At 47.4% G+C, this 128,252-nt stretch overlaps 1 protein-coding gene across 9 annotated transcripts; it reads right to left on the bottom strand.

Moving 5' to 3' along the window:
- Positions 1-23,028: 23,028 nt before the first annotated feature.
- Positions 23,029-112,571, bottom strand: LOC137467520 (E3 ubiquitin-protein ligase NEDD4-like). 9 transcript variants are annotated; one of them, XM_068179005.1, is made up of 32 exons: positions 112,441-112,571; positions 86,891-86,964; positions 76,244-76,325; positions 72,711-72,749; positions 71,277-71,330; positions 50,328-50,378; positions 48,300-48,361; positions 48,080-48,182; positions 47,686-47,852; positions 46,633-46,765; positions 45,947-46,123; positions 44,619-44,693; positions 43,111-43,170; positions 40,237-40,368; positions 39,659-39,778; positions 38,802-38,999; positions 38,316-38,393; positions 36,925-36,979; positions 36,779-36,835; positions 32,992-33,050; positions 31,616-31,681; positions 30,918-31,147; positions 30,151-30,272; positions 29,303-29,373; positions 29,104-29,199; positions 28,105-28,178; positions 27,049-27,109; positions 26,702-26,761; positions 26,122-26,229; positions 25,721-25,817; positions 25,361-25,433; positions 23,029-24,392 (listed from the first exon to the last, which is right to left on the bottom strand). In XM_068179005.1, exons 1-32 carry the CDS (start codon positions 112,486-112,488, stop codon positions 24,290-24,292), a joined length of 2,985 nt encoding a protein of 994 aa, XP_068035106.1. In that variant the 5' UTR covers positions 112,489-112,571; the 3' UTR covers positions 23,029-24,289. The 9 variants fall into 9 exon arrangements, with proteins under 9 accessions (XP_068035106.1, XP_068035105.1, XP_068035107.1 ...); XM_068179004.1 differs by lacking the exon at positions 112,441-112,571 and adding an exon at positions 87,424-87,504; XM_068179006.1 differs by lacking the exons at positions 36,779-36,835; positions 112,441-112,571 and adding an exon at positions 87,424-87,504.
- Between the last annotated feature and the right edge of the window lie 15,681 nt (positions 112,572-128,252).

The following is a 128,252-nucleotide window of genomic DNA, read 5'->3' as shown; positions in this document are numbered from 1 at the left end:
CACCTGTACTGACACACCTGAACCACCAGCCTGCTCTTTACAGTGTAACAGGGGTCTCCTCACCTGTGATCTAACTTTATATCTTACCTGGATCTTCTTCCCAATTGTAATATAGTTCAACCAGTGTTTATAGGTCAGGGCAGACTTAGTAGGGCTCTGGATTGGTTTAATTATTGATTTACATCAAATCTCAGGGAAGGGTTTGTGATAACTCAGTGCCACAAGCTGGCAGTAGAAGCTGGGTTCTGAGTGCCCTTTGCTTGTGGACAGAACAGCAGAGAAATGGAGCTTCAGTGTCTGGTTACCAGATCAGGCTGTTTCATTTCTCCAGTGTGATTATTACAACAGTAATAATCTGGCATTCCCATCCCTGCCACAAAAGCAAGCCTAGAAATGCTCAGACATGGCTGACATCCAAGGGATTTTCATGTCCCACTGGTTCAGTCTGTGTTTTGAGTCTGTAGTGTTGCAGTGGGACAGAGCTGAGCATTTGAACACACACACAAAACAGGCAGATGTGCAGATCCACAGGTCAGGCTCCTATGTAGTCCCAGATATGAAGGAGACATCTCTGAAAGAAGGAGGCGAGCTGCAGCACACCCTGAGCATCCCATGGCACTGAGTCTTTGGAATTAATGATGGCAAAAACCCAGTAATGCCAGAACATTCTGTCAGTAAGAATGCAGCTGTAGCCCTGAGGTCCACAGGGCTGGTTTTGGTAAATGTGCCTATGCTGCAGCTGGTGAGAGTGAGAAATGAATGCCAAAGGGACAGAGGTGCTGTACCTGGCTTTCTAATTCACCTCAGTGTTGGTGTCTTCCCTTACCTTTTCTCATACACATTTTACTCAGCTTTCTCTCTGCAGCAGAGGGGAAAGATGATGCAAATTCCTACTAATGAAGCTCCCTGAGGAAAAGCCTGGCAATCCTGTGCAGAGCAGGAAAGCCCAGAAATCCTGGCAAAAGGACTTGACTTCACTGCAGAACACGTAAGGGGAAAGCAAGGCAGCTGATGCCACTGCAAACAGGCAATTTTTAGTCCCTCAGCTATGTGGAAGCTTCCAGCAAATCAACAGGAATATTTCCAAGACAAAATATCATGCAAGAAAGAGAAATGGTTGCTAGTTTTTAGTACTGCAAGGGAAAAAAAAAAAACAAAATAATGGGAAAGTTTAAAGTTACAGGGAGAAAACAAAGCATAAACATCAGAGAAAAAAAATCCCCTTTTTGCTTCTCTTCTGCTGGACATCTGTGTAAAGAACATCATTGGGATGTTCCAATGCAGAGGAGCACTGTGAAGAACAAATGGGCTTTCAAGAGGGTTTTTTGAGATGGGTCACAGAACCTGTCCTTCCCACATGGCCAGACCTGGAAGCATTTCTGGTCCCCCAGAAAGTCTGTCAGTTTCCCCACCACCCCATTCCTTAAAAACAATAAACAGGGTGGTTTGCCCTACCCTAACAAAAGCCTCATCTCTTTCTAAGTGCAGGTAGAGATCCCTAGGTCCAAGACATTAAATCCTGTTAAATTACACAGTTAAGCCCTGGGCATGTGTAGATATTTTAGTATGCTGAAGTGCTTAGTGTTGGAAATCCACCTGCACTATTTTATTTTTCTTAATATCTTTTAGCATTTCCTTTTCCTCGCATGAATTTTGCTCAGGAAGGCACTTACCATCAGAGACAACAGCCAAAGGATCCTCTGGTGTGTTGTTAGGGCTTGGCAGAACTGGGATTCTCTCGCAGGACATTTTGCTGACTGTCTGTACTCAAGTCTTTGGAGTCCTGGTTTCTTTTCTGAGTTCCCAGCAGTGGGCAGCTGCTGCAAGCCTCTGCTTCCAGTGGACACCTTTCCCTCTCCCTTTATGGGATCCTGAGGTTTTAAAGTAAACAATTCATTCTTGTTCTGATAAGTCATATTAAAATATTGATCTGGGGGAGGGAGATGACCCTCGCTGCACTGAGCCGGAGTCACCTTTAGTCAGACTAAAGAATGGAAAAAAGCTCTGAGACCTCAATTTTCTCTGTTCCTTCAGAGACAACATGTGGGGAGGGAAAAATGCAAAAGATAAGGGGGTTTCAGCTCTTTGTTTTGCTGAACCCTGAGATGAAGAGTGTTTACTCTTCAGAAGTAAGCATATTAATTGCTTGCTTCTGCCAGTGAGACTGATTTCGTCAGTTCCTCAGGTCACAGTGCTCATCTCATGTTCACTGCTGGGGCTTGCCAATCTTTTTTCTTTCTGAAATTTTGATGTACTGTCTGCTTTGCTTGGGAATTTTCAGATTTTACTTTCCAGCACACCTAGGAGGTAGAGGGGAAAGCCTGGCTTTGGTTGAGCCTGTCTGAACACCACCGGCAAGCCCAGGAATGGTAAACACCTCCCAGGACCTCATCCAACAAGGAGACCACTGCATAAACCTCCACTTTAGGGCCTGATGAATTTCACATTTTTTTGTGATGGCTAAACTAGGATTTGAACATGAGATTTTCTCTGAACATAAAATAAAAGCACATTTTGGGTATGAGAACATTTGCTAGTTAACTAACAGGTGTTTCATCACTTACTTCCATTACCATACTTCTGTTCCATTAGAACATTTTGGAACAGTCTGAAGTAATAGTTTGGGGTTTTAGGAAGCAAGGTTTTCAACATAAATACTTCACAAAAGTGAGGAACCAGGTAATTTTACTGATTTTGGCTGGATGTGTCCATGCAGCAGCAGAAAACCACCATGAAATCAAATTTGGAAAACATTCTGTGTCTTTTCCTCTCCTTACACTGTCTTTGTTACTAGTTGATGACACAACTTTTTTGCTTAACGCTGTCTTGGACTACAAATCTGTCATGGCAAGGATAATCTATTGTTTCCCAAAATGCTGATTTCTAATCCCAGTCCTCTTATGTAAATAGTAATTCCTTGTTTGGGACTGGTACATGCACACAGTGTAAAGATGACAAAAATACTACTTCTACTAGTTCAGAGTCTGCCCTAGTAGTAGAACAAGTGTTGGGGAAAGTAGGTATCTAAAAATGACCTGTACAATTATATCAGCATCCTGTGTGCAAACTCCTTATGCTACTCTGAAAGTATGGATGTGCATTTGAAGTCTGCAAAAGGTATCTGTGACAATATGCTTAATCAGAAAAAGAGGATAAAAGACCACATATTAAAAAGAAAACAACCAACCCCAAACCAAAATGCCACATGTTGTCCAAAACTAGCAGAAAAAGCCTAAAATGTGCTACTTTTAATCACAGCAGAAACACCACTTACTTGGTATTTGTGGGTTGTGTTTCTGGGGGGAAAAGCCCCAGTTTCCCTCAAAATGGGGCTCTGCAACTGTAGGTAAAGCTCTGGTCACTCCACAAGGAGCCTGGGGAAAGTCTGGAACTGTATTGCAACATCCAGTACTGCTGCAGACTGGTTGGGGTCCAGTTCTCTGAAATGAAATGCCAAAGTATTGGGAAATTCCTGGAAAAATAAAAGGAACTGGTTTGTTTAAATGTTACTAAAGGTGACAGAGGGGCAGATAATGCAACATACATTGCACATAGACCAGAGGGCCAGATTCTTCCCTTGGAAATATGTACCTATGACCCCAAGCAAAATCATCTAACTTTGAAGTGCAGTCTAACTGCGAGGCTGGCACTGCTCAGAGCACAAGTCTCAGTCCTGTGATCTCCAAAAGTCCCTTCCAGCCTAAATTATTCTGTGCTTCCATTTTATATGCAGAGTTCCTGGTGAGTAAGGTGTCACTAGACAAATGACACGATTTGATCCCTACAAAAGCTCATTCCTCTCATTTTTCTTATATACAGTGTGTAAGATATGTTGAGGGAAATGGAAATCACAGGGTTGGTATCTTTTCTGTGCAGAAACAGTGGAAGAACAGCTTCAAAACTGAAGGAATAACTGCAGGGGCAAAAACCTGAGATATATCTTTGTGGCTTTACTCCATCACATAATACTCTTCAACTGATCTGAGGCTGGCTATTTCATCTATGGTAAAATCCAAACACAGCCCACCACCTGTGGGCATGGCTCCCTTGGCTTAAACTTCCAGACAAATCTGGGTCAAAGATTTAGGCCAGAATCTTTTATGGAGAAGAAATACACATATCCAACAGTGGAACTGAATTTATCCCTTTACTTTCTTAATGTCAGTGACTGTGCTGACTCACATCACTTTTGGATATGGCCGTATAATTTTTGAGAGGACACAGCTACAGGAATTCTTGGGCTCAGAGTAGACAAAGATGGTGTTTATCAGCTTTTCCCAGAGTACTACAGCATTCAAAGGGCACATTTACTGTGATCTCATGGACAGAGGTAAGGGCTACAAGTGCTGGGACAGCTCAGATCCCAGAGAAGAAATGCTGTGATCCTTGTCAGTCAATGGCCACTGGTTAAAGATTACCTGTGCTGGTCACTGCAATGGCTGGGTAGAGAAAGATTAACTCAGAGCAGCAGAAAGTTGAGCAAAGGTCTTTAACCTGGAAGCCATGATCTCTTCTGATTTCTGCTGGGGATCAGTAAACGAAATTGATTTGAGTTTCCCAATCATCAAACTCATTACATCAGCTCTGGATTGTCCTGGCATTTCCTGTAACCATTCACCCTCTGACAGAGAAGGGTTGTGAATTACCTTCAGATTAGGAGAGTAAGGTCTGGCTGACAATGTACCCTTCATGACGTTGGTTTTTCCCCAGCAAAATAGTTGTGGGCAGAATTTAAGTAATTATGCTGTAAACAGAAGGCTAACACAAAAAACTTGTATTACCAGTCCCTCAGGGTGACTCCCCTTCCCCCAGGAGATCTGTTGGCTCTGCAGACAGGTGTGCTGGGCACACCAGTTTATGAAGGATGCCCTAGGGAGGGCATCCAGCTCTGTTAGTCCTCTGTCCCCTGAGCCGCACATGACGATACGCAGCTTCATTAATTTTTTGTCTCTGCAAGTAAAAATTCTGTTTCAATCCACTTCTCAGAACTTGAAGAGACTTTGGTGACCTGAACTCTGTCAGTTCCTAGCACAGTCTGTGCCCGGGGCTGAGGGTGGCTCTGCTGAGGAGCCCTGTGCCCTGCCCCTGTCCCTCCATTAGCCCAGCCCCAGCACCAAGGCCTGGGGGAGGTCTGAGGCAGACTTTGGGGCAGGGTGGACAGGGCTCTTGGTGCCCTTGGCTTGCTGCAGCCAGCAGTAATTAACTGCTAGTTGCTTTAATTGCAGCGCTGCAGTACAGCCAGGAGCAGTCCCTGTGTGGCTCCCATGTCTCAGGAGATGCCTGTCAGCATCTCACACAGTTGCTAGTTTTGCTCTTTTGAGAAAAGCAAAAAAATCAGCTTGACCCCTTGAAAAATCACGAAGACAAAGTTTTTATAGTGGTTTTATACCTCCATGCTGATGTTGTGCCTAGGTCCAGTGGTGACTGGAGGAGCTCCCTACAGCTAGTCTGACCACCAGAAGGGCTTGAAGTCAGGGCCTAGAAGTAGCCAAGGTAAGACCACTTAAACTCAGCTTGGCACGGGCTGGACTTGGCTTTCCTTTTCTATATTCATCTGCTCCTAATTCCCCAGTGACACAGAAAAACAGTGCAGCCATGATGGCAATGTTTTGGAGATAGTGGTGATGAAGTAACAAAGAATGACCCATCAAGTGTTTTGTGTGACATTGCAGGCACTTTCCTTGCTAGATGGAAACTTCACACAGATTCTACATTTAGTCTAACCTGTTTTACCTACTCATTTATCACTCTATGTAGCATGAAATTGCATTTCCCATGGCTATTCCAGTCCTGTTTGCCATGGTTCTGCTGAACTGAAGCCTTTTTCACAAATTCCTGATTTCAAGAGCTCAGAGAAAGAGAAGCTGCTATCTTTTCCCAGTCTGTCCCTGTGGGTAATCCAAACCAACAGGCTGGAGGGACAGGCTGTGGCTGCTCAGGTGCAGCTGGTCTGTATTTACTTAGGTTGGTGCAGGTACTGAGCATCAGACATCCTTAGGTGTTCAAAGACAGTTTTGAGTGAAAAGAAGGACTAAAGTGGGGAGGAAAGTGAGGCAGCAGCTTTTGTGAAAGAGTTGAAGTGCTCTTTTTCCACAAGGAAAATATTTGTAGCATTGGTAACTGGAGAATGCTCCAGAAAGGATTTGCTCCCAGTGGGCAGAGGCCGGCTGCCAGTGGCAGCCTGAGTCCCAGTTACCTGGCCAGGGATAACTGGGAAGTTTCTGTGTCAAAACTAGGGAATCCCAGAATGGTTTGGGTGGGAAGGGACCTTAAAGATCATCTCATTCCACCCTCATGGGCAGGGATGCCTTCCCTCTCCCAGGTTGCTCCAAGCTCTGTCCAATGTGGCCTGGGACACTCCCAGGGATGGGGCAGCTACAGCTTCTCCGGGCACCCTGTGGCAGGGCCTCATCACCCTCACAGCTGAGAATTTCTTCCCAATATCCCATCTAATCTTGCCCCCTGGAAGTGTGAAGCCATTCCCTGTGTCCTGTGAGTCCAGGCCCTTGTCCCAAGTCCCTCCCCCATCCCTCCTGTGAGCCCCTTAGGTGCTGCAAGGCTGCTGTGTTGCAGGGAACCTGCACACAGAAACAGCAGGGGGGTGAAATATGGATCTTGAGCTCAAAATAAAGTGAGCATTGGCAATTCCTGACCTAGTATTGGGAATTGCAACATTATGTATCAAAAGAATGGAAAGAAGAATTATTAATGTACAGTACAGGCTGTAGAAAGAGGCGTGGGAGTTACACAGGTGTTCAGGCATGCTGGAAGTTAATTAGTCCTGATTAAGATCAGGTGTGAGGGTGCCTCAGGGACCTTGTAACGGTTTTTTAGTCTAAAGTGATCCTCAGTGTGGTGAGGGCTTTAGAATTGGTTCTGCCAAGTTGGAGAAGCTTACCCATTGCATTGGATATTACATTTTCTGGATTGCAACAGCTCTGGAGTTCCTGAGACTGCTCTTCTAAAGACTGACTCGCCTGGCGAAACTTAAAACTGACAAGTAAGTAGACTTCTATTTTTTGTGGTTGGAATGGGGTGACTGAGGTTCCTGTACTCTGCAACTAAAATAGGTGGTGCTGTGTCTTGGCATGTATTAGATTTGGTGAGCTTTATAGAATGATTATCTGTGGGAAATGTGCTGGATCAGAAAGAAATGACCAGAAAATTTTTTGCCTGTCTGCCAGCATCTTCATGCTCTCTGAGGATAGCTTAGAAAGAGAAAAACAAAAATAAAACAGGGAGTGGTTAGTGAATCAGAGGAGGCCTCGTGTTTCAGCCTCTGGATGATCAAGGGTGATGGTGTCTGGATCCTGGACACTTCTGCCTGTTTCCTGAAGCCTTTTTCACAAATTCCTGATTTCAAGAGCTCAGAGAAAGAGAAGCTGCTATCTTTTCCCAGTCTGTCCCTGTGGGTAATCCAAACCAACAGGCTGGAGGGACAGGCTGTGGCTGCTCAGGTGCAGCTGGTCTGTATTTACTTAGGTTGGTGCAGGTACTGAGCATCAGACATCCTTAGGTGTTCAAAGACAGTTTTGAATGAAAAGAAGGACTAAAGTGGGGAGGAAAGTGAGGCAGCAGCTTTTGTGAGAGAACAATTCCCTGTGTTCCAGGGCTTTTTCAAGATCAGCTCATGGAAATCAGTAGGTTTGTACTGTGCTCACTGAGCACCGTGGCACAGAGCTCCCAAAGGTATTTAGCTGAAGTGTAATCCCAAATACTGTGTAATGGACTAATTTGAGGTATTCATGTGCCCGCACTTCGGAACACCCATGTGATGTTTGTACCCAGCATCTGCAGCTTCGGTGTGCAAGAAACAGGACCAGTGTGAACACCGGAGTCCCAGTCACTGGGACACGAGGTCGCTTTCTCCCAGCTGTGGGAGCCCTTGGCTGGAGCTCTGTGAGTGCATGGTTGAGGGGTGGCTGCGGAGTGTCACCCGGCGGCCCGCGGGCCGTGCTGTGGAGCTGAGGGAGGGCTGGCCGCCCTGGCGGGCCGTGCTGTGTCTCCGGGCGCTTGCAGGGCGCTCAGGGGGCCGAGGCAGGGCAGGGCCCCTGTAGAGCCTCGTGCTGCCCCGGGGATTGTGGCACCTGCCTGCTTCATGGGGCCAGGGTGCTCCGGCAGGCTGCTGGCTCTGTCCCCTGGGCACTGCATGCTCCTGCGGGTAAAGGGCTGTCCACAAAGCTCCAGGGCATGCTTCTGCTGGCATTAGAGAACAAAGAACAGCCTCTTCTCTCCCTCTCTTTGAAAACAGACACAGTCACTAACCTGGTGTTCCGTGTCCGCCTTTGTCCCGCACACCGTGGAGATACCACTGGACAAACGGGGCTGGCCGGGGCTGAGCTGGGCTTAAAAGGACACAGGTTCTTGTTGGGTGGGGAGGGGAGGAGTGCCCAGCTCTGTAAGAAAACAGCTGGCTGTCTTTAACCACTAGGAACTGCATGCATGACCCGCCTGTGTAATCACGTACCAGTTCAGATCACCAGAGCTTGAAATCCATTGCCATAGCCTCACAAGGTTTCCCAGTTACACAATGTTGTCCTCAGAATACAGTTAAAGAAAAATTATTTTGAGAATTCGTTTTTTTATGTTTCATTTCTTACTGCTTCACAGTGATAGTAGCATTGGTGTTTGAGAAAGGCACTAGTTTGCTGGTTAAATGAATTTTCTCTTCTTTTTTCTTTTTTTATTTTCTTTTTTTTTTTTTTTTTTTTTTGTTTTAAAGAAGAAATGAGATCCAACAATGAAAAGTAACCTTTTTTTAAAGAAACACACAATAAGGGAGAAGGGAGGAAAATTCTATTTGATTTCTAGCAAATGCCCACTTTAAACATCTAGGTATTGATATTCTTATTTGGAGATACTGCTCAGGTATTTCAGTAATATTTTTTTTTTGGACCAAAGGTACCTGCTCTATCAATCTGAATCAGTCTCACCAGGGGTTATATGTCACAGCCACTGTAGAGCCTGTTAATGCTGTATGGGACCCCTTTTTGCTGAATCATTGGTATCAGTTTGCTGTGTTTGGGAATGTTTTTATTTTAAAAACTAAAACTTTCTACTGGCTCTAAAACAAAATAATTCCAGCCTCTTGGAATTTTTCTGTTGTATTGGAGAATAATTCAACACATGCAATTCTTGTTTTAGTGATCTCAGTGAATTAATTTTTATTTTCATTAAATAGGAGATAGAATGTGCCCATTTAAAGATCAAGAAACAATTCCTCAATTTCATGTCCAAGTGAAGACTCTTAAACTATGTAATTTGCAGTCATTTCAACATTATTTGCTTCCAAGGCTTATTCAGGGATTCAGATATTATTCTCTCTGCTTACCAGGAAAAAACTCCAACTTTTAATTAATGCTTGCAGGATGAATTCTGTATGAACTGAAGTTTAGAACTCACCTGCTGTTCCTAGAATACTCCTGAAAACTTGGTTTTCTTCCTCAGAAGTTTATTATGACCGGAAAAAGCAAAACAACACATATACAAATCTGAATCTTTATCCTCAGAGGGAAGTGAGTTATTCCCTCCAGATATCAGCTGATGCTTTTCCAACTTATGTGAGAGCTTTCTCCTACTGCCCAGGCTGTGGAGCTGTCTTTGGCATGGGATAGGGTGGCCCTGGTCCCTGCCAGAGCCTCCAGCCGTGCATGTGGCTGCGGGGCTGGATGGGCCGTTCCTGAAGCTGGGCCCTGGGAATGCTCCCAGGAGACTGCCTCGGCTCCGGCTGTGCCGTGGGTGCTGTTCCCAGGGCTGGCAGCTGGGCTGCTCTGTGCCCTGAGACGGCACTGGGCACGGCAGTGCCCTGGGATGCACCGCCCGTGGCACAGAAGGGGCCCGGAGCTGTTGGATCACAGCTGCTGGGGACACATGGATGGAGATGTCTGGGGCCTGGCTGAGAGGTGCTGTAGCTGTGGGGTCTGACCACGGGCCAAGCCGGGCTGTGTTTGCTCTGCGGTAGCAGGGACACGGCTGTGTGGCGTGGTGACACCTGCCTGCTGGTGGCACAGCTCGTGTGTTCCCAGCGTGCCTGGTGAGTTAAGGTACCATCTGCCCATAGCTGGTATGTTGGAGCTATTTCACATATGTGAGCTGGAGTATGTTAAACATTAATCATTCCTCTCAAGCCTCTGTGGGCATGGGCTAGGGCTCTGCTTTACCCAGGTCAATGAACAACGCTCTGGGGCCATGTTTGAAGCTAAGTGGTTGTGTGGCAAGATTCTGTGTCTTTCACAATTCTTAAATGCTAGTAGAACATTCCTGAGTGCTAGTGGAATGTAAAGTCCAATTTTAATTTAGGATAGGTGAGTAACCTAAGGAGACGTGAGTACCATACTGCTGTGACAAGCAGTCTGGGAATTCCTGAAGTTTGTTGAGGATAATTTCTCATCACAAGTGCTCAGCAAGCCAGCTAGGAAAGGTGCTGTGCCACAGGGGTTTGTGAATAGAGGACTCATGGCAGGAATGATGGTTCTGGTCACAGTGACCATTAAATGGTTGGATTTTAATTTTTTGGTGTAGTTACAAAAAGCAGAGTTGCCACCCTGGATTTCAAGAGAGCAAATTTAAGCTGCAAGGGAGCAGTTGGCCATGTCCCCTGAGGAGCTGCCTCCGGGGGCCCCGAGTGCTGGTCAGGTTTGAATGAAATGTGTGCAGGAGAGGCAACACCATTCAGGCAGAAGCCAGGCGGGTGGGGTAGGTTGCCAGCTTGGCTGAACAGGGCTCGAGGGACTTTTTTAAAAGTCAGCTTTAGATAGTATAGTTTGAGCATAAGAGCAGGAGGAAGCTGAGTGAAGGTTACTGTGTGTTGCTTATGTGTGTTTGCTGGATTAAGTCCTTTTTTTTTCCCAGCACTTTCTAAAGGCACCCAGTTATTTTCAGTACCAGATAAATCATAATTTTGGTGCTGTGCTACATGTGTGAACTACACTTTACTGACAGAGAAGTTTCTACAGCTATGCTAGTAAACTGAGAACATGTCCTGGCTTCTGTGGGGTGGCCCCCTCTGTGTGTGCAGGGGGTGTGGGAAGGCCTTGGGTTGCCTTGTGCCTCTCCCAGGCTGTTTCCCCAGCAGTCCCTTTCCCTGCTTAAGTGAGTAGACTCCCTACTGCTGAGCTAAAAGGAGCTCAGGAGTGGATGTGGCACTTTGTTGGTGCCTTTCTTCTCTCGTGGTGCCAGATGAAAGCTCTGAAAGGTGATGTTAAACAAACTGGGAAGGAATGTTCTGTCCGTGTTGTCAGAGCCAGGCCCGGCTGTGCACCGCTTCCAGTGGCTGCCTGGGGAGGAAATAGGGTTTTATCATCAGAAAGAAAAATCCCAAACTGGGTACTAGTGCTGATGCTGATAGAAGACTGTGTTTGTCACATGACAAATGACAACTTGGTAGTCAGAATAAGGTGAATTGACATGACTTGTGTGCACCACAAACCTATGTTTGTTTACAACAAATGTATCACTTATATAGTGGGTATGTGTTACCAAACCATGCTTGACGTGAATGCACCAGAGGCCAGAGATGCAGGAACTGGCTCTCAGCTGAGTTTGCTGGTGCTTGCATTCAAGCCTTGAGACGCACTAGACAGAAAAGCACAAAATCCTTAGGAAATGTCGTATCCTAGGGAAGCAGGGACAGGTTTTTTGTTTGTTTTTGGTTTTGTTTTTTTTTTTTTCTTTCATCTGAGACATGAAGTAAAAACTTGCTTCCAGGAATCCACATTGGTGGAGATTCAGTTTCTGGTCCAAATTTGTGCTTAGAAGCAGTGATTCTGCCTCTGTCTAGTGTTTGTCTCTGCATCAAAGTCCTGATTAACTTCTCCAGGTCCTAAAAGCTGCTGAAGGAATGACAATGCTGCTGACATCTCACCATGAGAGTGTCCTTGCCAAACAGGATGTCAGCAGCTCTGTTGCTCTGGGAATTTAGAGTACAAAGCAATCCCAAGGCAGCTGCATTTTCTTTTTTTTACTGGACTGCAGTTCTTGCCAGGGCTTTTCTGGGCCAGAAGGCTGCCAGGCTGGAGTTGTTACTAGGAGCCTTGCACTGCACACAAACTGCTGCACTCTGGGTGCTCCTGGCACTGAGCTGCTGTCCACGTGTAGGGCAGGAACATCTGTCACATCTGGGTTGTTCCTGAGGAACACTGATTTCTCTTGGGCTGTTTCCCTGGCATGTAACACCACCTACCTTTGTCTTGGGGATTTGGACTCCCGGAATATTGGCTGATGTGCAAACTCTTGCGATAGGCTTGGCACTGTTGTTACAAACCACAGGCAGAAAGGAGCAACAGAAAGATGTTTCCTGTCTCACTATCAAATAGCAAAGTCCCTTATAAAAGGGGAAAAAATTAATTGAATGCTCCTATTTTTCTCTCTCTTTTATCCTATTGGCACAATCGGCCAATGCTGAGTCCAAAATGTGTGTGTTGTACCCAGCCGTTGATAAAACATAGAAGCACAATTTATACTTACGTTATTATTACATATTTGGAGATGGTGAACCAGCTGCTTGCTTGCTGAGGAACTGTTTCAAACTTGATGATTTTCCTAAAAGCTGCTGTTCACAGAAGTAATGCACTAGGGCAAAGGAAATTACCAGTGTGGTAGGGAAAGTGTTGTCACTTGGGCAAACAGGTGGCCCTCAGTTCCCTGAACTCTAGGTAGGCTGCAGAGGAAGGTAATTACTAGACTTACACTATGTTACTCCACTTTGAAGCAGCTAGAATTTATTTAATGGTTGTGCTCTGTAAAGAACCCCTTAAAACTAAAGATCTGTGCTGCACCAGCACACTAAAACATGTAGAGGTACAGCAGAGAAAGGAACTTCTGTTATTCATGGAAAAGCTTCTATTATTCCTTCTGCAGGCTTTTAATTCTGAGGTACAGCAGGGAGGTATCTGCCTATGGCCTGCAACTAATATTTGCTAATATTTGCCAAGTATTGATCTAGTGTGCATCTCTTATCTTTTAGCCGTAGTCCAAGGTTCAAAGTTTACCTTTTGTTTAAAGACTGATTTCACAGGGAGGTCGTGTCCTTTAGCTAATCCAGCAGCAATAGAGGTCTGTAAAATGGAAACTGGGTTTACCACTACTTGGAGGAAAGCCCTGAAACCCACATGGAAAGCCCTTATGGCATAGAGGTGTATCCACTGACATGGCAGAGAGCCTGGACAAGTGACAAAGTGGAGGAAATAATTAGTGTGCTTTGGAATATTGTGGTGCTACCAGACCCAGCCTCAAACCAGGAGAAGATAAGCCCTGACCATTTTCTCCTGACCCAGGCACACCCATAGCCCTTCCCAGGGTACTGGTCACTCATCCCCACCTTCATATTTTCACTGCAAAGAATTGGCTGAAATTATTCCCAGATAGCTGAAACCCCAAAGCACACTGGGAAAGGCAGGTTTACCACAAAAATAAATAACCACAAGAAAATAATAACCTCATGTAGGAGAGGGTGTTGGTTTTTACTTCTGGTTTTCCTTTATAAAGTTATGTGCATTTGTATATAACAATCTGTAAATAGGGGTGAGGAAAATCTCTCTCTTTAGAGGCAGAATTAAGTGATTATGCATCAAGAATTTACCCACTATTTTAAAACTGAAGCAAGCACAGAGTAGTTCCTGTCCACAGCAAGTTTGGTGCATTTAATTTCTATTTAAGTGAGACTGGCCACTCTGACTAGGGCATGGACAGTCTGAAACCAGAGCAGATCCCTCTGGATCAGCAACATGCTGGAGACAACTGGGGACAGGAAGGGTAGGAGCCACTTCTGGTCAGGCTACCACGTCGGTGTACTGTCAGGGGTGACAGCTGGCACAGGGCTGGGTGCCAGCCTCTGGGTGAGCTTTGGGAGGATGTGGGAACGGCAGCAGGAAAAGGAGGGATGGTGCTGGGCGGAGCGGTCGGCCTGTGCTCGTATTAGTGCCGCGGTGCAGGGCACCGGGACCTGGGAAAATCTCCAGCTCTCCCGCTGCTCCGGGGTGCAAGGTCTGAGGGGCTGCATTTACCTCTGGCTTTCCAGGACAGTAGCAACAAGAGGAAACAGGGTGCCAGAGATAGGTCCCACCAGGTTGTGTTTCCCTCTGAGGACAGTCTCCATCCTTCTCTGGAGAAGAGAATGAAAAATGGGGAAAATGAGGCAATGAGCAGTAGGGAAAACTGTGGGAGTAAATCTTGAGAAAAGCTCCATGGTATTAAATAAATATTTTGAAGTAAAAATGAGGGAATTGGTGGAAACATAGGGGAATTTTGGGGGAAAAAACTTTAAAAAAAATCTAAGAGTGAGTATTTTTGGGAAAAAAATAAGGTGAGGAAAATTCAGATTGTAAAGCTGGAGATAATCCCTAGAAGAGATGATTAATATTTTCTTGTGAAAATGACGAAATCAGAAGTGGAAAGACAGGGGAAATTTGGGGAGGAAAAGTGAAATAATCCCCAGAGATTCAGGAATTAACATCCTGAGGTAAACTGTGGTCATCAGTTGTGGACATGGAGTGAAAATTTTGGGTGTAGAAATGGATGTTTTCTCCAAGATGGAGAATGAACATTTTGAGGAGAAAATAGGATCACTGGTAGTGGAGAGGTAGAGAAATTTTGGGGGTAAAGAGTTAATCTACATGGAATAAGTAGGGGATGTTTTTGAAGGAAACTGGGGCCAGATGTAAAAGTCAATCCAAAGCCAACCCTGACTCACTTCTAAATCCCAGAATAAATTCCACAAGCTGGCAGTTAAGGGACTAAAATGTCATTAAAATGGAGCCAAGAGTATTAAGAAGGTTTCTGGGAATCCAATCCCAGTGTTGTAAATGAATTTTTAACAGCTCTTGAAGCTTTTGTGACAATAAAGCATTTCTCTGTTGGGATTGCCACGGACCAAGCCCGCGGAGGGCTCGGCATCCCCGGGGGCTGCGAGGCAGCTCCGTGTCCGCCAGGCGGCGCCCCGCGGGGCGGGCGGCGGCGCAGAGGGCGCGGCGGTGCCGATGGGCTCCCGGGGCCGGCACGGGCGGTCCCCGTGCCCCGCCCGCTTCCAGCCGCGATCCAGCGTCTGCTCCGGGGAAGCGCCGTCCTCCTGGCGGGCCCGGCACCGGCACGGGACCCCAGCCCCGCGCCGGCCGGAGCAGGAGCGGCAGCGCCGGGCTCGGTCCCAGCGCCCGTCCCGGAGCGGCTCCTCCCGCCCGCGGCGATGCCGGTCCCGACCCCGGCCCCGATCCTCCGGCCCCGGGACTCACACACCGCCCGCCGAGGAAGAAGCGGCTCTGCCCAGCTTCAGCAGCAAATGCCGGCAGGACCAGGACCCGAATCCCCGGGCCCAGATCCCGGTCCCGGCCCCACCTGAGCGCCTCGGGCTCCGCGCAGCGCCGGGAGCAGGCTCCGGTCCGAGGTTCCGCACAGCGCCGAGCGCCGATCCCGCCACATCTCGAGAGGAGCATCTACCGCACAAAGCGGAGCGGGCGCGGAGCCGCCGGCATTTAGGGGCGCGGAGGGGGGCGGGGCCCGGGGGCGGGGCCGGCACAGGTGTGGCGGGCGGGGCCGGCACAGGTGTGCGCACAGGTGCGCGGGGCCCCAGCGCGGCTGCGCGGGGCGGGGCCGTGGGGGATTTAAACCGCGGGGAGGGCCCGGCGGAGCCATTTGCTCCTCGGCGCTCGGTGCGGGAGGCTGCGGCCGGGCCGGGCGCTATATCTCCTTTTCTCTCTCTTTTTCATCTGCCTTTTCTTTTATTCATTATTTCTTTTTCTCTATACCTCTCGTTTCTACCCTCCCTTCCTCCCCTCCCCCACCCCCTACACCCTCCCCCCCCTACCCCCCCCTCCCTCTCCCCCCTAGCCCTCCCCTCCCTCCCCCCCCGGGCGGTCCCCCACTCCCCCCAACCATACCCTGCCCCTCCATCCGTTCCCTCTTGCTTCCACCCTTCCTTCCCTCCCCAACCGGGCTCCCCCGTGCCCCCCCCCCCCTCCAGTCTCTCCCCACCTGCCTTCAATCCTCCTTCTCCTTCCTCCGCTCATCCTTCCCCCCCACACCCCGGCTCCTCCTGCCCCCTTTCCGTGATACCTTCCCCCCACACCTTCCGCCTCCTTCCCCAAACCTGCCTTCAACCTTCCTTTCCTCGCTCCACCCTGCCTTCCCCAAAGCCCCCTCCCCGGCTGCCCTGCACACCCCGACCTCTCCCCACCTGCCCCCTGTCCTTGTCACCCTCCGCCCAACCACCGCCTCTGCCCCCCTATTGCCGTTCTCCATTCCGCTCTCCTCCTTTCCCCGCAGCCGCGGGGCTCGGGGCGCCGGAGAATAAAGCCCAGAGGGCCGGAGCCCGGCGCCCCCCGCCCTCTCTGGGGTCCCCACACGGGGCCGGGCCCGCTCTGCGGGTCCCCCCATTCCAGTCCAACACACCGCCCGACACGGCCGGGGCTCCGGCTTTCCCTACATCACACTGGGGGGGTCGGGCTGGGGGTCAGGGAGGGCCCCCTCCTCCGGAGGAGGTCCTGGGGGGAGGGGGTGTGGGTAGGTTAGGGCGGACCCCCTCCGGAGGAGGGGGTCCGGGGGGGGGGTGGGCCCCCTCCGGAGGAGGGGGTCCCTGGGTGGGCCCTCTCTTCTACCCGCGCTCGGCTGTTGTCGGCTACTGTGGGCTGCGCTCGGCTATAATCGGCTCCTCGGCTAAACTCGGCTATAATAGACCGTTACAATTAATGTAGTCATTATTATGTATTTATTTTGTAGTATTTTATTTTATGACTGAGGAATGATTTTTTTTTTTACATAATAAAATATAATTACTCATTGATTATAAAATAATTGTAAAGTAGTAAATAATTAAGCATTAATGTTGACCTCATGAAAAAATAATTATACAATTATTCCTAAAGTTTAAAATCAATAATAATAATGCCCTCAAGGACAATTAATTTTAAAAATAATTTTTAAGTACTAAGTCACTGAGGGAGCCGAATCCGTGGGTCCCCTCCGGAGGAGGGGGTCCCTGGGGGGCTCTGGTTGTGCCCTCTCTTCTACCCGCGCTCGGCTGTTGTCGGCTACTGTGGGCTGCGCTCGGCTATAATCGGCTCCTTCGCTAATCTCGGCTATAATAGACCGTTACAATTAATGTAGTCATTATTATGTATTTATTTTGTAGTATTTTATTTTATGACTGAGGAATGATTAGTTGTTAATTACATAATAATATATAATTAGTAATTGATTATAAAATAATTGTAAAGCAGTAATTAAGCATTAATGTTGACCTCATGAAAAATAATTATACAATTATTCCTAAAGTTTAAAATCAATAATAATAATGGCCTCAAGGACAATTAATTTTAAAAATAAGTTTTGAGTACTAAGTCACTGAGGGAGCCGTATCGAGCTGCGCCGAACGCAGCGAGCGGCGCCTCAGTCCCGAATTCAGACGACTGTAGCCGATTATAGCCGAGTTTAGCCGAGTTTAGCCGAGTGTAGCCGAGTTTAGCCGAGGAGCCGAGTGTAGCCGAATGTAGCCGAGTTTAGCCGAGGAGCCGATTATAGCCGAGTGTAGCCGAGTGTAGCCGAGTTTAGCCGAGGAGCCGAGTGTAGCCGAGTGTAGCCGAGTTTAGCCGAGGAGCCGATTATAGCCGAGTGTAGCCGAGTGGAGCCGAGTGTAGCCGAGTGTAGCCGAGTTTAGCCGAGGAGCCGAGTGTAGCCGAATGTAGCCGAGTTTAGCCGAGGAGCCGATTATAGCCGAGTGTAGCCGAGTGTAGCCGAGGAGCCGATTATAGCCGAGTGTAGCCGAGTGTAGCCGAGTATAGCCGAGGAGCCGATTATAGCCGAGTGTAGCCGAGTGTAGCCGAATGTAGCCGAGTATAGCCGAGGAGCCGATTATAGCCGAGTGTAGCCGAGTTTAGCCGAGGAGCCGATTATAGCCGAGTATAGCCGAGTTTAGCCGAGTGTAGCCGAGTTTAGCCGAGTGTAGCCGATTATAGCCGAGTATAGCCGAGTTTAGCCGAGTGTAGCCGAGTTTAGCCGAGGAGCCGATTATAGCCGAGTGTAGCCGAGTTTAGCCGATTATAGCCGAGTGTAGCCGAGTTTAGCCGAGGAGCCGATAATAGCCGAGTGTAGCCGATTATAGCCGATTGTAGCCGAGTTTAGCCGAGTTTAGCCGAGAAGCCGAGTTTAGCCGAGTGTAGCCGAGTGTAGCCGAGTGTAGCCGATTATAACCGAGTGTAGCCGAGTATAGCCGAGTGTACCCGAGGAGCCGATTATAACCGAGTATAGCCGAGTATAGCCGAGTTTAGCCGAGTATAGCCGAGTTTAGCCGAGGAGCCGATTATAACCGAGTTTAGCCGAGTATAGCCGATTATAGCCGAGTTTAGCCGAGCGTAGCCGATTATAGCCGAGTGTAGCCGAAGAGCCGATAATAGCCGAGTGCAGTCGATAGTAGTCGAGTTTAGCCGAACCAAGCCGAGTTTAGCCGAAAAGCCGAAGCCCTATGAGGCGGGGCCTGGAAGCGGCCGGGGGCGGGGACGGGCGGTACCGGGGGCGCGGCTTCAGGGGCGGGTCCCGGTGCCGCCTCAGGGGCGGGTCCCGGTGCCGCCTCAGGGGCGGGTCCCGGTGCCGCCTCAGGGGCGGGTCCCGGTGCCGCCTCAGGGGCGGGTCCCGAGGCTGGCTCAGGTGCGCGGGGCCCCAGGGCGGCTGCGCGGGGCGGGGCCGAGGCTATTTAAGGGCCGGGAATCGCTCCGCCCGCCATTTGCTCACTCTGAGCGCGTGGCGGACGGGGGTCTCTTGTCCGGGCTCCGCAGCCCGGGACAGGAGGTCCTTCGGCCTCCTCTCCTGTCCTCCCCCTCTCTACTCTTCCTTCTTCCTCCTAGTATTCCCCTTCTTTCTCTGCCTTTCTCCCCTTTTCCTCTCCTCCGCAAAGCCCGCTCCTTTCTCTCCCCTTTCGGCGTCCTCCCCCCCACCTTTCATTTCTACTTCCCGTATTCTCTTTCTCTTTCCCTCCCCTTTCCCTCTCCTCCCCTGTCGGCCTCCCCTCCTGTCCCCCCCTCCCTTTACCCTTCCTTCCTCCTCCCCGTATTCCCGTTCTTTCTCCCCTAAACCCAACCGCCCCCCCCTTCCTGTCCTCTCCCCACCCCGCTCCTCCGTTCTCTCTTCCCCTTCTCTCCCTCCTCTGTCCACCGTCCCTCTTCCCCGCTGCCGCCCTTTCCCTTCCCCTCCCGCTTTCCTCCACAGCCCGACCTCCCTCCATACCCTTTCTCATGCCCTGCTAGCCCTTCTCTCTTCCCGTCGCCCCTTTCCTTCTTTCCCCGCAGCCGCGGGGCTCGGGGCGCCGGAGAATAAAGCCCAGAGGGCCGGAGCCCGGCGCCCCCCGCCCTCTCTGGGGTCCCCACACGGGGCCGGGCCCGCTCTGCGGGTCCCCCCATTCCAGTCCAACACACCGCCCGACACGGCCGGGGCTCCGGCTTTCCCTACATCACACTGGGGGGGTCGGGCTGGGGGTCAGGGAGGGCCCCCTCCTCCGGAGGGGGTCTTGGGGGGAGGGGGTGTGGGTAGGTTAGGGCGGACCCCCTCCGGAGGAGGGGGTCCGGGGGGGGGGGGGTGGGCCCCCTCCGGAGGAGGGGGTCCCTGGGGGGGGGTCGGGGCGGGCCCCCTCCGGAGGAGGGGGTCCGGGGAGGGGGGCGGGGCGGAGGGGGGGCCTTCCCCCCTCCAGGCTCCGCCCCTCCCTCGGACCCCCTCCTCCGGACGGGGCCCGCGCCGGCCCCCTCCCGGGGACCCCCTCCTCCGGACCGGGGCCCGGGGGGAGGGGGGGCGGGTGGGTGGGGGGGGTAGTAGGGGGCGGCACGTCACTCTGCAGCGTGGACAGGCACAAAAAAAAAAAAAAAAAAGGCTCCAGACACAGGAACGGCCGCACCCCGCCTGTCTCCCTCCCCCCCACCCGCCCTCCCCCCCTCCCTCCCCCCGGGCCCCGGTCCGGAGGAGGGGGTCCCCGGGAGGGGGCCGGCGCGGGCCCCGTCCGGAGGAAGGGGTCCGAGGGAGGGGCGGAGCCTGGAGGGGGGAAGGCCCCCCTCCGCCCCGCCCCCCTCCCCGGACCCCCTCCTCCGGAGGGGGCCCGCCCCGACCCCCCCCCCCCAGGGGACCCCCTCCTCCGGAGGGGGCCCACCCCCTCCCCCCCCCCCCGGACCCCCTCCTCCGGAGGGGGCCCGCCCTAACCTACCCACACCCCCCTCCCCCCAGGACCCCCTCCGGAGGAGGGGGCCCTCCCTGACCCCCAGCCCGACCCCCCCAGTGTGATGTAGGGAAAGCCGGAGCCCCGGCCGTGTCGGGCGGTGTGTTGGACTGGAATGGGGGGACCCGCAGAGCGGGCCCGGCCCCGTGTGGGGACCCCAGAGAGGGCGGGGGGCGCCGGGCTCCGGCCCTCTGGGCTTTATTCTCCGGCGCCCCGAGCCCCGCGGCTGCGGGGAAAGGAGGAGAGCGGAATGGAGAACGGCAATAGGGGGGCAGAGGCGGTGGTTGGGCGGAGGGTGACAAGGACAGGGGGCAGGTGGGGAGAGGTCGGGGTGTGCAGGGCAGCCGGGGAGGGGGCTTTGGGGAAGGCAGGGTGGAGCGAGGAAAGGAAGGTTGAAGGCAGGTTTGGGGAAGGAGGCGGAAGGTGTGGGGGGAAGGTATCACGGAAAGGGGGCAGGAGGAGCCGGGGTGTGGGGGGGAAGGATGAGCGGAGGAAGGAGAAGGAGGATTGAAGGCAGGTGGGGAGAGACTGGAGGGGGGGGGGGGCACGGGGGAGCCCGGTTGGGGAGGGAAGGAAGGGTGGAAGCAAGAGGGAACGGATGGAGGGGCAGGGTATGGTTGGGGGGAGTGGGGGACCGCCCGGGGGGGGGAGGGAGGGGAGGGCTAGGGGGGAGAGGGAGGGGGGGGTAGGGGGGGGAGGGTGTAGGGGGTGGGGGAGGGGAGGAAGGGAGGGTAGAAACGAGAGGTATAGAGAAAAAGAAATAATGAATAAAAGAAAAGGCAGATGAAAAAGAGAGAGAAAAGGAGATATAGCGCCCGGCCCGGCCGCAGCCTCCCGCACCGAGCGCCGAGGAGCAAATGGCTCCGCCGGGCCCTCCCCGCGGTTTAAATCCCCCACGGCCCCGCCCCGCGCAGCCGCGCTGGGGCCCCGCGCACCTGTGCGCACACCTGTGCCGGCCCCGCCCGCCACACCTGTGCCGGCCCCGCCCCCGGGCCCCGCCCCCCTCCGCGCCCCTAAATGCCGGCGGCTCCGCGCCCGCTCCGCTTTGTGCGGTAGATGCTCCTCTCGAGATGTGGCGGGATCGGCGCTCGGCGCTGTGCGGAACCTCGGACCGGAGCCTGCTCCCGGCGCTGCGCGGAGCCCGAGGCGCTCAGGTGGGGCCGGGACCGGGATCTGGGCCCGGGGATTCGGGTCCTGGTCCTGCCGGCATTTGCTGCTGAAGCTGGGCAGAGCCGCTTCTTCCTCGGCGGGCGGTGTGTGAGTCCCGGGGCCGGAGGATCGGGGCCGGGGTCGGGACCGGCATCGCCGCGGGCGGGAGGAGCCGCTCCGGGACGGGCGCTGGGACCGAGCCCGGCGCTGCCGCTCCTGCTCCGGCCGGCGCGGGGCTGGGGTCCCGTGCCGGTGCCGGGCCCGCCAGGAGGACGGCGCTTCCCCGGAGCAGACGCTGGATCGCGGCTGGAAGCGGGCGGGGCACGGGGACCGCCCGTGCCGGCCCCGGGAGCCCATCGGCACCGCCGCGCCCTCTGCGCCGCCGCCCGCCCCGCGGGGCGCCGCCTGGCGGACACGGAGCTGCCTCGCAGCCCCCAGGGATGCCGAGCCCTCCGCGGCCCCGCGAGGCCACCGCACCCCCCGGGAAACGCGGCGGGACGAGCGCGGCTGGATCGCCGCGGGCGGAAAGAACCGTTCCCCTCCCCCTCACCGCTTTCGACCGCGCCCGGGGTGAGAGTGGGGCCCTGCTCGGGCCGCTCATCCGACACCTGCCGCGTGAGATCTGATGCTCTCCTTCCTCTCTCCCACTTTTCTCTGTGGCTCACTCTCCCCAGGTTTCAAGGGAGAGGGACGGGACGAGGAAGGGGTAGAAAGAGGAGCAATACGGGGAGAAGGAAGGAGAGTTGACAGGAGAAAAGAGGGGCGGTTTTTGGGGCGGGGGGAATGGGGAGGAAGAAGGGGAATACGGGGAAGAATGAAGGCAGGCTAGGTCGGTGGAAAGGCGGAGAGGTTTTAGGGGGCAGATGGAAGGGGGAGAAAGAAGAGGAATTCAGTGCGAAGAAAGGAGAGGGCGCAGTGGGGAAGTGGAAGCCCCACGACCCACCTGGGGAGCCTGGATCAGGAGCTCCTACTCTCACCGTAGTCATAGTGAGCAAATGATCGACGTGCGATTTCCGGGGATTAAATGACCTCGGCCCCGCCCCGCGTACCTGAGCCCGGCCCCGCCCCGCGCACCTGTGTCGGGCCCGGGGCCCGCCTCGGAAGCCCCGCTCCTGCCACCGCCCGGGCCCGCCCTTGAAGCCGTCTGGCCCTGCCCCCGATGTCACCCGGACCCGGCCTCCTGGGACCTTCCGGGTTCCACATTAGAATCAGCTGTGCTTAATGTACAAGGTCAGTGGGAATACCTAGATTTATCTCTTTTATCCCCAGAGCCAAGCAATCAGTCCAGCATTCCTGTCTACTCTGATGCCAGCCACTGTCTTGTGTTCCAACTGCTCCTCCAATGGAAAGGTCAGGCAGGAATGTCAGGAAGCATATTTAATGGAGAAGGAATCTTGAACTGCGTTCAAATACTGCCCTAATCTTCCTCAGGACTGGGACCATAACTGCTGAATGCTACTGGCAGTGAGGCTTCTTCCCAGCTGGGTGATCCTGTATCCAAGGCTCCGCAGTGTGGCTGGACGCAGGCTGGGCACGCGGGTAAGGCTAGGGCTCAAGAACTGTTGGCAGTGAGGTGGAAGTTTGTTTTGGCAAGTGGTGTCATCTTCCTTGGATGCTGGGGAGCAGGTGGGGCAGAGCTGCAGGTCAGTGGAACCAGCCCTGCTCCAGCAGTGCTGTCACCATGTCACTGCACTGGGGCAAACACAAATCTGTCACCTTTAATCTGCCAGAAAACAGATGCAACTCAGACATTATAGATTAAGCATGCAACATGTCATAGGTAACAAAATGGATTAGATAGCAGTGTATATTAAATAAATCTTTGTAAGTAAAAAATCACAGAAACAATTGCTGAGGAACATGTCTGCAGGCTCAGGTCTAGAGCTGGTGGGGTTTTCTCTTATACAGCAGCAGCCAAATTCACCATAGAAGGACACGTGCAGTAGGAAGGAGTAGAGTCCCATTAGTGTTTATGGTCATACCAGGTCTGCCTTCCCGGTGGTACAGAAAGTGCCTTCAGAGTCTGTTGCCATTAGAAATTAACAACCCCAGTGTTAATTAGGTTCATTAGCAAGTGCACACAAACAGGAGCCAGAACAGAGCTGTGTTCCAGAGTGCCAGGTTTCATTTGGAATGCCTCCATTGCAAACAGGAATGCGGAAAGGATGGAAAACCAGTCAGTGTACAGAGAGAATGACAGGGTTCAGCACGTTCTCCTAAAAGGCTAAATGCCAACCCCAGCCCAGATGCTTTGTAGCACATGTACAGCTTGGCAGTAATGAGGCAGCTTCAGGAGAACAGAGATCTGGACATGCTGTGTCAGGGCTCTGCTGTGCCTTGACACTCTTCTAGTACTTACACAAAAATGCAACATCCAGCCCATACTTCTGGATACAAGAACAGTGATGTGCTTAATGAAGAGAGTTGCTTTTGAGAGACAGCCTGTGGAGAGAAAGCTTCCAACAGAGCTTTCTCCTACTCTCCTAATAGTTTTAGGAACACAAGGCTCAATGTGCTTTGAAAAAAAAGAATGGTATGAAATTAAGAAAAATGCTCATTTTTCCAAGTATATGGTATTTAATTGTAATGAAATAAAATCTGAAAATGTCTAAATCAGTTAAGAAGTAAACATGGGTTGTAATACTATACCTGTAAAATGATTAATTCCATTCATTGTCATTAGAAATTGTGTAAAATATTTATTAAGGGCTTTGCCTACAGAGGCACAACATAAATAGAGTAAGTCCTGCTGAAATGTGATCAGTTCGCAACTGGTGCGGGAACATCAGCAAGGCCACCCCAGGTGACAGTCCCAGCCTCGGGGCTCGGCCCCCGCCCTGCCGGGGTGTGCTCCAGAGCCCAGCGCCGGGCAACTGCTATGCCACAAGCCCTCGGAGTCCCTCGGGCAGGTGCCAAAGCCAGCAGAACGTGCTTGGAGAGGGAACGGGTGCTGCAAAGTTAATCCACCCCTTCAAACCCTTGGGCATTCTCCACAGCCATGAGGAGCTTCTCCCGCAGGTCCTCGAAAGATTCATACAGAGGTAAGTCTAGGCGGTTAAAGCTGGAAGGGACAAGGAAAGAGTCACTCAAATAATCCATGGAAAAACAGAGATTTTAAGAACTAGAAAAGATTAAAGAATTAGGGATCTTGATTAAGAATGCAGCTTGTGGTCCACAGTGTTCCCTGCACACCTCACACCTGCCTGAGTGAGCTCTCCAGTAACTGAGTGCTGCCTTCCTTTGGGAAGCTGGAAGCAGGAATTTGGTAAGAATCCCTTTGGAGAGGAAAAAAAGCCAACAGAAAGCCCTTCACTGTATTTAGAGGATGGAAAACCATCTTTGTTAAGGGACTGATTTCTTGAAGCTCAGCAAAGATATTGTGGATTTAGAGGACAGATCCTTTCCTCTCTGGAAGGAAAAAAAGATGAAACATCCAAGAGATAATCTTCCAAAGTTAAAAGCTAGCAGAAAATTGGAACCCAAAGAGGATGGGTTGATTTTGGAGCATGTTCAAGGTAGTATTGCTGTTTTTGTTTGGTAGGTTTTGTGCTTTTGTTTTCAGGATTTTTTTTTTTTTAATAAAAGCTCATTATTCTATAGAATTATTAGTTTTACAGAAAGATCCCCAGTCTGTACTGATAGTCCATAAAATAGTTTTCCAATTCAGCACCATTTTTCTTTAAAAAGCCACATTCCTGAAATGTAACAGAGCAAGAGAAATTTGTACTGGATGCTTTCAATGTTTGCAAAATCTATAAGCCAGGGTTAAATTATCTGATCTTACTTTTGTTTTGAATTCTCCAATGATTTATGGGCTTTCTATGGTTGTTTGGTGATGTCTGACTTGCTGTAGTTTACTACATCCACTTACTAGGATGTGGGAAATAAAATAATAGCCTTCAGTTTCTCAGTTTGTGAAGGCACTGGGGAGCCACAGGATCAAATGCTGTTTGATGCAGAGCTGAGTATGGTCAGCAGCGTGGCCCTTCTGGCAGGAGCAGCTCTGGAATTTATGCTTTGGTGACTTACCAGGTGTGAGCTCGGGGCAGCTTGTCAGGACTTCCCCACTGCTCTATTGTAAACAGCTGAGGACCATTTGAACCTGGGTGAAAATGAAAACCATATGAAACAGAAATTGCTGGACACTACAGAGACTGTCTCAACATTATTTTTAACGTGAAATGTTGGCATCAATTGTGGGCTGGATTCTTCACCTGTAACAGGTACATTAAAGCAACATGACTGTGGTTCTTTCTTTCCAAGCCCAGTGAGTTGGTTTCAGAGCTTGCATAATGCCAAGGAAGTCAGCTCAGAGATCAGCATTTACAACTCAGTGCTACGTGAGGGTCAGAGGCTGGCTGGATTGCCATCGCGCCGCGAGCAGCTCACCATAAAGTTCAGCAAATCCGTTCATAGGCACGCGTGACGTCCCGGTCACAAACTGCAGCAGCCGGATCCGTTTCTCAGCATCCATCAGCAGAACAGCCTGTTGGCAAATGGACGCCCTCAGCCCCAGCCTGGATGGGCCCCGAGAGCAGCCCGAAGCCAGCGTGAATCACCTTTTGTATGAGCCAACTCTCAGAACACAATGGACTGTCTCGGCTCCGGCTCCCATCTGTGGGCTGCTCTGGCAAGAGCGGCACCTGTCCTCACCTGAGTGAGGTGGGAGCAGGTCCTGCCCCCCAGCACAACATCGCCCCATTCTTAGCAGTTTTCATGAAGAAAAAAGATTGCAAAAAAGGGCAGTAACTTTCACTTACAGGACCAGTCAGAGGCGGTGCCAGTCTTACCTTCCAGAACCACTGGATAACGGGATGGTTTGGGCAGTAACCATTTTTGTAGATGGTGTGTTGTCTCCAGTCATTGACATCGACGTCACCGAGGCCACACATCAGTAACTGCAGGGAAACAGAACGGTGGGATGTGAATGAGTGTGTGTTTCCCTGCACTCATGGGGTAACTAGGTCTCACTGCCCCTCAGGGCTCTGACCTTCAGTCATTTATGCACGCACAGGGGAGAGTCAGAGCTTCTTCCCAGAGTATTCCAGTTACTGGAGAATGGCTGCACACTGCCATACTGTGACAGCAACTTCCATGTGTTTGGCTCAAATGGGACTGGCAGAGGCATGATGGCACTTACTCACTAAGCTACTTCCAGGCTTTCAGAGGCACCCCCCCAACCACCTCCCTGAGTGCAGTTCTTTGCATGTCATGAATAGATTTATTAATTGGGAAGAAACATCTAATTTCCAACTCTGAGCAAGGCAGCTGTGTCTGCACATTCCCTTAGGGAGCGGGAGGGATGACTGAAGAGCCCAGAACATGGTGCATCTGTCAGAACTGTCAGCTTGGGGCACCAAATTGACTCACCTCCAGTTCATTCTCATCAAAAATTTTAATCAGATCAATAGGAAGCAGTTCTGTGAATCCCTAAAAAGAAAAAGAGCAAAGTTAAAACTCTCATCCCACAAAAATCCTAATTTAAAACATCAGTGACCAAATTACTTCAAGCTCAAATAATTAAACTTGAAAGAGAATGACCTTATTCTCATAAGGGAAAGATGATGTAGTCTTACACAAGATAAAACTGAAAAATCATAAACATAAGTATTCTATTTGCATTCCCTGCCAAGCTCCCTGCTCCCTTTACACAGACACCAGTGGGTAAGAAATCTGTATCCCTACTTTTGTGAAAGAAAGGCATTAAAGAGCCTCACCTCCAGAAAGGCATTCATTTGTTTCTGCACTCTGTTGACAAACCGCCACTGGATGACCAGGCTGCAGAAAGAAACAAAACCCCATCAGAAAAACAAACTCATTAGCAGGTCTCAGCCAAGTGTTCAGAGGTTTCAGCAGCCCCAGGTGCTTTCAGTTTGTCATTTACAACTTCGGGTAACTAAGCAGTTTTCACCAGTTGTTCCAATGTATTGGCTGGTGACTGATGGAATTTTGAAGAAACAAACCAACAACCCCAGTGACTATGACCAAATCACAGTGGGAATATTTTTGCTCCTGTAAGTACCTACATGAGGAGACATTTTATTCTTCCAGAGCAGTGAGTAATTAAAAATTCCCAGCAAAGCCTGCAAGCTCTGAGGAGAGCTGTCAGGACAGCATCTCACCTATAAAGAAATAAACTGCAGCATCAAAGGGACACCTTGCTTTTAGTACCAGTCACCCACAGCACAAACACCTCACAGGTGCAGGCATAAAAATATCAGTTCCAGGCATGGAACTGGTCTAGGTCCAGGCACTGGAAATGAATTCTAATTTGCATGAATGTATCAATTTTAATGTCTTTCACCTTGGAAAAGGCCCTAATTTGAAATGCCAGCAGGTATAAGTGAATTTAGCATTTTACATCCTGGTAGGTGAAAGAACTGAGAGAGCTGAAAATAAAACCTAATTTCAGATTTGGCTGATTTTTGGTAGGAATGCTGGCACTGGAATCCTGGCTCTGGTCTGTGACTGGCAGGGGAGGACAATGGGATGAGGGTCAGGCTGGAGAGCACCTTCTGGCTCATCTGAACTTGAGCCAGATGTTGGAAATGCACGTTTCCATGGAGGGGAATTTCAGGAGAACAAAGCACGTAATTTATTTTACTCTTTGTTCTTATGTCTGACTGGATATAACCAGTGTTAACAGTAAGATTTTTTTTTTCCAGTGATCCCTGATGCTCTTGTGAAGTACAAGCAACAGGAACTGCAGCAGGGTCAATTGTAAGTACAACTGCTCTTTTTTACCCCCAGGCATATTCCATAATGATACTTACTCAATGTATTCCCGCTTGTTTTCATTTGTTACCATGATTTCGGACCCATTGGGCTTCAGGTCCACTTGATATGTCTATATTTCAGAAGACCAAAAAACCTCCTATTATTTGAGGACATCTTTCTCCCAGAACCCACTCTCCCTGAGCAGCATTTTACAAGCATTATCAGGAAATCATTAATAAATTGATTTACACTTTCAAACAAACTTGTGTTGACAGAAGAGGAAACTAGCAGAGAGGCTGGCTATTTACTAATAATTTTATTTTAATTATTATTTATAATAATGAAATGATATATTTATATAAAATATAACCACAAAGGACATACTTTATATATACAAAATCATAATAGTTATTATTTATCATAGAAGAAGCTAAATCACATATTGAAACTGCCCAAAGCCAACCAGTATATTACAAAACCTCTCTATTCTGTGGCTTCAATACTCTCCCTAGTTCTCCATGTAATCCAGAACCGTATGTTGCTTCAGGAAAAAGGCAGTACGCGCTGGAAAGTGGATCAGAATGTTTTTGACAGGACATTGAGTGCATAGTTTGAAATGTTGAAGTTTTTTCATTTGTAATGGCAAAAGTTACCCACTGACTGTGACCCTTTTAAACCTGGCAGCATGCCCCCGTTGTACCAGCTGCCACTGTGACAGGCTCAACAGAGAGGACCTCCCTGGCGTCATTCCACCGCCCTCCTCTGAGGACACCTTCGACCTCAGAAACCCAGGCAGTCCCTGGGCCTGGACCACGTCCCAGCTGGACTGTGGGACACCTTTATTCCTCCTCATTTGCAAGTATTTTACTCAGCTGCATATCTGGCTTGTCCCAGAGATGTCGTGGCTCCCTGACAGGAATGTGGCACCCCGAGTCCCCGTTGGGAACATAGCGAGGTGAAGGCTGATCAGTGCATTCACCACCACGAGACTCTGCTCAGTACTGAGGTACTTGCTGGCAATAACCAGTTCTAAGATGTAAATAACCTTTACATACCTGTCCAAAGTTTTCCTCGTCTATGCAAAACATGAGATCCAGCTCCGTAGGGTCATTTTCCAGGATCCACTTCAGAGAGTTGTAGTATTCACTATCCTAGGGCAGATCACAATTAGGCAGTTTGAAAATGGGCAATTAGTGCAGAGTTGTAGAAACCCATGGGCCTGTGAGCCCTGGCACGGTTTAAATGGGGTCTCACCACTGATTCCATGTCCTTCAGCGTTATGGGCTTCCCCAGCATCATCTTGTAGAAAGGTCTGATGAAGAAGCCTGCAAGAGAGAGGAGAGCGTTCCATGCCCTGCTCTGCATCTGCACATTCCATAAAGGTACGACTGCTCAGGGCACCACCCCTGGCATTTCCTGTTATCTCCTGACTGCAACAGTCCTGCAACTGCAACAGCATCATAGCAGCTCAGGTTTATCGAAGCACAGAAAGTCCAATTTTTCAGTTTCTACAATTATCCACTAACTACCATACTCCACTGACCACCCTAACATTAATGGCAGAGAGAGCCAAAAGCTGGGGAATTGAGCTCAGGGCACACTATCCCATTTAAAATCACTGCTCCTCTCTCCAAGAAGTTGCTTGAAAACCTGGCTGCTGAGCTTCCTCTGCTCAGGACTCTTCTGCTTCCTCTGCTGCAGCAGGGCTCAGGAAAATCTGGTCAGTAATGTCTGCCTGGTGTGAGATTTCAAAATGCAGCAGAAATTGTAATTAAAGCCTTCAGCAATAATTTTACATATCAAAATATGCTGCAGTTGGCCCCCCTAGTTTGGCTGCAGGTTTGCATGGAAATGACTGATACAAATTCCATGCTTCTCCTCTAGGGACAGTGCTCATGCTGGTTCTGGAGTTTTAACTTGAGTGGAGAAAGGAAAACTTTGTATGAAACACACTTGTTGAGTAAGACACTGTAATTTTGTGAATCACCATTCAGGTCTCTAGAGTGCCAGTCCCAGAGTGTCCCCAGAACCTGGGGCGCTCAAGCAGGTGCATTTCCTTCCCCAAAGCCCAGTGGCAGCAGCAGAGCAGGAGCAGGACTCACCGTCCAGCAGCTTCCCGTGGTACACGGCCAGGCCGGCCACCCGGCCAATGAAGGTGAAGTATGACAGATGGTCTTCGTTACAGAGACCTGAATTAGGATTAATCTGAAGTGTATAGTTGTCCCTTTTTTGGGGAAAGAAAAAAAACAGCTGAAGAACCGAGTCTTTAAATAAGCACATACTCAGATATGTTAATAAATAACTAGTGCTTAGGGGCATGTCCCTTCAGCAGCGCTGTGGGGCTGTGCCCAAGTCCTTTTCAGTCTGTCCCACCACGGAGCCACTGAGGGCTGAAGGGCTGACACAGCAGCAAACCAAACCCACTGTGAGCAGGAGCCCTCTCTCCTGTGCACTAATGGATTGCTCCACGATTTTAAAGCTGGGCAGCCCCCACTGTACAGTTCTGGGAAGCCACTGCTGGGGAACTCCTGCCGTGTGAATGAGCAGCTGCGTTCCGAGCTTGCTCTACAGCAGTGCTGGAACTCTGGGCAGCAGAGGAAAGAGGCTTTTCTGTGACATCGGTCCCTTCGCCATCACTGGCCTAAAAAACTGCAGTTTTGCTGCCCTGGATATTGTCTGAGCAATGGAAATGTTTTCTGGGTTCTCAAGGAGAATTCCAGAGGCTCTCTGAAGGGCAGCAGGAACAGGGCAGTGGGGCTGCCCAGGGCACCCTGGGAAGGAGGAGCTACTTCTGCCCAGAGCAACTTTGCCTCTTATGCAAAATGTAATGTATATCCCTTGAGAATACAAATATTTAATGGACACTTACGTTGCTGAGTATTCAAAGAGACCATAGTAAGGGTTAAACATCTCCTTGGACAAGAGAAAAAACCATTCTCTGGCCACACCTCCATAGTCAAGTCCTTTCTCTGACTCAAATTCAATCCAGAGCCTGGCTTTTAGTACATCAGGTCTCTTCACAGACATGATTCTTCTGTAGGACTCCTCAAAGATGTTATTTCTGTGTAATTTCATCTCAAATCTGTTGGGTATGTCAGCCTGTGTGAAAAAAGATTAGATTATCCTTGTTAGTCTCAAGAAAAAAGTCTTTGGGCAAATTACTGGCTGAGAACAGCTCAGTGACAGATCAGACACCTGGTGTTCCACTTCCCCATGTTTTTATTTCCCAGTGCTCTCTCAGTCCATGAGCTGAGAGCATGGGGGAAACTGGGCTAGTTCCAGAACAGTGCTGCAGACTTCTGAGGTAAATATTTGATGAAAATGACAAGAAAAGTATCAAACAAACAAAACAAAAAAGGAGAATGATCGGCTGTGCTCTATTTTAAGGGCATTTGCATTTATCTAGAAAGATGTGAGTCTTAAAGACTTAGAAAAGCTTTTTGTCGAGAAACCCATCAAATTCAAACTTTGCTTGGTGTTTTTGGTTCCTACATGAGCCCTTCGTGAGCAGCACAACGGAGCAGCCTGGCAGGTGTGTCCTGCAGCCCCCGAGCTGGTTCTACTCACAGGTTTCTTTAACTTCTTGCGGAAGTAGTCGTATTTCTGCTTGAACTCCCTGGAGTACGGCACTGCCTGTTGGGAGCAGCGGGAGGACACGTCATTCCTGCTACTCAGCAGTTTGCTACCCCACAGCACTTAAAAGGGATGGACAGCCCTGCTACCCACACATTGTGCTATGGGCTCCCCTGAACCCACCCATGAGGGACAGCAGCCAGGAGAGATTTTAAAATCCCACAAAATGACATCACTTTACTCTGATCATTTTACTGATGATAATATGACTTTACTACAGCCATTAAATAATCTTTCTATGTGTTTCCTTTATTTAAACGCTACCTGAAATGCAATTTAAGTAATTCTGTTTGTCATGGCAGCAGAAATATTATTGAAAGCATTCAGATGAATTCCTAGTGCTTCTGTGAAATGGATTAGCTCCAGCTTTCCCTTAAAACCAACAAACAAACCACTGTCAGTCGCTCAAGGAGACCATGATCATTTCATTTCCTTCAAACAAACTTTCTCAAATAGTCTCTCTCATTTATGCTCAGCATTTCTGGGGGGAGGCCTATTAGCAATTTGCACAGTACTGTGTGTGAGGATCTCCAGTTTTAAATGCCTGATAAATGAGTAAATCCCTCCAAAAGCAACTATGGTCAAAAAGTGACTATTATTGATATTATTACTGAGCAGTTGGAATTTAACCGTGCAGCAGGCTCATCTGCTGTGTCCTGAAACTCTTAAAGGTCCCAAGGACTGATGCAGAATAAAAGGGTACTCTTGGCACCAGGAAACATCTTGGGATTGGAAGTCTGATCACTCAGAATACCATAAAATAGCATAAACTGGCATAACCCAGCAGAAAAAGTAAAAGAATCACTCTGATGTTTTTAAAATTTGATACTGAAGTAAAATGCTGTGTTTATTTTTTTCCTAAGGCTGATATTCTGAAACCTCTGTTTAACTGCGGGAAGCTTTATGTCTCTTAAACTGACAGACCGATTTTTTTGTCTTTTTTTCCCACACTTTGAATCTACATAGGCCCACCTCTCTCCTCCCAAGTGTAAAGAGCTTTTCATTGTCCAGAGATCCCAGAATAAACAGAATGGTGTGTCAGCTCAGTAAAATCCTCCTGTCAGTAATGACCCAGGTAATGGGTAAATAGGAGCACTTCTCCAATAACCATCCCCAAACCCTGGACAATCTGGGAGACTGCCCAGAACTTGCTGTGACATTCCCAGCTTTTTCTGGCTTAGGAGGTAGACCAGCAGAGCTCCTGCTTCCCAGGCTGCCCACCCCTGATCTGGGGAGCAGGCAGGGCCTGCTGCTGTTCCAGCTGTACCCGAGTCAGGGCATTTCATGGAAGATCCCACAGCAGTACTTACTGGGCCCGTGATGGCTGGGTTCTGCAGCCTGGGGTCTTCCCACTGGGTAATTTTATTATCTGCAAATAACAAAAGAGATGATCCCATGGCTTCTCTGGTACCACACTGTGAACATCTGTTGTTTTCTCCCTAGCACTGCTCAGGTCTGTCAGGGTTAGCAAAGGCTTGTGTCTCCCCACCCTCCCCAGCTCCAACACACTGTTAAGTTGAAAACATTCACTCAAAAACACAGAACTACCCCAGAACCCAGGGAATTTGCACTGCTCTGATGGCAACATCTGCAGGAGTGAGTGAACATGTTCATTTGAACACGGGCTGGGACTGGAGATACACGGCCCGACAGGTAAAGGAACCCAGAACTTTTGGCAATGACACCCTAGGTTACTGTTTGGAAATTTTGCATAGACGGCTGAAGTATCATACTTCTAAATTTGGAGGGAATAACATTTTTCCTAGACCTTAATGAGAAGGTAAAGGGAGGCAGAACTGTCCTGTTTTGGAGCAAGAAAATCACCCAGTTACAACCAATGGAGATGCTGGCAGTGGCACAACACAGCCCAGTTCTTTCCATCTACAGCTTTGAAGAGCACCGGGAGGATGTAGAAAAGGTTCTACAGGACCATGGTGGGACTCCCCTTCCCTGCCTCCAGACAGCTGCTCCTCCCAAGATTCTGAACACAACAGAATCACAACAAAACAATGGTGTTGCAACAGTAAGACAATGCTCCAAACCCCAGCCCAGTTGCCACCTGCAATGGCGAGGTGTTGGTCACGCTTGGCCTGCCATCCCTCTGTTTGTTACAGACACTGCTCTGGGTTAGGAACTGGGTATCAGGAATCAAGGTAGCATTTTCCATGTTTCTAGAACTGGAAAAGCCCTGTAAGTTTGCATCCCAAGCTGGTTTCAGAAGGACTGGGATCTGAAAGGTGTCATTCAGCAAATGTTAACTGGAGAAAATTCTAAATGATTGCAAGCACAATCCAAGACATTTGATCTATTAGTTAATTCAATAGTAAAATACTATTTTATTTCCCTTCACACATTAAAGCTATTTATCACTTACAGGAATGCTGGAGGGCTGCCAGCCTGAGCTCCAGAGACCCCAGAGATGCATGAAGCAGAGCTGCTGCCAAGGTGGAAACCCAGCCCAACCCTTTCCGTTTTCAACCCCTACACTGGAATTCCCTTCTACAGAGTTCTCTGGTCACCTTCTTGACACCAGTGGCCACAAATCACAGTGCCAGTTTTCTGTGGAATCAGAGGTAACATAAATGACTGACAATGTGTCAGCTCTTTGCTCTCTGTACTTCAGAGTGTGCGATGACACCAACGAATCTCAGTCTAACTTTCTTTTCAGAGTCTTACAGGGACTTCATATTACAAATGGTGTTCCAGGGCTACAGGGGTCTGGCATGAGCCACTTCACCTGGAACTGTAGCTCAGGATTCTCTGTCTTATCCCAAGTGGACATGGATAACAAACTCATTCCTTTTGAAAAACATTTTCAAAAGTCTCAACATTTTCTAAAATTTCAAAAATTTGAGTCTTCCCACCAATACAATTCTGTCACAAACCAGGCTCTCAGGCCTTTGAGGATTCCCTCTTCTCCCTGCCTTTCCAAAGCGGCCACTATTTCCCTGAATTTTGGGACCCCCTGCCAGACACAGAACTCTCACAGCCAAACATTCCCAGTGCTGATGGCATCGGAAGGGTTACTCCAGGTTGGATTTCAGCACTCCTGTCAATACATCACAGGGTGAGATAGTTCATGACCAGGTGATGGTACTTTTCATGCCCTTTTCAACCCAAATTCTGCTAATTGCTCCCATTCTGAGTAACACTTTGCAATTCTCTTTACACAGTCTCTTCCTGCACACTGCAGTAGCCATTTGCCAGACTCACTCTGACTTCCCATCCCATTCCAGCGAGCCCCTCTCCCCTCTCCTGCCCTGCTGCTTCCTGCTGAACTAAGGAGTGCTTCCTCCTAATTCCTTGTGTAAATCACTGATTCATGTTGTAAATATCACCACGTGCAGGTGGAGGGGAACCCATTCCATGTATCCTTCCCCCCTGTCTGTGAATCACTGGTTCAGAAAATGGATGCAAAACGGTTGTTTTCCCTTCTGATCCCTTCCAACGGGTAGATAGCACATGCCTGGGAGGCTCCCAGGAGTGGCAGCAGTGTGCAGGGAACACCAGTGTGTCCATGGAAGGTAAGGTGCCTGGGGCAGCTGAGCGCCCAGAGAGCCAGGCAAAGGGGTTCCCTGTCACACACAGCCTCTGGTACCAGTAACACCGGTGTGCTGCATCAGTACTCAGTGCTCCTGGTCCCTGTGTACAGCAGAGGGGCTGTGCTGGCTGCAGGGGACTTCGGCAGTTTCTCCCAGGGATGAGAAAACCATTTCAAAAATAGGACAAAGAGCACTGGAGAACTATGCAGCAGAGTTACAAAACGTGGCAGGGAAGCAGGACACGACCAGCAGCTGACTCTGTCAGACTTGTCCTGCTGGTTTTGTGTCCTGGCAGTGGCACAGCCCCTGGCCCTCCATGCCCCCCAGCCCAGCCACCACAGCAGTGCTCAGGGACCAGGCTGGGACCAAAGGGACATCTGCTGGAAACAGGCAGCATTACCAAAAGCTTCCCTAAACTTTTGTGAAAAATGCTATGTCAGAAGCTAAATCCACTCAGATCAAAAGAGACTAGAGGGAGAATTCAGATGCACATAAATTTTGCTTCCCAACAGTTACAAATTCTTTGAGGAAATCTAATTAATGTATGATTTTTAACATTCCATTTTAGGGACTAACGCATGCTCAAACAGCTTTAGGAGACTGAAAAATTAAAGAGTTTTAAGAGAGATTGGGAGTCTCAGCAGATACACAGGTGTTTTAAATGGGACAGCTTTATCCTGTGACTCCTTAGTGGCAGCAGTTTAGAATCATTTGCCATAGTTATATTTCCAGATCTCTGTTGGCAAAAACAATTACAGAAGGGATAAAGGAAAATAACTCTGTACCAAAGTTTGGAAGAGGTTCTTCGAGTGCTTGACAAGTGTATTATTTCTAATGTTTAGTTAAAAGGATTTATACTATTTCAGAATTGGTATTACTTTAAAGGCAGTCTTTTAATAATGACTTAATATTGTCATCTGTATGGATGAGCATGGGAGTCAGTGATACTGAGGGACAAACCTAATTCTGTCAAACGTGGGTAAGTTTAGGTTTTAACTCTCTGTGCACCCTCCTCTGATGGTTATGAGAGTTAGCTATGGCTGCGAAGAAATGTCTTATTATAAGAAGACCCAGCCCAGCCTTTGTGGGCTGCTTTGTTTCCAAACACCAACAAAACTCACACAGCAGTTCTGAGATGCTCTAGGAAGACAAATCTACAATGAAACATCACTTACACTAAAACTCCACTAACAGAACTGGAGAATATTAATGGGCTGGTGCAGTTTCACATGCTCTAAATAGGAAATAAGATCAGAATCAGCACTGCCACAGACCTGAAAGCAGAGGAAAGTACTTCTCAGTGCTAATTGCTCCACTGCCTATATGTGGAGCTGTGGCTACAGGATCTTTTCTCATCTTATTTTCTATTCCTAGAGTATATTTTAATTTATTAAGTGCAAATAAGCCATGGGATCATCAACAACAACAACAACAACTCCAAAATATCAACAAGAACAAAATAAACCACAGAGAGGAAATGTTAATGCTTCACAAGTCAGAGAGGGACAAAGCTTGATGAGCCAATTAAAGCAAGCTTCCAGTGAATGTACAGTACCGTAGGAGGGCACTAAGTCTCTGGTATCAATGTCTCCACATATCAACACCTGGCTTCCTAAATGAAGAGTAAAATCACAAAGCTTTCACTTCAATACTTAGTACCTCCCTTCGTCTATTTGCTCTAGTACCTGAGTGCTTACTTACTATGGTCTATATAAAATGTTCTTCCATCCAGGTGTATTCTTTCCTCCCAGCCAGGCTGGAGATGGGAAATAAAAACAAAGAAAAGAGAGAGTAAGTGAAATAGTACCAGTCCCACACAGCCTGAAGCAGGGCATTGCTCACACCTACTGGACTTGTCTCAAAGGTGCTTATGAGGTAGGAAACCCCAGGTGACCAGATGCATAATGGCAAGGCCACAAATCCAGGCAGACTCACACCTAAATCTTATATAGGTGACTGCATCCTGTGCAGGGAATATTTTTTATAGAGGAAACCTCTAGCCTCAGGATTCCCACCCATTTCCTGCTGTGAGCAAACAATCACAGAGAACAGATGATCCATCGTTTCTGCTCCTACTTCTGAAAGCCATGTGGGTTATTTACTTTAAATGTGTAACCCAGGCTCCCTGTACAGTGGGACAAGAATGTCCTAACCTAGTCCTCAGTGCTTCCCTTTTCACCGTTCCCTTTTCTCATGTCCCAAGCGCCTGCAGTGCAGAAAGGAGAGTGGATGGCAGGATGTAGGGACAGGCAATGCTGGCCAGCCTGGGCTGCCAGAAACCACAGAGGAGAAATTATTTCACTTCAGTCCAGTTGGAGGAACTCGTGTTAAATTCTGTAGTCATCCCAACCTCACTCCAAACCAGGAGGTTTAACTGAGGTGAACTCTGTTACTAACAATCTGTTGCTAGTGACAGGTCAGGCTGCCCTGGTTTCACTGCATGTTTCACTCCTTGCAGTTAACAGAACAAACTGTAACTGGGCCTTCACTGCCTCCACGGTTAACACACGCCCCACGTACCTGGACAACTGTTTCCTAAAGCCAAAGAGCATTCCTGCTGCTGTGACCAGGAACTTGTCTGCTTTCACACATTACTCTCCACCTTTAAGGGCTGGGAGTATTTTAAAAACAAAGCAAAGCTCTGCATTTGACATGTCTGTAAATCCCCATTGTACTTTGACTACAAATATGACAAAACTTCTGACATTAAAATGATGATTTGCCCTGCAAAATATGGAGGTTTCATTGAAAAATCAAAATTTATTCCAATTTCTAAATGCTACAATATGCTGGTGCACTGATAGAGCTTGCTTGGCACAATCTGCTCTGTTTTTCCTAAGCAGTGATTATGATTATCTAAAAGCACAGTCAGACACAGCCCAGGTAAGTGTGTGCAAAGCACAACACTTCAGTAGCACAGGAAAAGGCCAAGAGTTAGAGACTCCTGGGCGGGCTCTGGAGGGCCTGAGCAAGCCCCAGGGCACAGCAGGGCTCCAGAGCCTCCAAGAAGGGCTGCAGCAGCCTGTGCCCAGAACAGAACAGAGCCCTGGGACAGGAGGTGTGGGTTAGAACACAGGCACAGCATCACTTACAGGAAGAGGGCCCAAGTCATTGGGGTTCAGAGACGCTTTGGATCTCAAGTGCACTGGAAACTTCAGCCGTGGATCCTCCTGGAACACAGGAATGCAACTGTAAATCCAACAGATCAAGGTAGATCTACAAAGCACAGACTTCTCTGGAAATCCTCCTACGTTACAGTTTACAGTTTTTTATTCTTTTGAGAATAAAACAAAATATGCCTTATTAGGATTTCTACAGTGCACTGAATTTTCCAGTGCTGAGTGAGTTAGGGTGATGCAAGACCTGACTCCATTAAATGTGTGCTATGTCCAGGGATATGCTTCAAAAACCACAGGCCTGTTCTTAGGATGTCTGCACTCCACAAGGGCTTTTACATCCACATGCACATTTTTGGCTCTTAAAAACACGAAGACAAGAGCCATGCTGAAATAGGGGCATGCAGGCAGAAGACAGAGGTGGGAGCGTGGCCCCCGGGGCCTCGGCTGGAGCGCCCTTACCCAGGTGGTGGTCTTGGTGTTGTGGTCGATGAAGAAGGGGCGGCCGTTCGGGGCGATGCGCATCTCCCAGCCCGGGGGCAGGAAGCTCTGGGCCCCCTTGTGCTGCGGCTTGGGGGAGTTGTAGGGGGACGGCTGTGGGGACTGAGGGTTGGACAGGGTGTCCTTCACCGCCCTGCGCACCGGAGAGTCCTTCATGCCCTGCGGAGCAGGAAACAGCACCATTGCGCACACGGCACTCGGGGCTGCAAAACCAACCCGACCTGGCTTCACAGCAAGTAGCTTTTCATTCCCGATGTAACTAATACTACAATTAAATGCTGGGACTGATTTACTAGAACTTAATTAGCTCTATCTGTGCCTTCTAACATGCCCAGTCTTTTGCTGTAAAGGACATGGTCTTCTGTGCCTTCCTCGGCACAATGACAATGTCCCCAGTATTTACACCTGACTGTACCTTCCCCTGCACCTGCCCTGGATGTGTCCATATTTCATTTTACCAAGGAAAAGACAAAAGCAGTGTTTTGTGCTTCAGGGGCAATATATCTCATTTACAAGAAAGCCTTTAAGTGCAAGGCTGTGTGAGCCACAGCTCTTCAAACTCTTAAGCATGAAGAGGAGGTCTGAAGAACTGGCTCTCTTCAGCACAGCCACAAGTAGCTGAGACAAGAGTTTGAAGCACACTGTCAGTAGTCAAACACGCACGGGCTTTTATTGCGTAGGGAGCCATTTCAGCTACTCTTCAGCCACCTCACAGTGAACATCAGTCCACAGCGTTTGGAATTACTTGGAAAGAGACTTAAAATAAATGCAGCCTCTGTCTGGAGGACAAGGAGTGAGGAGCAGTGGGAGGGACTCACCTCGAGCGGCGCTGACAGGGTGACAGTGGGGGAGCTGAGGCTGCGGGGCCGCCGGATCTGCGGCTCGCTCAGGTGGTTGCTGCTGCTCGTGCCCGGCCCCACCATCCCGTCCTCAGCGAGCTGTGCCAGAGCAAACCAGGTCACAAAAGTCACAAACACTGCCCATGCTTAGGACATGAAAAAACCAATGGCATTGTTACCATCACTACTGTTCTTCTTAACCAGACTTCCTTAAAGGCCCTAAAGGGGATTTAATGTAATTCCACTGGAAGGGCCAAGAACCTAGGGTTCTATTAATGGCTTGAGCCAACTTTCACATTTAATCCAAAGAACACATTTGCCTCCTTTTAAGAGCTCTTCTGCATCTCTGCATCTTCCTTCCCTTGCAGCAATCACCTTAACCTGCGCCTTGATATAATTAAAAGAAGTAACCAAAACCATCCCAAATTATTGCAGCTTTTTATGATTCATCTGTATTGTCATGACAATGATTAGGGTATTTCCTTTGAATTTCAAATTTCTGGAAGCTGCCTCAGCTGGAATGACCAAGCGCTGGCTGCCAGGATGCAGCACGGTACCTGCATGATGGGCCGTGTCCACGTGGTGGTCCGGTTGTTGTGGTTGACGTAGTAGGTGCGGCCCTTGGCGTCCTTGCGCTCCTCCCAGCCCGAAGGTAAGCCCGGCGTGGTGTGCACGTAAGCCACAGAAGGCTGCTTAGGCAAGAAATAATTGAATTCTTATTTTAAAATCGCTTAAAAAACATTTTAAACTCTGTTGTTTGTAAAAAAAGGGCAACTTGTTAACTTATACTCTTCTTAATCACAACAACCACATGGGAAAACCCAGTTTCTGATTTAATTTAATTCAAGCTCTTTATCATGTGCCTTTGAATCAAATAATTTTTTTCTCCCAAGAGATCTTTTGGGTCAGTTTGACACAGATTCAGCAAACAGACAAGTTTATATGCCCTCAAACATTCTATTTTGTTACACATAATGAGAAAAAGGAACTCTATGTTTTAGTGAGTTTTCCTTAAAAGGCTGGGGTTTCTTCCTTTTATCAAGATGGATAAGTAAGAGTTAAATAACCATGAAGATCTCTCAAGTCCTGCTCTGTTCTTTACCCCAGGGTGTCTTGAATCAGTTGCCAGAAACTACTGTGGGTTTATAAAGTTAATTTTAACCATTTTGCTCTGTCACAAATGCTGCACTCAGGGCTCCCGTGTCCTAACAACACCAGATAACCCCAAACTGGAGCCTCAACTTCAGCATGACAAAAACTTTTTACTAAAAGCTCCACAAGTCAGACCCTGTTCTAAGAGAAGCATACAGGTAAGGGAAGAGTCACATCCTGTTGCCCCCAGGCACTGTGTCCCCGTGTGTGTGGCTGACATCCTCTCGTGTCCTTGCTGTCCCCACAATACCCAAGCACAACTTCATACACATGGGCTATGAACTGGAACCAAGTGGGATGAAGGACCTGCCTAATTCAGAGGCTGATGCACTACAAGCTCTGGGGTTTTGCCATGAAACAGTAAAGGCCTCTGAAGGCTCCTGCTGAAATCCAGGACACATTCTCTTCCTCCCCTCTATATTCCTTGCTTCAGCAAGGTAATGAACTTAATTCTCATTCTTGCTTCATCTCTGCCAGATCTTTCCCAGAGCAACTGCCATAGGCAGTGCAGGCACTGTTTAAGAGCAGAGCACAGCTGACACAAGGAACGCAGAACTGCAGGGATAATCAAGAAAGGAAAGGAGAAAAGCTGCTGGATGGGTCAGGAATCTGACATACTCCAATAGGGAACAGAAAACAGAGGGAAACAGATGAGAATCCAAGTGCAGACTCTCAGACTCATTTCTCTCCTGAAGAGCCAAGGGCTATTTCCCCTGTGTCAGTTCACAGAGCTGCAGGCAGTGAGGGGAACACCTTGCCCAGGCTGTGCCAGTGGCTGTCAATCCATCAGTCCGGGGTCAGGGAGGCCACGGTAAGGGCTGCAAACACTCCACAGTGTCTCAGTTACAACTCAGAGATGGGGAGAAGGACACTGCTTCTGGGCTGAGCCTGTGGGTGCTGCTCCGAGGAGGGGGCTTGTAGGGATTCTGAAGGCAAAACCAAAGGGACTAGAGGCTTTTGCTGCTGACAGGTTGTTCGTCTGCAAGCCTCAGGTGCCCAAAGACCCAAGAGAATGCAGCCTTTGAAGACAAAGGATTTAGACCATGAATCTTGTGTAAGTCCCAGTTCCTCCACAGATCCCAATTCCTCCCAAGTCCCAGTTCTTCCACAGATCGGGGACTCTGCGTGTAAATGCTGAACAAAGACAAGGGGGGATTAGCTACTGCAGCATGGTGAGGTAAAACATCTTGGTATGGCTGCACTGAGTGTATATATACACTCATCATCACACAAAATACTAATTTTTTGCTCTAAAAAGTCTAATCAAGACAAGATGCTCTACCAAGGGAGTACCACTGCCGTGCAAGTTCACCTAGCACAATTAACTAACTACTAACAAGTCAGGCATTTTATTCAGACTTTGCTATTTGCAAGTGTGCTCCTCTGGTTCTAAAATTAAAAACCAGTGAACACTGACAGTATTACAGAACGATGCATCAACACCCAAAGTAAGGTTTATTTATTTATTTCCCAGATGCAAATAACAATTTATACCAAGTATAAGTTAAATTTCTTTCTCTGAAACTAATTCTCTAGGAGGGCATAAATTCATAAAAACCATTTATGATAGTTACTGTAAATTATTTCTGTCAAATATTTCTGACTGGCAGTTAATTAGGTTAAAGGTTCAACATATATATTCAACATAATCTAACATAATTAGATTATATAGATTAAACCCACTTTCCTTGTAAATTACACTTTCAGCAAAGTATATCAAGAATTTTATGGGATGATCAAACTACAGTCTTGGACTGCTGAGGAAATGCTGGAAAATGAAACTGGCATTCAGTAAGACCATTAAGAGTTTTGTGCTATATCACTGTACCCCCAAGGCTCTCAAATTAAGACCAACTTTAAGAATTAAAATTAATTAGTCTAATGGAGAGTAAGGGAAGACAAGAAGATACAAGATGCAAACACAGCTACATGTACAATGATTTGATGTCTCTAATCACTGCTGCTTCCAGTACCCCTTTGAGAAGAATTAGGTGTTGTAGCTTTCATTTTTCAGGAGCCCGTGGCATTTCCTTTAGTGCACAGCTTTGTCATAATTCAATGTAACATCCATGTCCCTAAACCATGCCAGTATTTGAGTACAATTCCAGTGTTTTGAGAAATGTTGAGAAAATTTGGGACAAAAATATCTAAGTTTTCATTCAATAGCTGTATTTCATTCAACACATGCCTGCTATTTTTTTACAAAGTTCCTCATTGTACAAGACCTAAATGTCCCCCCGTTTTATTTAGAGATAGTGCTTGATAAAGAGTTTTATTACCGTTGGCTCCTCTCCCCCTGTGACAGTTGAAGAACGGGCTCTCCTAGAGGGACCATTCTGCTGTTAAATGACAATTAATGTTACACATATTTACTGAAGAACGTCACAGGTTACTGTCACATCTTTAGGAGCAAGGCACCAGACACATTCACCAAGAGAGAGCAGTTAGATGGGTAATAGCAAATCTGAAAGCCATCCGTCGTTGGTAACCAAGCCAGAATCCCAGAGGAGCGCTGGATTTACAAGAACGTGTACTCAGTTGCCAGAAGAGAAATGATCGTTAGCTCAGGAAGGATGAAATGTGGTTAAGATCAGTACGATGATGTTTAGAGCAATGCTCTCAGTGCTGCTGGTTTGAACATGTGCTCAGGAAATGAGTGTCCCTCAAGAAGCAGGAGAAAGGCCTCTCTCTTGCCAGCCCCAGCTGCCAGCCCACGCCCGGCCCCTGGCTCCAGCAGTGCTAAACACAGCAAGAAAGCAGCAGAGCAGCCCTTGTTCCCCCTGCAGTCAGGCACAGAGGCTGCACTGGGACCCAGCCCCAGAGCCAGGAACATGCCTCAGCTACACTAAATAACTCCTACAGCACGGGGAAAATCCAGCCAAGAGAAAAGCTCTGCGGTTTCTGGAAATGTTCACCCAAGAGCAGCAGAGAGAACAAGCAACACAGAGACAGCAACTTTGGTAACAAGCTTCTTGGTGTGCACACGTTTTCCATTTGCAGATTCACATGGGACATATTTATAACTTTTAAAAAATTAAGAAAAAAATCTTGGAAGAAAAGTATAATCTATTGAAAGATTCTCTTGCACTCAGACCAGTTTATTCAAAAGCACACCTTGCACACTCCTATTTTAAGTGGTCTCTGTACCTACTGCTGAGAGGTGGCAGAGAGAACAAACCTGCCACCTCTGCAACCCTTGCATGTGGGCTGTAGGAGAGGCACCACTTTCTGTCAGCTGGAGCACAGTGTGCCTGGCTCTGACAGGAAAAGCTTTGTTTACAAAACATCTTTGTGTCTTTTCCTGTTTGTACAATTTCCTTAAATAAACCTGCAGAAGTTGCCTCCTTTTCACTACAACCAGGCAAAACACCGATCTTTGGGATTTTAGACAGATTTGTATGTTGCAAGTAAAATCAACTTATGGGCCACAGAAATACATCTGCTATCAGAGTCCTGTGGCTGCTCCAGTTCCAGGTAGAGCTGGCTCTCCTGCCCTCTCCTCCCCCAGCTGGGAACACCCCTTAGAGGAGTTTCTCCACTGACTGCACATAGGAGTGCAGTAACCTAAATTTCCATGGCAAACAACTGAGGAGAGGTTGACTCGCTCAGTCTCCAAACATTTTCCTGTCTCAGGAATGCCCTCCTTTTTTAGCTCCCATGAATTTGGTTTGGGACAATCAGACGCCCACCTTGGTCACTGATCCGTGCCTGACTAGAGCTGACCCAAGGCAAGGTGTTATTCACAATGACAGAATGTCCACCCAAAAAGGAAGGAGCTCTGGCTTACCAGGGATAACTGGGACTGTTCAGCAACTGTGTCTGTCACACTGCAGGACCTCAGTCGTGAAGAAGGTTCTCTTTGCTGCAAGGAAAAAAACAGAAAGATGTCTCCAAGTTAGGGTGTCTTAAAACATAATGTTTATTCAGAAAATTCAGTAATTACAGCTAGCAAGCAATTACCTACTTCTGTTTTACCACAGAGTGGTATATCCCATTTCTCTACTTCCTATATACTAAAAAAAAAAGGGCCCGTCCATTTTCCTAAAGGAGAAATGTCAACATGAAGAAACTTATGAATTATTGAAAAAAATAAGGAATTAAGAAATATATCCAAAATCAAATACTATGGATGAGAGCTCAAAGTCTTAAAAATTAATTTACTAAAAATTTTATGGTATTTCTTAAAAAAAAAAATCTGTTTCAAGCTTCCTCTTTGCTGCTAATGTTTGAATTAGTTGTGTCTTTTCCCAAGACACATCCTTCATGATTGTGAACTAGAAACAAAGCCTCCCTAAAAAAGCAGACACACATCACGTCTGACACTACAACACAATTCCTCCCCACCAGTCCAGCTGGGCACTCGAGGGCTGAGCAGTGTTTAGGAAAACACAGCGCTGACACATCTGCAGTAAAACCGGTGGGGGGCTACTAAAACTGCAGTTCTCAACACAAGCCCAAGTGCCGCTGCATGCAGATCCAGGAGAGCATCAGAGCTGTCACTGGCTGACCAACCTCCAGGTGGCATTCCCATCAGTCAGAGACCAACTGCACTGGCTCTTTGGGAAAAACGCACCTAATCAAGATTCTGTTTAATGAGAACAAGAGTATTTCTTATCTCTTGAACTGCAGAGGTACCTTGATAGCATCATACTAAGAATAAAAAAAAAATAAGATCACAATGCTCTGTTTGATATTTACAATTATTTTTGTAATCAAAGAGACCTAAAACATTCCCCCACTTGTACATGCATTATCCTGATTTTTTTAATGGCATCTGACTAATGGATAACATAAATACAGAGACCATTTTTTTGTTTTTCCCTTTCCTTTGGAAATTCCTAGCTTGATACCCTCTACTCTTATCTATTTTGTTTCAGTAAAGGTCTAACAGTAGCAGAGTCTGAAATTAAACTCTTGAAATCTGAACAGAGGAATTCTGTTGTATTAGGCAGTTTGCTTGCTGGTGAAGCCGATACATTTTTTGGAAGGGAATTTTAACTGCATGCTCAGGTTTTCCTGAGCCCGGCAGTCGCTCCCCATGCATGAAGTGATTCAGGCAATGCCAAAGAGTAGCACATTTCTGCACTAGGGCTTAGCAGATTACACATTACATACAATCAAAGAGCCGAGTTGTTCCCCATTGGAATCAGGAGTGACCTGGAGTCTTCTGCTCAGCTCCTCAGATAGCTCCTGAGGACTGGTCCGGGACACTGGAGATGCAGGAGGAGGCGGCAGAGACAAGCTTAAGGAATCCCCACTGGCACTTGCCTCCTCTGAAATGGTTTCCCAAGGCTAATGAAAGAGAAGAAACTAAGTTCAGGTTTTATACAGAGTCTTCTTTCCCTTTGCCTTCCGTGTGATCATCTCACTGCGCCCAACACACAAACAACAGCTTCTCTTCACCCTAAAACAAGGCACTACAGAAAACTGAAGCACAGGGCAGTTACAGCCAGTCCACTTGCCTTTTTTTTATCATTTATTCCACTGTTGTTTAGAGCAGAATATGAAAGTGTTTCTATCAACATATATAAGACAAGCAATTTGGAATGATAAAAGTTTCTCCCAGCATTTACATGGGACTCAGTGCTGTCCACAGGCCACTAGGCAGCTGCAGCTGCACAGGACCCTGGCAGTGTGCCTCTGGCTGCACTGTCATTGTGCTCCTGACACCTTCCCAAGGCAATTTCCACAAACGCCGTGTAAAACCACCGCTCTCTGTGCTGTGTGGTAATTAGCTCACATGTGAGAACCATGGCAGCTCGAAGTTTAGTCAGTTCCTTAAGCCCAAGGCTTGGGCATACCTCAGGAATGTCTCCACTCTCCACAGGCTCTGGCTCCAAATCCTCACTGATGTGGCGCCGAGAGCGGAACCGCCTGTGAGCTGCCTCTTGGTTTATCTGTCTGATATTGTTATCTGACTCGGATCCCACGTCGCTGCAGGGGGGGAACCCAGCATGGGAAGGAGAAAAGAACAAGAAAATAACCCAAGTTAAACTAAGCCTCCCATTTTGTCCATTGTCTTCAAAATCTCGGTAATAATGCTTTCGATTATAAAAATCATTATTCATGCATGTATCGAGCTTCATAATTAGGAGACTGTTTCATCCCTCAGTTGAAAAAAAATAAAACTGGAAGCACTTCACAAATACCACAGAACACCAGGTTGGGAAGGACCTCAGGGGTCATCTGGTTCAACCTCTGCTGGCAGGGAAACCATGGCCTAGACAAGATGGCCCAGCATTCTGTGGAGCCCAGCCTCGAACATGTCCAGTGCAGGGGATCCAGCACTTCCTTGGACATGGTTTAGCAGTGGCCTTGGCAGTGCAGGGTTAAAGACATGATCTCACTACAACTCAACACTGCCAGTTGAGTTATACAGTTTACAGAGTTATTCACACTCTGTAAAATGTAAGCTCGCCACAGCTTTCTAAATCTAATCTTGAGACGATATTGCTACAGACCTCTCTGACAGCACATCCTGGGAATGAAGTGTATTCACAGAATAATAACCAGGATCTCCTCAAAGCTAATCTGTTCCACTTCATTAGGACTTAGTAGAGTCGACTTTTTTCCTTACCTCTTCAACAGTCTCTATAAACAAAGTAATTTATTCCTGTTAAATTACTTACTGAAAAATTCCTTATCTGTCTCCTAATATTCTAAGATGTGTTGTTAATGCACTGCCCTCCCTGCCACCCCAGGGTTCCTGGAATTTCCCAGAACACTCTGTGTCTCTGTGATCTGCTGGGGGCAAGCAAGTCTCTTTCAGGCACAAACCAAGCGTGTTTCCCTTTCTGCCTCGAGCCTCAGCCTGGCTCTCCATCCCACACAGCCCCCAGCCCACGGCTGCTTACATGAGGCTGGGCCGGTGCCACTGGGTGCTCCTGTTGTTGTGGTTCACGTAGTAAGTCCGCCCCAGGTTGTCCACCTTCTCTTCCCACCCAGGAGGCAGCGGAGGAGGCGGCAGCTCCTCCTGACGCTGAGATGCGGCATCGCTGGAATCCACCACGTCCCAGCCATGCTTAGGAATGAAGGAAAAAGACCTCTATGGTTACAGTGTGCACCTCATTTCAATGAGAAAGGAGCTAAATCCCCATCAGTCCATTAAAGAGGGATTTCCAAAGGTGGCTGGGTGGTGGCTTGGTGCCAAAGAGAACCAACTGCCAACTCTGCTTCCAGGGCCTTATCCTTCAAGTGCAGCCAACTCTACAATTTTTCTTGAATCCTTCCTTGAGATTTCAGCCTTACCTCAGAGTCATCCCTCTGATCACTATTTTCTTCCTCTTGGCCACCATTTTTGGGCATATACGCCATCTTCAGTCTCAAGAAACCCTTCACACGAGATTTGTGGCTACAAGACAAGGAGGTACATTGTATTTAAGAACTCTTAAATAATTGCAAATAAAAAAATCATGAAATAAAGAAATGTTTTAAAGTCCTCAAATGTTTTAAAGGTCCTTCCTCTCACCTTCTTGGTCTGAGGAGGAAATCCTTAAATGTGTATGGCCTCTCCATGGTTGGGTCTTCAGTCTGTAAGCAATGGAGAAAATGGCAAATTAAAGGGCTTGCCCACAAGTCCAGCCACATAAAGAACACTCACATATCAGGCTGACAGATTACATCTCAGATTTCCACTGAATCCTAAGTTACCTAAAGCCTGGAATCTTGAAAACTTTCTATTCCTTGAGAATTTCAGCTTTCTTAACAAGAAAGTCACATCCTTCACATGTGCAAACACACAGCTGCAGTGGGCACAGAACTAGGAATTTCAGATGCCAAGGGAAAAGGATGATGAATCCATACACACACTTCTGATGCTGAATGTCTGGGGAACTTTATTCTAACCTTGAAGCATGAACTGTGTTACGCTTGGCAGTCAAATCCCACGCAGCCTCTCCTTTCACTGCCTGACCCAGTGTCCACTTTCTGTGGGAGAGACATGTTGCCCGTTTTGCTCAGAGATGGCAGATTTGAACAAGCTCACCAGGACACCAAGGCATGCATGATTCACACTGCTGTTTAGTGCTCAGCTGGAAGGGACGTGCTCCCAGTGAGGAGCTGTATTGTTTACCCAAATTCTGTCCATAGTAATTAGCTGGTATTGCAGAAACAAGGACTTTGACAAACAAATCAGCTGGATGAGAAAGCTGATTATTAATTTGTTAATAAATACATGCCAATGGCTCCTACCAAGGTAGTGGAAGGATGACTGTAGATGTACAGTGTGCACCCACACCTTCTCAGCAGGTAACCTGCTCCCTGGAACGGGGCAGGAGCAGGCGGGGAGGTCCTGCAAGGGCACAGTTACTGCAGGAAGGACTGCTCTGACACACAGCAGCTTTGCCATGGAAAATGTCTGAGGGGGAAAGGACTCTTACCACTGTCCCACCAGGGCTATTTAGATCATGTCCGTGCTTAAGGATACATAAATGGAGCTATCCACACAAGCCCAGACCAAGCAATCCTGCACAGCACAGCTGGGATGACAACAGCTCCCATGAGAAGGGATCCACACATTTGTCACCACAAGGTGTTCCTGACCCTTCCCTTGTAGCTTTCCAGCGTCACAGTTTATAACCCAACACACTGTGTGCAGACTGCTGATCAACCATGAAAGATACATCTAAACAAGCATCACAGTGCAAGTCATTACAAAGCATTTTTCTCCTACAATAACATCCATCAATAGCAAGAAGTCAAAATCAGACACAAAAAGCCAGTTATGCTCAACTGACACCTTATTTTGATGTAAAAACTGCAACAACTTCACCCATTCACACATAAAAAGCCCTGCGAGGTCACAGATGTTAAGATTAACATGCATAACATTTAAAAAATATTAACTACATTCAGCCAATGTCAGCCATCCAAAACAGTATATAATATCAGAAAGGTTCGTACCAAGGCTAATGCAATCACTGTAAATACATACACATATATTTATTCCTATTTTAAAATCCATAAATAGAAATTGCACTTAATTTAGCATCTAATTTTGCAGCCCATGCAGAATCCTGGCTGCTGGGGGGAAACCAGACCACTGGAGCTTTACAGAATTACACAACCAGATTTACACTGAATTCCTCCATTAATTAAGAAACAGAAACAAACATTACCACCTTCAAACCAAACACCTCAAATGTCTATTGACAATAAAATGATTCAAACCCTGTGTCAATTACTTTCAATTGATTGCTATTGAACTCTTACTGTTGGCAAAGAATTCAATTTCAGCTAAAATAATGAACAGATGACATAGCTCTGGCAGCCTTTTGGTTTTTCGTGCATTTGCTGAAGTAAACCTGCTCTCATGAAGCTTTTTTTGCACAGAAAGTGCATCCCTTCCCTGCACAGCCGATGCATCTGCCCGTTCCTGTGCAGGTGAGGCTTGGTTGTCCATAACAGTTTCTTTTAAGCTCTGCTGGGAGCCCTGGCTTTAAGAGAATGTGCAATCAACTGTACAGAGCCCCAGGGGTTCCGGGGGTCTGGTCCTTACCGGGAGGTGACTGAGCGGCACATCCACCTGGCCCAGGAAGTCGTCTCTGGTCTGTCACACAGAAAGTAAATTAACATCAGAAAAGCAAAAAAATAGTAAATATCAATCTAGTCACAAATAAAGATGATTGAGTACTGTTACTTTAGGAATCACTGGTTTCTACCCCTTTATTGTTGCCCATTATTTGCTGTTCTAATTCATTTATCTTAGCACAGTATTTCTTATGACACTCCAAACAGGTTTCTGAGCCCACGGCACATGTGGTGGTGCTGACACATTCTGCCTGGGGGAAACCACCAAAACCAACCCAGAGCCCCCACCCCCCCCAAACACTGAGAAGCCTCAGGTGCTTTCCTGTTGAAGGGGGACAGGTCCAAGCCTTCCTTCATGGACTGGCAGTCCTACGTTTACCCATCGTGGGAGCAGCTCACCCAGCAGGGTGAATTCCAGCGTTGGGTCTAGACTGGGAATGCTCCCCACAACAGGCAAAGCATGGAAATGTTGGCAGCAGCTGAGGCCAAAGGACACCAGTGGCAGATGGGTGTTGTTTGCGGTGGGACCTGGGCCCTGTGCTCCAGGGGCACCTGGGATTCACTCGGACAGGAATTTTCACCATCAAGCAGTTGTGTTCTTCCAAACCCAACCGTCTACCAGGGAACGCAGTTTCTGTTCAGATACTGTTTGTGACACCAGATATCAGCCCCAGTGATTCCCAAATAACCCGCTGCCTATTTATAACCACGCTATGCACGGAATTCCAGGAAGTGCATGCTGCTGCTGCACAGCCAAGTTTACATATTTCTCATAGCAGAGCATTAAGTTTAATACTAAAATTCATATTTTATATGATAACCTCATAAGAATTCTGTTTCTACTACAAAGATAGGATGATGCTTCATGATCCCCACAGAATGGACACATCCTGCTGTGCTGGATGCTAGGGAACAACACAAAAAGCACCAAGGAGACCATGGGTTTTCCAATTTTAAGTAAAAAACAGTAGAGTTTTTTACTAAACAGTAGAGTTTTCTACTCCCCAACAGGGAGTAGGTTTTTTCATTACAGAATTTTGACTATTAATCTTCTTCCCACCAAATACTAGAAAAACCTGGTAGCATGCCCTGTTTTCAGGGAATTAACATGCTTTCCCCTTAATACTGGCAAATTCCAAGTACTCGCCACCTCCTGCCTCAGTACAGTCACTCCAATAACAACTGCTCTGAAGAAAATATACACCTATTGCTACATCTCTTCTTGCAGCTTTTAGCTCAAGAAAAATACAACTCATGGATACAGAAAATGTTCACGTAGGCTAGAAGCAGCCTTAAAGAACCTGAACCAACAAAATATGTTTATAGCTTACAGCGGAACTGGAAACCCCTCAGTCCCAGCCAGCTCTGTAAGCGGAATTACTTCCTCATCTAAGTCTGCATGCCTATGGTCACCTTTGCCAGAACTAGGGCTCTTGTAAAACTCAGTCTTTATGTAACACTTGACTGTACACATACATCTGTAAGAAAAGGGGGGGAGGCTGGTATACTAATATTACTATTTAGTATTTTTGTCTGTGAAAAGAATTTTCTCTTGCAAGCCTCCACAGCTCTAAAATTTAGGCATTCTCACTTTGGGGCTTCCAGCAAAGGCACCTCATGAGCCACAGGAACCTTTTCCACTGCCTTCCTTTTCCCTTTTCTCATTATAATGATGCTGTTTGGGGTTTGCCCCTTTTTTTTCCTATGTTCTCTGTATTCTTCACACGTATATTTCGTAACTCTGTCACCTATCGTATTAGTAGCTAGATTTCCCAGTGCTTTTCCATGGCGTTTCCCTAAGCAGAAAGACGAAACAAATTCCAAAGCTCCAAGCCCCGGGAGGTACAAGGCTCCAGTAATATCTTGGTTCTTTCTGGGAGTCAAGGCTGAGAACAACCCTTCAAGATACATTTTCATGGACAAAGTGTTACAGCTAGTGCTGAAGGGGGGGCTCCGGAGAAGGGGCTTGATTGGGGGAGAATTGCATCACCACTTGTCCTCCTAACTGGTACTTTTTATCAATTATGCTAGTTTCCTAAAACCTATAAAAATGTACTCACCCCTGAGGGATGGTAGGCTTTTGTGGACATCTGTCCATAACTGCTCCTGAAGGCCTTCAAATAAAGATCCCCTTTTATATTACCTCCTTACTAAAATTATCTCGAGTTTCATTTCCAGGCTGGGAAAAAGGCAACAATAACAATGTCTGTTTTGAGAAACTCTGTCACTAAAATTCACAGAGCCACCCAAGGCACCAGCCTGTTCAGCTGTGTATCACAGTATCACACTGCTAACTCCTGCTCCAGTCTGATCCCCCCAGACAGTGAGTAATCCCTTCTGCACAACAAAGGCACAGGATGCAGATGCTCACCAAGCTGGAGTTTGAGTAGGACTTTCCCAACCAGAAGGAGCAACCCGTCAAATGCCATTGCTCCCGTCCCACCTGGAACGTGGCCTCTGTGTGGGCAGCAGGACAAGCACACGCAGGCAGGGGTGGGGCAGGGCTCAGATGCTTTGTCAGAGTCTCACTGCAAAGCCCAAGTATAACAAAAGCTATCCCAAAATTTCCTAATTAGCCTTTAACACTCCAGAGCAATTTTACCAAGTTTCAGCATCCCCTGGTCCACCTGTTGGGTTGGTTTAGCACATTTATTGCAGAAGAGGAGAAAGTCAGACACTATCCTACTTTCCAAGGAGCTCTCTTGAAATGAAAGGTAATCACTTCAGTGTTTTGGCAGAAATAAATACCCCATCTGTTCAGGAAAACCAAATCTGTCCAACCACCTCGCTCTTTCATGCATTGATCCTGTGGGAAAGCAGCACCAGGCTCGCAAACACCAGGCATGGCAGGTGTTCTGTGCACTGAATATTCCTGAATGTGTGAAGGACCCCTCACACCTGCACAGACACTACAATGAAACCTGGTCATCACTGCATCCCAAGAACAGCCAAGACCTCAGCTGTCCAGTGAAAGACAATGGAATAAAACACGGAAACACTCCATTCAGTGTAATCAGTAGTCAGTGACTGAAAACGCTTCAAAAACCAACAGAACTACTTGGAAATTCTAACTTGTGCCAAACACCTCAGAGTATGAAACAACTCACTCTTCATTGTAGGAGATTGTGGTGACAAGGTGACGCTCCCAAGCCAAATGTACGTGAAATTTAGGCTGCAATTTGGTGCCTATCCAAGCTGCAAGCCAGGAAGAAAAGCCTGGGATAAAAGTCGCAGTGCCCTAAACACCCTTAGTCTCCAAAGCAGCAGAGAAAGGAAAAGCATCCATTGACACTTCGGTGCAAACCAGAATGTTTAGCTCAGGATTGTATACACGCACATCAGCTTTACTTGGAACCACACAAAAGTACGACTAAACTGTTGCATTGATGCTCATTTCAGTCATTGAAGCTTGTTATTTGCAGAAGGGAAAGTGTCAACAGTTAACAGTTCAGCTGTTAGAGACTTGCTTATTTCAGCTCTGGAATAAAAGGTAAATATTACCTCAGACATGCATCCATAAGGTAGAACAGACATTACAGCTGGGCAATAGCTGAGCACACGAGCAACTACAACAGGCAACTCAACTCCACTTAGCTTTATTCCAGTCTGAACAGAAATCAGAAGTTAGAACAGCAGAGGTACAACAGGCTAGTCAGGACTTTGACTAAAAGATCACACAAACACCGTGAAGGACCTGCTGGAAGGGGCAGGTCTCACAGGGACTAAGACATTTAGCCATGTGCCAAACACTATTAAGCCCCCACAAACGTGTACACAAGCTGACACCCCCAACACATGCAGCTCTCCCAAGGAAAGGCTCTACTGCTGCCATGCAGTGCCAGGCCAAGCTGCAGTCCTGTGCTTATCTGTTGCTTCCTTAGACCAACATCGTCAGGACAGCTCTCCCAGCAGCCCTGCTCCTGGACTTTTCCTGCCTGTTTCCTAACCTGGACCAATACACCACGCTGTTACAAATGATCACCAGCAATGCAGAACAAACTCCTGAAAGTGCCTGAAAATTTCCTAAGGTTGGGAATGAACCCAAAGGGGTTCCTATGGAATGCCCCTGTATGAAAACGTGATCACCTTGGCCTGGGAACTCACAAGAGACCCACAAAGCACAGAGCCACGGCTCATCCAGACTGAAGGAGTGGACAGAGACAGTGACAAGCTGTGAAAAGAAGAACAGGCCCGCAGAAGCCGTACTGCTGCCAGCTGCCAGCTGGGGCTGAGGCCGGAGCACTGTGGGTACTGAGCTCTCAGAGGTGCTTTGGTTCCCTGGCCAGACACCAGGCTGGGAAATAACACTCCACCCACCTACAGTTCCCTTGGCATTTTGAGATGATCAGGATGTTCCCAGCTTTCTGACCCGAAAATTGTTGTGCACTATTTCTGGGCACTGTTTAAAGAGATGCTGCATTCCAATCCAGATATTGCTTCATTTCAGAGCAGGCAGACATGATCCCTCTGGTAAATTTAACTGGTTTTTAGTGGCCTTAAAGTAAACCAGAGTTCACACCTTTCTCAGACCACAACCATGCTGTGCCGTGCATCAGCACACAGCTATTGGCCTAAATTATTATCCGGGTGGAAACCCTGCTGAGGTTCAGAGCCCATCTTCTCTTGACATTTATTCTAAATATATTATAACAATGTTATTTCCAAATTTTTCGTATCACTGCTGCTCTGGTGGGTAACACGGAATGTGGTGAGAGTGGCTGTGAAGGGTGCTCATGGCAACACCACGTGGAACGTGTGCCAGCAGTGGTTTGGTGGGAAAGAGGAGAGAGGGACAGGGAACCCAGCCCTTGGGGACATGGCAGCTGGCTTAAACCTGCTGACCCCGGCAGCTAAAGGCCAAAGGCACCGTGCAAGATGGGATAAACCCACTTGGCAACGCCAAATCCCGGGCTCTCAAGAGGGCATTCTCACCTCCACTGAGCACTCAGCAGCCACTCTAGTAGAACAAATGTGAAAAAATAAGCACCAATTAAGCCAGATTTCCTGATGTAGTACTTAAACCCAGCACTTGAGATGTGATGTGCCATTGCTGCCAAGTCCTGGAAAACTGCTCCAGAAGTGGTCCAGACTGTCTGGCTCAGACAGCACCTTATTTCCCAGCACAAATACAAGTGCTGCACACACCAACAGGAAAAATACGAGAGCAGAAAACACTGCTGCCTTCCCAGAGAGCTACAGGAAATCACCTGTCTCACCTGGAGAGAAAACTATTCTAAACTGTACTTTTACCAAAGGCTTTAAAAATGTAAAGGACCCCAAAAAAACAAAGAGGATTTGTGTTCATGAAAGTATTGTTGATTATTAAAAAAACACCAAAAACCTAGCAGCAAACCACAATTTTGTTAATTGAAACAAAGCACATTTAACTGCCCTTGACTAAAACCTTAAAGTATTAATTAGCCATCACAGATGCCTCTCTACACCTAAGGCTTATCAACTCCCTGATCTCATTCTCATGAATAAAGCCACAACGACACTTTTATGATGTTCCTCTATCATTTGATGATATGATTACTAAAATTCTTAGCTGGCAAGTTCCAGCAATCTTTCTTTCTGAACTGCAATAAAACTCTCTTCATTTATATAAACTTCCAGAAATTTTGCCACTTGCCACTGTCACCACTTCTTTCTTAAGCAAAATATTTTCAGCAGCACTTCCCAAGCATAACTAAAACTCCACTTTTCATTTGCTCATAATTGCAACTGACTATACTTTTGCAGTGGTATAGTAGTCTGCAACCTGGTAGTGGTATAGTATATCTGCAACCTGGCTCTGATATTTTCACTGATATTTTCTTAATCAAGAATACTGCACTGTAACCATGAAAAAAAAAAAACCCTAAGTGATGTGTGTGTGTGTGGGGGGGTGGTTTTCCTATTCCAAATCTGTAAGTGCAGGCAGAACAAGCTACACAGGTGGGTTATTTCCTAAAAAATGATTTCCTGTTATTCCTTCCCACCAGAGTAAACAAACGCTGACTTTTCCTCCAGGCAGCTCAATACAACAGTGTCAGATTACACTTTCCCTAGTGCCTTCCCTCTCAACTTTCATTTTACGACCCAATTACTGCCCGCTGGGGTGTCAGTGCCGCACACTGAGCACAGGGAAGGACAAGGCACTGAGCTCAGGGAAGGACAAGGCGCTACACGAGGCTCCCAGTGTCACACACAGCTCTCGCTCTCCAGCCTGGGACACCACAGAACCAGGGAACATGCAGGCTGATCCTGGAAGCCAAACCAGAACCGAGATGAAGGAATTAAGTTCTGAGCTGCAGTTTCCTAGATGAGGCAGTGGTGCTCCAGAATCGGCACAGCTGAGACAGGAATGTCTCCTTCCTGGCACACACGGTCAACCACAACTGGATCAGTTCTTAAACGGATTAAGCAAATTGCAAGACATAAGCGCCAATTATTTAAATCCTGAATTATTTGTCTTGCACTGCCACTGCTTATTTAAACATAACAAAAACCAGCGGGCACCTCTGCCAAGATCTGCTATACTCCTGAAACCCAGTAACAGCCAAGAAAACTCTGGATAATGTCAGGGAAAAAAGAACCAGTTAAGCCTTATTCCGTTCATGACAGGAAAATGGCTTTCTACTGGGCTGCCCATTGTAATGAAAGGCGTGACACACAGGAGGGCTGCAAACAGGAGGCCGCTCCTCGCTCTCACTTACCTGTGATGGACAGAGCGAATGCCTGCTGGTATTACCACTGCTACATTACCAAGAGCCTCTGGAAAGATGGGAGTCCATTCCTCCTTAGACACTGAACAAACCAAATGTGGACAAAGTACAGGAGTAGCAATGGCAGGAAGAAGGAGCTGATGCCCAAGATACTTAAAACGGGCCTGAGCTGTGAGGGGATGTGGAAAACAGGAACAGAATCGATGTACAGAAGTGAAAGAACAGGTAGAAAGTGTAGAACAAAATAAAATGTGTTAGGACAGCTTCTGTCCTATGTTCTGTAAGAAATGAAGGAGTTATTGAAAAAAAAACTCTCAGAACAAAAATTAAACAATCTTCTGATGAAGCTCCATCGTAACTCCCCAAGAAAGAACAGTGAGGCACAATGGAATGGGTTCAAATTCCCAATGCAATAGTCAGTAAGCACCACTAAGTTCTAAACATTCTGCACAATAATCTGCTCTGTGGAGTAACAGAAAAACCTGCCCTCTGCAATCCATGTAACTGCAGCCTGTGATACCCAAACAGCACTCCCACAGCAGTCCCGGAGCTGCACCATGGGCAGGAGCACAGAGCCCGGGACCCTGCTGACGTGGCCAGAGCCGCTCATGTCTCTGAAGCCACACGTGAGCAGGTGCCACCTCGGCAGCTCATGCACAGAGCTCTGCCCAGTGGAAGCCAACCTTCCCCTGCCCACTACTTCAACATTCTGCCATGGCAGGAGAAGGGCACTGTGCCAAGAACAGTTTTCCAAAGAACTCTGGCTGAAACTCTTTGCTCAGAGCCCTCAAGCCACCTTCCTTACCAGAGTTACAGAGCCAGAAAATCACGGAAGAGAGTAGTTCTCATACCAAGTTTGGGAAACGCTGCTCTTCAAAAGAACAAAGAAATGTGTTTTATGAAGCAGCAGCAAAGTACATCAAGAACGTGCAGAGCTGTGGCACACCGTGTGTAACACAGACACCTGCATACCTTTGATAGCTGAGGATTCAAAAGGTACAGAATTTCAAAAACAATGGCATTTGAGAAACTGTAGATGTGAGGCCAGCTTGGTAAAGCCAGCAAGTGAAACGAAGGCAAGTTTACAGCAGAAGGATTTGTTCCAAGGAGGGAGGGCTGTGGCTCTCCAAAGCACAAACAGCTGCCTTTTACTACTTGGAACTTGCACACAGGCCCCCCAAATTTTCTAGCTGCTCAGCCTCATCCTTGGCACTGCTGCTGCCCAGGGAGGGTGCCCAGAGCGCATTGCAGCACCCCCTGCTCCAGCAGCGCGAACGCGGCTGCCCCATATGCCCCTGACACCCAGGGACTCCCAGCAGGAGCATTCCCAGTGGAAGGGGCACCTGGGGCTGGGACTTGCTCCTGCAGATCCTGGCAAGCAGGTGAGGGAGGCTGGGGAAGCTCTGCTATGCTGTACAGTGCTGAGCAGGACAAAAAGAGTTTAATTAGCTGGCAAATAGTTCATTAATGCCGTCTTGCTGCAGACACCAGGAACCATGCAAAGAAAAAGACCTCTCACTGTCTCCACTACCATTTCTTCGCCTCTCCTCTGCACTAATCTACTTATCCACTTATCCTACCTTTTCCTTCTGCTCAGAGAAATGCCCTGCTTTCTCTGTTTGTTTTTCTCATCAACAGCAGTTCAGATTTCTGGATACATTCAGACTTTTGGATTCCACTATATATCTGTCATGACCAATTTTTCTGTGTAAGTGCTTTCTTGGCAGAAAGCAGTTAAGAAATACAATGCTCAGAAAAGCTAAGTACTATTAAAGTAGAAATGCTCTCCTTGTGCTACGGGGATTTATATTCCCCCTAAAGCTATTCCAGTGCTTCTAATATGTCCTGGAGAACTTCAGCAACTGAGCTCTGAAGGGCTTGAGATGCAGAATGTATCCAGCTCTTACAAGCATGCTGGAAGATGAGCAGCAGGATAGCTGGAAGGATAACAGGAAGGTTAAAATGGTCATCACATTTTAAAACATTTTCACCTCCTCCTGCAACTTGAAGAAGGCAGCTGAGAAATAAAAAAATGTTCAGACTGTGACTTCTGTGGAAATTGAACAGAGACAAAACTGAAGAAATCCATAGATTCTCTCTCAAAATCTGTCAAAAAAATGGAACTGCTGTTTTAATAAATATCTTGAAAAATGGAGGGATTAGGGGTGCGTCACTTCCAGAGGCATAACATGTATACATTCTGCACAGACCTGCTGAGTAAGCAAAACCGTGCACTTTGGAAATTTCTAACTAATGATTCTTCTCTCTGCAGCTCTTCCAAGATTCTGGTCAAATTTACTGGCATTCTTCATGCAAATTAGAATAATCCTCAACTCAAGAACTCTGCAGCAAAGAACTGGTCTTGAAGAACAATGAAATTTTAGTCATCCATCACACCCATCACACTGACGTAACATCCTTCATTACTGAGCGCTATTCCTGAATTTGCTCTCCTTCATTTGCACAATGCTCATTACAAAGCAGCACTAAAATAATATAAAATGACTCATGGCGAAGCAAAAGTCCCCAGCACAGACACTCATTTCTACCATTCCACCCTCTCCTTATCCACACCATGCACTGGGACATCAGCCACTCCCAAGAGCTCAGAGCAGCCTGAAATGCCTGCAACAATCCCCACTGTAACCCGAGCACAACAACCCAAGCTCACGGGACCAGGGACAGTTTGGAACCAAATGTTTATCTGACCCCTCCAGAACCCCCAGTAAACCCTTGTGGGCACACCAGCTCACATTTAAACAAGCTGTGATTCCCATGCCAGCTCACAAAGTTACAGCTCCCTGTGTGCCGAGCTGAACTCCCTCTCTCTGGGGAAGCTGAGGTGCACATCTTTATTAGCAACAGTCCAGAAAAGTGCAGTTTAAGTTCACCTCAGCAATAATGTAGGATCAGGCCTCTGTTTAAAAATGACATCCTAAGGGTGCAGCAGTGCTGTGAAAACTCTGCTCCCCCAACAGCGTGTGAGTGCCCTGCAGATTGCCAGGGATGACCGGGAGCAGCAGCCCCAGCCAGCACCTTTGTGCAACTCTGTTACATCAGGAGCATCACCAGGCTTTTCTGGATCATGATGCAGTGCTTTAGCTATGCGGGCTGGGGTTAAACAACAGAGATGCGGTGGCAGGGAAATCAAAGTCGTGGAAAGGCTCTGCAGGCAGGGAAATGAGATTGCTGGAATGGAATCAGGGAAGGCACGCTGACATTTATTCAGCCTGAATTTTCCAAAGGTACTAAGTACATTCTTTCAACTGGCTGATCCCAGCAGCACTTACACTCAAGAAGGCATTAGGCCTGGCAATATGTGAAATCTTATTTTTGCTTTAATTGTTTTCCTAATGTAATGGAAAAAAGCAAGATCCACTGTAAGAGTTCCAAAGGCCGCTTTTCTGTGACACGAGACTTTGTTCTACTGGGTAATGATCTGAATCCTGAGGGAAAACATGGCTGTGCACTGACCAGAAGGAACAGTAAGGTACTTCATGCTTAGGCCACTGACATGCTAATTAGTGGACATTAACTACTCCTAACTTCTGTAAATTAATCATCATTTACACCTACACATGTCCAAGCACTTTTCCCTAGCTGAGACCAAGAACCTTCACACCTGCTCAATTTTCAAGCAACGCATTTGTTTGTAACAGAAAGGAGAGCCAAGATTATACTGACTAGTTCATGGGGATCAGTCACTAATATTTACTGCCAGCTTTTTTATGGTGGGTAATTTAAACTGCAGTCAGTTGAAAATCCAGTGGGTAGTTGGCAGTATGAACTCTCTGGGTGAAATTTCAAGAACACAGAAAAAAGCTTGAAAGGTTTGTTACACGCTTTATTTTTAAATTTATTTTGTTTGTATTCTGGAATTCTGCACAATGATTTGATTAGAGCAAAAACCAGAAAAGCCAGAACTCCAGCACTATTGGTGCAAATGTCTGGTCAGAACTGCCAATCCCCATGAAATTCAGGAGCAGAACAAAAGGTAAGGAAGCCTTCTGGCCAGCTCCAAGCTCCCAGGAACCCTCTGCAGGAGCCTGCCTGTGCAGGGAAGGGAACACACAGTGCCAACTCCCACATCAGCTCCATGGAGAATGGAGCTGGCGCTGCCATCCGGCAGCTCCGCATTCTTCCCTCCCTCCTCTTCCTGCATCTGTTTTGGCTGCACCTGGCACAGGGAGGCCAAGTGATGTCACCTGCCCAATCAGGCCCTCTGGAACTCACTGCTGGCACACAAACACTGCCCAGCACAGCCAGCTCGGCACCTGGGGGCATGAGGAACTGTCCCACCTGCTCTGGCTGCTGTCCCCTCCCGAGCCGTCCCAAGCAGGGCAGGCAACACGACTGACACATTTCACAGAGGTCAGGTCCTACAGTGGGATAAAGATGCATCTATTCAATGGGAAAGGAAAGTATTTCACATTCTTACCTACACGCTGGCCAAAGTTGGGCAGTTGGTTAATTACACGAATTCACAGCATACAAGATTAGAGAGGGACAGCAACCAAAGCTCCTACAGAAACCCTTCTCCCCCCTCCTCTTCTTAACTGAACCTTCGTGAAGGGACAACAGAAGACCCAAACCCCAGCACAAGGGGGTTAATTCCTTAAGGAAAAAACACTGTGAGGCTTACTGGGGGATGGCAAGAGCAAGAGTAGACGGATTTCAGTTCCCTCACTAAATATAAGGCAAGTAAGGTTTGCTTTCCTCTAAGACATTTGCAGTGGGGTGCTGCTGCAAGGCCAAAAATATATTAAAAAGTGGTGACATCAGACCAAAACAAATCTGTTAAGACCAGTTCCCACAGTGAAATGTTTCCTGGAAGGTTTTCCCTACTCAGCAAGCGTGCCATTCCCCACATTTGCAAACAACAAAACAAAATACTATTTCATTTGCTCAGTTAAGATCAGGTATTTTTACATAGTAAATTAAAAACATGTAATAGACCTCAAATAATGTCACCACAAATTAACTGATTACTGAAAACCTCTTTTTCATACTTCATGTGTTACTAAACCCTTTCAGAAATTGCTGGTATCCAGCCTCACACCAGAGACAAGGCAACTGCTCAAAAATGGAAATAGAATTTATTTCATTATGCAATTTTTATGCACAGAGCTGACTCACAAAGGTATACTTAGGCCCTGGATAACATCCAAGTTAATTATTAATTATGTTTTAAACTACTTGCACTGTAATTCCTAATATTTCTCATTCTTCCTGTTCTTTTTTAATGCTGTAGGTGTGACAACACATGACTGACGGGCAAGCAAACAGGGCAGAAACAAGGAAAGACTGACTATTCGACGGACACGTGGTAAGAGACAGAAGCAATCACAGAGTCAGCATCAGATTTATTTTCTAAAATTAATGATCAAAACATTAGTCTTAAAATAAAGCATCTTTGAGATGCTTGCTGAACAATAATCCTACAGTACTGTTCATCCCGGAATCAGAAAATCCTCAGCATACTTCCAAATGCAATTCAATAGAGTAAGCAGATACTCAGTTCCTAACCATGTCACTGCCACAGAACCAGCAAAGCCTGCCTTTGCAAAGGGGTACCAGCCCCAGGAACAGCAGGAAAACGCAGATGGATCTGCAGGTCTTCCTTCCCTGACGGCTGCCATGCAAGCAGAGGCAACCTCTGGGGAGCACAGACTGTCCTTCCAGGCGCACAGCTGTCCTGAGCACGTCCCCTGCCTTCAGCAGCACTGCTGCACAGCTCTCTCCCACACAGGCGTGGTCAGACAAAGCTCCCTTTACAGCTCAGAGCCCTTTGGGTCCTCCTTTCCCCTGTTTCCACAGGGAGGAGTGACAGCACTTGAGACAAAGCTGACAATCGCGGCAGGTCATGGACATTGAGAGCTGAATCTCTCTCTCACTGAAGATATAACTCCCACCTTTACAACCAAGTTGTAAAAATTATTTTCTATAATCCATAAAATACATCCTGGAAGTTTTTATTTCCAACCCAGGTTGAAAGGGAAGCTGCAGCTTTCCACGAAAGCACTGACAGCTCTGGACTCACACCACAGCACAACGTGCAGTTTCCATTTTATTTGAACAACTCATCTCATTCCTTTGCCTTCAGCTCTGGAAGCTTCTCCCACACACCCTTTTAATTTTTTCATTCCTTTTGGAGACAAAAACATGGCTGGTCATAATCCCAGGTTAATTAATGCTTAATTAATTTATTTTTCTGTACTAACTGCTGACTTTTGGAAGCTCCCAATGCCATCCTGGTATTCATCCTGGACTTCAGATGAAGAGATGCAGTAACGTATTTTACAGTGAGATTGAATCTGGAAGTAACTAAACAGGATAGATTTGGCTTTGGAATAGCTGCTGAACGAAAAACTTCAGTTCACGTGCAGAACTTCTGTTCATGTGTACAAAACACGCACATTCTGAAACGCATCATTACTTGACAGCTTTTCTCAAATAGAAAACCAGCTGAGCAGCGCAAAAAGCAATCAACACTCTCTGCTTTCTTATCTGTAATTTTCTGTGGCTAGATCTGCACCAAGGCAGCTCCGGCTGGCACCTGCAGCGTTAAACCCGTGTCAGCATTTCCATTATAAATGCTCCACTTTAGAGATTGCTGTGTACCCAAACTCACATACAGATTTTCCATGCAGGAGCAAAGAGTTTATCATTGCTATTTAAAAAAGTGATACTATTTCCATCTCTGCTGCTCCAAGTTTTATTCTGGTTTCTTCACAGAGAAGTAGCAACTGTCCAGATACAGTTTTCAAGCAGAAAAAGAAAAATGCCTGACACAAAATGCAGAATCCCAGGGAGCTCTGGGAATGTGGAGGGATGAGGTAAAAGGCAGCACTGCCAATACTTGACTCTCTGAAAACCTGACTAAAAGTTACAGATGGGTTTCTTAATTCTGCAAGCTAATTTACAGTACTTGCCATGAATTATTTGTCCCCCACCCACAGGGGGAGAAGAAAAAAATCAAAATTTATTCAGGTCCTCGGTATTTCTTGCCTTGAAAACCAGCTCCCTCTCTGCTCAGGTTTGAGTGTGCCCACCTGCCCCCTCCCCAACAGCCAGAGCACTTCAGAACAGGCCTGCAAGCTGATGGACACCAGAATTAAGAAGGAGGGCAAGTGATTTCTTGTTGAGAAGAGCTGATTTTGTCCTTAACAGAAAAGCTAGAGACCCAAGGAATGGAATTCATCATCCTCTACCTGCAGCTGTCAACAAAGTCCTTATCTGCAGAGAGCTGAGGCTTTCCAGATGGCCATCTGCACTCCTTGCAGAGCAAGTGGAGAGCCAGGAAATTCACAGCACTATTCATTTGAACCATTTAAACCTCCAGCTAAGGCCACATGACTTATTTCCTAGAAATGTCTGTTAGGAGTCCAGGTAGCAATCCCTGAAGTAGGAGCAATATTTATTCTAAAATGATTTCTAAGAAAGGAGAGGATGAGCTGAGTTGTGAGAAATGCAGGCTTGCCGAACCCAGAGGTGCCGCTTCTGTTTGTTTACTAAATATAATTCAGTCCTACTCTTGCAACACTTTGTTAGGGCACGTTGTTTTTGCTCACAACGATGCCTTTGTCAGCTCTGTCCAGCAGTTGTCCAATACATTTTTGAAGTGTTTCCCACAAATCCAGCTCTGCACTCACAGCCCCCAATGATAAACAACAGCAGTATGTGGAATATGCACAGTGCACAGACATTCTATTGCACGGCATATAAAATATTAGAGCAGGCAAAAGAATTTGCAACAAGCCTTCCAAACAAAATTTTTTACGGTTTGACATGAGCTCAGCCTTCACTTAATATTTTACTCTGTCTGGTAATGAAAGACATCCTGCCTGCCCCAAAGCACTTGTCTGAAAGAGCAGATATTTGAAAGGTCACAACCACTCGGAGCAGCAGGACTGCAGACGCCCGCTCGGATGTTTGCTCTGAGATAAATCAGGCTGCAGCAGCTGCTGCTCCCAGCCCCGGCCCCGGCCCTATATCAATCACATACACATAAACTTCTTGCACTGGGACACATCACCATTATTTTTCTTTCACACTATCAACTATAAACCATGGCAACCTCTCCCCTCAGCTCTAGAGATCAGATATTTCAGGCACTCCCTTACTCACATGACATCTTCCAAACAAACTTCTGTGGGACAGTTTAAAAATGGCACCTTAACAAGTAATGTTCTGTGGTCAAAAAATGCAACAAAACTCGCACCCAAACGCTTCCATCCCCCACACTTCCCATGGCATCCTGCCCAGTCCATCACCTCTACCCACAGTATTTCAGGATTTACTACAAAGATGAGAAACACCACAAAGAAGGCTTAAGTTTCAGTTAGTCCTTTTCCTTTGAGAGTTTCTGCCTGGCAGGATGCAGTGCCATGTGGGCTGGGCACCTCTGTGCCTGCCATGCTGCACAGCTGCCTCAATCCATTCCTCACGGTAACTCAAACCAAGAGCACAGAGGAACAGACTTCCTCATTCTCCTCTGGGAACACTGAAGCGTGTCTTTGGGATGGGAATTGTTACTACAGGGGGGATGAAAACAGGGACTTTGAGGGGAGATCCTGTAGGAAAATGAGAACTGTTGCACAGAGCCCAAGGCACACCTCTGCAAACCTCTGCTGCCTCTGTGCTAGGTCTGACACCCACAGCTACTTATAGAACTGGCTGTAGTGGGTCTCCATGAACAGCTGATCTTGGAAAGGAGCAAGGGATAATAAAGAGGAAAGGGAAAATCAGACATACTTTTTTCTGCTCCCTTACGTGTCCTGGAACCAAACCTGTACCAGGAAGGGATTTTTCTGTTTTACACTTTCAAGAGCTCTGGAGAAGGTTGGAAAAACACAGAGTCCATAAGCTTTCCTATAGGAAAGCTGCAGAGTCACCCCTGGCCTTGCTGCAGGGAGCAGCTGTCCCTGTGCTGCATTTCAGTGCCTGAGAGCACAGGAGCCATGGAGCCTGAAATCTCTTCAGCGGCCGTGCCACAGCTGGAGCCAGAGCTCGCTATGCTAAATACAGCATCCCTGAGCTGGGAACTCGAGTGGGCCGTGTTGGATTGCACAGCAAAGCAATTTAAGCAAATGACTAATCTAAACCCTCCAGTTTTGTTCCTACTTTAGGCTTTGAAAAAGTGGCTGAAAAACATCAACCATCAATCCTCGCCTGCTGTAACAAAGCAAACCCAGAAGATTAATTTTGCCATCCTAACACCAAATGAAGGCAAATCCAAACAGACTGTTTACTGAGTGGTGTCAAGCCTCTTGCACTTGGAGTTGGATCAGGACTTGTGGCATACAAAAGGCATGACATGTTTTTCACTTCCAGAAGGAAGAAAGAAAAATTACTATAAGGTTACTATAAGAAATTACTAATAAATATTATTTTTTCCCCAGACTTCTTGGTACCTTAACTAAGCCAGTACTTTGTTACCCTAAGATTCCCAGAGTCTTAACAACTATTTCATTACAATACACATTTTAGAAGTGTGTAGAGGTACACGTGTGTGCATTAGACTTAGAAAGTGCCAAAGTATTTGTTTTTAAAACCAGAGTGCATGAAGAGCTCTCTATGCAGCAAGATCTCAGCCAACTAAACTAACAGGAACATTTAATTTGCTATTTGAATGCCCTGATTTTAAAAAATCTTTCCAGCTGACGTAACAGTGAATTAAGAAACATGTGACAGTAAGATCTGAAAATATTACACTGGATGTAATCAAAACTGAGAGCGAAGTTACATTAGATTAGAAATAAAGATGATCTGTGGCTTGCTCCACAGAAACGCAGAACATTCCAGCACTAACAATGGAAGTGCTGCAGTTGGCTCCAGTCTGGCAGCCTTTGTAAGGCAACCCGTGTTTCACCAGCACACGCACTTCACCAGCACAGCACGCTCAGCATCATACTTACTGCGGTGCCGGCTGCCGTAGGACCAGGCGTGCCACGACCCTCCTTGCCAACACCCTGACTTTGTTCTTCCGGCCCACGCGTGACAAGAATCCTGAAGTGCTGCTGCCTCATGCTTTGATCTGGTCTGATTTTAAACAAGCATCCCTGCCCTTGAGGCATTCGCTCTACTGAATTGCTTCTAGGTATTTCTGCCCTGTTCCTGCTGTTCCCAGACAGCTCCGAATTCAGCCCATCACCTGTGGGGCTAATTCCTTCTGCTGGTGGCTGGACAGGGTAGGAAGTACTCCTTTCCAGCCGTATCCGAGGGTACCTGACCAATCTGTCCCCTTTGGTTCCAGTAAAGCCAAAGTTACCTCCACCTCCTGCGCCTGTACTGCTTGTCTGTGGCTGTTGTAACTGGAGAACAAAGAACTTTTTCCCTGAATTTGCTGACAGATCTGGCACATGCTGCAAGGACCAGCGCCGGGGTTCAGAGGTGGGAGCACTATTTGGAGCCTCAGGACCAAAGGGAAGTAGAGTAACTTGAGGCACCTCTGCACTTGAGGCCCGATGCTGAATCCTCACACCACTTATGTTTAAACCTGAAGCCGCTTCACTTGCTTCCTCCCGTTGGGCAGTCAGCTGAGCCTCCTCACTCTGCGGATTAGTACTACAAAACATTCTACGGTTACAGCAAACAGTTCCATCTGTCTGCTGCCCCAGCTCTTCCGTCTGCCTGGGTGAAGAACTTTCAGGAGTCACCTGTGGAGCGCTCGGAGAAGAGCGCTTTTCAACAGGGGATGCATAACGCTCCCTCAAGTCTGAGACCTTCCAGGGAAGCGTCTCCTCCGGAGACTCCAGGGCCGCGCACTCGTCGGCACAGCCGTCGGCAGCTTTGCGCTGGAGCGAGATCTGCATGGACGAGCTCCTGGTGGGGCGCGCGTCGATGCCGTTCAGCAGCTGCGGGATAAACATGGATGTGCTCCTTTTCAAGGAGCCCACTTCGTGCAAATCTCCATCGCCGCCACAATCCGCTCCGTGCCGTGAGAACGCGTGAGGGCTGCTTCTTCTTGGCAAGGTGTGGAATGCCATGAAAAAGTCATCTTCTCTCTCCCGGGCAAGGATCTCCGATTCGGGGGCTGTGTTGCTTCTCCCAGAGCCAAAATGAAACCGCAGCCGATGGGCCATGGTTTTACAGAGAGGAGAAAAGGAGAGGGAGAACAGCAACAATTCAGGCACTGCCAGAAGTTAAAAACCAAAGACATAAACTCCGAGAAAAAGTGTCCCATCTGCCAAACGGTTAGCACTGCAGCCCTGGGAGCGACAGATAGCAGAAATAGCCCAAGTGGCAAGCAGCATTCCAGGCATGATTGGGCAGGAGCAGTCAGCGCTCCTACACACACGGTGACATAGGGTAGGATGGTGGGAGTCACGTGGTCTGGTTCCCCCTCGCCAATGTAAGTGTGTGAGGAGTTTGTTTTTTCCTTTTTTTTTTTTTTTAATGCCAGCAAGAGCCTGAAACAGCACCTTCCCAGCTGCTCCTTTTCCATCAGGGAGGAGCGGCCCCAGCGGGAGAGCTCTCGCAGCTGACTGAGGCAGCGAATACACTCAGCACTGCTATAAATTTAAACCACATCAGATTCGCAGGGCACATTTGGAGAAAGCACTTGCAGAAAAATCTAACTACAACAAAACACTTCCATTTTGTGTTAAAAGTTTAAGTCAACACCACATGCAAATGAGGAAAATTCTTTCAAGCATAACATTTTGGTGTGTTACAGCTCTGGGCTGTCATGGCAGAACAGGAATAAATACAACATGGTTATGCTTTCAATTTTAACCGTGCCCATAACACAATTAAGCAACAAACTTTTGCCTTTAAAAAGCCCCAACAGCAATATAACCTGCAGTTCCCTTTGAGCAACTACAAATTACAAACAAAGCAATCATACATATGGCAAAGATCTCTCACACAGTAAAACCAGTAGAAACATGCAGGACAGCAAGACAGAAAGCTCCTTTTCCAGATTTACCAGGCAGCACAGGTGAGGGAAAAGCGGAGCTGGGTGTTGCATGTCTGTTTGTACTGATTTGTCCCAGCCCCTGCACAGAACTGCCTGCTCCCGGCTGGCCTCCAGCGAGGGAGTCAGCAATGCCACCACGCGTGGCACTGCCAGCACAGAGTACAGTTACACTCTGAGAGCCAGAAGAGCTCAGGAGAAGGACAGGCAGACAGGATACACCAGAACATGAAACAACCACCTTAAATCAGCTCTGCTACAACAGAGATACTCAGTGCCCTGAGGGCACTCACACTTCTTAGCATATACCAGAAAAGAAACTCTGGTTAACCAGAAGGCAGCTCCATCTCAGGGCCTGGACAGCTGTTCCCTGTGAGAACTGGAAAGCCTAAATCTTGTCAACCGCTCTGAAAACCTGCATGTGGCGGGTCAGTCCTCTGCTGAGACATCTGAACTCTGCTTACAAGCAGCTTGCTTTCAAAAGCCAAAAAATTACCAGTCCCAAGAGCAATGATAGCTCAAACTGATCAAACTGCCAGCAGCCAGCACAATCCCACAATTTTTTATGTGGATTTTGAGACGCAACAAAAATGTGAACAGCTTCCACACAGCAATGGTCCTGGAGATTGCCTCGTAGAAGCACAGGTGTTGGTATTATTTTATCTTATTTTTCAGCTAAAACATATTACTCAATAACACGGTCTCTGCATCCAAAATGAACGTGCATCACATTTACTCTGTTGAGATTGGGGAATAGAAAGAGACAGAGTGTGCTTTGGTAATTTGGGAACAAGAAGAAGAAACGAAGTCCTTCCAACAAAAGTCATAAGTATTGACAGTAAGTATGTGAGAGTAAAGCCAAAATAATCAGTTCAGTGTCTTGTCATTCTATAAACACAACCTGATGGAAACCTGCTATTCCAAACCCCCCCAAAGCAGTCACCTTGCCGTAGACCGCCTGCACGGAAAGCCATGGCTCCTAACCCCTGGTGCTGCCTTTGCCAGGAGGTTCCAAGCCCAAGGACAGACTGACTTTGGAGGCAGAACAGAAGGAGAATACACACAAATTGGTTCAACAATAAAAAGTGCTGAAACTGCCAGGGTAAGGCCAGTACTGCACACCCAAACTCGAAAATCCAAAGCAAAATGTCTGAAATAAGTATCCCAAACCTGTAATTTCCCAGCTGTCACTGCATACAAGCTTTTTCTCTAACCCACCTCCCTGTTCCTGTGGCACCTTTGCATTCCAATGGCACATGGCAGTTTGAATAGTGCAAGTGGTCATTATGATCATTATCTACAAATAAATATGCTCCTGGTCAGCCACTGTAGAGGCACAGTGCCACTGGTTCACCAATTTACTTCCTCCTGAGGAAAGATCCAGTCATTCAGCTGCCAAGTCCTCTTTCTCCCCAGATTACAGCTTGCGTGGTTTCCTTTGCTCTTTACTTATTAGGAAGATAGAAAGAAAGAACCTATCTGTTGAAGACAGATGCTTTTACACTGTCTTTTTTTAATAAAAGTATCTTCGCAACTCTGATCCTCATCTTCAGAAAGCAAACAAGTTTCTCCAGCCCAGAAAATGTTAATTCCTGATCTCATGTGTTACAATGTTCAAAAGGCAAACCCCCAAGAGCCATCCACCAGTGTGCCACCGCACTGGCACATTTAGCCCTGGATGTACAGAGGGACACTGACACTTTTCCCATGGATCAGAACTATACCAGAAGCTAGCAGCAGTCAGATGGCGAAAGCCTCCTCCAGAAAAGATACTGCATCAGCCAAACGCAGGGAAAGACTAAACCCACTAACAACATGTGAGCGTTGTGAGGCAGAGATGAAACCCAAGGGAGCATCGTCCTGCCATGACCTCAAACCTTCACGCGTGCATTGTGCGCACAAGGCGCAGCTCTGCTAACCACCTCCCCAAGCAAGAGGCAGAAGCATTAACGGACTGGAAAGGGACACTAAAATGATAAAGCAGCTGCTTTATCAGCAACTAAAAAGGTCAGGACTTCATTGGTTTGAAGTGGAGAGGCCTGCAGAAGGACAGAGTGAGGGTTTTGCTGCCAGAGGGCTGGGTGAGGAGGACCATTTTGGTCTGACCCAGAAGGGCACTACTTTAGTGTCCTTTCAGTCCCAGACTCAAACGGGTTTTATGCCTCTATTTGTGTTTCTTGGCACGCTCACTGAAACAACCGTCTGAAGACACCTTTAAGCTGTGCTGTATTTCTATCAGCTGTGGCACACAGAGCCTTGTGATTAGTGTAACATAACCAAGACAAGCACTCACCAGTCTGTTTTCATCAAACACCTCGAACAGCAGCCGATGGTTGGTTGGGTTTACCTGTGAGAAAACCCAAATGTCACTGCAAGTTCAGTAGCTGGACAATAACAATCTGGGTACTGGCTCAGGCAGCAACCAAACCAAGGTAAACAGGACAGGACTAACAGGTCTGATGTAAATCTTTACTTGAACTGGAGCACCAGAACCTTACTGCGACTGAGAAGAGCATGGCAGTTGACATGAAAGCTTGTATCTGCTGGGCTGCATTGTTACTGCATTTCCCTGGCAGAGGACCCCAGTCCCAGGCTAGACAGAATATCAGGGCTCCGTGACTAACTGACTGATTGATTTATGAGGAGCAAGAGTGTTGCTGCATTTCCTTCCGAATTTCACATTCAGGTATGTTTCTGACTGTCCATTGCTTATCATCTCTAGCCCATTTAGCACCCACACCCTTGGAACACCCAGCAGAAATCTCCTCAACACCTGAAAACAGCAAATATATCTCCAGAAAATTATTTACTTAAACTGAAGCAAAAAGACTGCCAACATTCAAAAGGACAAAATCAAACATAAAAAGAACTCTGTCAGAAAGACAAAACAGCTGCTATTAAACCAGTTTTATAGCGTTTGGTCCAGTTGATATATTTTTTCAGAAAAGCTTCGCAAGCTAGGTTACTATGACCAGCACGTTTAATTAAGAAAATTTAGAAATAATATACCACAATTCTGCGGGCTGGAGATGGACTTCCCAGTTTTGAGAAAATCAGAGAACTGTGACACACAAAATAGGGTCTAAATTACTTTACAGGTCCCATTATTGCTGAGGACATTCAAGATGTTTTAACAGAGCATCTGTGAACTATGCCAGAGGTTTTGCAGTGGGGCTGTGCATTCCCTTTTCCTCAGATTTTAGATCTGTATTACTCAGCTGCAAAGCCCAGAAAAGCTGTTTGGTGCGTGTGTCCCAATCAGCATTCCCCATGACAGTGAGAGCTGTGCATGGAACATTCCACCGGTGGCACTGCTGTCCCAGAGCTCCCCATCCGGCTCCCCGGGCACAACTCCCAGCCAGAACTATCTGCCACATCAGCCCTCAGGCACCGCTCCAGGTTCAGGCTCGAAACACCCTGAAATTCTACCTGACCTGCTTTTGCGAAAGCTACAGCGGCACTAAAAGTCAGAACTCAACTGTTCTTCGGAAGAATATTGCGTGCAACTGAGTAGCAAAGTTACTGCCCTTCACAATTATATAACTGCAGGTTGGGAAACGGTTTCTAAGGAACCTGGAGCCAATTCCTGCTGAGCATTCCATCCCCTCAGAAACAAAACAGCAAGTACACCAGGGCAAGCAGGCCTTTGGAGTAAACATATAAACAAATTGAAAATAAGGTTAGCTGCACATGTTCTAATAATGACCGCAAATAAAGAGAAACTTACTCTGAAGTAAAACTCTTCATTCCATTTAGGGTTCAGTGTCTGTAAAAGAAATAACAATATTTACATCTAATGTTTAAGTTTTCTGGCGTGCAATTATAACAACATACATGAAAGTGACAGTTTTCTAGGGAAATAAAAGAGAAAGAAAAGCATGTAATAAAAGAAATTGAAAAATATATTGCCATCTAGAAATTTTCTATTGAGTAAAACAAATGTGGGAGGATATTTGAGTCAGATGATCCTACAATAGACATTAAATATAAATAGAATTTGATGATTAAAAGACAAATCATTGAGGACCTATAGAAATAAAATCTGTAGACATTTCATTCTCAAGATTCATCTAAACCCAGACAAGAAAAAAAGTATTTTTTAATCACAAAAGCAACTTTAGGGCAACAAGAATATGCTCAGATTTATACTGTGAAATAATAAAAAAAAAATTTAAAAAACAAAAACACCCCCAAAAAAACAAAAGTAAAACCAAAAGAAAAGGTTATTCCTTGGAATAGGTAAGATATTCGTCCAATGTCCTCCCAGCCCAAGGATTTTAATTTTAACAACCTGACTAAAATGCACAGAATAAATGTGCATATATATTGCCAGCTGAAGTGAGCTCAAACATGACATAATTAATTGATAATAAAGAGATGAGAACTACAAACAGTAATTTGGGCAATTCAAGCTTGAGCAAGTATGAAGACAATTGGACAATATGCCCAATATTTTTGTGCTCATGCCAAATCATTCCCTCATGCTCTCACACAGCAGAGATTTACGGGCAGAGCTGACAGGAAAAATTGGCTTTACACCCACGACAATTCTGTTCTAGCAGAGAAGGGGAATCTTGGCTGTTTTTCTCACTCCCCGCTATAGATCCAATAGATTCCTCATGTGCAGGACATGGGGGCTGACTATACTGCATCTCACTACAAAATGGGAATACAGGACCTCACGGCAGAGCAGGAAGTACTTCTTGAAAGAAAAGACCACAGTAAAGGGCAGGTGAGTCAATGACGGGAAGAGTAGGGATGGGCTTGTGGGCGCAGAGAAACTTTCAGCTTTTTTCCCTGAAGGAGCACAATGTATTCAGTAAAAAATAAATTGAATGGAAGCAGTAAGGAAAACAATGTCACATTTTAAACACTTGTATTCATCAAATGCTACTGCAGTTGCCAGGAGAGGGGACATACAATTTACCAAACAAAGCACTGGCTCAACTCGGGTTTTGAGGGCACTACTGCCCATTGATAATCCATTAATTCCGAATGCTGCTTAACCACACAGTTCAGGGACATCTGATGGACGAGGCAGCAGAGTCGTTGGCAAATGCCTGGTAACTCACAGAAATCTGTTCCACCTTTACAGGTCCCACTCTTAGTGGGCCGAGTCAGAGAGTGCAAACTTACCTGAGTGCCAGCAAAGAGGAAGGAACTGCAGGAATAGCTCCATACAGGACATGAGCAGGGAAACAATAACACAAACTCAACCTCAGAAGAGCTACATCCTAAAAAGGGCAAGTGCTGCACACATAAAGGACTGCCAGGAGTCAAGCTGAGCTAAACCTTCCCTGGGTATTCAAAAAAGGGTTTTCATTCAACCCCACACAGAAAAGGAAGACATAGAGAGAAATGATGCTCCTGAACACTGGAGCTCAATGGGGAGACTGGGTGTTCTCAGAGAGGGAAAACTATTTTTAATACGGGAAAGGCAGAAGTCTTTGGAGCTCAGTGCAGTCAAGGTGGAGAAACTGAAGAAACTGGATAATCTTCATTTGAACTTTTAAATTCCAGCAGGTATTTAAAGAACACACTGACCACATTACAGGATCAAAGCCAGCAAACAGCAAATCCAGCTTTCCCTACTTCAGAGAGAACCTTTTCAGCAGGGCATTCCAAATACAGCTCCAAAACGAAGTACAAAGCATTAATCAAACCTTAAAGCTGGGTTAACTATGGAGGGAGACAAATTGAAACAAAAAACCTCAGAAATTGAACCCAGGTAGGTCATGCCACATGAGGCTGACATTCTTGTGGTAACTTTATTTTTTCAGAGTAAGAAAACAATGTGCATTTAACCCCTTTGGCTGTAATGAAGCACTTCCAGAAGCACAGTCCAGCTGTGCAGTAGGATACAGATCAGACAACGCACAGGACATGGAAAAGGAAAACGAAAAGGGGACGCTGGAGTTCCTTCTCTTGTCCCAGAAGCACTCCTGCAAGGCAGTGCTGCACAAAGTTACCCATTCAACTGAGGAACACAAAAATTAGAAGAAAAATGAGAAACTTGTGAAAGGTTAGACACAGTTACAGAGCTGAAGGAGGTAACTGCCAGTCAGTCATTCCTCAGATCGTCTGTACTCGGTATTTTTATAATGATTTTAACTCAAAACTGAGATAAGGTAATGATGTTTGCTATTTACAAAAGAGAGAGATGATTGCAACTTGCACAGGGAGAACCCTGCCTTGAGATGAAATTTAACAATTCAAAGCAGAAATTACCAACTAGAACTTTCCAACATCTGAGTTAATACCACTATTACAGAAATGACTGAGAATGTCTGGGCTTTAATTGACAGTGAGAAGAAACAGTGAAAAAAGGCAGGTGCAGTCCTGGGAATGAAACAAGCACTAATGGCTAACCAGGAAGTCTTTGAAAAATCCCTTTTCCACATCAAACATGCCCTGGTTCTGGGACAAATTCTGCTTGGATCTTCCACACCACTAGGATTCCACACTGGCTTTCTCATATCACCGAATGTCCTGATTTTAGAACCTCACCACTGCAGTTCATGTTTTCAATAACAAAATTCTCCCCACTATTCTGTTTTGCAGCCATGATTTCAACTGAATCCCTGTTGATTCTAAATATCTCCATAAAAAAATGACAAGTCATTATCTTCCCTTACGTTTCATAGAGCTTATGACTACTTTCCTCTCTGCCACCAATACCAGTAAAATTAAAAAAAAAAAAAAATCCTTACAAAATCTTAGGGTCCTGATAATGACAAATATCCCCGGGTGGAATTTTGTTTGTGTGAACTAAAATTGAGAAATTAAATAAAACTCAATTTTGGTTCTAATTAAAAATGTAACAAATCCCGAGCTTTTCTTACAGCATATCTTCTGTCATCCAGTTGTTTTAAATTCCCACATTAGGAAAATATTTTGAAAATGGGAAATTTTGAAGAGAATGATTGTTTTTGCTAAAAGTCACATAAATGATAATTAAAGCAGAATTTCTCAGTCCTTTATTTCAGCCATGTCTTCCATTGAAATATGAATTTGAAAAAAGAATCTGTGAATGGTGCAGCCAAGCTTTAGCGAACAATATGCAACATTAGGTGCTGTCTCCAGGCCAGACACACTGAGGTGCAGGCACTTGTTCTCAGATTTTGGTTAGGAGACAACCACATTATCCAGTTGCTAGACATGTATGTGACGACTTTAATTAGCACTGCATTATGTTATACAATTGTGTTCAGTGTTCTTAATCCTTCCAAAGCCATGGAATTAGAAAGAGTATGTACGTACCTTTTTGATAGTTTTTGTCTGCACAAGAGCAAGTTCTCTGTTCTCATCTGCTACATACAAGGAAAGTTTCACATACGGGTCACTGCAAAAAAAGACATCAGATTTAATGGCCTACAGTTGTACAGCCAAAGAGCATTGCAGAAGGAACTTTTCACTTAACTGGGTAACAACAGCACCTCCAAACACTTTTGGTGGAATTGTCTTCAGTGAAAGCTCAGAACTCTAGTAAGCTACTGACACATTGAAATTGAATGTTTGAATGTGCTCAGTTAAACCCTGCCCACAGCAGCAGAGATCATTCATTCCCTGCAGCTCTGTTCCCCACTGGGGGCAAGAACTGCTGGCTCCCACACAGCTCCTGCCCACAAGCATGCCCGTGGCACTCCATTCAAACCAGGCAGGGAAAAATGGGAGCCGAGGGGTTTGGAAGAGACTGGCTGCAGCTAACCCCTGGAGGCAGACAGGAAGTGCAACAGGAGTAACTTTGAAGCAGTGGTTATAATTGTTTTGAACCATAAAACCAAGCTGCACAGTATCAGCAGTGATTCAGACACACAGGGCAGAGAGCAACCTGCTCTAGTAGAAGCTGTTCCTGCCCACGGCCGAGGGTGGAACTGGATGGTCTTTAAGGCCTCTTCCAACACAATCCATTCCACAGTTCTGTGCTCTAAACTGGGAGGAAGAGCATCCTGCAGGAACAGATGAACTTCACACAGGTACTATGTCAGGAGGTGGAACTGGAGCAGAGCCTCTGCTTGAAGCAGAGGAATGGGTGCCTGAGTAAAACCAGGACCCTGACCTGCTCTGGTGCTTCCCTCTCAAGGCTGCAGCACACTCTGCTGGATGATGAGCCAAGGTTTCTTGAAAGCATCAACAAGAGACACTCACAATACCACCAGACACTCAGATTTACCAACCAAGTCATTCAAATGCTGATACTTTTTGAATTTAAGGAACTATGTTGGGGCAGTATCACTACAGAACAATCAGCGCTTGCGTGTTCATTATACTGGATGTTCTATGTATCGAATATAAAATGCCACAAAGGTGGAAACAAGAATAAACAAGACATCTTGTTGGGCTCCTATCAGTAGATGCACATAAATGTATCTACTTAATCTGCAATTAAATTCAGCATTAAACACCAAGGTTTAGAAGAAAGCAAAGCATCATTGTGATTATAAAGAAATGCTGGTGCTGCTTTGAATTGCCTGATGTACCGTGCTAATATTTACAGGTATCCTCCCAGATCTGAGTTATCAATCCATACTTGGGCAATGCTCTTCTCAGGAACCCTTAGACATACTGCAATTTTTTAGTGCTAAAAAGCCCTGGATGATTCTTCTGCCTAGAGAAAATGAAAACTGTGGCACAGTGGCAAAGATTATTTTTTTAATCTATTTCTATTTTTAAACCTAGAGAATAATCAAGTCTATTACAAATTTCAGTAAGGAAATTTTGCCTTTACTGAACAGACTACTGGCATCTCTGCCTGCGACAGAGTAAGTCAGACTGAGCTGTGCAGCCAAGCTCTTGGTCCTGAAGGTGAAGCTGGAGTTCACCCGAACGATTGGATACCTGAGAGTGTTTACTTACGTGCATTTGTTTACTTAAAATGAACACATAGCTGGAGGGAGACTGGAGACCAAGGAAAGCTGGCACTGCCCCAAGTGGAACTGTCTCACACAGCCCTGCACTGTGGCCACTTGCTCTGCGCCCCGGGTGGCCCACCCCCAGTGGCACACCAGCTCTGCACAGAGCTTGCATGGGAACACAGCACAGAAGGGGTTCCAGCTGAAGGCAATGGGCCACGAGGAATACAGAGGTCCCTTCCCAGCCCCAACAGGCCATGGGGAGCACAGAGGTCATCCACAGAGTCAGACAATTCTTCACACTGCAGTTACAGGAGCTCTTAGTGACCAGAATGCACCTGATTAATATTAAAATTCTTATGTTTGGAAGTCAGTAAATAAAAAGCATTGTAAAGCTTTTAAGAAACGTATTAGTTAGAATCAGGCTCAGATTCCAACAACCAAATAAACAGTCCAATTTGCAAGTGCCACTAACTGAGCAGCTCCAGGTGAAATGCAGGGGTCTGTACAGCCCCAGTTGTCCGGATCCTGCTCTGTGGCTGCCCCGCAGGTAACACAACCCGTGCTCCTGGGATCCACACAGCTACCAGGGAAATGAAACAAGTACAGAGGAAAACAACACACACCAGCTGACACTTCCTGGGGAGCAGACATTGTAATTGAACTAACTGGTGAAGGAATCAGAGAATGGGCAAAGAATGGAAGAAGGCAGAACCCCAATTAAGAACATAACTACAGCAGCAAAACAAAGTAACTGGGATCCCAGAGAACACACACTACATGTCAAAGCAGCAGTAGAAACACTGAGGGAACTTTACAGTGGTTAACTGCATCCCGAAAACCCAGCTAACAGCAAGTATTCCAGATAAACGTGGCACCTTTGCAAGGGAAAAATCAGTACCAACACGGAAGATCTATTAGACAAAAACATGAACAACAGTAAAATTGAAGGAAACTTGCAAAGGAATGAAATACAGCATCTGGTCTGTTATAAGTCACTGGAAAACCTACCCACAAATTGGAATGAAATGGACATGAAAACAAGCAGTAAAACACCAGATTCCCATCTCACAGCAGTGTCTGCAGATGTGTTAAAGGAGGAAATCCTGATGATTCAGGTGACAGAAAACAATAATAAATGGGACACCTGCTGAGAGCACAAAAAAACCCCAACATATCAATCAGGTGAGTTTGGACAATGCTCTCAAGCACTCTTGGGATGTTCTTTGCAGGGCCAGGAGCTGGTCGATGACAGACTGATGGTCCATTCCAACTCGACATATTCTATGGTTCTATGAGTCTAACTTTTTTGAGCACAGGAGGCAGACTCGAATCAGCCTGGAGCTGTACCTGCCAGATATTCTCACCCTGAAACTGACTGATTAAAAAGAAGGGGAGATGGGGATTAAAATGAAATAGTGCTTTCTTGACTTCCCTCAGGCAGACTCACTCATTCCTCAAGAAAGCACTATAAACCCCCTTACAGCACTCCTGGAAAGCACCATTCCAAGTGGAGCATTAATACTTTCATTGTGCTCTAAAAGCAAGTGGAAAACAAAGCAGCTCGTCCCACAGCTCCTTGTGAACACCAGTCTCAGCCCTGAACTGCTGATTTGCATCAGGATTTAAAAGGGCACGCTGGAAAAGCTTAGGAGCGTAAGTGACACTGGATGAGCAGAATGAAGCCCTTCCACTCACACGGACAACATCATATGCCTGACATATGGAACTAACAGTTCTGACCTTGCTAGGAAAACTCACTGCAGAGGTCACTTGGAGGAAAAGTACTGGGCTCGCCTGGGGAAGAGGATAAAAGATTGAATGTGGAAATGTTGCAAAACAGAAAACTACAGGTAGAAAACTTTCTCTACATCAATTTTTACACTAGTACCAGTACTAAAATGCCATCTTAATGAAACCTGCAGCACAACAAATTGGCAGTCGTGGACTGCTAGGAATCTGTTAATGTAGGAAATATCCCAGTGGAATTTACACGGTGTTCTGGTAGAATCACTGTAATACCAGAAAATGGATACAGGAAATGAACTGCAAGCCTGGAGCCCGGGGACACTACAGATGGCCAGCCCATGCCCAGAGTTCCAGCGGCAGCACTCAAACAGTACTGCATGCACAGGGACACCAGGACAGGGACACAACAGACTGACAGAGAGCCACCCGATGCGGCGAGGCCGCTGTGCCCAAAAGGTGACCCGGCTGTACCGCAGTGATAATAAACCTACATTTAGGGCAACAAAGAGAAATTTCAAAGGACCAAGTAGTGTTTAAAAGAGAAATGAGCCCAGTCACCACCATACCAGTGACTGGAGATGACAGGGAATTGATTTGTGAACACCTATCTAAAATGCTCCTCGCTACAAAATCAAAAATGATTAAAAGCATCAAATCTCATCTATCCAAACACGACTGGCCAAAACCTAAAGAGAACATCAGCGCCTGCCAAGATCAGGAGAACCTTGAAGCTGGTAACAGTTCTCTAGAGAATAAAAGGGAATCCTAAGAAAACTATGCTAATAATGAAAGTTATATTAATCATAATCACAACTTAGTACAAAGAGAGTTTGGCAGAACAACAGCCATCAAAACAATCTGAGGTTTCAAGAAATCCTTTTCCTGACCTCAGGAATCCCTCAGACATCCAGAATTACCTATTTGTCATGGTTTTGCCAACTGGCAGTATTGGGCATTTTCTTAAAGCTCAAGCAACTGTAGATATATAATTATCTTTCATTTGAATCTCAGCATGAAAAGGCAAGCTTCCAGCTCTTCTAGAGGACAACAAAAGCACTGATGACTTAAAAACTCCAGCAAAAAATCTCAAGGAAGATCAGCCTCCTTTAAAAATCACATTACTTTTAGAGCAGTGTGAAACTGGGGCCCATGAACAGTGTCCCATTTGTTCACTTGAGTCTGGAATCGCATTTGCTCTATACTTTTGAAACAGTTTTGAAAGCAAGTCTCAAAGTAGCTTCTACCAGTGACATGATGTATTATTTGCTTATTTTAAGCTCTAAAAGAAGGGGGTGGAGAGCACAGGCACATATGAAAGAACAATGGAACTACTAAGGCCTACATGGCTCTATTTTTATTTTAAAAGCTGAAACCGCCTCCCCACATATAAAATTTAGTAACACTTGTTATGCAAGTGTGTGAACGCCAGGCTTGTCACATGCAGGAAAACTTTGCATTTCAAAATAGCCCGACTAGTTTCCTTTGGAACAGTCTTGCACAAGATAATTTTGCTTCTGTAAGAAATATAGAACCATTCCCTTTGTGCTGCCCCTTTTCTGCCTCACATATCTGAAAGAACTGATCAAGAGCTCCTGTACTTCTGGCTGCAGAAATACCAGCACACTCCAGCATGAAGGCAGAGAAGCCTCTTCCTCAAAGCCACATCCCTGGTCTTGAGGGGATCACTATTTGCCATTCCCTTTTCCCAGCCCCTCACCCCATCCAAGCTACCTGCACGCTCCTCAGCGGAGGTATACACAGAACATCATCCTTATTGTGCCTCCTCGTACTCCTAAGTCAGACAAGCTGAATGTTTCAACAACCCCAAAATGACCACCTCCAGATTTCTGTCAAGAACAGCGGAAGACCCGAGGCCACCTCCTCCCCACGGGACTGGGACGGCTGAGGGCTCTGGGCTTGCCTGCTCTGGGGATCCTTCCACCTGCAGGCAGGTACGGAGGCAGAGGTGCCCAGTACTCAGCGCTGCGGGAACCAACCTGCTCTGCATGGACACTGGTAAATCCGCACACTGCGGGCTCTGCTAGGGGAAATGTGCTGTTACACACGACATGCCTCCAGGAACGCCACTTACAAATTCAGATCAGTAACATACACCGTCTTCAAAAACATTCATCTCAATGAGTCTCCACAAAATTATGGGAGTCCCCTGGATAGCAGTTAACGTCAGGGCTGAAAAGCAGGTTATGCTTGGCAAGAGGAAATTCCGTGAACCTGGAAATGTTTTTCAGAATCATTTAAACACACTTAGAGTAACTCTCTCTGTGCATGTACTTAGTGGAGCTTAAAAAACTCCAAATTTTTTTTTTAATTCCAGTGTTTTGTTTAGTCACTTTTAGATCCAAAGAAATGAGGGAAACAAATTCCCAAAACATGCATCATCAAAGAAGATTAGAATTATAATGAGATACTTCTAACCAGGTTTTACGGAGAGCAGTAAAAACAATGTTCTAAGGCAGAACCCCTTACAGTCGCTGTCATTTTATCCCAATAACCATTCCCCCGGTGACTTTCCCAACTCTGGCACAGTAAGGAGAAGTACAATAAGATACACAGCAATTAACTACAAGAAATACTCCAGAGCACACTGGCTGTGTTTGCTCCCTGGTTTTATTTCAGCACAAGCCTTCTGGGTTTCATCTTTCTGCCTGTATTGAGTAACATCCATTAAGAGTTTTCCTCAAAGAGAAGGAAGATTTTGACCCCACTGTCATACAAGTCTCACGTCCTGTGACACAAAGTGTCCAATCACACAAGGATAAAGGAACACCAGCTTCTGAAAAGAAAACACAACCTTACCTTACCCTTCACCGCAAAGCCAAACTTGCAATCCATTGTGCCTAAGCATCCCAAAATCTCATTCCTCCATACCAAATCCCAGAGTCATTTTACAAACCTCCGATCTCCCTTCGAGTGTTTTATTTTGCAAAGAAAGGCTCACACTTCTGACTCTAAAAGAAGTGCAGCAAGGCTTTACCGAAGAGCTGCTAGAGATAATGACTCACATCATAGACAGCTGTGAAGAAGTGCCCGTGGGTGAAAAAAGGAGTTAAAAATTATACATCAAACCCCACCTCCAGTGTCTCCACCTTCCTTTACCATGTTATGTTCTAATAAAGGGTAACAAGATGGATTCCATTCGTATTCTTGCTCTCTTGGAAGTCTCCCAGAGCATAAAAATATTTTAATCTGCCAAAACAGATGGAAGTGTAAATATGGGGTTTTTTTTTTCCTCCCTGAGGCCATTTTTTTTGCAAAGGTTAAATGAATACTCTAACAGAATATGCATACATCAGCCCTTGGAGCTGAGGGGCTGATGTATGCATAGATCTTCCTATGCCATTTCACACTCCCAAAATATCTTAACAAGTTCCAAAATCCAGCGGGGGTGGAGAAGCAGAGAGAGAACTCCATGACACCTGGCTTTTGGAAGATAAAAGCTCAGCACAGTAGCTCTGCCTTAAATATTTAAAATCAAAATATTTTCCTTAGATGATTTTATTGACGTGTCCCTTTTTTCTTTTAAAGATACCAGATTCAGGTAAACTCACAGATCACAGTAGATAGCAGGCAGGGAAAGCTGAGGAGCTGAATACAGAAGCTTCCTTTCTTCAAGTAACAAGAAACATTATATGTTTCTGTATTTGTACAAAGAAATTTTTCCATTAAGCAATTATCTGATGAGAATTATTTTTCACTACGACATTTTAACTGTCAGGAATTATCACCAAGTCCTCTTATCAAGTAGCAAGACCACATCCTCGAAAAAGCAGCATGTCTCCATGTAAAGCTCCTGAGATATATACCCAGTGCATCCTAAAGACCATAACATGTAGAAATGGGTAAAAACCTGCTGACTTTGTGAAAAACCTGCACGCCTAATTTGGTCGGAAGCCATCAGGTAGCGGTTCGCGCGGAAAGTCTCTGGTGCCCTCTGCTGCCAGGCACAGCCCCGGGCTCGCCGGCAGCGGGCGAGATCCAACACCCGCGCCGACGTGGAGGGTACACTGATACCCTGTGCCCACACCCGGCAGCCCAATATTCATTTCACACACCTGTACGAGCATCAGCATTACGGTCCCACAAACAAAACTATCGATTATCCAGCATATTTCTGATCTCTCCCCGTGCCAGCACCCCTCCTACACTGGCCACACCTGCAGACAAGGCCTCCTTCCCAGGTAGGCACACACACAGCTGGCTCGGCAGCCAGCAGTGACTGCGCTCACCTCAGCATCTGCCCGCGGCTGCTCCCTGCACCCCACGGCTTTTATGGGAGCACACTTCATTCCACAGGGAAAGCACAAGCCACGCGTGCTTGCTGGTTTCCTTCCCTTCCCACACAGTTAATAACATTTCATTTCCACTACACTGGAAAAACTTCCACTGCAAATCAGCTAGAAAAAGGAAAAGGCAACAACAGAGTACGAACTCTCCCCTACTTGAGCAACTGCCCTCTAGTCAAGTGGCTCTGGGAATTCGGTCGCAGGTCTGTTCCACCTCCGGGGCCTCCCTCGGCCAGGACACACACGGCACTCTCCCTCTGGCACACATGCAAATGCTGAAGAGGCATTCAGGAGCCAGGTTATTTTTTTAATTGTTTGATTAATTTATGAAAGCAACTCTCTTCAGTGGATTTGTCTCTGCCCATCGGGGCAGCCATCGGTGGGAGAAGGGGAACAGGCTGTTAGCCAATCCAGTTCCAAGGCAGTACACGTGCTGGGGAGATAGCTCCAGGGGTACAGCTATCACCACAGTTTTTCCAGTAGTTACAACCAGATAGACCATAACTCAAAGCAGACTAGAAAAGAGATAGCAGACTTAAAAGAACAGGTACAGGGCAAACACCTGCCATCTTTGTCACCTGCAAAGCCACAGCCACATGTGCTCTCCTCCTATCATGAACCCCAGTGACAGGACACATGAATAAAGAATTCAGCCACATTTCAAGCAGTCTTGCTCATAAAAGGAGTATACAGCAGGACTTACAATCCTACCAACAGCCTGGAGCCTGCCTTCCCCAGCTCCATCATGGATCCTGGACACACGAAATCAAACCAGAAAAAAGGCTTTTCAGGAGAGCAGGTAAAAGCAATAAACCTAGAGGCAATCCATAACTAACTCCTATGCCATTAGAAGCACTGCTCCCTGACAATGAAATCATCTGCAATTTTAACTGAAAAGCACCTCAAATTTTCAACTTCCAGACAGCCACAATTTTCACTTACTTCATGATTTAGAAGGCAAAATACAGTAGCTAATGCACCCCATCAGCTGTATCTTTATGGGACACATACAACGGGAGTTCAGCCAGTACTTGGATTCTTGTATGAAATTTATTAAGACACTTCAATTAAGAAGGAAGGAAATAAATGTCAAACATTCACATATGCAAGCTGACACTAAATTCACAAAATCACAATCTGCAGTATCTACAGCTCACCATCAGTATGTATCACAGACTTGTAATTTTACAAGGCAAAACAGAAAGCAGGTTACAGACCCTCACTTACATCTACACTAACCAGCCTCTTGTGCCCACCTCCACTGCACCTATGTGGATGAAATGCCCCACATTTAACCATCACCACGGGGTGCTCCACACTTACTAATCCACTCTGCATTCTAGTTGCTCTGTGTCATTGCAACTGTAATTCCATACATTTTTGAACTATTAGGAGAATCGTAGGAAGCTAAGAGGTTGGAAAAACCCTCTAAGATCACTGAGTCCAGCATAAATCCATGTCCCCAAGTGCTACATCTAAATGGCTTTTAAATCCCTCCAGGGATGGGGATTCCACCACTGCCCTGGGCAGCTGTGCCAGGGCTGGGCAGCCCTTTTGGGAAAGACATTTTCCCTAATACCCAACCTAAACCTGTCCTGACACAACCTGAGACCCCTTCCTCTTGTCCTGCCCCTTGTTCCCTGGAAGCAGAGCGCGACCCCCACCTGGCAGCACTTTCCTGTCAGGGTGTTGTGGAGAGCAAGGTGGTTTCCCCTGAGTGTTCTAAGATATCCTTACTTGCTATTAAAATGTTTTCCTAAGTCAAAAAGAGCCCCAAAAGAGCAAACTCAAGAGCACTGAGATTTCTTTACTGTTAAAATCCTCAGAAGTACAAGCTTCTCCAGTGCTCTACACTGTAAGAGGCTTTCCTTATATTTAATCAAGAAGGAAATGGCTTTTGGACTCTGCAAGCCCACAGGCAGTGTTTTATAATGGTAGAGTTGATTAAAAAAGGACAGAACAACCCAGTGAGATGCAAAACACAACGTACACCTTGTAGCTCATCCTTCACAGTCAGGCAGGAGCACGGTAACTGCTCTGCCCCACTCTGAAGCCCTGCACAGCTCCACCATGCAGAGGCACAGCAGCTGCTGGGGTCGCAGCTCTGCAACACCAACGTGTTTCAAATGACTGTACGTTAACTCATTTGGGAGATTAAAACAAAAGCACATGCGGGGAAGATGTTTTTAACTCTGTTTATATGGAAATCCTACTGACTTGAGACCAATTTCCTTAAAATATGTTAACGGCCACATCAATAGGATTCAGTACTAACTACACTTAGATTTAACTTCATGCATTTTGAAAGATAAAAGTTATGCTGCTTATGGTCAGCATCAAGAACTGTTCTTCAAAACAACACATTTGGAGAAAGAAAATAAAAAAACTTTGACATACCATATTCTGCACACAGCTACCAAAGGAGTGCTTGTTGCAAATTTCACCCAAAATACTGAAGTTGATTAAACTTTTAATTGCTGTTTTCATGTAGTTTTAAGCTAGATACACAAGCTAATGAATAACTTGTAAGCATCATTAAATAAATACAGGAAAACCCACAGGGAGGCTCATTCATATATTAAGAAATTAATCATTTCAATAAAAGCTGAAATTGGATGCTACCAATTTCAAACAGATAAAACCCTTCTAAGTAGATTGGAACATTTGCAGTAGAGCATTTTGTCATGCTTAGGCTTAAGAGAGCAGGAATGTCAAGCCTGAATTAACCTTCAGAAAAAGAAAATTACTGGGTTTGGGTTCATTTTAGCTTCAGAACCAGCTTCTCCCCCCCGCTATTACCTGGCTGGGTTCTGCAAGCCTGGGCTTTGAGCTGCTTCCTGTGCTCGCAGAGCGGAGGGAAGGAGCGGGCAGGAGCAGCCAGAGCTGCAGTAACAGCTGTGCCAACGCACACCCAGCACCTGCAGGGACTGCAGCCCTCGCAGGGCCCTTGCCCTGACAAGCTGAGCATGTTCCAAGGATCACAGGCGCTGCGCAGCACCCACCTGGCTCCAAAGATGTCTTTCTTCGCCAGATCAATGCCAGAAACCACCTTCACCCTGAGGATGCGAGACTCCTCCTGCGACAGAAAAGAAAGTGGGTTTAATGTTTATTCTGTAGGCCAGTTTGAAGATCAGCAGCTGGCAAGAGGTTAGCAGATAGCTAACCTACGAGTGTCTCCTAGGGAGGATTTGGAAGGCTTATCTGAATCCAACATGAGGAGTATTCGACTCCAGTCAGAGCTGTTAAGAGTTCAATAAAGGCAGAGTAAGAGTAGATAACAGTAGTAACATCATAGCAATGATACTGTAACAATACTAGCAATAAAAGTAGAAGAGAATTTGCTGAACAGGGCCATTTCACATCCTGAGTGATCCATATGCCACAAATTCATTCTGCATTGACACTGAAGCTCTTCAAACACAAGGGAAATTATTTATAACATTTTAGTAATGAGGGAATGTCTGTAGTGCAAAAATCGAGGATGCACAGCTTAAAAACAAATACTTAAAAAGAATTTTTAAGCCTGTCTCACCACCTTGGTGTATGTGGAGAGCTCAAAATCAGCGTTCACTGACAGATGGCAAGTCCTGCAGATGCACATCACTGGAGCATCAGCCTGTTTATCACTTCACTGCATGAAGCGCCTGAGGAACATCAGTAAAAATGACCTTTTTTCACTTTGTTTTTTTCACCCCGTTTGAGCAACACAAAGAGGCGACCAAAATAAAACCTGGAAAGTCTTCTACAGAAACAGGTTCTGCAGTCCCCCATATCAGTGATACCTTCTCTCCTCTGATAAGCCTCCCAGAGCTGCAAGATACTGGATTCAATTACAGTAACTTGAGACTCTGTTCCTTGAAGCCTGTTCAGAAAACAATTACACTTTCCCACAGGTTTCTCCTGGTCTGTTTGCTTTACGCAGCTGAAAGCCAGACACAGCTTTGTGTCAGCTGTCTTGGCACAGATTTTTCCAACTGTGAGGAAGGTCAGGACCAGCCCCAAAGTAAAGCCATACCTGGGCAGCCCAACTCACCCCTCTGCAAGGAGGCACAGACAGGGATGAGAAAACAACAGCACCATTGAACCTGTCTGCAGGGCGAGTTCCACGCTGGCACATGTCCTGACCGAGGAACTGAGCTGCAGCAAACAACACCTGAGACACAAATCCTTCCTGTAAACCTGGTGTTTGGTATTCTCCCCAGCAGCACTTAACACCGCAAGGTACTTTCTAATTAGGGAACAGGATTTTTTTCCCCAAAAGAGCCCAAAGCTTACCTGAGAGGCGAACAAAACAGCATGTGAAAAAGAACAATTCAATGGACTCACATTAGTGGGTATTAAAGGTTTTTGTCTACGTACCGTGTGCCTGGTTTTCTAGAGCAGTTTTAATATACAAAAGGCTTGCAAAACTTGCAAACTGTGATCAAGATAATTCCTCAGTAAGAGAAGACAGCACAGAAAAATCCAAGCAAGAACTGAGCAAGAACTGAGACTGTTCAAACCTCACTGAAGTAGAAGGAGAACAACAAGTAGACAACTAGAGGAGAAGTTGCAATAGTTGTTTCTATATTAACAGTGTAACTCAAATTCCCTCTAGCAAAGTCCAACATCAACTTTGCTAGAGCAGCATCTTCCTCCTGCACTGAGGGCACCTCTGCATATTAACTGATTCAAAAGAAACCAAAGAAAAACACAAACAAACAAGCAATCCCCCCACCAGCTTTAAAAGAGAAAATAATGCAAGAGGAGGTCCCGCTACTGGATGATCTCTAATTGAGTTTTGCAAGATACAGAAGATGATGCTCCAGAGTCTAAACAGATTCTCAAAAACCTGAAGGGTCACATCCACTTTAAGGATCCCAGAAGCTCCTGCAAGGAGCTTCTCAGCCTCTCCTCAATATTCCAATTTAACAATCAGAACAAGTGCTTTTGCAAATGCTTGTTCCAATTTTCATAAGCATGAAATATGTATACATGTATATGCAATGTTAAAAAAAAAATTAAACCACCTCCTCAGTTAGTGATGAGGTCTACCATATGTACTAATTTTTGCTGACTCCTTGTATCGCAATTTCGTCCTCCATTTCCAAGTGTGCTGTGTCTAGGTAAAAAAGGAGTTAAATTATTACAGCAACAGCGAGGTGATCTCACCTCATTGTCCACCAAAAAATCAGATAAAGGATTGCTTGGCTGGGCACAGCCTGAGACTCACAGAGTACCAATTACCTGATGCAGGTTTCCACCCAGCCCTCTCTGAAAAGACTCTACAAGAAAATTAGGATTTTGGTTGGTTTTTGTTATAAACCCAGGGCACAATGACAGAGGTCACTAGCCACAGAAAAATTCTGCGTGAGAAGACCCAGGATCCAAACCCCAAATAATTAAGGGATCCCCAGCACAAGGAGAGACTAGGCTAAGGAGACAGACTGGGAGGATTAAGAAGAAGTGGGGATCTGACATGGCAGACAGTGAGGCTGAAGGATAATAAACATGCAGCTGCAGTCCTAATTTCCAAGTAAACAAACAAGAGCGAGCAAAGCAGGGTAACAAGGCTGATCAGAGACACAGCACAGCTCTGAGGGACTCGAGTCAGGGAACCAGGTACACGCACGGCAGGAGCAAGGCTCCCTGGGGAGGGAACGGGAATGAGGGCCTCCTCCAGCACCCGTGGCTGACCGACCATGGACACCCTGCTGGACTCTAAAAAGGCACTTGCTTAATTAGCCTGGCCGTATCTTAAAAAGGAAAGAGATGCCAGAAGCAATGGTGCAACCGTGAGGTCTCCCAGCTGAACAGCTTCAGGTCCCACGTGAACTGACACTACTGAGCATACACTCACTGTCCACACCACAGCCTGATCCACACAAAAGCTGCAGAGCACAGTTTACTAGCAGTTAAGTATCCTGACTGAAAGACTTTCATCAGTGATCAATCACCTAGCAAATTCTTAAAGAGCAATTTCCCAACACACACTCCCATCTTCTGGCAAGACTATCCCATACCCTTTGACTCAGCAAGCAGTGGAGGCAACTGCACACTACAGGACAGAATCCTGGGATACTCCTTCCCTCTTCCAGCACCCAAGAGGCCAGCACCCACCCTCATCCGCTTATCATCCCACCCCATCCTTCCATGAGCAGCCAAATTCTCCTCCTTGCAACATCACAGAGATCAGGAGGCAGGAAATGGCAACCTGGGAACAGTTAAGTGGAGACAAGGCTTCAGAAGTCACTTGCCACTTGAGTTGCCATTTGCCAAGGAAGAATCTTTGGTTCTGCCCAGAGCTGAAATTACATAGCAGAAAGAAATACTTCTCTGCTGATGAGATTAAACTACATTCACCTTCTGTGCAGGAAGTGAACACCTGCCTGCAATTTTTGTGTTCCACTGAATTCCCTGTGTTTTGCAAAGCACATATCCTAAGCTGCTTTTTGAAGCATAGCTGGAAAGAGAAGTTCAGATCACCCCCCAGAGACATTTTCCTATTCTATTTCAACCTTGTCTGGAGCATGCTGAGCCTGGAAGGAGCTCCAGGTGCTGCCATTCCCTACCCTGGGTGGCTCCTGCTTCCAGAGGCCAGGCTGTGCTCAGCGCAGCCCCAGAGCTGATGCTGCAGTTCCATTCCCGCCTCGCTCGGGTTTGGCACCTACAGTGCAGAGCACAAGCGGGAATTCCAAGCAGTGCCATCCTGAGCACTGTGACTCAATCCATTGGCAGGCTGCTGGGAATGTGAGGCTGTGCGTGCAGGTGGGGATGGCGGTGGGGCTGGGAGCATTTTGGCAGCTCCCTGTGGACATTCCGGCAGCTGTCCCTGCCCACGCTCCTGTCCTGCCCCCAAACACGGCCTCCCCAGCTGCTGCAGCATCCTGCCCTGCAGGGCCTGGTTACCTATTAGTGCTGAGCTCCACTGCGCCTCACGTCCACACCGACTTCTGCTTTGTCCAATCATTAACATGACGTTTATGTATTCCTGCCTTCCCAAAACATGTCAAAGGTTACAGAGTTCTCCTCTCTGCTGAAGGATAACCTCTACACAGGTTCTGCTCTCTTAGCCGCAGTTCACAGTGCCATTTCAGAGCACTCAGCTTATTTAGGTGGAACCAAGCTGTGCAACTGGAAGCCTAATATAGATCAAAACCCAGACTTCATCAACAGTGAACAAACCTCAGTTCACATCAGAAAATATGAAGGAAAACAGATGTATTTCCAGATTTAGGAGACTTTCGTATGTATATTTATCTGTATTATTCACATTTTGTTAGTTCTTTGTTAAACACACACCACATTCACTTTCTCCAGTTGCTCTGGAAAGCCTAGTAATTTCTAAGACCCATTAAAGGACTCACATCAAGAAAACTTATTAAGTTCTCCCCTTGGATGAGTAAAATACCCTGGAGCTGGGGAGTTTAGAGAAGAGCTGTGACAGCAGAAGAATGAGGGCCAAACACAGTGTCCTGAGCTGCTTTCTCTGCCACAGCCAGGGTGAAATGCTGCCTGTTCAAAGGGTGATCCAGATGACACAGCTCAGCCAGCACCAGCTACACTGACATAGAAGTGCTGTAAAACCAACCTGAACAAACTTTGCAATGCACATCTGTGTGTTCTGGATGCATAGAGAAGAAAGCCACAGCAATCCAGCCCGGTGTAAGAAGGAAAGCTGCAGATGTCAACTTCCAAAAGGACGGGCAATCCCATGACACATGTAGCATACGCATTAAGAGAACAGCCTGAAATAACAATCGATGGGGGTATAAAATTAGAAGGCTGACTCGTTTAAATGAACAGACAAGTGTGAAAGGCACAACGGCTGGATCAATGCAAACCAATATTTGAACAGCTGTCACGCAGACCAGGAAGCTCAAACATTTAACGTGTTTTTCCAAAGGTATATAAAACCGTCCCCGAGTCAAACGCCCCGAGGTGGGCAGGTTTCCGCCCCTATTTTCTGAGCCGCACGCAGCCCGTGTGGGATGCCAGGTGTCCCCCTGCAGTCACACCACAGCCTTCGCGCCGGCACCGAGAGCTGCACTTACCGCGGACCCCCGCGCCAAGAGCTCCGCCAGGCACCGCTGCTCGCCCAGGCACCGCTGCTCGCCCAGGCACCGCTGCTCGCCCAGGCACCGCTGCTCGCCCAGGCACCGCTGCTCGCCCAGGCACCGCTGCTCGCCCACACACGCGGAGGTTCAGCGACGGCGGCAATAAATGACCGTCGCCAAGGCAACGAGGGGAAAGGCCAGCGAGCTTGGGTTTCACCGGGAGAGAGCTTCACCTCACCTGAGTCACGGCGGGGAGTGTCGGTTGGATTCAGTTTGGCTCTTTTTTTCCCTACTCTCTGCATAGAGACATTTTTGATTCCAGCCCACGATAGGCGCCAGCGAGGTAAATTTCCACTAACTGCGAGGAGAGAAACCAGATCCCACTGGAATGTTACCGGCACGTCGAGACTCTGTGAATCTGGTTTCACCCACTGAGCACCTCATCTCTAGTTTCATTATATCTGAAAGTTTGCAAAACATAACATACTAAAAGATAACAGATCTTTAAGTTAGTGTTTTGATGGCAAAACAAATCCAAATGGAAAAGACAACAAACCTTTAATTCAGTGTTTTAACTGTGGCACTTCTGGCTTCCTGAATGAAAACTACACACACACCGCTGCTAAATCTCCCCATCTGTGGGGGGAAAATCAACTAGGATCTGCAGTTCCAAAGCCAAATCAAGTATGTGTCACCTACTTAAGGGCCAGTGTTGGCCACAGCAAGCCTAGTAACCATGTTAGGCTTCTCCTAAATCTCCCAGCAACTGAAACCAAGTTCAAGGGCAGAAGAGTTGAGCTGATTCCTACCTTGATTTAGTGGATTAAACCAATCCACATATGGCTGAGTGGAAAAAAAAGTGCTTTAGGAAGCAATTCCACATCACCCTCTTGCAGAGGGTATTCCCAAATTGGCTTATCCTGTTCTGACTGGCACCTCCCTAACATCAAACAATGCTGGGCAGCCCAAGAAGGAGAATCCAAGTGGGGTGTCCTGTCTGACAGGTTGTCACGATCACCCTCAGGAAAGGCAGCTGAGAGTACCCCAAGGAAACAGCTCAATCTCTAAGGACATCACAGTGACTTTCTGAAGGCCATAGCAACAGAATGTGGAAAGCCTCCCTATAATTCCTGCAATATCTTACTAATCTTGAAATTGTCAGTGGCAATTTTGTCAACAGTGTTTGATAAAATCTCAGTTGTGCAATGCAAACAAAACCACGCACCAGGGCTATGACCCAAATCTCCACTCTCCTCCGCAAGTTCAGCACAGAAAACAAACTTAAAAGGTCACTTGGTTGCAACTCATCTGGCTCAAGAAGGGACATTAAAATCTCCTTTCAGCTTCACCACACACAGCCTAGGAACCCAGCTCAGAACTTTGTCCTTGCATGTGTTCATCACACTCCTCACCAAATCCCAGAGTAAATCAAACTGCGCCTTTTCTTACCCACAGAGTTCTCAACCCTCGCTGCAGGATGCAATGTATTTGTAAAAACCCCATTATTTTCTCCACAGATCGGAAAATTAGAGCAATAAACCTAAAAGCTTTTGGAGAAAAGAAGGCAGTACAGTTTGGATCATAAAGACCCTCCCGGCTGAAATGCACTGGTCAGTTCATGGAGCATACCTGGTCCTCCAGAGCACTCCTGGCCAAGCAAGGATTCTCACGTGGAAGGAATCATAAAATGAAGCAAACACCAGTAAGCATTAAAAGAACTGCAGAGGTTGGAGAACTATGGTATTCATAAGCTCACACAACAGAAAAATAGTAAATGTTTTACAATAGTGATTTGGGTCCTATTTCAGACCTCTAAAGAAAGGGATTATATTATTGTTTTCCTTGGCTGGAATGGCACACTCAGCAGAAAAAACACCATGTAGATTTTAATCAAGGCACAGGTTTGTCTTAGAGGGACATTATAACAATGCTGTTCTTCCATGGGGACAAACCAGCAGAGAAGAGCACACAAAGCTGGAATGAGCAAGCTAGGACAGACACCAGGAGTGGTGCGTGGGGATCAAAGGCGACAGTGACAGTCACACTCACATCACTGACAGTGCATAGGACCAAGAGTCCAGACATCCAGCCCAGTGCTGGAAGCACACCATTAACAAACAGGCTCAAACCACACTTCTGCCCTCCTGAAAATCTGCTTACAAGGTATTTTTACCACATGTTTTAAAAAACTAAGTGTTCCAAGTGAATTGTGATCTATTTTTATAGAAACCCACTGAACTCCATGCAGTTAGGTATACTCAAACAATTGTAGCAAGCATGTTGAACCAGGCCACCAGTGAGCTTTGGAAATACCGAAGAGGATGTAAAAGAATTTCCATTTAATCGACCTGCTGCACAAAACTTATTTATCCTTATTTACCTTTCGGACCTGTTTATATCATTAAAAGAATTCATGTAAGCAAAACATTGTTTTCTGCACAACCTCATTGACACTCATCCAGTGTCTCATGCAGCAACCACAGAATCATTACAGTTGGGTGAGACCTCCGAGATCACCACGTCCAACCTTCAACCCAAACCCGATACCACAATGCCCACTAACACCCGAAGGGCACGAGGGTATATTTGCTCAATCATCTCTACATGCCATGCATTTACAGTCTAGGAAATTCTCTTTCCAAAAGAAACTTTGATCTGCTTTTCTCTGGAGTAGACAAGAAGAGTGTTTGATCTTTGGTGGGAGCAGAGAAAAAGAAAAGCCTTTGGTACGTGTTGCTATTAAAAACCTGAACAAAGCTTTGACTGGGAGTAACTGGTGCCATTTGCAGCAGTCTGTGACCTGACAGTGACTCTCCTAAATGGACTTAAGTTAAAAAAAAAAAACCCAAAACAAAAAAAAAAAAACACCCCAAAAACCACACCCAATCTTGATATTGCATGACAGACCAGCACCAAGACCATCTGCATCCAAACTGAACATTTACTGTGAATTTCAACAGAAAATTCCTCTAGAATCTGACAGAACTTCTTTTCCTTCCCTCTGGGGAAACAAAAACCAAACTGATCAATTAAAACATCAAGGTTTTATTTAAACAAGTACAAGTAAATAACTACATGGTAGTTATTTGCACAAACTACCATAAAACAAAGGAATGATGATTCTCTGTGTAGGATTTTGCCAGTGTCAGGTCACTGGCCCTGACACTGACAAAAGAACAAGGCAGGTTGGTTTCATTTCAAACCCTCATTATCCTCAGGTCAGGGCCCACACGGTTCCATTACTTTCCAGCAGCACTTCAAAACTTACTAGGCAAAAGAGAACCACTAAAAAGCCATGTCCCCAGTGGATGTCTGACAACCTTGTCCAGTATCAAGAAAGGGTCTCAATTCCCAGTTAGCAGCCTGCAGCAAGGAACCACAGAAGGACCTGACAGGAGGACTTGCTTTCAAAGCAGCTGCTCCAGAACAACACAAAGGTTTTTACCTTTCACTAAATGAACTTCTGATACATTTATATCTTAATTATGAAAAAAAAAAAAAAAAAAAAACAAAAAAAACACAAAAAAAATCTTGAACTGGTGTTTTTTTGATCTCATGAGATGCACTAGGCCCTTAACATTCAAACTTTTAAAAAGTGAAAAATTATGCCTTACACTTCATACAATGATCTCCATTTTTCCTATGTGAAATGGCACACAAATCCAGTGTGACGCTGTATTTTAGACAATCGGTCTCCACAAAAATCCACCGACGTATCCAGAAGCCTCCATCGGCGCGCAGCAGACATACCCACTCCCCGCCCGAATTCAGCAGCGAAGTTACTCTGGTTGATGCTATTCCCAACTCGGGGCCAGGCTGGGCGGGGCTCGGAGCAACCTGATCCAGTGGAAGGTGTGGCAGAGCACGCAAAGCTCCCGTTTCAAACAGGGGAAGTTGAGCTGCATTCACTCCAGTAGCCCAGCCAGTTGCCAACGGATCACACCAACATGTTTATGTAACCACAATCTATATTCTTGTTAGATATTTAATGATTCCAGACCATAAACCATCAGTGGCTGCACTATTTAATGACAAAACACACATTCAATAAAACCGTAATCCAACAATAAACTCTGATTGGAGGCTCCTTTCTAACCCAGATAACTCCAGGATCGAATCCATGGCACACACCCACAGCCCAGAGCCGCACCACTGGCTGTTTCACCTGGAGAAAAATGAGACAGGGAGCTGCTAAAACAGGCTTTGCTGGAAAACCTTGAGAGCAGGAAAACGATGCCAACTGACAAGAAAACGCCAGTGTCACTCTTAAAACCTGAAACACCTCTGAACTTCTTCAGCCTCAGAAAGACACAAGGCTCAGGAATCCCGTGAGACAGACACAGCCAGCGGGGACACGCCAGGCTGGGAGAAGCGTTTGCCAGAGGGAAGAGCTGGTTACATTGCAATTACTTTGGGACACCAGAACCCACAAGTCACCTCTCTTAACAGTGTCTGATGCGAGGCAGTGCTCGTTACTGTTCCACAGAGGCTGGAAAAATGGATTTACTTGTGCCGCAATGGGCAAAGGGTGCTGGGGGCAGAAGCAGAGAGGCTGAAGGAGGTGGGTTTGCTCAGACTGGAGAAGGCAGTAACTCCTAATTCCTGTGGATCACAGCCTGACATCTGCAGGGAATTCAGCCTGTACTTTTCACTTTTTAGCTGTTGTAATAGCTTACCTGCAGTAGCTTTAGCTCAGAGCAGAAGTTGGGAATGTCAGTTTCCAGAGACACTTCATTTTCTGACACAGTTTGTTTTGTTGCATGAATCATCCTATTATCCAACCAGAAATTAAATTAGATCTTCCAGCTCTTGGCTGCAGTTAATAATTAATGTTACCGTATGAGTTTCCAACCTCCCCTGGTGAAAAAATTCTTCCAAGCACATTAACATTTCAACGAGTGGTGTTATCAGTCACTCCAGCAGTTCACTCCTTTGGCTTCTCTTCCTCATCTTGATCAAGTTTATTTTTTTAAAGGAATAACAAGTCATAGCCTCTAGCAGCACCTCTTGTCCACTAAGGCTTTGCTCCCCAGGAATTTCACATCTGGGGAAAGAATCACTCCATTACAGCTTCTGCCCAGATTAGGTGGGGGAAAACAGCCACTCAAACCAGTGAAAAGGCCAAGTCAATGGGGAAGGGATCTGCTCCCACCAGAAACATCTTTTGTCAGGCTTTTGGATCCTGCTTGTAGTCCTGCTGTTTCCAACCTACTTGCACTCCGTGTTCTACCTCCTTCTCCCCCTTCCTTTCCTGCTCACTTTACAGCAGCCCTTGACAAAGCTTTGACTCTTTTTGCTCATTATGAGTATTTATTTGTCATATAAATGGATAGCCTAGGGCTAGTAGGCTCTTCCACCTGAGAACTGGTATCTCACAGAGAAAACTTTTCATTTACTAATCCAGGCTTAAGGCTGACTAGATTTTGGCAATTGAACAGGGGCAAGCACAGCCCCTCCTGGCTGGAAAGACAAATCCCACTGTAGAAGTCTTCTTCGCTTCTTCTCCAGTGCATCCACTGACATACAGGGATATGTTATGAACAGCCAAAGGTGAGAACAGAATTTAAGGTCGTGTGAAAAATAATTTGAGTGAAAAAAAAAAAAATATTAACAAGAATATGCCCAATGCAGGAGACTGAGTAATTCAGCTGCAGAAGCTCTCTCCGATGCATACATACATTGAAGGTGCTTTTGAAGAGGAAGAAGAGTAGGTACTATCTTAATTTAAAGGCATTTTCTTCTTTTAATGGAATATGCTTGTCTTTTACACACTGTAAAAGAACAGACTAAAGAAAAACAAATACAATGATAGTGATACTGGGTGCTTTTTTGGTTTGTATCAGTAATTTCTGCATATATACTGATGGTGGAAGGCTTGGAAGGATTTCAGGGAGGGTTGGAGTGTTGCTTGCATTGGTTGCTGGATTTGGAGTGGCCGTTTGTTTTGTTTTTTGGTTGTATTAATTGTTTATGGGAAAATCCTTCAAAATTTGTGAAATTCTATCAATAAATGGATTGTTGCTGGACCAAGCTCAGAGATTAGCTCAGTCACTTGTTCCCAAAATGGTCCTTGACACTGACTAGACTAAGAAACACTCATTAAAATATTCACCACCCATTATCTAAAACAAAGGCTGCACTTTGTGTCCTGCCAGGCATTCTGGATGCAAACTGGGGCTCGATGCCCCAAACAAAAGGCACATTCAGAATCCATGTTTTGCAGAAACGCTGCAATAGGGTCAGTCATTAGCATCCCCGAGCAGGACCTTGTCCCGGGGAAGCACAGATACACGTTCCTCAAAGAGGCAGAACAGGAAGGGAGCAGAGGGCACAGAAATGCTGAATTCCTCAGGCACGTTACAGGCAGTGGATCGGCTTCCACAGCAACCGGCTGTGTAAAGAAACTATTGCTTCTACCTGCTTATTCCTGACCCTGATCACATTGCTACCTGCAGAGATGATGAGGTACACACAGGGCTGGTTGCTCCTGACACCACAAGGATTTTAAGAGAGCTCAGTCAACAACCTTGGGAATAAAGAACAGGATTTTTCTTCCAGGAACACAAACGCATATTACAGTGACTGAAGTACAGCAGTGAAAAGCTCTTGGGATCACACAAATTAACACACGTCTGAAGAACAAACTGAGTTTCCTCCAGGCAGGTTTAAACATCCCCTTCCAGAAATAACAAGATGACCTACACAAAGTCCAAATCTGCTGCTAAGTGGCGACCATGCTGTACAAAGCAAAGGGAGAAAACCAGCTTGGAGCTGCAGAGCCCAAACTGCAATGGCACACAACTGCTTCCTTCAACAGGCTACCACTGGAGATAGGCTGGGGCTCCACAACAACATACAACCTAACACATTCCATGTGATGGTATTTGTCCTGCATGCAAGCCCATACTGCAGCTGCTTATACTGAACACAGCAAAATCTGCTCCAAAGATCAGAAAACACAAATGCTGGTAAGGAACTTGTGACACTAAGAAAAGTGCTAAAGCGGCCAGCAAAAAAACTGAAGTTGCCAGGCAGAGCAATGCCCTGAGGGCAACTAAATCAAACCAAACCACCACACAGGGGTCAGCAGTTTGGTTTGTGAAGACTTAGTCTGTGTAAAAGCACAAGACCCAGAATATGAATCAGGGAGGCTATGTTGAGATTTATTCAGCAAGCAGAAAGTTTGGTGCAAAAAAGGAAAAAACCCAAACCTCCTGGAAATGCTGTGGCATCTGGGTAACTTCACACAATTGCTATAGCATACAGGTAACTTCCCATTCCCTGCTGAATGCCACCCAGACAACAAAGAGCAGCATTCGCCCAGCTCGGAGAGTGTGTCGAGAGAGAGAACCAGCCCTGCACACACAGACGGCACCACTGAGGCAAAGTCTGTTTGCCAAGTGTGCTAAGCTCCCCCCTCATCCCAGGCTCTGCAAGGAACATGAGCGAGCACGGAGCATGCTCTTGCAGGGCCTTGGCAGTGCCTCCTAACCCAAGGAATCAGCCTGGCACGCAGAACTAGCTAATACCTGCTGAATCCCAGCTTGCTTTCCAACACAGGCCACAGAGACAGCAGGAGCAGCTCCAGCCCTGGGCAAGGAAAAGGCAGCAACTTGCGTGGCACAAATCACAGCCTGCTTTGAAAGAAGCAGCCTGAAAGTCACTGGCCTTGAGAAACAGCCTGCCAAGGAACAACACTAGGGAACAGGTGTCCCGCTGAGGGATATACTCTCTCTTCCCAAGCAGTTTTATAACGAGGGGAAAAAAAGCCAGCACAAAACTCCAATACCCAGACAAACAAAGGAACTCAGAGGGATACTAGAGGAAAAGTACCAGTTCCTCCATGTAACCAATAACCACCAAGAGATGGGAACACGTCTAAACCAGAAAGAGGTCCCAACACAACATGTAACCTGCCAAAGATGCAGGGCAGCAATGAGAAATAAATTAATATTATTTACTGTCCCTTCAACTCTTTGCAACAGCTTTATCCTGTTTTGTTTTGACAGTCTCAGAGGCAGCATTTCAGCTCAGTCACTTCCCAACTTGCCCACAGTCCATCCCCACAGCAGCCAGGCCAGAACTACCACTAAAGTGGAGTAAACTGGAATAATGAAAGATTCTCACAACTAGTCTTCACCAAGTCAGTGCTTGAATGCAAAAGGGTAATTTTTATTCAATAATGAGAGTGCTGGCCAGCCCAGCATACACCTTCACTGGCACACAACGCCTACTATGTAATTTGGTACTATCTTCTGATAGGAATATCCAATACTTCTGTATCCAGAGTAGCAAAGTGCTCTCTCTTCCAACACTCCCAACTCTCAAACAGTGATCTGGACATCTTCTTTCCTCATTCAGCCTTCCCTAAAAACTACAAGTGAGGCCAGAAAACTGTAAAAAACAGTAAATCAACGCACTATGTCCTATGCTGTCATGTAACTCCTGAAATGAAAGCATTTATGGAGTATTAGGAAGGAGAGGGGGAAGGGGAGTTTCTCCATGAAAAAGTTTTCAGAGGTGATCATACAGTGCAGGTTGTCCTCCGTCTCAATTACCCACAATCCTGTCTTTCCATCTGTCTGCAAGACTCGAGATTTCTCAGAAAGAAAAATCTCCTTAGTGTCATTGAAACAGCAAGGATGTTCCAGTCTGAGTGGCATCACTCCAAGGACTGACACAACATTAAAAAGTCCCCTGAAAACTGCAGAGAGTACCATCTCTATCTGAGAGCACAGACTGCAACTAGAGATCAGAGATGAAATCCAAAGGTCAAGAACTGCCCCCATTGCTGGGCTCGAGCCACTCACAGCAAAGACCTCCACGCTGGCCCTTCAGCCTCTGCTCACTCTTGAGTTTAGCACTGAGCCCCCAGGACACAAGTGAGAGGACAACGGGCAGCAGAACCGAGACCACCAACCATACCCACAGAAAACACAAGATGCAGGTGAATGCCAGAGCAAGAGGAATTCAGGAAGCCCCAATAAGAGCTGTAAACAGCTTTTATCACACAGAGGTCCTGGATTTTCAAACATAGCACACTCACAGGGAGCACAAACACACACAACATGCGCTCCTCCTGACCAGCTGTCTTCCCCATACAACCTGTCTGGACTAAAGGCCAGCTATGGGAGGCAGAGTACTGCCAGCTCTGGCCTCCAGGACAGGGACAGTGCCCCAGCCCTTCGGGTCAGCCTATCCCCATGGCAGCCCCAGTGCCCAACACCCGAGAAACAAGCCAGCAGGACATGCCTTGGAGAGCCACGCCAGCCCCAGGACACAAGTAGAGCCTGTTCGACTTCCGGATGGCAGCTACCCCAGGTCACACATCCAGCAACACCTGCGTGACAACCCTGGTGTCCACCAGCGCCAGTGTGCGATTCCAGGCTGGGGGATCAGCTACAGCACTGCCTCACCTTCCCAATGAACATCAGGAGATGCTAAACCAGCAAAACCAGCCAGTTTCCACAGCAACAGTTAGCACTGACACACAGAGCTCCTGTAGCACATTCCAGCCTTATCAAAGGCTATCTATACGTGTGCTCCAGCCTGCAGTGACACCGGGCTGGGGACCCCAACTTCACTTCCCAAATGCTGTAGTTCTGGTGACCAACACACAGAGGTGACCAGAAGGGGCAAGTAATAAGTGATGTCCCTCACCAGGTACTGGCTGCAGCAGCCATTTCGGCACTCACCTCTGACCTCCCTCTCCCACAGCATCTACTTCTGGTCCAAGTTTTGGGAATTCGAAACAACAACTTCACCCCCTGTAGGGCACAGACACTTGAGAGCTGCTGGGAGCCTGCAGCATGCACTGGCCCAGGGTATGGATGCCTGCACCAAATTACAGATGATCATCTCTCACTGGAGTGAAATGAAGAAACACAAATGCAGGTACAAGTAGCTCAAAACTGAACTGACCAGACCCAAAATAAAATGACAGCAGCACAAGGGATTAAAGGTAAATTCTCATTATGTCAGCAGCCTGAAGAAACCGCTCAGGGTTTTGCTAAATCAATTCAAGCAGCATTAAGAGGCATTTCTTTAATAACAATGTCAATCAAACAGTGACTAAAGCTGTGACTGAAATGTTCTAAAATATGCACTCGTTCCAAGCCAAATTTTGGACAACATTCTAAGGAAAAACAGTGACACAGGTAGGAACATGATATGAGAAGGTCACCATAGGACTTGAAAACACATTAGCTACAAACTCCAGCATCTTAACTCTGCAGACTTTGAGGCCTGTCACTAACAGTTGTGAAGGGCCCACGGTTTCAACAGCTTCCAAAGGGCTCTGTCAGCATCTTGCATTAGGAGCATGCAGGAAGACGGTGACAAATGACCTGGCAGGTAATCCACACCCAGCCCGTAACCATTTAACACAGTCTGCTTTACAATGTTTGACTTTCAAACTACAACAGAAACTAGTTAAGACAAAACCAAAACCTGACTGCAACTTGATTTGGCACAACCTCTAGTACAGCTGCAGGATATCCCTGGAAAAAACAACTCTGACCTTGCTCCCAGCCTGGTCAGACATGCCCAGCACAGCACCTGCAGGACAAGGGGGTCTGCAACCACCTGTCCCATTCTGGGGTTCCAGAGTGGCACAGCCACCACCCTTGGGATGCAGCTGGCCCTAAAACAGGGATACATAAAATCTCAACCTCAACACCGGGGAGAAAAATGCAACATGTTTTTTACCATGCTAATAAGAACACAGAGTGAGAAGGCAGCTTCTGGATAAGAGAGGTAACAGAAGCATCAGGATAATCCACACTGTACAAAAATAAAATTTGGAAAAAGTATCTATAGTGCTACCTTAAAAAGAGAACAATCCATTCAGGTTCACTGTCCGTTATCTCTCCTAAAGGCCCACATCCAGCTCTGGTTTCCAGACCTTCAGCCAGCCTCCCTGGTGGCCAGGGGAAGCCTGTCCCTGTTGCTGCCCAGCTCTCAGGTCGCTGCACTTCCAGTGAGCACCCAGCAGCATTGCTGGAGTCCTGATGTCATGCCCACAAGCAGAGAGCGGCTTCTGAGGAAGGAAAACACACCTCTGGCACTCTTAGGCTACCAGTGCCCTGGGAATAGCTAGTTTTTAACGAGAATGATCTCATCTCCCACAAGCCTCCTAGCAAGCATGACTGGTAGGAGAGGATCAGCCCCAGAACTGTGGGTGAGAACCATCCCTGGAGCCAGCCGAGGCGAGGATGGCACAGGAGAAGCTGGCCCTCCCGCTGGGCTGTAGATGCCAGGAGGCACTGCCGACAGAGAAGGCAGGAAGTAAGTTTCATCCCACTCACTGCGCTCCCAACCGGCGAGTCATCAGCACCGACACTGTCGGGATCCAGGTGTGCCACCGCATTGCTGGGACCAGCCTACCCTGCCAGGAAAAACCGCACTGCAAGGCTCTCTCCCACAGGGAACAGGAAGGAGAAGTGCGTCCTCGGGCCACAGTCGCAGGAGTGGTGTTACTGACACATAGTCCAGGCCAGGCATGCACAGGAATTTACCTGACCCTGAGGACTGAATGTTTTTCTATGGACACTGGAAATAAGGAATAAAATAGTAAACGACCAAACTTGACCAAATAGGACTGAAACAAAGCAAACAGCCAGCAAGGATAAATGCAGAGGTCTTTCTGGCACCCACCCAAACATGTGCCTCCACCACTTATGCTAATGAAACAAGCGCAGGCTGTGCAATGAACATGCCCCTCCTGGGGCACACAGCACCTAAGGTGCCCAACTCACCACTCCTTGGATCCGACAGCTCTCCACCTCAAGTGTCCACCCAGTGGGACGGGTGTTAACTTTAGTACTAAGACTGCATTTTAACAAAGGGCTGTGGGGGGAAGCCACATATGAAGAGATGAAGTGAGGCAGGGAGGTGATCCTGCAACCCTGAACTCTAAACAGTGACACCATTCCCTCAGCTATAAAACGGAGCTGCATCTACACCACTACTGTATGCTCTCAGGTCACTAAAGCAAGACCCATCCAAGACAGAGCATTTTCAAGTTCTTTCAGCTCAACTGTTACAAACAATAGCCAAGCCAATATTTTATAATACCTCGAACATCATTGTACCAAGATCAGTGGTTAAAGAAGCACATCCATTGCTCATCGCTGCACAGCAAAGCTGTTGCTTTGTTAATGAGGCTGAATCAGCACAAGCACAAAGCCCAAACTCACAGTTTTGTCCACTCACCACTTCTCCCTCCTACCACTCCCTTCACCACAAACAACAGGAACGGTCAACTTAAGAAATCTTTAAAGAAAGGTTAAAAACTCCACTTGTTTGTTAGGGAATTCATCCATGTAACACTGCTTTTCGACAAACTTGCCAGACTTCATCAGGGTCAGGATTCTAGCCAAAGCTCTGGATTCATGAGACCCACACAGCCAGTGTCACAGCTCACAGCCACCAAAGAGCAGGTGCCCTACCCTCCCTTCACACACACCCTCCACCACCACCCCAGCAGCTCGTGCCACATACCTCTGACTCCCATCACCTTTCCAGAAGTTACTGCAGTTCCAGAAGTTACTGAAATTCAACAGCCCTGCAAAGACATGGGATGCTGTCCACGTCCACAGGTAGTCCCACAGTGCAAGACAGAAAGCAGCATCTCTCTTTCAGCAGTGCAAATCCACTGGATTTGTGTGGGGTGCTCCAGAAGCACCCCACAGCTTTGACTCCCTCTGCTCAAGTAGAGTGTGGAGGTGCAATTGAACTGTCCTGGGGTCAACCACTGAGACCAGCACCAGCTGAGGGTCCTTAGCACATATCAAATACCAGCACCAGCTGAAGGTCCTCAGCATACCACAAACACCCAACTGTGCCACAAGGGCCCAGTACTAAGGAGGCAGTCACAACAGGCAGCCCTGTACTACACCCAAACCATAAATCCACATTTGGTTCATTTCAATGAATCAGGCTAAAGTACCTCTGATGGGAGCAACCAGTACAGCCTCACTTCCAGGCACCTGGGCTTTCTCCATCGCCCATGGTCCCAGCTTGGCCTTCTCTTTCCCACTCCAAAACCCAACCCTTGTGTGGGGACTTCATTTTTGTCCACACAGCTTCCAGAGCAGCACGCTCCAAACCTTACATCCAGTGCCACCAGGAAGAGGCCAAAAGCAGATGTTCCCCACCACAGCAATTTCCAAACAGACCATCCATGAGGGAGACATCTCAGGACACCTTCTCCTGCACACTGCTCATCACCCTCATCTCTACAAAATCCCAACATGAATTTGGTGTTGTCATCTACATAACAAAAATATGCTTAGGGAGAGTCAGACTTTGAACTGCTTTCAATTAAAACCAACACAGATTACAGGAATATACTTCCACCCTCAAGCCAGGATAATTCAACACTAGGATCTGCCAAAGGAGAGGGGACAGCACTGTTGTGCTCCCTGTTCCAAACTGTTCTGCTTCTGTCCAGCAGATAAACTACATGGAAACAGGAAAACCTGACTTGAGCTGGCAAGACACCAATACAGCCACACTGATCCATGCAGTGAGGCACAAAAATAAGGTGCTATGGCTTAATGGCAAAGCCCAACTCATTCATGAAGTGATTCCTCAGAATAGCCAGTGTTCTCACAACTGGAGATGTTTATTTTGATTACAGACAAGGTTCCTAAATCCTAGAAATCAGGATTCTGACAAACACCTATAGCCTGTCAGCATGCAGGAATTATGGTCAAATGGATGGAGGAAAAAAATGAACAATTACAAATACACACTCCAAGTCTGGTGCCCAGTCAAGACATCACCCAGCAGACATAATACATCTCAATACATTCCATAATCCATCTCAGAAATCAAGTTTCAGGATTTGTTTTGTTGGGGCTTTGAGCTGTTTTTTGTAGGTTGGTCTATTTTTAATGATTTTAACTGCAATTAGCTTCCAGGCCTGTGCAATTTAGCCATACCTCTTATTTTAAAATTAATTACTAGTTCTCTACAGAAAACAATCCCTTTCCTAAGGATTTGATTTTCTTCTTTCTGGCAGGAGAGAGGAAAAGACAGTGGGAGCAGGGGAAGGGAACACTCCAGCACTAGAAACTGGGCAGCTTAAGAACCCCGTGCTAGAAAAAGTTGGCATGCCAGTGTGTTGGATACTTCTGAGAGGCACAGTTCCAGTCCCAGGTAAACCCTGTCAGGTGTTAGTACTGACCTGGCAGCAGCTCCAGCCCTGAGCTGAACACGCCAGCAGTAAAACCACATTCCTTCCTCCCAGTGCTCGAGCTAGGAGTCACCCAACCCGCGCCACATTCCTACTCAGCTTCCCCAAAATAACAGTGTACACAAGATTACACGGCGCTTCTTTCCGCAAGGGACAGAGCTGCCCAGCAGCACTTCTGCTGCTACAGTGAAACCCTCCTATTCAACACAATGAAACATTTAAGAGGATGTAGCAGTGTAAGCAAAAGATGGAGCAATTTATGGAAGTGAATGAGATTTTTCTGTTCACCAACACCAAAATTTAATGGTAATTAAATCAAGCTACTTCTGCACATTGCTATTCCATCTACAACTTTCTGGTGACTGAAGCTGTTGGATAATCCAGCCCTCACTGCTATTACAGGGCCTGGAAGTTTCCAGCTTGGTCAGAAAGTCCCAGTTTATATTGCAAAGTTTAATTAAGCAAAAGTCTTGGCCCCATCCAATGTTCTGGGACTGAGAGGTTGTCAATTCGGCCCAATCCAGCAGAAATCAGCGAGCTGCCAACAGGCTGCACCCATAGCACCAGCTCCAGTGCAGCCTCTGGATCCTAAAGCACCTGTGCAGGCAGCCCACCTCGCACCAGGAGCTGTGTTTGGTTCAGAAAGGATAAGTATTATATAACACAGAACCTTCCACCGGCTGGAGACACAACTCCAGCCTAGAAGCTGCAGGGGTGAATTCTTCCCACAACATTCTAAGGTGCAACACCGATTCCCTTCTGACAGATAAGCTCATTCGGCACTCAAACCATGCCTGGTGATATTTTCAAAACAAAACACAAAAAATCCCGTCGGAGATCTGGTAACCGTAACTCCCAGTGCCAGCTGTGCCCCGGGGGTGAGGTGCCTGCTCATCAACAGGTGTGGGGCTCACAGTCTGGTTGTTTCCCAGGAAAATGGCCTCGGTGCGGGAGCAGAGGAAAACCTCGCGTTCCCATTTCCCATTACACGGTGCCCTCCAACGGCCAGCCCTTCACATGACACCCAAGGAACGCTTATCCCCTTCCCTAAGGCAGCAGCGCAACCATGGGCGGCACCACCTGCGCACCACCCTCGGAGGACAGGACAGCAGCCAGGAGAGACAGAGCCATCTCTCAGTGGGGTTATGGCTAAAACTAACACTCCTTGTCTACCTCAGACCCTCATGTTAATACAAGCCTCCTTCAATGTCTTTATATTCATTTTATAATACAACTAGAACTTACTTAGTGTCAGCACTAGTGACCAAAACATGCCGATAACTCATCAAAAGCTGGTTTAAAATGCAGGCTCTTATAAAAATCTATTGACCTCCTGAGAACCACAGCCTATTTTGATATTCTGCCACACAAGTAGATATGCAAGCCCTGTCATTTATAAAATGCTTCCTTACCTGGACTTTTTAATCATCATTTAAGGTTTACATGCTATCCCTGAAGCCAGTGCACTTAGAGTCTATAAAAACAATTCAGGGTCAATAAAAAAGTCACTATTCTGAATTGCTTATTGCTAAGACACTGTCAGTGCTGTGACCAAGGGAGGCCCCTCTCACACTCAGAAGGCAGAGTGAGGCTTTTATGTAACTGGAATATTCAGAGCAGAAACAGAGCTCTCATTTAAAGGGTCTGTGTTCAGTGGCAGTGACAAAGGGTGCATCTTCTCAAGGAACTCAAGGTTTTTTTCACATAAAGCCTCCAGGTTTCAAGAACGCAGTGGGTTGGGCTGGAGCTCATGGGGCCAGGGGTGCATCCCCAGGCAGGCTGACCCCCCACACTGCCCCTTTCCACCTCGCAGCTGAGGAGCCACAGCAGCCCACAAGCTGCTTCTCCAGCACATGAGGGCCCTGGTCCTTCATCCAGCACTCTTCCAGTGCCACAGTGCCCGGTGCTCCAGTGCTGCTCCGGGAGCTGAGCTGGGAACCAGCGCAACGAAGGGACACGGCTCTGGAACCCCTCCCCAGCACCAGTCCCGGCAGGGGCTCCGTGGGGACAAGGAAACATCTCTGGCCGTGCCAGCACAGTGCAGAAGCCAGGTGAGCTGCAAGGTACAGCCTCACCACTGAGACCGCACTACAGGAAACGCCACCTGAAATCTAGCTGCAACCATCTACAACACTGACACTGCCCCTACAACTCAGCATTGCCATTACTTCCAAAGTTTATGGTTTGCTTCAAATGCAAAGTAGAGAAATCTGGCCCTGAACTCCCACATGTCACTTGCTGGGCAAGTCCAGGGAGGGAGGGAAAATCGCAGCCCTTTTCCTCCCCAGTAAATCCTGCTGATTATGAGCAATAACATCTTCTTGAGGCCTTTGCAGCCCCATCTCATGGATCTGTTAACATGACACTCGAGTACCCGGAAGGAGACACCCTCAAGGGAGATCATTCCAGAGCAACAAACCCATCAGGAACATGTAAACACGAGGCACAAAAGCCAACCTCCCATATGCCTCAGTCTGAAACAGTTTGCACAGACAGTTTATCCATCACAGCACAAGCTGCATTTCACCACAGCACCACCGCGGCAAATCTTGGCTTATTCCTTACCCTGATGTCAGATCCAGTACAGGTGAGCCTGTGCTTTACAGGAATCCATCCTGTCCATAGGAACCATTTCCATCATACTCAGAGCTGGGTTTGTTTCCCTTTCCCCTAAGTGTGTCTCAGTAAAGCGAAGCACCACACAGGCTCCTGAGGTCCTGAAAAATCCTTCAGGATTCACTCTTCAGGCACAAGGCTTTGCCCAGCACAGCACACCAGAACTAAGATGAAAGGTTAGGCTACAGTGACTACACACAGAATTATTTATCTTGAGGCATATGGGATTGTATCTCACACATCGAGATATTTTCAGGAACATAAGATCCTTTTGACAATTTCTAAGGCATGACAAAATGTCATCTCAGTAGGAAGCTTCTAATTCCAATTGACTCAATCACAAGTCACAGAAGTCGAATAGAACATGAAAAGAGAAGAATACTGGAACTGCAGAGAGCAGTTTCACATATGAACCTCTTTTTCTCCTAACATTTTAAAGTATAAAAAGATACTCCTCGAGGATCTTTTTTCTAAAGTTCCATTTTTTATTAAAGCAAACAAGTTCTGAGGAGCTGCAAGTTTTGCTTCCATCCAAGGACACTAAGAAAGCAAAATATTTGTGGATTTGTGTGGGCAACATCTGACTCTCAAGAAACCCAAACTGAAACAAACAAGAGGTGCACTTCATTCACAAATATTTTCCACTACAAAGGGCTGTAAGTTTTTATAAACACTGATATTTAGAGATTGCATGTAAGCCCCTAAGCTTCCAGGAGCTCCAACACCCTCTGGGCAGCCTGGCCCAGTGCTGAGGTCATCCTGACAGTGAAAAACTGGCAGGGTATGAATCTGATTTACAACTCATTTTAACTAATTAATATAAAACACTTTGCAGTTCAGGTTTACAAGGAGGCTGATCTACGAACACAACATCTGCCATGAAAAACGGCAATGGTTGGCTCATGCCCTGTGACTCAGTGGTCCCCAAATGGCCTAGTGTTCCGACACCTATGAGTCCTTGGGCAAACCGGAACAATACCCACATGGAGGGCAGCCCCGTGAACCACAGCTACCCACAGGGATACGAGTGCGGGCCCACAGTCCGCAGACACGCCGGCAGGCGCGCAGCCCGGGCCTGCTCCACGCCCACCACACGCATCAGCTGTGCAAGCAGGAGGGAAGCCTGTGCCTCTGGTCTCTAGGAGAGATTGCTGGTTCTCTCTCTCTGGAGAGCCACTCGGCAAGTCCAGCTTGCATGTAAATCACTGCCTTTTCCAATCAGCAAATGTGCCAGGAGTGGAAGCACTGCACAAGGCCAACTCAAAGCCCTCCAAAACCCATTTACAGCAGATCTGCAAACTGCATTTCAAACCTAGGCAGGAACAAAGGAAATGAATAGGCTGAATATGTCCACATAAGTAACTCAGCCTCTCACAGCTCTCTCACAGCTAATAGAGCTCTGCTTTCCAAAAAATGATGAGCCAAGTCCAGGCCAATGCTAGAGGGAAGTCATTACCCACACAGGCGAGCATGCAGAGAACTGTCAGCACACCTTCCTCAGCCTGCTTGAGCTTTACCTTTACCAGAGCTTTCTTGCAGCCACCCTTCTGAGAGAGACCATCCTCCCCTCCTCCATTACTAGAGACTCAACAGCGGGTCAGGTACTCAGGGTCATGAAACTACAGCCCAACAGGCTGTAAGTATCACCTGCACCCTTCTCCATGCCACCCCTCCCTCAGTCCCTTTTCCCTCTTTCTTCCATCCTCTTTCCATTTGTGTAGTTTTAAATGGTCACTGCTCTTCCTGAGAAGTGTCCAGCACCAGCAGATGCACAGCAAAGCAGGAAACAAAGCACAGTCTGCTGTCCCTCAGGCAGTGTGGCTGTGGTCATCACTGCAGCTGTGACATCGGGCACTGCTGAGAGACCAGAGCCTTTCCCCTCACAGCAGCTCCTTTTCTAACAGCTTGGTTTTACCTCAGGAAATGACTGACAAACATATCTCCTTGCCCACTGCTCCACAGGCCAAGTCCCCAGCACCTGCAGGGGCTGACCATCAGGGCAGGAATAGCCCCTGCTGTCCCGAGATCCCTCCACCTCCAAGCCAAGGTGAAAACAGCAGCAGATTTCTCCCTGTATCCATTTCTCTTTAGCATTCTGTGCAAGTACCAGCATATGTCGAGGCAGGAGGCAGGGACAAAAGACACAGCCAAGCACACGCACAACAGAAAAGGCAGCAGCCAAGCTCTGGCGTGATGTTCTCAGCCACCTCCCTGGGACCTGGCAGGGTGGCTCCAGGTTTCCCTTTTCCTCACAGATCACACTTGCTAATATAAGCACAAAAGCACCTCCAGTGAAATGTCTTGGAATGCCCATGTTGGGACAGCCTTTAGCTGCTCCCTAAGCCTGTGCAAACCCCCCAGCAGGCCAGGAGCAGGCAAGATGACCACAGGCCCTCTGGAGCCCAGGACCGGGCAGGATTACCGCAGGCCCTCGGGCAGCCCTGGAGCAAGTAAGGGCTCTGCAGATGGCCCAGCAGTGGGCCCAGCTACCTGCAGGGTGAGGCAATGCACCGGAGTTGGCCCAAAGCTGCTTGGGGACTGGTGCCAGCCACCGCTGTGCTCACACGAACGCTTATGGAAACAGCCCAGGGAGGAGAAGGTTCTCCTCTGCTGTTGTGCTCGCTATCTACATCACCCAATGCTCCTGCAGCGCCCTCTCCTCTCCTCTCCCCTACCTTCACACACATACAGAGCATTTGCAATCACTCTGCTCTCAGCTTTATAATTTAACAACAACAGAATGACACCCCCCCCCACACCAAAACACCCACTCCTGCACAGGAACCTCCTTCCCAATGAGAATTAAACATTACAGTCATCCAGACTCGGTGCCGCTGAATTACACCAGGTAAGAAACACTGTCTGTCAGTTTCACAAGGCAGATGTTGTTAATGTTTCTTCTACACCGCAGACTGACACATCACCCGTTGTGCTCAACCCCACAAAACTGGAAGCAATGCTATTGTAATTACTAATCAGTCCTGTAAAAATAAAAGATATACGTGCGCTCCTAACAGCCGATACCCTGAAACCACAGCCCAGTAATGCAGCCTTGCCCATTGCTGATGCTCTATGACACTGGCTCCTAAGAAAAGGAACACCTGACCAAGGCAATGAAACAAAAAGGGCATCAAGTAAGATTTTTAACATTCACCTGAAGTAAACTGGACTGTTCTCCTAATGCTTGTATGATTTGTTTGATTCTGCAGAAGACATCGGCTGATAAAGGCAGCACGCGGTGATTAGTTATCGCGGGTCCTACCCCGCTTATCAGTTCCATCTGCATTGGGGCCAGGCTGTGTACGACACGGTACCCGGCGCACCGGCCCGGCAGCTGCTCCGCTCCGGCCCCGCGGCCGCTCCCTGGGGACACCGGCAGCGCTGCGGGGAGGAGGCGGAGAGGGGCGGCCGCCCCCGCCCGCAGCACCGCCGGCCGCGGCTCTTTGTTCGCCGCCGTCCCGGCCGAGGCACCCGCGGGCTCCGGGCGGCCGCACCTGCCTTGGGTGCGGGCAGCGCTCCCCGGGCCGGGCCACTCCCGGGCAAGTGGCCGCTGCGGGAGGGGCGCGGAGCCCTGCGGAGCGGGCAACACTTGCCCTCCCGGACCGACCGTCGACCTTCGCCCAGCTCCCGAACCTCAGCCGCGGCTCCCGCCGGCGGGGCCCCGGCACAACCCGAACCCAGCCCGTCCGCGCCGACCCACCTCGTCCTCCGAGAGTCCGTACACCGGTTCCGCCGCCGCGGTCGCCATGGAGCCGCTCCCGGGCCCGCCGAGCCGCCCGCCGCCGCCTTCTCCTCCTCCTCCTCCTCCTCCTCCTCCTGCTGCTGCTGCTGCTGCTGCCGCCGCTGGCCCGCGGGCGGCGGAAGGCGCCGGGAGCCGAGCCCGGCGGAAAGGGGCCGGGGGCGGGGCCGCCGGGGGCCGCCCGCGCTGCCGCCGCCGCCGCGGGCCGGGGCTGAGCGCGGCCGCAGGGACGGGGAGCGCCGGCGGGGCGGGGAGAGCGCCGGGCCGGCCCAACGGCGGCGGGCGGGGCGCGGCACGGCGCGGCGCGGCAGGGCGCGGCGCGGCGCGGCGCGGAACGGCGCGGCGCGGAACGGCGCGGCGCGGCGCGGAACGGCGCGGCGCGGAACGGCGCGGCGCGGCGCGGAACGACGCGGCGCGGCGCGGCGCGGAACGACGCGGCGCGGAACGACGCGGCGCGGCGCGGAACGACGCGGCGCGGCGCGGCGCGGCGCGGAACGGCGCGGCGCGGCGCGGCGCGGCGCGGAACGACGCGGCGCGGCGCGGAACGGCGCGGCGCGGCGCGGCACGGCGCGGCAGGGAACGGCGCGGCGCGGCACGGCGCGGCAGGGAACGGCGCGGCGCGGCGCGGCGCGGCTCGCAGCGCGGGAGGGGCCCCGCTCCGCGCCCGCACCGCCCCGAGGGGCGGGCCAGAGGGGGCGCGCGCCCGCGAGGGGCGCGAGGAGCAGGCGCGCGGGGCCGCGGAGAAGGGGCGCGAGGGATGCGCGCGGAGCTGGCGCGCGGGGGCAGCGGGCGCCTGCGGCTGGCGCCCCCCAGTGGGCGGGAGCGGCAGCGCAGGGCCTGGACTGCGAGAGCGCTCCCCGGGCGGGACCGGGCCGAGTCCCGGGACGTGTCCCGGGATGTGTCCCCGGGCGGGACCGGGCCGTGTCCCGGGATGCGTCCCGGGATGTGTCCCCGGGCGGGACCGGGCCGTGTCCCGGGATGTGTCCCGGGATGTGTCCCCGGGCGGGACCGGGCCGTGTCCCGGGATGTGTCCCCGGGCGGGACCGGGCCGTGTCCCGGGATGTGTCCCGGGCCGTGTCCCGGGATGTGTCCCCGGGCGGGACCGGGCCGAGTCCCGGGATGTGTCCCGGGATGTGTCCCCGGGCGGGACCGGGCCGTGTCCCGGGACGTGTCCCGGTCCGTGTCCTGGTGCGGGACCGGGCCGTGTCCCGGGATGTGTCCCGGGCCGTGTCCTGGTGCGGGCCCCCGCTGCTCGCAGCTCTCCGAAGCAGTCGGAGGTGGTCGCTCACTGTGACATTTCTTCCCTCACCATCACGAGTTTTAGGGAAACAAAACACTGGGCACTTGGAGTGAGGGCACTTCTGGGCGAAATGAAGTCCCGCTTTAGCTGTAAATGAGCCTTTGATTTGTTTTGTGCCCCTGAGCTGGCTCTGCCCCCAGCCGTGCCCCTCCCTGCGCTAATCTCCCATTTATGATCTCTGGCAGTACGGTGGCAGCGCTGCCCAGACACGTTTATGCCCTGCTGCGTTCACCTTAACGTGCACAATGTGTTACCAAAGGCACGGGACAGATCTGTCACCAGAGCCCAACACAAGGCTGTTCTGGGCACTTCAGACAAGTGCCACTGGCTCTGGCTTCAGCAGCCCACCTCTGTGCTCAGGTACAGAGTACCTCTTTCTGTTTCACGGAGCCGAGCAGAACGTGAAAAAGGAGACCCCTTTTCCTGGAGAGATTCCACAGCAGTCTGTAGTCCAGAGGGTGTTTTTCCAGCCTTTCCAAAGCCCTTTCTGGGGCAGGAAGGAGGTGACCTCTGCCCAGAGAGCAGTGCCTGGGAGCTTAGCACGAGCTGTTAAAGTCCAGCCTGGGGAGACATCGGCCTTTGCACTGCCACGGGTCCCTCCTGGCCATAAACCACACGTGGTGCAGGCAGGGCCGGGCAGGGGCTTCCCCAGCAGCACGGCCAAACTGCTCCTGTTTGCCTGGCCAAGGCCAGCCCTCGGATGGCCGAGTCCACAGGAGCACCTGGCACTGGGCTCATTCCGCAGGCCTCCTGCCAAGATAGATTCAGTTTGATTCCTCTTTGTTCGTGATCAGATCATTCCCAACTCTGGATGCAGCTTTGGCCCCCTGCTTTACACTCACCTACTTGGTTGCCTTAACAGAAGCATCTTTCCACCTCTCATCCCCTGGATATCATGGAAAACCAGGATTTCAGGAGTCCTTTCATTAGTCCATAAACACATCTCTGTTCTTTGCCTCTCATATTTTTCTGTGCTGACATCAGGAGCTGGAAACCATCAGGAACCGGCATGTTTCTATCCAAGAATGTTTGTTTCTGAAGGGCAGAATGAAAAAGAAACAGTTGGCGTAATTCAACAGCTCTAAGTGGACTGTAATCCCAGCATGGTCGAGATGGTGATACACGGAAATCTCAGAATCCAGATCTTTTCTGCAGCACACGTTCATGTCCCTCTAAAATCACATCTGTGGCTTTTTCCTTGCACCTCACAGCACCTGGGCTGCTGGTGGTGTACAGTCAACCAGCATTCTCACCAACAAGTGCTCCTCAGGGAAAAATACACCTGTACAGGAGCAGAATGAAAGGATCTCTGAGGCCAGAGCAGAAAATTAGCGCCACTAACAACTCAGTTGGATTGCAAAGCTGTAGTATTAAACCCAGGCTGAAGATTACTCGTTTGTTTGCCTTGCATGTTACATGCATAATTCCTCTTTGGAATTGTGTTTACAGTAATAGATGGCCCTGGAGAGATGTAATTCATGTGATAATGCTGACATCAGAAATCTCCAGGTGCAGCTCGGATGATTTATAACTGGCCTCTTTATAGAACCAAGCCCCATGAATTATTTACAATTTTCTGAGAAAAACAGATTTAGTATGTCTTACGGCTGGCAATTCTCCATGGGAGCTGGCGCTGGGTCCACGTGTGCAGGACGGGGAGCGGTGGAGTGGGAGGATGCAGCAGCCCCTGCGAGTGGTGCATGCAGGAGCAGCAGCTGCCCCGCACGCAGCAGGGCCTGCATGGCACCTGGGCGTGGGCACGTGGGGACAGCGTGAAGCAACGGCTCGCTGGGCCAGATCTCCAGTGACTGCTTCACCGCTTCCCTGGAAATTCCAGGCACCCCGACACAAAACTGTTACCTGAACACTGCCGTGTGTTTCGCAAGGAGTCCTCAGAAACTGCCAGTAAAACACCTGGTGAAACACTGGAAGCTCAGCCAGCCCCACTCCTTGCAGCCCTTCTACCCTGCCAAAACTCAGCCATTTCCAGTATTTGTGGCTGTTCTTTGTTTCGCTGCTGGACTTAACTGTACCAGCTGTTACCCAAATATTGGGAGATGCTACTTAGAAGGTCACTGTAACATGCCAGTAGAGAGACTTTACACTGTAAATCCCTCGTACTTCTAATCATCTACTGACAGCAGACACAAAGAGAATCCAAATAAACCATGATCTTCCCAAATACAGATGGTTTGGATTTTAGAGAATTGGCTTGAACAGATTAATAGAGCCCCGACCTAAGCAGAAAATGCTCTTTAGGAAATGAGCTGGATGCTTCCAGCTCACCAAACAGCATTATGAGAGCAAACTGCTGCCAGAGGCTGCCCAGAATGACTTGCTTTTTGCTGTTCAATTTATTATTTATTTATTCTCAACAGCTCTGGTGAAATACAAAATGGGAGTGCAGAGGTGAAAATCACCCAGACAAGGCTCCTTTTGGTTTGATGTGGCACCAGCTGCACATGGAGTTTGGTAATTCCTGTGTCTTTTAAGTGATTATTGTACTACAGTGACTGCCAAGGGGTATTTAAAATGTTCTATTCCCGCTGTATTACTCATTCCAGTGAACTTAACAAATCATAAAAGTATAGTGGCAAGGTACAGGTTTTATCTGATTGGCTCTTCCATCGTGGTTTAAAACAGGATTTCATGATTTCTGCAGAGGAGGAAATAAAATCTGCATCACACTGGGCTGAAATGAGGCTGTGTACAGACACACCTCAGCATCATTCAATATTTAATGGTGTTACTTAACAATTTTTTGCTGAAAAAAGGCTTTTCCCACTGCAAAGCTTCTCGCTAGTGATGATTTTTCTCCTTTCTTCTGGAAAAATTTCATAAGAAATGTTAATATTTTATCAGGTTGCTGTTGGACTAACATAATTGTCTCTGTGTTCTCAATATATACCTTCCTTGAAGCATTACTGAAATGGCTGGGGGCTGAGTATGGTTCAGAACACAGAAAACTAGTAAAAGATTAACTATTTAAAAATTTGTCAGTATTTTATAATGTATTATTGAGAATGTCATAGAAAACTCATCAAAGCTGTAAGCCAAGTTGAATCAAGCTCCCACAGAACATAAATTGTTAATTGTTGCTCAGTTGCCAGTGACGATATAACCCTGCAGGCATGAGCAAGAAAAGGAAGATTAACCCTGGAGAAGTCGAGAGAAGCTCTGTGTTTCTGTCAGAAATGGGTAGTTTACAGGAAAGGAAAACCCCATCATTCTGGGGCTATTTAAAGAGTAATAATAGCCACACCACGAGGCGTGGTGCCACAACGCTTTGGACAGGGGCTGCTAATTGTTCTGGAAGGCCTTTGATATAGGCAGTGGCCTGTTTTCCAGACAATTCCTTCCAGCTCGCGTCTCCTGCAGCATGGAAGTGTTCTGGATAGTGTGGGAGTGGAGGGGCCAGGTCCCCAGGGAGCAGTGCTGCTGGCAGAGGCCAGCTAGGCAGTGCTGTCACAGGGCAGGGGCTTTTCTTCCAGCTCAATACTTAACCTGAGGATGTTTTACCTTGCTTAGCCCATGAGCAATCCAAACGCCATGAGATTTGTTCTGTGGACTCTTCCTTTCACTTGGATTTCACATTCCGTCTGTGTTAATGCACCTTGGGTTTGTTGGGATGTGTGTGGTACTGAGAATCACAGGCAGGCATCCCCGGGGAGGACAGCAAAAGAGAGAAAGACGGAAAATGAAATGAGACCTGCAGCATTTATGGAAGTAAAGTTGCTCAGATTTCCCCTGTGTCAGGCTCACTGAGGAGTGTGTGAGTCCCAGCTGCGTGTGACGCTCACCTGTCTGGGTGGGTGGCAGGGAGGGAAAGCATCCAACAGACCTGGGGCTGAGAGCTGGGAATAGTCAGCCACAGGAGCTTTCCACAGCTTCCAGGGGAATACGGTGTTCGGGTGAGTCAAGTGGGCCTGAGTCAGGCCCCTAGCCTCTAATCTCTGGGGCATCTCCCAAGCAATGCTGTCCTTCCTGTTCCACCACACCACAAACCACTGCAGGGACAGGAGCTCTCCCTAGTGCTCCCGGGGCTGCTCACCCCTTGAGGGAGGAAAAAAGCCCGGACCTAAAAGAGCGGTGTAATTAACATTCAGGCTCATCACGCTTGGTCTCTTGTCTCTGGAACTGGCCAGAGTGGAAAATTACCTCCTTCTGTTGGCCTCTCTGTAATTCTGTAATTTGATTTTTCCTGGTTCTTATATTATGGTACATAGGGAGTATCAGCTGTCCATCTTCTCCAGGGATTTGTGCTTTTACAGGCCCATAACCCTCGCCTTCACTCTTTCCTGCTGCAAATCTGTAGCACATCCAGTCCCTCCAAGGTCCCCAGCCTTCCTTAACCTGCGAGAGCTTTCAAACAATCCATTTCAGCTCTAAGCAGTGCCTTTGCAATCCTCATCCTCTTTTCCTCCCCTCCCAGCCCATTACAGGGTGGCTCTTTGGGAGTAAGAGCCATGAGAAACACAGCCCAGAGACAGCAGACCTGCACCTTCCTGTAAAGCACTTTTTGGCTGCGGATTTGGTACTTGCAGCATTGGGCTACCCCACCAAACATGGCTTTTCTTAGCTCACGTCCTGCTAAAGCTGGTGTGCCACCTGAAGAGCTGTCACCACTCCACCCCAACACTCGGCCACGGTTGCCTGTATTGCTCATTCTATGCAGGGTTATCAATAGGGAATTTGCACTAAAATCTCTCTCTGCAGACCTTCAAGCAGACGTTGCCCTGTTCGAACTGGAGAGCTCTGGGAAGGAGCCCAGCTTCTGTAAATCCTCTGTCATTCCTGCCCCAAACTGTAATCAGCACACCCACCCCACCCATCCCATCGGAATTCCAAATCAGCATGCATATCTCCTTTCAGGGTGGAGATTTCTCCTGCACTTTGGGTTTTGTAACCCCAGTGTTTGGGTTGCAGCTGACAATCACTTCTCCTGTGTCTGCAGGGCATGGAATGGCTTCTCCCATTCCAAATGCCAAGTGCAGCACAGTAGCTTTGTGGAGCTTTATCCAAGTTAGGACAAGTCTTCCTCCTCCAGGGAGGTTTTGGAAGCAGGAGGACAGATTTTCTCACAATGGGCTACCCCTACTTTTAAAGTCATCTTTTTAAAGGAGAATTCATTCACTTACCTCAAATCCAGACAGCCTCAGGATTTTTGCTTCTTGTAGAATTGAAGGCAGGTCAAACTCACAGTCCCACCTGACCATGTCTGAAGGAGAAATCAGAGTGATCCCCAAGACATGACCTTTAGACCATTTAAAGTGTGACAAGCATACAATTAATTAACAGCCAAACTATTTCAGTGGGGTTTGGCAAGAGATCTCAGCCCCCCATCTTTGTTCCTGTCTGAAAGAGAGAGGTTTGATATCCTCTCTCAAAAGCAGCGATGAGCTTTACCATTTCTGTGCCTTCATTTCAGTTGTGTGAATTCAGACAAAACTGACAGGTGTTCCTGAAAACTGGTGTAAGAGGCTTCCAACCATTTCGATACAGGGCTATAAAGATTTGGGAGAAAAGTGATTTTTTGTGGTTTCCTTCAGGTGATGTCCCCAAATCAAATCTTTTAGGAAATACCTGCTCTTTAATTAAACATGCTCATTAGAAGAAGGATAATAATAATAATGTGGAAACCCTGGAAGATCCTTGGGCACAGAAAGCAGCAGCATCCCTCTTAATGGGGTGGAAGATTTGTCTCCAATATGAAGTGCTTGCCAGGATGTGGCACCCATCCCACCAACTCACACTGAGGCATTCAGATAGTCCTGTTCAATGAGCTGCTTGGTTCCATTTGGGTTTGTGTTGGTTTTTAAACTTTCTGTGCATTCAACCCAAGCAAACTGTCATGGCACACGCTATTGACTGAACTTCCCAAGGAGCTTTAACCCACAGGATACTGCAGCAGTGGGTACTGCAGCAATGAAATTGCAAAATGTTAATGTGTAAGTGTTTCACTAGGGTTTCTGTGAGTGTGACTGCAGTAGGGAAATGAATCAGTTGTCTGTGCTTAGTGGAATTATCTTTATAAACAGTTCACTTGCCTGCTGAGGGGCATACTATGAAAGCAGCTGTGTGCAAAACAGCCAGAATATTTTTCCCTATTCTCTTATGCTGTTTGTCTAACTTCAACTCAAGCTGCCCAACATTTCCCCAGAGACTGGGGATGGTTTGGGGAATGCAGGGTCTCTCTCCAAAAACACAGAGGCCGAACAGCCTAATAATTAATTGCTTAGGATTATCAGACAGTTCTGGTGTAGGATAAGGAATGCCAGTTAACAAAATCCCTATTCCAAAATACTCCTGGAGGGACTTGGTGTCAGTCTGTCCAGGAGCCCAGCAAGGCACTTCCCCCTTGGCTGTAAGGCTCACGTGGCCCAGCTGGACAGGCTGAGCACCACAGAGCAGGGAAGAAGAAGAGGGAACAAACAAAACAGAGCAGAGGGAAACGAGAGGGATTAGTTAGAGGAGAACTGGGAGGAGAGCAGTGAGCAAAAGGGTGAGTAGGAGGAAAATCAATCTGAGCTGTAGGCGGGTAAGAGGTACATAAAGCCATGAAGATGGCACCAGATTAGAGTCGTGAGTCAAACACTAAAGCATGAAACAAGTCTACAAAGGGTTTCCCAGGTTCTTCTAATTCACACAAAACTTGAGGAAATAACCCCTCTGCCAGAGACCTGTTACACAAACCCAATATTCATCGTGTGCAGTAAGTAATGCTCAAAGGTGAGTCATGGAGCTGATGCACCTCTCTGGGGTCAAGTGGGGGCACAGGTTCCAAATGTGTCCAAAATACAAGGAAATAATAGAATGGGATTAAGAATTGTGCAAAAATGTAAAAAACTGAGATTACTTTGAAAGTAATTACTTACCCTGAAAAAGGAGGAATTTGTATGGTTTATACTTACAGAGCCAGCTTAGGCTCTGAAGAGGAATCAGTTCAATCCACCCAGCCACTGGATTACACTCATGGACATTTTTCCTCAATCAACCACACAGACAGTAGAGACACCCTGGCAAACCAAAAACAGCCAGTGCCAGATTACACAAATCCTGTGATGTTTTCTCTTGCTGTAAAACCTTATCTGCCTTACTATTTATTTCTGTAAGGTTATACTTCTTCATAGCACCCTCTAAACTTCTAGTGGCCACGGATGAAACTCAGTGCTGAACTGGCTGAACATCATGTGGAGACTGTTCTCCAGGTGCCTTCATGTTCATCTCCATTTGGTACGCTGGGAAGAAGAGCCAGAAGGAAGCAGTGAGTGACACCTCCTCTTGCCAGAAGACCCTCCAGGTAGCAGCTCATGCCAGTGGCAGAACATGTTCTCCAGGGATGGGATCACATACCTCACGTACTCAAACCACCCTCAAAAGAGCAAACTCCTCTGACACAGAAAGATCTAGGGATGAATCTTCATCAGCAAGGAGGATGCACAGGTCTGTCAAAAACACCGTGTGAGGCTACCTGAGGTTCAGAAGGGTGGCATTTCTGTAGCAGACTAACATGTTTTGCATTTCTGTTCATAAAATATGAGCACAGTCATTTCTGCTGACACTCACGGGGATGGAAACACGTGGCAGAGGGAAGCTGGGGACAGCACAGCTCCATCCACCCGAGTGAGGCTCCTTGGAGCTTCTCTGGCAAGACAACAATTTGCAGGAATTCTGAGAGCAAGAATAGGAAACAGTAATCAAGCAGAACCTAAATGTGTTGTTTATCCGAGGGTACAGGTTGAGCACTGCAGGGAACCCGATTCCTAGCCTCCCTAAACAAGAGTCAGGAACACTTCTCCAGGGATGTGTTAAATTATTCTAGAGTAAGGCTGATAGCAAGGCATCTCTGTGAGCCTGTGCAGCTACTTTTCTTGCTGAGTGGGAGGAGGATTAGTGGAGAGAGAAAAAAGACATCAGGGAAGGTATTCTGTGTTGTCAGAAGCTCCAGCACATGTAACTCTGTGGGTGGCTGCACATCCTTATGGAGTCCCCATGGATTGTGGTGGGGCTCTGCCTCTTTTCTCATCAGCCAGAGCTGGGTGCATCCTCCTGCGGGCACACACCTATAACAGGAACATATTGTGGATTTGTTTTGGTAAATAGCAGCACTTTTGAAGAAGCTGCACAAATTTAATGCAGATGTGCCTACATCAAGATTGCTGACAATTTTACAGACCAATACACACAAAGCATAAATTACATTTACCAGCAATCCATTGCTTAGGCATTTCCACTCTGCTTACTTTGAGAGTTTAATCAAATGAATGCTATCACCATCTAACATCATTAATCAGCCATTTTAAGCAGTAATGGGGGCTTAAAGTAGGATGAGTGAGTGGATTTCTAGTTAGCACATGCTTCTCTGCATATTAATTTTAAGTCTTGAATAGAATCATAAAATATCCTGAGTTGGAAGGGATCCACAGGGATCAGCAAAGTCCAACTCCCAAAGTCCAAGGAGAGGGCAACCTCTCCTTGCCCTTGTTCTGTTTCAAATCAATCTTTGCCACAGCTCCACATGAGCTCTGCTCAGTGATTCCTTTTCTGGAATATTTTCCCCTTAATTTCAGGCTTCAAACCACGTCTATAGGGAACAGCATTTCAACTTCCATAAGGCACCTTCCTTGGTGTAAAGACCAAAGGATTTTCTTTTTCCTGTGTATATGGAGCCTGCAAAAGAACCATGGGAGCTCTAAGCCAGGAAAAGAAGAAAAGGATAAAAGGATGCTGTGACAAGTTATATATATGTGTGTGGCCACTTTATTGCAATGCCTCTAATATATATATATATATATATATATATATATATATATGTATACATATATATATGTGTGTGTATATACATGCATACATGCATGTATATCTATATATACATCCATGGCTATTGGTACAGGCCCAGTCATGAATACGTTACATAAAATGACATTGTGAGGTGGCTAAAAGCAGCAACTTCCCTCAAAAACAAACAAACTGACTCACTTTCACATGTCTCTGGTAAAGCAGAGGGATGCTGCTACATGACGGATAAACCCTGTGGGTCCTGGGGACAGCTGCCTTCCCAGTCCCAGCAGAACTGTGGGGTCCCTTGGCAGGACCTGGCTGCTCACAAGTGGCTCCTCACCCGTTCCTGTGTGCAGGGAGCCACTGCTGGCAATCTGAGCACAGAGCTGGGTGTCCTCCTTGCACACTGCTCCTGCAATAGAGTAAAAATAACAATCCACATAACCTATTGCTCCTTTCATGTCTCTCACTGCTTCCCTGCCCAGACATGCGACCCATGTGGTGAGAGAGCAATTGTAGGGCAGAATAATCCATTAGGAGCATCTGGATGCATACCCTGCAGCCACAATTTGTCTTTGGTGTTCTTACTTTCTTCTCCTTAATTGTATTCCTTGTCTGCTGATGTGTGAGCATCATTTCAGTGGAATCACTTCACTAGGACATATCACTTGGACGTGCTTCAGAGATGATTTAATCTTTGTACAATGCTTTGAATTTGTAAGTAATATTATTGCTATGTACCTTGCTCTCTCCTGGAGGATTCCCCCACTACTGAGAATTTTCATGGAGTCACAGCTAGAATTGCCTGGCAGACTGGTTTCTCCCATCTTTTTTTGCATGCCAGCCAGTCAGGAGAACAGCAATGTGCACTATCTGGGATAACATCCCAAAGTAACCGCCCGCACAAAGGGCTCTGAGTAATGTTGTAGTAATTCCTGATCACAGAAGTGCCTCCAGGGAAACATGAGATGGATTCCCTCTTTAAACCACATAAAATAATAGCAGGGTTTTGTTGCTGCTCTACTCAAGCCAACACACATCCCCTTCCCTCAGAAAGTATGAAAGCAGCAAATTGCCCCAAATGGGTCTGGTTTTGTGCAGACAACAATGCAAGTCATAAAATCAATAATATCCCAAAACAATTGCCCAGAGCTGAACAATGGGATACACTAGGTGAAAGCTAAGCAAAAATAATGCTCCCTTAAGGAAAGACTCATCACAAATCACAGAAGACAGGATGCAGCAAGGAAGAGTGACAGCCAGAAAAGCCAGAATTTTGATTTGTGGCAACACAGACTCATAGGAAGGAAAAAAAAAAAAAAAAGAAAAATAAGAAGAAAATAAACTTTATACTGTAAAAAAAAAACCCAAACAAAACACCTAAAAAGCAAAACTAAACAAAACTAAACTAAACAAAAATAAAACCCATTAACACAAAAAAAATCCCAAACAAACAAAAAAAACAACCAAACAAGAAAAAGAAGACTTCCTAAGAGTACTCTGATGGGAACATTTCCATGTTCAAAAGGGTCCAGATACCAATCTGTGAGCAAAAGTCACCTTCCCACTGAAATTCCAAGTGAGAACCTGAGAAGGAATGAAGTGTTTGAGCACTGCAAGGCTTCAGGACTAAATCAGTTCAGCTCTTCTGGGGAAAGGAAATTCAGGAAGGAAATACAATGGAAAGAGGCACAGAACTCGGGTCAGTGACTTTTAGTTCCTCAGTCTCATCCCTCATTTCCAAATAGCCCTGCAAGACCACGCGTATATTCTACTACTCTGAATGTATCACTGTACCAGCAGGATTTGTCATTTCCCAGATCCCGGGAACTCCATTCCCTCCTGCGTCCTAAACTAATCCTGAGTGACAGCATGTAGATCTACCGCTTTTAAAGCATTGTTTTAAAGCCAAGTGTGCTCCGACAGGAACCGCAGCAAAGCGGGAAGCAGCAGCAGCTCAGTCCGTGCAGCTCCGCAGAGCTCACGCCGGGAATTCAGCGGTGTGGTTCCCCATCTGTTGGCAGAGGCAAGGAGCAACACTGGAGCTCCTCAGGAAAACAGATTTGGATCCAGATGGAGTCAGGGGCCCCATTCTGTGTCAGCCCCCGAATTCACAACTTGGGGAAAAGAGCTGTTCTCCACATGGGGAACATCCCTGCCATGCCTGGAGGAGAGGTTTTACAGAAACATGGACTTGTATAAAATCCATGCATCTGATGGAGCACAGCCAGAAAGAGGAATGCACAGGAAATATTTTTTGAATAGCTGGAGTAGGAAAAATCTCCACACCTCCATGTCCTTGCCATAAAATTTGTGTTAGGATTTCTGTATGTCTGTAAGCACGAGAGGATCCCTTACCCAGGGAATAATGAGGCACTGCTCTGTCTTTGTGGAATTCTCTGCTGGGCTGCGCTAACTCCAGTCGTGGTAATTAACAATTCAATTGGAACGGAGCCTGATTTAAAGCTGAGCTCTCTCCAGCAAGTGCCAAACGTGAGGCAGGAAAGTACCTGGGCATAGAAAAGCTCCCTGTACAGGAGAAACCGGTGCACAAACACACGAGTCTCCTGGTAATGTTCCTGTTCTTAGAAGAACTTCAAAGGTTCTGGCACAACATGCACCCCCCCCTTTAACTGATTCAGTGACCAGTATTCCATCTGAAATCACACTGCCACTGAGGAGGCACGAAGGCACAGGTATCCCTCTCCCAAGGGTTATCTCTGGAGCTGTGGCTGCTATTGCTTTGCTGGTTCCTTCTCTCTTAGATATCGATGTTAGGAAACTGAAACTTCCAAAATATCTGGGCTCAGCCTTCTTGACACTGAAACAGGGCTTTAGCCTAGGAAAACCTCTAATCTATCAATTTTGTCTGGAAGTTTTTAATTTATATGGGGGAGGAAAAAAGAAGAAACCCTCCACATTTTCACATAGAAAGGCACAATTCTTTCAGCATGCAGAATTGCCACCATTTACTTTCTGCCTATAAACTATATGAGCTGCAGCATCTGCCCTTTCCTCAAATTAATAATTTTCAAAATTACCATCTAAATTACTTTTGATTCCAGATTAGCTGAAAGATATAGAGAATTAAACTCTTCCCCGCCCGCCCCCCTCCCCCCCCCCCCGTTTGGATTAATTGATAGAGAAAACAATGGAAAGATGAACAGGGAGAGGATTGCTTAGAAAGACAATCTGCATTATCCTCCGGTTTCTTCATATTAGAAAATGAATCAAATAAGAATGTGAATAAATAGGTGTGCTCAGAACTGCTTAAATACAGAATTACTGATATGTATAACCCTTTCTACACAGTTGTGTCCCAAACCCTGACAAAATGAGACAAACAGGAATAGAGGTTGGGAAGGAGAGAAGGAGCAGTGGGACAGAAAGGAGTGTATTTTTTACTAGGGCATGTTGCTATTTTGGAGTGAAGGGGCACAAGTGAAAGATGAGGCTGAGGAATAAAGGAGAGGATGGAGGAGAAAAGGTCTGAAGCAGAACTGGAAATACCTGTTGGAAGTGACCAAGAGCAGGGTCTGAGAGGGGAAGCGGCGGATGCTCCTCCTCATGGCTCCAGTGCAGGGAACAGCTGCTGTTTCCCTCGGACACGGATCTGTACTAACTAAGTGTAAAACTAATATTTGGGCTGGGCCATTAGTCACTGTACAGGGGCCCTTTTATCTCCAGTAATCTCCTTCCTGACAGTGTGTCCCACAAGCCGGGCTTTGCATGCAGCAACCTTGTGAATACCGAAGTCGAAGCCAAATAAACGTTCAGCCCTGGACAGGAATTAATGTCCCGCCCAGAGCGGGAATTGTCAAAAGCACAAGTAACCTCTGCTGCTTTGTTCAGCCAAAATGCTCCTGATTTTAATTAACTTTGGTTTTATGCTGGTGTGAGGAATTTGAGGCAGGCAGAAAAACAGAAAAGTGCTGAAAGACACAGCTCTGGAACTCAGCATCACATTTTTGGTCTAGGAAAACCAAGTCTGTTTGAACAAGACTTTTCTGGCACAGGAAAATTGAGTATTGTTGCTTTTGAAAAAGAAACCAAGTGATCTCTGCAATACCTGCCAGTCCAAAACAAAGATCACTTTTAGTACAGAGCAGCAGCCCATTATCACTTTAAGAGACAGAATTTTGCAGATTTTTATACTTAATCAGATCAGTAACCGTATCTGCTCTGCGTTCCACTTGCCCTAAATTGCATTATTTGTGAACAAATGTGCATATGGCAGAACAGCACTACTGTCATCCCTAAATATGACCGCTTTATCTGTTAATGAGTCTGCTTATTAATGAGCAAAACCATCAGTTAAGAATATCACTCTCGTGCATCCCCCAAGTCTCCAGTCTTTCCTCAAAAGGATTTGGGAACGAGGAGTCCATTCGGAGCTTTTCAAAGGCCAAAAGGTTAAAATCCTGTAGCCTTTCCAAAGCTCTCTAATGCTGCGCAGCCCAGCGAAAAAGGAGCGATAAAGCAATCCTGTCATTTAGAACAACGCCAGGCGGGAGATCCAGCTATCACCAGAGCTTCACCAGAGCCGGGACCTCCGGAGCGCCCTGGACCCGCACCTCGGCACCTCCCGCGGGTGCCAGAACCCCTGGTCCCGCACGGCAGCATCTCCCGCGGGTGCCAACAGCGCCGGAGGGTCCCGGCGCCCCCGAGCCCCAGCGGGGAGGCGGCGGCGGCAGCGGCCGCGGGGTCGGGCCGGGGCCGGGCACGGGGCGGGCCCTGGCGGCCCCTCCCTTGCTGCCCGGCGGCCCCTCCCCTGCTCCCCTACTCCCCGCCCGGAGAACCGGGGCAACCCGTCCGGCCGGTCTGGCGGCGGCTCCCAGGGAGCCGGGGCGGGCGCGGGGCCGGCGGGGCTCGGGAGGCGCTGAGCGAGCGAGCGGAAACCCGCGGGCACAGGTGAGACCGGGGCCGGGGGCTCCTGCCCAGCGGCGGCTGCGGGGCAGGGGCTGCCGGAGAGGGGCCGCGGGGTTCGGGGCTGCGGGGCCGGTGCCGCTCGCAGCCGCGGGGCACGATGTATCCATCACCGCCAGGGCCGCTCCGAGCGCCACCTCCGCAGGTGCCGCGCTCGGTGCGGGCCGGGGGTCGGGGCAGGTTCTCGCCCGGCCCGCCCCGCCGCACAGGTGGGGCCGGAGCTGACCTCGGGCGCACCCGGAACGCCTTCCCTTCTTTTCTCGTTCCTTTCCAGAATATCACCTGCTCGGAGCGGGGACCCCGACGCGTTGTTTTGCAGGGTTTAGAGCCCGACAGGCCTCCGCGGGAACCAGCGTCCCCCTCGCTCCCACCCGCGGGATGTGCGGCCGGTGATGGTCGAACTTAGCGCAGAGCCTCTCCGGTCTGAAGTTTAAAAAAAGCGCAGGAGGTTGCTGGAAGGTGAGGTAAGGCAGCTCGGCTGTCTCCGGTCTCCCCGAGCCCCCCGGGCACTGACTCCGGCTCGTGGCCCTGGGCTGGTTGCCCGACTCCCGGCTTTTCCCCCCCCATACCTATATATATGATGAGAACAGCCTCCAGGGCTGACTCATTGGTCAGTGTTTATACAGTCATCAGAGCAGCAATAGGTTTCTGCATTAAGGAACAGTAATTCTGTAATAGAAAATACTGGGCCAGTTACTTGTGTGGTCAGTGACTTGCCTGGAAAACAAAACAAAACAGAATTGGTGTCTCGGTCCTGTTACCTCGT

The sequence above is a fragment of the Anomalospiza imberbis genome, unplaced genomic scaffold (assembly GCF_031753505.1).
Source record: "Anomalospiza imberbis isolate Cuckoo-Finch-1a 21T00152 unplaced genomic scaffold, ASM3175350v1 scaffold_66, whole genome shotgun sequence".
Classification (NCBI taxonomy): Eukaryota; Metazoa; Chordata; class Aves; order Passeriformes; family Viduidae; genus Anomalospiza; species Anomalospiza imberbis.
This window is presented reverse-complemented; position numbering and strand designations above follow the sequence as displayed.

What these genes read in the sequence shown, in the direction of transcription:
- LOC137467520 (XM_068179000.1), bottom strand. Translation starts at nt 68,150, where the DNA reads ATGGCCCATCGGCTGCGGTTTCATTTTGGCTCTGGGAGAAGCAACACA. An exon ending in GGACACGGCCCATCATGCAG is followed by an intron (nt 39,779 to 40,236) that starts GTACCGTGCTGC and finishes GCTCTGGCACAG; the next exon opens with CTCGCTGAGGACGGGATGGT. An exon ending in GCAAGAAGTTAAAGAAACCT is followed by an intron (nt 31,148 to 31,615) that starts GTGAGTAGAACC and finishes TTTTTCACACAG; the next exon opens with GCTGACATACCCAACAGATT.